Genomic DNA, 141,938 nt, shown 5'->3' with positions numbered 1-141,938 from the left:
GCATGCAAGGAGTTACCATGCTTCCAGAATCATGAAGAATATCATCATAACATCCTTCTCACTATATCTCATGCTACTATGCCCTTAAATCAATGAATTTTTAACATAGTTTTCTCAAATAAATCTTTTAACACATGCTTGAAAATCAAAATTTTAGAACAAGAGTAGAGAATATTTTAAATACAAAATAAGCACGAGGTAATAGATGTTAATTCACCGATCTGATGATATTGGAGTTCCCAATCGAATTCCCCAAAACCCAGAATATAATTTTTCAAAACTGAGGAAAATTTGCTAGTTCTCCAATGATTCTTCAAAATCCTTTAAAGATGCTCCTATAATCATTCAATTGAATGAAAAACCCTTCGATTTTAGCCTCAATTGATGACGAAAAGTCCAGTCTTTGATGAAAATCAAGTTTTTGACGATCCTTCTCCTTCTATCTCTTTCTCTTTTCTTAGTCTCTCTCTCTCTCAATGTCTCAACATTGCAGCCCTTTACTTTTTCTCTCACAAATCTGCTGCAATTGAAGAAGTGTTCTAATTCTCGTAAGAAAAACATAATATATATATAATAGGTCGACAGCACAAGTTCACATTCCACGCATAGGAGTCCATAACAAATCCAGATTCTGCTATCTTTTCGAGCCTTTCCTTCTTAGTCTCGGACTCTTCTTATTATATTACTTTTTTTTACAGGTTCCCTTTATTTCTCTCAAGTATTCCACGCACTTACAAGCTGCCCAAACAATGAGTTTCATTAAGATACGTTGCTGAACCATAAATCAAAAGTCAATGGGCTGAGATCATGATCCATTATCTTGCTGAAATTTAGGAATGCAATCGTAAGTTGGCTGAGATCATTATCCACTATTAGAGTCCTTCCATTCACAAACTCTCCATTTCATTTCCTTGAACTCTATTTATTTTATATTGTATATTTGTATGTAACACATACCAACAACTTAATTCTCTTCTTTCTCTTTAAAGCTCTTTATTTTCTCTCTCCTACCCTTTTAAATCCCCTTAATCCCCAAGATTTTTGATACTTTCCTATTTTTTTCAACTTCCAAAATATCACTTTGACACTGATTCTCCCCCTCCATACGTGTGTACCTCTTTTTAAATTTGAAGTTTGTTAATCAAGAGGGGCCCACCTATGACTAGGATTTAAAAGTACAACGACTTAAATAAAAACTTGCTTAATGCAAATACATTGGTCTTGAACCACTGACCTCTCTAATTAGGTTAAGGTCAAACCATTGCGCTAGCTTATGCACAAAGCCTAACAAATTAAATATTTAATAAAAATGATCATCTTACCTCAAATTCATGTGATCATGCATCGAAAATTAAGATCCTCAATCAACTGTTGGCATAGAGTCTATGCCAAAGTGTGAAATGTCCAAATTACTCCTTATATTTTGGGCACTAATATTACATCCTCTGTAACGCCCTCAAATCCGTCTAGGAGTTTGGCCGTTAACAGTCCACAAGATCATACGTCTTAGGGAGTGTGGACCGGAGTGAACTCGACTATAAGTCATCGTGTAATGTCTCTATGTTCAAAATCCTATGTCACTATTTTTTAAATTCAAGGTTCACTAAAACTCATCTCCAATAATTCTCATGTGGTTTCATAAATCAATGTTCATCCTCAGTTGGTGGTGGTGGAGGATTTCCAGCATTTGGTAGTGCATTGCCGTCACTCCGTCTCGCTCTTTGTGGAGGCATGGTTTTGTTTTGGCCAAATACAAAAGATCAACAACTCACACTCAAAATTGTAACTCATTTAAAATATGTTTTCTCCAATTATGTCCGCTTATGATAGAAATGAAGAATTTAAACTTCCTAAACCTCGAATAAGTTGTAACTAATTTTAACAAAAGCCTAACTTAAAGTGTTAAGTCATATCCAAAAATTAGATTAAGAAAGTGTCTCTAAGTTAGGTTTCTATGTTCTTCTATGTCAGGGTTTTAACTGTGGCAGAATCGAACTAACAATTTTGAAAAAAATAGGAAGTAGGTTTCCCAAATTCAAGTTGCTCCAAATTTTTCTTGAGATTCAATTAAATTCTCGGTATTAACTGTAATAAAAATTTCAGGTCACAACTCGATCACTAAGTCCTTCTGCTACTCCCCCCTTTCTCAGGTACAAATTTTTTATCATAGTAGTGAAATTTGGGTTTCCACAAATTTATTTGACCTATCAAACCATATTCAAATTAAATGAAATTTTGTGGGCTTCCTTTACTCATGAAAGTACTCAGTAAAAATTTCAGATCCAAATTCCACTCCTAATTATGTCAAACATCAAAACCAAATCTGGACTACCATTTTGCCCACTGCAGGGAAATTTGCTAAGTTGCAACATTCAAGATTGAGTTTCTAGGTTCTTCTAAGTTCAAAATCAGTGTCTAAGGTTCACGTTTCTAGTTCTCATTTCAACCTAAAACGCCGGTCTGATACCACTCCAAATATTTTGTATTTAAAATATTCTTCTCTCTTGTTCTAAAATTCTGATTTTACAAAGTGGTATCAGAGCGGCATTTTTAAGTTGAAATGAGAACTAGAAACGTGAACCTTAAATTCAGATATTGAACCTAGAAGAACATAGAAATTCAAACTTGGATGTTGCAATTTAGCAATTTTTTTTTGCAGTGGGCAGAATGGTAGTCCGAATTTAATTTTGATGGTTGATATACTTAGGAGTGGAATTTGGATCTGAAATTTTTATTGGGAGTAATTTCATATGATTAGAGGACCTCCACAAAATTTCATGTTATTTGAAGATGTTTTGATAATAAAATAATTGGTGGAATTCAAATTGTACAATTGCTGTCAAAATCTGAAGACTAAGAAAGGAAGGGTTCATAGAGGGACTTAGAGGTTGAAATTTAAGGTGATTTTTGGACTGCAGACACTTTTAGGAGTCTTCTTCATTCCAAAAAAAGTTGGGATGAAATTGAATCCAGGAAACCCACTTTCTGATTGTTTTAAAATTTTGGGATAGAACCTGCCTACAGTCAAAACACTGATTTTGGAGAACATAGAAACCTAAGTTAGAAAAACTTTTTTAATATGATTTTTGGATATATTTAAAAACTTTAAGTTAGGTTTCATAAAAAATTAATTGCCACTGTTATGGACTTCCAGAAGTTTAAATTCTTAATTTCTACCATCAACGGTCAGAATTGGAGAATACATAATTTAAATGAGTTGCAATTTTGGATGTGAGTTGTTGATCTTTTGTACTTGGCCAGAATATAACCATGCTTCCGCGAAGAGTGAGACGGAGTGGCAACAATGCACTACCAAATGATGGAAATCCTCCACCACGACCAACTGAGGATGAACGTTGATTTATGAAACCACATGAGAATTATTGAAGATGAGTTTTAGTGAATCTTGAGCTTAGAAAATGGTGACATAGGCTTTTGAACATAGAGACATTACACACAGGTTTGAATTGAAATAACTAGGATGAAACTCTCTAGCATTTTGTTGTGAACTTAAGTTGTGGAATGGAAATGATATATTTTCTTTACCATTTGGAGAGACGTTTATGGCAGACACTGTATATATGTCTTGTCAAGTATAGATAGAAGGTAGAGATATGCGTGCAGATTTGATCCTTGTAGAAATGATATATTTTGATTTCATACTTGACATGAATTGATTATCCTTGTACTATGCTAGTGTTTATTATTTTGATGAAGGAACAATGATGTTTAGTACATAGGACAAGTTAAGCCCTAGATTTATGGGACTCTCCAAGATTGAGGTTAAAAAAACAATTTAATTTATACGATAAGGTGCATGTATGCTAGATTATGTAATAAATTAATGTGTATTGTATACATAAAAAGAAATTGAATGGTTCGAGGTTGTGTAGTACAAGATGGATAAATGTTAAATGTTTGTGGATTAAGTCAATTCTGGTTCAACTTATTGGTTAGTCTAGCTCAAGTGTGAGTGGTTCAGTTTTAGCCAGGCCTACTTTGGATCTTTGGTCATGATTGAATAAATAATCAGCTAGATATATAGAGATAATGAGCCAGAAATTGTTAAAGATTTATTTGGCCAGGTTTGCATAATACTTGAGTTGTTCAAGAATAAAAGCTCGATTTTAGTTCAGCTTAGTGACTCATCGTTTTAAATAAGAATTGAGTTGATATTTTTTTTTTTTGGTCTATTAAAATAAACCATGTTTGATACTATTTAATTCGGTCAATAGATTTGGTCTGATCAAAGTCGAATTCTAGAATTCTGATTTAGTAAATACGCCAGGATTATGGACATAATGGCTTGGCTAGATAAGCTTATTGATAATAGTTTTTACTAGCAAGTTGTGTTGGCATGTGCTGAGTTAGCTAAAGAAAATCCATCAGGTTTTGATATGATTGGGCTAGCAGAGGAGATGGAGTTTTGGTAATCCATAAAGAGCATTGGATGAGGATAATTTCTTTTCTTTTTTTTATTTTTATTTTATAAAGAGGAAATAAGAGAGCGCTGCGTACAACATTTCACCCACAAACGGATGGGCAGTCAGAGAGGGTGGTTCAGATTTTTTGAAGAAAAACACCTATTTGGATTTTGGATCATAAGTAGTAAGTCCTATGAAACCACACCATTTTATTTGTGATGATTTTCTGGAGGAATCATGATATTCAAGAGGCTTCGTTAGAAAAAGAGAATGATATATGGTCCAAGTATGCGCAATGGTTTAGAGATTAGATATGTAAACTTCGAGGACGAAATTTTTATAAGGGGGGGGGAGGGATGTAATACCCATGTCCAATATATATGGGCTAAATTGGACATTTCACACTTTGGCGTAGACTCTGTGCCGGCAATTGATTGTGGATCTTGATTTTCGATGCGTGGTCACTTGAATTTGAGGTAAGGTGATCATTTTTATTAAATATTTATTTTGTTAGGCTTTGTGAATAAGCTAGTAGCTAGCTCAATGGCTTGAACTTAACCTAATTAGAGAGGTTAGTAGTTCAAGACCCTGTATTTGTATTAAGCAAGTTTTTATTTAAGTTGTTGTACTTTTAAATCCTAGTCATAGGTGGGCCCCTCTTGATTAACAAATTTTAAATTTAAAAAGGCGTGTACATGTATGGAGGGGAAGAATCCATGTTAAAGTGACATTTTGGAAGTTGAGAAAAAATAGGAAAGTATTTAAAATCGTGGGGATTAAGGGGATTTAAAAGGGTAGGAGAGAGAAAATAAAGAGATTTAGAGAGAAAGAAGTTAAACAAAATTAAGTTGTTGGTATGTGTTACATACAAATATACATTATAAAATAAATAGAGTTCAAGGAAATGAAGTGGAGTTCGTGAATGGAAGCAAGGTTTAATATTTCGCGATATCTCGGTATCTCGGGCCTACCGAGATATCCGAGATACCCGAAATATTGCATTTTTTTTGCAATATTTCGGGGGTCCATCTTGGGGGTTATTTAGCCATATCTAGGCTTGAAACTTCATGGACAGCTTTATTTAAGCTTAATAAACACATTTAAACCGTAAAATTGTAAAAATGTGAATTCAAATTGGTGTTTTGGGCTTGCACTCTTGATTGACATACGGTCGCCGACCCTAATGTATAAATAGTTAAATACACATAGATTAGGCAGTTAATATTTAATAATAGTATTTAACTTCATCACATATCAAGTTAAAGCCAATACACATTAATGAGTACCATGATTCTCATAAACTCCATAATATTCAATAACTCGCTTAAAGCCTTAAAGGCAATACACTAAGTGTCAAAGTTAGTAAGTCACAAGACTCGCAACTCGCAAGTCACAACTCACAAGTTCATAGATCAATGAAATCACAACTTAAGTTACACATTACAAGTGCTAAACTGCTAATAGTAGTTGCTGTGCCTCCCTGGATCAATCCCACTCATGCCTCGCTGGAGTCGACGTCCATTGCTCTCTGTTTGAAGGACATATGTGGACCACGGTATAGAATCGGAGAAGAAACGAGTGTAGTCATCCACAAGTGTCACGTAAATGGAATCATCAACATACTGTAGGTAACCTATCCCAGGATATAAGCTAGGGTTACCAATCGATCGAGTCCGTGAAGAAGATAATCCACTGTGATATGATGTTGGCGCCGGCACAAGAGGCGATGGCATTGGTTGCATGTATGGCTGGTGAGGTTGGTAGCTAGGTCCGCTAGGGTATGCAAAGATGTTATCTACAAAATATGATCCAGTATGTCCCTGGGACTGGGACTGGTAGTCATAGTCCCCTACCCCACTAAACTGCCCATATGATGATGATCCATATCCATATCCACCATAAGGTTGTGATGCACCATAATCCGATGCCAATGGAGTGGTATGTGCGTCAAAAGATAGGGCACGCCAATGTCCAGTCGGTCCTCCCTCCCTATCACCCATACTCAAACCACCAACAGAGCTAGATAGGTTATCAATGTTCATGTGATCAGGTTGCAATTGTGTTTTCGACCCCTACGCTTCCTGTTGTATGTATGTAAGGGGCCTCTTGAGGGTGGGGGTGCGGGGGCACGTGCTCCGTGGTCTGTATCTTGTGTGGCATGATCAAACTGTGTCTCTCCAGTGAATCGGAGTAGCTCTACAGGTGTCGTATCCTGGGCCTCCTGGCCTACCACATAACGCTCTCGCATGCCGTCAAATTCTTCACCAGCATCACCACCACCACCAACATTACCACCACCAGCATCACCATCATCATCATTTGAGGACTTGGACCAGTCTTCATCATCAGCAACATTGCCACCAGTGGGCTAAAATGGTATGGGTGAGGCTTCCCTTGCATGTATCTGACCCTCGTCAGCCATATACTCGTCCACATCACCACCAATCTCAGAAGCTATCATGGGGTCGGGCCTACCTCCCTCATCCAACACTGGCTGACCTCTATCCCTCACCTAATCCACAATAGGGTCCTCATCGTCTGAGTTAACTTGAAAGATGTCAGCTAGATCAATGGTGCCCCTCTGTCCCTCATGTCCCATGCGTATGTGTTGCAGTTTCAGCCTCAAGTTGTAGTGCACATACACCATGTCAGATAAACGTTGAGACCCCAATCTGTTGCGCCTCTTGGAGTGGATGAGTGCAAAGGTACTCCAATTCCTCTCACAACGAGATGCAGAACATGTTTGGGCAAGGACTTTAATTGCTATTCTTCTTAAGTTTTCAGCCGATTCCCCATACAACACCCACCATTCAGTTGCATTACAAGTTTACAACAAAAAAGACATGTGTCAAATGTTGTTTCAACTTTCAAATTTCAATACATATGTAATTTAAAACTTAAAAGAATTACCAGCATCACCACGTGCTCTGCTTTGTATCGCAACCTCAGTTCCGAAACTACCCAATGCATCCCTAAATACCTTGATCTACACCCATGTGGAAAATTAGTAAGTACTTCTTCACTACTTATTTGAAAGCATCAATAAGTTGAGTTTCCAAATGAACTCACCTCATTGTTGCAAATTGCTTGTAGTGCACCATCTGGCTCCAACTTCTTTACTACTTGTTTCACAGCATCAATAAGTTGAGTTTCCAACCCAAGCCTATTGTTATATTGATACTTAGGGTTCAAGTAGTATGCTGAAATATGACATATAGAATAGAGGTATTGTCAAATGCATAGGTAATTAGGCATAGGTAATTAGTAAATAATAATACTATGAATTAGTAAACATAAAACAAATTTACTCACCAGCCTTATGCAGTGGATGCATAAGTTGATTCTCCCAGCGAGCATTTATGATATCTAAGAAGTGTTTGCTACTGCGAGGAGCCACACTATAGACATTATCTTTCATCAAGTCTATTGCAACATATAGGACTGGCATGGTTGGGCCCTTGAGAGCGGAGTCAACAACATGTAGAACTTTAACTACTGGCTCCAAAACTTTCACCACTTTGCTTAGTTTGGTCCAGAAGTCCTTAGATGACATTGTTGCTTGTGCTTCCCTCCCATTTGCAGTCTTGGAACCCTTCCATTCAAACCACTCCTCAGAAGCAAACATGCTTCTCAGCCTGACCTTCTTTGTCTCAATGCTTTTGAGGGCAATGTAGTTGGTGGCAAATCTTGTGATGACAGGCCTAACCAAGTCACCCCTACATTTTTCCCTCAATAGATTGAGTGCATAGGAGTGGTTGTATACAAAGTTGGTGACTTGTCTTGCACTTTCAACCACAGTCTTCACAAACTTTAACTTTCCCATATCTTTTAGCATTAAGTCAATGTAATGGGCTGCACAAGGAGTCCAGAAGAGCCGGTACTTACTATTGTTCATCATCTTCTCACCGGCCAGCTTGAAGTTACTTCCATTGTCCATTACAATCTGGACAACATTCTCAATACCCGCATCTTTTTCCACTACTTCCTTTAATAATCTGTAAATATATTTTGCATCCTTTATCTCTTTGGATGTATCCACAGATTTGAGGAACACTGTCCTCCCATCACAATAAACCATGAAATTGATGATGGACTTTCTTGTAGGCCCAGTCCATCCATCTGCCATTATAGTCACCCCATATGTCTCCCACATATTCCTCATCTCACTAATGTACTCATCAATCTCACTCTTTTGTTGAGGTAGATAAACATTCATTACCTCATATGGGGTGGGGCCCTTGAATCCTGGGCCAGCCTCTGCAATGGTATCTATCATGGTATCATAATGGGGGCCTTGTGCGTGTTCTTTGGGATGGTATGGTATAACATCCACTTAGCTATTGATTCTTTAACCAATCCCTTCATCCCCTTCCATGCTCCTTTGATTCTGGGTTGACTGCTTCCTTTCTTCTTATGCAATTTAGGATCAGATGTTGATGGTGGTACTGGTAGAGGTATTGGGGCTGCCCTCACACTTTGTGATCTTCTAAAAGGATTCAAAGATCTAGGACCTCCAGAACTGCCGGCTCCTCCACTACCCCCTACTCTTTGTCTTTGCTGATCATCTTGAAAACTTACTCTACTCCTTGAAACAGGCCGCCTAAAATTCATAGCCTCCTCTGCTGTTTGTATATCATCAGGTACTGCAATGTCCTCATCATCATCATCATCATTCATCATTGTATTGTCTTCCTCCTCCCATCGTACTCCTCACTGTATCTTCAAGTTGTTCTCTTATCCTTTGCTTGTCAGCCTTCCTCTTCTTCTTTCCCCTCAAACTATCACCAATCTCCCTGGCTACTTCAGTAGGGATCATATGACAACCTACAACATCTTTAGATCCTCCAGTCAGATGTTGTTTAAGTCTACTGGACCCACCTCCCATAAATTGCATGTGACAATAGTTACATATAGATTTTCTCTTATCCCCATCAATGGGAGTGCCATGTAACCATGCAATGTCACCCCTATGTTGGCTGGCAGGTCTCTTTTGTTCCCTCCGCCCCCTTTGTTGACTACTTTCCCCCACCTTTTGCTTGCCCTTCGCACGTTGTCTATCACGATCCGCTATAATGATACTTATTTACTGCAATGTAAGTAACGCAAATAATTAAAAAACTTAATGTAGATGCACTTCAATTGACACTTTTAGATTACTAATACACTTGTATAGTTATTTAATATATTTCCCCTAACCCTTATATTTTTCACATAATTAAAACCAATTTTTTATTTATAATGTTAATATAAGTATTGACCTAACACAACAAAACCAAAAATTAGTAAACATAATATACATGTAATGCATTTCAAAACATATAGAAATAACTTTCATATTTTTTCATTATTTTTTAAACTTAAAACTCATATTTTTCCTTATTTATTTCTGTTTTTTATTTTTATTTTTTATATATATTTTTTTATTTTCGAAAATTAAAATAATTATTTAAGAGCAGAAAAATAAATTCGACACCATGAAGCCATAGATCGGCCATTGGTGTCTAACATATATTTAATTCATTACCATCTAAGTCATATTACCCCTAATTATTTCCTATTTTAATTGTAGGAAAATGAATTTTTAAAACCAGAAAATTAAAAAAAAAAAATACATATGGAAAAAAAATTTCGACACCGTGAGGCTATAAATCGGCCTCCGGTGTCTTAACATATATTAATATCATCACCATCCAACAAAATTTGTACATAGTCTTTTCAAAAAAATAGTTTTAGAGAAATAGAATTTACCTTAAATAGTGGAAAAATGCTTGGATGATGAGCTTAGATGACCCTCCAATGAGTTTACCGGCAAAAATCCGACAACAATGTGCTTGAACAATGGCTAGAGTGTTGGATGAGAGCTTGGAAGAGTGAAAGAATAGGCAAAAGACTGAAATTCCTTAGCAAATGCGGCTCTCGGTCGAAATATGGACCGAAATCTGTGAAATATTGTATTAAAGCCCCCCTTCACGTGACACTTTAAGCCAAAATACCATATTTCGTCGATATCTCGTGAGATATCGAGATTGAAATATGGTATTTTTTCATTTCGACCTGATTTCGCATCTTGGTAAGCTTGAGATATACGAAATTAAGCGATATTTCGGCGAAATATCGCGAGATTTTGAACCATGAATGGAAGGACTCTAATAGTGGATCATGATCTCAGCCGCATGCCTAAATTTCAGCAAGATAGTGGAAGAGCTAATGGATCATGATCTCAACCCATCGACTTTTGATTTATGGTTCAACAAGGTATCTTAATGAAACTCTTGTTTGGGCAACTTGTTAGTGCGTCGAATACTTGAGAGAAATAAAGGGAACCTGTAAAAAAAAGTAGTATAATAAGAAGAGTCCGAGACTAAGAAGGAAAGGCTCGAAAAGAGGGTAGAATCTGGATTTGTTGTGGACTCCTATGTGTGGAATGTGAACTTGTGCTGCTGACCTATTTTATATATATAATATTTTTCTTGCAGGAATTAGAACACTCCTCCAATTGCAGTAGATTTGTGAGAGAAAAAGTAAAGGGCTGCAATATTGAGACATTGGGGGAGAGAGAGAGAGATTGTGAAAGAGAGACCAAGAAAAGAACGAGAAAGAAGGAATGGATCTTCTTCAAATACTTGATTTTCATCAAGGGCTGGACTTTTCTTCATCAATTGAGGCTAGAACCGAAGGGTTTTTCATTCAATTGAAGGATTATTGGAGTACCTTTGAAGGATTTTGAAGAATCATTGGAGAATTTATTGAATTATTATCAAATTTTCTTCAATTTGGAAGAATAAAATTCTGGGTTTTGGGGAATTCGATTGGGGACTTCAATAGCATCAGATCAGTGAGTTAACATCTATTACCTCGTGGTTATTTTGTATTTAAAATATTCTGTTGTTCTAAAATTCTGATTTTTCAAGCACGCATTAAAAGTTTATTTGAGAAAACTATGTTTTAAGGGCATAGTAGCATGAGATACAATGAGAATGATGTTATGATGATATTCTCCATGATTCTGGAGGCATGGTAACTCCTTGCATGCATATGGATGTATGGATGTTTATAATTATGTAATTGTGATCGAGAAGATGAGCCCGTAGTACGGCACAGGGCATACTTCTTGTCCTCACCTTTGGTGAATGAGCTGCGCTTGTAGTACGGTGCAAGGCAGGTGTTTGTGGTTACATTGATGTGCATGCTCATGATTAAACTCGGATATCGTGGTTATGCTTTTGGCCAGGTGTAAGAATGATGTTTGTGCTTGGTTATGAATATGCTATGTTGTTGTTTTCATAAAATTTTGTTATAGGGATGAGTAACCCTAATGTTTATATATATATTCAACTCTGTTATGTTGCATGTCTTTTAAAATATTCGTATAAAATTTGAATTTTATCTTGCTAAGTTTCTTCCCGAAGCTTACCCTCACCATGTTTCAGATGAGGGGACCATAGATATTGATTAGACTTGTGTGGAGAACCATGAGGATGGAGCTTATGGTTGTGACGGGGACATACATTATGATTGATTATTGAAGTTTATTTAAATTCTGTTTTAGACTTGAACTTTAAAGGACATGTAATTTTGATTAATTTGAGTTTTGAGACGATGTAATAGTTAGTTAAACTTTCAGTACTATTAGAAACTTGAATTTAATCATGTTAATTGAATGGATATGAATGGAGACTTCCGCTGCATTTATGTTTTGAGGTTACACGATGACCTAAAGTCGGGTTCACTACGGTTCACACTCGCCAAGACATATGATCTTGTGGACTGTTAACAACCAAACTCCTGGACGGATTTGGGGGCATTACAAAGTGGTCTCTAATGCCCCCCAAATCCTTCCATGAATTTGGTTGTTAACAGCCCACAAGATTATACGTCTTAGGGAGTGTGAACCAGAGTGAACCTGACTATAAGTCATCGTGTAACCTCAAAACATAATTGCAGCGGAAGTAGAAACTGAATCAACTCAAATTCTGGTTTATAGCAAGTGTTTTCTACCCTGTAATTTATGGCTAGTTGCAGTCCTTGTAATATCTCTCTCACATACAAACCACTGTTTTTAAACGAGTGATCTGGACAGTGGTTGGATGTTCAGACTGTTAACCATACCAGGCCTGGAGAACCATTATATATGCATTGCTTCCCCCCCCCCCCCCCCTTTGCGTTTACAACCTTTTTATGGTTGGAAAAATTGTCAGATTGTTTGAACCATCAAATCTCTCTTTTTTAAACAAACAGTGGCTTGACCTTGGTGTTCAGAACTGTGTCAAAGAGTCTCTCCAGTGTCTAGAGCTTATTGTGTCTCCTTAAAACCACCCAAAATCAATGCCCGATGTATGTGCTTCCACTTTCTGTAACAACTTTAGCATACTTCCCTTGACAACAAAAGCAATAGAAATGACCAGACCCTTGACCAGCACTCCAATTCTCTCTCTCTCTCTCTCTCTCAGTCACACATACAAATGTATAGTTGTACTGTACCATGTTCTCTTACTAACAATGTCAATAACAATAAGAATATGTGATTATGCTCCACTGGTGCTTCAATAATTTGGATCTTCTTACTGGCACTCCAATACTTTGGGGCTTTTCAAATTTGGTTCTCCAAAGAGGCAAAGTTTCAAGCTTACTTCATGCTCCAGCTCACAGAAAAAGGTTATCAGAAGTTTCCGTGTAATAGTTGGGACTATCCATATTTTTAGTGCTGTGTCATTACATCTAAACTCCCCCAACACCCCAAATCCAATCCATATATGAAAGGGTGATGTCAATCTGTTGCAGAACAATTATCTTGTTTCAGGTAGCAGTCCAATTGACATCACTGATCCAAGGTGGGAGGTCTATCTTGTGGTTCAGAGGACAGTGGACAACCGGGAGGAAACTGATCTCAAATTGCTCGGATTTGCAGCTGTGTATCGCTTTTATCACTACCCTGATAGTTCACGCTTACGTATCAGCCAGGTTTTGCCCTCCTACATTCTTACACTTACTTTTTGGGAAAAAAACATTTAAGATATGAAAGAACGGTGCTAAACCAGTTAGGCATTGCCAGATCTTTTTGATCTGATGTTTCACTGTCTTATGCCCAAGGTAGTTGCTCCATGCCCTGTTTCTAGGGCTTTCTTCTGATAAACAAAGCCATTGGATGAAATAGTTTCTTGAGTATCCCAGGATGCAAATGACTCCTGATACCTTAGAGCTAGCTGCTCAATCATCTTTCCTCATGTCATGATCAGCTTGTTATGATTACAGATACTGGTGTTGCCTCCTTATCGGGGCCAAGGTCATGGCCGGTACCTTTTGGAGAGACTGAATGCTGTAGCAACATTGGAAAATGTTTATGACACGACAGTTGAAGAGCCATCTGACTACCTTCAACAACTGCGGACCTGTATTGACATGCTTCGCCTGATTGATTCTGAACAAGTACAAGCAGCAGTTAGTTCTGTCGTTTCTTATCTTAAGCAAGGGAATCTGTCCAAGAAAACCTCTGAGTTTCAATTGGAACCACCTGCTAGTGCAGTTGAGGATGTCAGAAAAAACTTTTAAGATCAACAAGAAACAATTTCTCCAATGTTGGGAGGTTCTTATCTATCTTGGCCTTGATCCTATTGACCAGTACATGGAGAACTTTCTGACCTTTATTTCTGAACGTACGAAGGCTGACATCTTAGGAAAAGATTCTGGGACTGCAGGGAAGCATGTGATTGATGTTCCAAACAATTATGACCTTGACATGACATTTGTCATGTTCTGGACACAAGCTGCAGGAGGAGATAGTGTTGAGATTGACAAAAACCAAACTAATCAAGAGGAGGCATTGCGTCAGTTAGTTGATGATCGGTTGAAAGAGATCAAGTTGATTGCACAGAAGGTATCTTCACATCGGGTTGTGAAGTAAGTATCCATTCTGAGTGACACTGGCTTTTAGTCTATCCTTGTTCTCACTGTGTTGTTTTATGCCTTTGTGACTTGGCAGGCTTGGGTCACCTGGGGCTTGTTTGTAAATCTTATAGGTACATTTTGTATAAAATATTCTTCATTTTATGAATTAATTTACAAAAAATTGCCATGAGTATGCCTTATCAAGTGATTGAGAAATTGAACCCTGAATTCAACAGCATAATTTTTTGGCAAACTTATTAGATGCTTCGATTTGTTGGGATCAGGCTTTGTGTTGTTGAGTTGTGCTGCCTACACATCCAATATGTCCTTATGCACAGGTTATTGTAAATCACAGATTGTTATCCAGAGCAATGGTGGCACCTACTCCCAGTGTCTTTTCTAATTCATGCATTATCGTGATACTGTATACTTGTGTTTCTCTATTGTTTAAAGCATTTGAACAAGCATAAGCATACCTGTGCTCATGTTTTGGCAGGACATACAATCAACAAAAGCATAATATGGCCAAAGTATAGAGTGGCTAATGCATGGAGTGTGTGTGAACAGTGGTTTTGAAAAATTCATCATGGGATAAGGGGAAAAGAATGCAATCTAGTCATGTGGCCCGTGTGGCTCCTGCGCCTAGACACAGAAGTGCACAAAAGTATGACACTGCCCCCATGGAAAGGCAGAAATCTTGCTCAGGGTGATGTTTGCGTGTGTGTTCCCATTGGCCAGCATGCGCATGCGGGCTCTAGAGGCGTTGGCAGCGATCTCTTTTCCATGGGATAAATGTAGTTTTCAAACGTTTGATACACGCACAACCACTCTTCGCCCAAGTAGGTTCTCCCACCTCCCCAATCAAGTGCGTCTTCAGATATTGCTGCAACGTGACTCTGATCAGAATTGTCAGTGTCTAGAAGACCCAAGGCAGACGAATTGAACTAATAACTCCGATCATTATTGTCAGTGTCTAGGGGCATTATGATACAAAAAAAATTAAGGGTTAGTCTTAACTAGTTGATGAATTGAACTAATAACTCTTATCATAATTGTCAGTGTCTAGAAGACCCAAGGCAGACGACTAGGGCAATCAAGGCCCCCCTGGATGCCTTTACAAATACGAATTCTGTGAGGCACAATGGATCAGAAAGAAAGATCCTCGGTTTTTTTTTTTTTTTGGCTTGGGAAGTTCTTCATATGCACAGATCTAGTTGGTGAGTGCTGGCTCAAGGCTGTACTGGTGTGGGTCTGGTACCTTCAGACTTCAAATTTCACATTAGATTTCGAGTTTAGCATATTGGCTCAAGTTATTTAAGCAAAAACATGTGAAAAAAGAAAAAATTTCTTCTCATTGGCCTCTGATCTCTAAGACCATCTAAATCATGTACATAGTTTATACTCTTGAGGTCTACGAATACTGGAAACTTGTGTGCAATAAATAGTTGCATAGGTGGAGGGACAATTATCAGATCTGAAATTACTGTCAAAATGATATAGCTCAACATCTCCAACTCAGTTTTACATCTTTTACGACGATATCTTCTCTCTCGACCTCATCTTCATCATGGGCTAACTCCAACCAACAAAATTCGTTGTAACAGTTCTATCTTTATATTCTTTAATCATGGGTCTGTATGGATTAAAGAGATTAACCACCAGGATGATAACAGATGTGATTCATCAAGGACCATTGATCCACAAAGGTAATCACCACCATTGTTTTCCAACAAACTCGACAGGGCCAAATATTCCATTTACCTTTTATTCTAACAAACTGTACAGCAAGACATAATGCCTATATATACACCACTCAGTAACAGAGATAGAGAAAGCAATTCAGAATTCACTTTTCACTCCTTCTTTATCATGGTATCGAGCTGTAAAAGCTTTACCGAATACCTTATTTCTTCTCCAATGGCATCATCGTCCTTCTCTTCTCGCACTTTCCCTATTACCAGCCTTAGTAACCTAGTTGCGAAAACTAGATGGAACCAACTACCTCATTGTGGAAAGAACAATCGGAATCCATCTTCATCGGTTCCGATTTGATGGACCATGTTGATGGTTCTCTGTCACTCCACCATCAACCATTCTCAAAACCTCCACGATGCTAATGGAGTCATCACTACCACCACAATACCCAACCCGTAGTTCCAAACCGGGCGCAAGACTGATCACTTTGTTAGAGCCTGCATCAATGCCACCCTCCATGAGTCACTATCATCACACATCCTTGGATTGAAAACTGCTAAGGATGTCCGGGACTCCTTAGCTGATCTCTTTCAACAACAACCGCAGCCCGTAGGAGCTACTCGCGCCATGAATTGATGCATATACACAAAGGAACTAGCTCCATCACCGAGTACCAACCAAACTCAAGGGTCTCTCCTCGACTTTGCCGCTTATTGATGATCGCATCAAGGATGCAGAGTTGGTGACCTATGCTCTCAATGGCCTTGATGCGTACTACCCACTTTTGTCATAACCATTGAAAACAAGACTTCTCCGGTCTCTTTCTCGTATGATGGGGCCTTCTTTATTGCGAGGCAGGTGATCTAGCAATCCAATCGCTTCCTCTTCTTCAGGATGACGCTGCAAACCTTGCTCCACCCCTTTGCGAGGCATTGGTGATCTAGATCTAGATCTTGTGAACACTGCAACCAGCATCCTCTGATGTCAAGTTCTCCTTCCAGTTCTTTACCCAAAAAAAAAGTTCTTCCAGTTCTCAAATTTAGATCCCCAGACGCCGCCTGATTTATTCCAATGCAACTGACAACAAGCAATCCAATATTTAGTTAGAATGAGAAACAAGAAATTCGAACCACTAAGTCCTTCTAAAACTTTTCTAAGCAATGGGTACTAAAAGAGCATACATGAGGGGCAAAACAAAAGCCAGGGAAGACAGCCTATAGACTTGATCACAGAGACAGGACATGGCACTCCAAAGGCCTCTATGAGCCATACAGTCAAGCAACCAAATAAAGAAAACGGAAATGTCTAGAGGACTGCAGTGCAGGGTCCTTTATCTGGAGAACTCAGTGTGTGGTTGGATGTGATGGTATCTACTTCGAATGGAAAAAGGGATTAAATTCTCACTGCTGTCCCTGAAACTGAAAGTACCCAATGAGATTCTAGAGGTCCTCCAAATAAGGGACCCTGCAGTGCTCCTAGCATTGCTCAATAAGATCTCATAGAAATTAAAATATGGTAATAGAAGCGAATAATTAAGTGAAACATAATCATAAGAATGGCACAAAATGATACATGTTACCATCGTCAAGCACCCGGTGAAGACGAGTCATAGCATAGATTGAGGGTGGAATATTTCCAAGGAAAAAGATGTTATATGCTCATAGCTTGACATTCAGTTGTATACGCAATGACTTGGCACAAATACCATGCTTATATAATGTCATTGTTCATGGTTCTAATGTAAGAAAGAAATTGGTAGCAGATATAAGTTCTAACAAAAGGAAACATCCTAACTTATGTTTTACTTCTTGGTGGGTAAAAAGACCATGTACAAATGGTGCATGCAATGTCACTTTCAATCTAAGATTTTCATCGGTGAGACAGAAAAGAAACACAATTGCTGAAACAAAGACAAGGGAGGAGCTTACTCTGAGCTTATCTGTGTCATGGCATTTATCAAAATATATGGAAGCAATGGTTCACTAATCCCAATATCAACCCTGCAAATTTTGCAGTATTAACTGTAGGCGGTCAGTTCTGTCATGCCCTTCAACACAAGTCATATTTATAAGCAGAACTAATAAGGACTACCAGAATGAAACCAAACCCACTAGTAAACAATAACTACTTAATACCTGCAATAAATAGATGATGCACCATATGCGTGCTAAATTGTCTTGAATCTCAAAATCTTCAACGCTGTAAAATGTGGTTGGCATCACATTTGCTCCTTGAATTGCATCATAATTTGATCTTTTGTTAAAGGAGACTGTGACAACTGCAGAGATCAGATTTTGATGGTTTGAGTAAAAAAATAACATTAGGAAAAGGAAAAGAAAAGCATGTGTAGGCCAAATTAAAGTGACTACTAATGCACCTCCAGGAAAGAGGATTTGGACGGGGGAGGGAATGATTGTCAACTGCTAAATTACATCCAAAGCCATAAGGGAATAGACAGAATTGATAATATATGCAACTCATGTTAGTGAAAGGTCGATTATTTCTCAATTTAAGCTTATATTCAGAAGAGTAAACATGATTCCATTCTTTTTCTTACACAGAATACGTTCTTACCCACGGAAACAACTGGGAATAAAACAACAACTCAGCCTTATCCCAACTAAATGAGGTCGGCTACATGGATCCTTTCAACACAAAGTAGGAAAAACTGAGGTCCCTCACGAAGGGAAATGAAAGTAATAGGAATGAAAAATTAAAATGAAGACAATGGATAAGAAAAGTGAGAAATGGAAAAAGAAAGTAAGAGGAAAGATGATAGCCCAGAAAATCAGGAAAATCTCAGCTACATGGTGTCAACAATGTAGATCCTTGCCCTCCAATAGGTTCTATCTGAGGTCATGCTTGGCACAAGGCCCAAACTATGCATGTCATTCTTCACAACCTCTCCTATGGTCATTTTAGGCCTGCCCCTAGCTCTTTTAGCTCCTTCAATCGGGATCAGATCACTCCTCCTTACTGGTGTGTCTCCAGGCCTCCGTTGAACATGGTCATACGATCTCAGACGACATTATCGGAGCTTGTCGCTGATCGGGGCAACTCCCACATCAGCTCTAATACGTTCGTTCCTCATTTTATCCTTCCTAGTTTTGCTGCACATCCATCTTAACATCCTCATCTCTGTAACACATAGCTTCGCTATATGACACTACTTAACTGCCCAAGATTCTGCCCCATATATACATCATAGCTGATCGGACAACAGTCCTGTAGAACTTTGCTTTAAGCTTTAAAGGAATATGTCGGTCACACAATACTCCAGTCGTACCTCTCCACTTCATCCATTCCACTTTAATTCTCTATGCCACATCATCATCTATGTCACCTTCTTTGTTTATGGTAGACCACAGATATCTAAATTAGTGTGACTAAAGTTACACATCATATACTCCGTCTTTGATCTACTAATCTTAAAGCCTCTTGTTTCCAAGGTTGATCTCGACATCTCTAACTCAGTCCATAACACGGAGAAATTCAGACAACAAAAAAGCATTGTGTTGACAACTACACACTAAAAATTTACATGCATGTCCCTGGAATCCACCAAGACATTGAACAGCATGCCATGATCATATTGTCTACATACAATTCTTAATAACAAAGTGCTAAAAATTCAGTTACAAGGAAATAAACATTGCTCTCTGACTGGTATCACTCATATCGCAGATTAAGAAGACATCATTCGGTAATGGAGCATTGTAAAATTCAAACCATATATAGGAGTTTGAGAAATCAAATCTGTTGAATGTCAGTCACAGCAAGTTAATCAGAGGAATAGCAATAATATACAACCAAGTGATTATTATTCAACAAGGATTATTTCAGAATGTGTACTGTACAGTGCTTCTTTCTTCTCTTTTGACTAGATGGTATAGCAGTTAAAGTCTCTCCATGGATCATGTCAGAGGGTCAGTTTAAGATGATATGTAAACCAAGAAGCTCAAAAGAGAAGAAAGAACATAAAGTATGCTCAAGTAAATTTTGCTTAATTGGTAAAGTTAGAAATGAATAGACCAACATATCTAAAAGACTAAAACAAAGACCATTAGTTTTGCTGGAATATTTCAGATTACTTGGAAGATTTACATCATGAACACCTTATGACCTTTGAAGAGTGGGAATAAAGAGCTTAGTGACACTATTAACAAAAAGACACATATCTGCAACTTACTTGTTGAATGTCACTTTCATGGGTATTGCAGAACCGGTTTCAGTGTGAACTATTTTGTTCCTTTTCTTCCTTATTCCTTCCTCCATCTATAAAATATTCCATTTCCATTATAAAGGGAAGCACAAACACCGAAAGCAATGAAGAAAAACAAAACAAGAAACAACAGGGAAAGGAATCGCATTGTCAAATCGGGGTGTATGACTTCCGGGTGGCATCGACAACAAAATGTTAAAAACTGATAATCTAAAAAAAAATAACTCTTAGAAGGAATATGAGAAAATCGATGAAATCATCTGAACTCAAAGCAGTAAAGTTGGTGGGGGTGGCGGTGACTTACTCGATCCTGGGCTTTTTGTGGGTCTCGGTCATAGTTCTTTTCTTCTTCTTTTTCTCTGAAATTACCCTGGGGCGAGAACGCTCCATTATCCTCATCGTCTTCTTCAATGTGTTCCTGCAATTTCTGGTTTCATTTTGTTCACTTCGATTGGCTCTAGCAATAAAGCAGAGAAGGTAGTTTAGCCGGAGAAGTCGCAGCTCGTCAGCCTCAGCTTCGGCGGCTGAGGTAGTGAGGTGCAGGGTGTAGGATAATCATCCTCCCTGGCATCACTCATCAGAGTTGTGGGGTCCAAATGCCCGAAAAATCCAAACTTGACAAAGTAACAGAGAGTTCGGAACGTCGGATGTCCGAACTGCCATGTGTCAACATCTCTACCTAACACTCTCACACTGCCAAACTTTAGGGAATTGGAGAGGATAATTTGCCAGTAAAACACTGTTTTTTTTCTCAAAATAACACTAAATAGAGAGAAAGAACGCTACTCGATAATGTTTTAGGCATGGTGGACTAGACACATAACCGTTGCCCCCATGTAAAGGAGGAAATTCCCAAATGATTATGTATCTAGGCATGGTCGCCACGGCTAGGGCACCACTAGATAGCTGCGTTGTACTCCCCCAAAAAGGAAAGTAACATGGTTTCTTTTTGGACTAATGATAGGGAAGATACATAAAAAAAAATGGGAAAAGGTTTTCCAAGCCGATGATGGAGGAAAACAGGGTATGAATACTCGGGATCAGATCGGCAGAGGCCGTCCAATCCAGTTTAGGTAGAATCTGGTTGATTTCAATTGATTTTGATTGGAATGGAATTGTAATCAACTCAATCCAGATCTCGATCCTTAGTTGAAATTATGTATTTGTCCTCTTGCATTCTGTTTCATCATATATCATTAATGTACTCCCCATGCCACTTACTCAGATAACCCTCTCGGAAGAAAACAAAGGGAGAGGGTTCCCTATGACACCAGTGTGGGAAATCTCCAATGCCACATCATTGGTGGCATAGAGAATGGTATTGTTCAAATGGGTTCACATTAACAAAGGAGGAAAGAGAAAATAATAAAAAAATTCCATGTACTTGCATGGCGACCACATCCAGACATAGAACCGCATTGAGAGTGAGCTACATTGTTAGCCTCCCTAGAAATATGGATGAAGTTACACGCTAAAAATGTGGTAGCTAGTAGCCTAATGTCCTGAATGATCGGTGAAATGAGCAAGGGTGGGGAGATAGTAGGAGAGTTAATAAACTTGATACGTTCAGAACTGTCAGATTCCACCACCACTTGAATCTTCATTTGCTTGTCTCAGGCCAGACCGAATAGCTAGAGCTCCACCTTTGAGAACGTCCACAAAATCTGCAGATTCACATTGAGCAAAGATGTGGCTTCCAAAGTGGTTTCTCATAATCATTTCCAAACCTCTTGAAGAAGCCTCTAATGGAGCAGCTGCATTGCAGTTTATCTTAATAATGCCAAGGGGTAGCAAAGACCAATGAACCTTTCTTGATGTGAAAAGTACTAGAAATGCTATTCCAAACCCATGAACCCTTCTTGAGGTGAAAATCTAGATGGATAGGGATTATCATTAGGGATATATTTGGACTTCAAAATCCGAACCCATAAAGCAAGGGGGTAGAGAGTAAACGGACTTGGCTCCTATTCAACCGTAGCGGGAGCTTGATGGTCCAATGCTCGGAAACCACCCCAAAAACAGGGGGGTGGTCATTTCACATGTCGGGCCCAGGTGGGACCCACCTATGAAATGATCACCCCACCCCTATTTTTGCTGTCGTTTAGAGGGGTTGGATGCTCCAGCTCCCTCCATGGCTGGACAAAATCCTTTTCCAAGAGTAAACACCGTCCTAGGCGAAGAAGTAAGGATTGATTCGGAATGTGACTAAATCTAAAACCTAAGCCACCAACATTTTTGGGTTTATACATCCTTTTCCACGGAATGAGAGAGTTTGTTTATGATCAGGTGACTCCCCTTTCTGAAATCTAGCATTTGTAGCATCAAGGTAGAACAAATGCTCTTGGGTATTGAAAACCAAGACATAAGAAAGGGGGGTACCGATCCAAGAACAGATTTAATCAAAGTGGGTCTCCCAACTTGAGAGATTAGAGAGGATTTCAACATGCAAGCTTTCGTTGGACTTTTTGGGTTAAGAAAGAAAAAGATAATTTTTTAGCTTTATTGATAAAAAGAGGAGGATGACATTTCATTCATGTCAAGCATGCGACAGATCTGTGTTTTTTGTTTTGGTAACACACAGATCTGATGTTTTCAATTGTAAAGGAGTGTTCTTATTAAAGAAAACCTCACTTTTATTGAAATTTACGCACAGACTAGTGAGGGATTCAAAAACGGTTTAAATCTGCTTGGATGATATTTACATCCTCAAGATTGGCCCAATAAAAAATGAAAGTATCGTCAACAAAACGTAAATGAGTGACTTCAGGAGCATAGGGAGCAATTTTAATACCTTTGAAAAGATTAGGATCTATATAAAACTCAAGTAATTTGGGATAACACTTTCATAGCAAAGATGAAACAAGTAGGAGCTTAAGGGGCATCCCTGTCCCACGAGAAGGTTCAAAAAAATTGAAAGCAATTTTATAGAGTAAGAGATAGAAGAAGGAAGGTAGCAAATGAGAACACACCAATTAGTAGAAAAGCCTAGAAACTCAAAGATTGCTCAGATAAAGCCTCACTTCAATTTGTCATAAACCTTAAACATATTTAGTTTGATAGCAACCCAACCTTATTTTCCTTTACAATGCTTCATGTGTGAATAATTTATTGAGCAATAATTATATTGTTAGAAATTTGTTTGCGTTTAACAAAAGCAGATTGAACATGCAACATCTTTAAAATTATGGATCAGAAGGGTTGAATCAGCGGCCTTGGAAAAATCGACTAAGGCTGATCTCGATATTGGTAGATCTAGCTTGGTCAATCACGAAACTGGAATTAGGGTTAGTGTAGTTTCATATCGATGCTGACTGATTCCAAACTGATTTCGGTCAATTCCAATCTAAGCTGATTCAGATCCTCGGTCAGGACCAATCCAATTACTGATTCTGATCTTTAAAACATTGATTCAAAGGATTTTAAACTCGGAATCAGGTATCAAATCTGTCTTTGTCGATTCCAATCTAACCTCAAAACCCTAGAATTGACTACTCGAACGGACGAATTGGAATCAATCGATTCAAATCGAAATACACTGATATGACCAATCTGATTCCAATGTTTGAAACCATGCTTAGCCCAGAGTCCAGACAAGGGTACGAACTACGAAGAGTCCAGCTCAGGTTCTCGTACGATAACTATTCTTGTATGACTAAGGGCGCACAAATGGAATCTGAGCCAGCTTTTGGTATGAATAGTTATGTGTTCGAGACCGTCCAAGTGTACGTACAGAATCAAATCTTTGATTCGACGAGAGAAGATGTCGGCGGGAGCGAGAAGTGGTAGCGGCCCACCCACTGTCAGCAATTGGATGGGAATATATATGTAATCTTGTGGGACCAAGAATTTATTCCGAACCAATTGAACAGTAGGAGTACGTATGGAGTGTGTTTCTACACCGTCCATTCACTGATCCACAGTTACAGCATCACTCACACGGACAATATCAAAGACCAGACTTCGCAGGAGAAAGAAGTGTCGAACCAGTAGAATCTGTGGAAACGAAGGGAATAATCTTTCTGCCTTATTAGTGGAGCAGTTTCCCATCAATTATTTTAATTTTGATTTGCTCTCGCCTCTCAGTGAAAAACTGAAAAAGGAATTGAGATTTGCAAAGCTTTTTAAAGGGGAAGACGGAAGAGTTGGGAGAAAGGAGCAATTGGGGAAGCCATGGATTTGCTTCCGGTGGATACCACTCGGTTAGCACAGAGGCATGGATTTAGGTCATTGAAGCTGGTGAATGTATCGATGGATGATGTTCTTAGTGAAGACCCAGTTGGAGTGGATTATGGTAGGCTCGATAACGGTTTATGTTATTACGTTCGATCTAATTCTAAGCCCAGAATGCGCGCTGCTCTTGCCCTTGCTATTAAGGCCGGGTGAGTGCTTTGCTTCTCATCTCTCGGCGTTTGCTTGCTTTCTTTCGTCTTTTAGAAACTTAAAAATGGTGTTTTTTTGACCATCGGTTGTCTTTGGCTGTTTCCACTTGGTAATTGCAGAACTGTGTTTTCCTTTATAATTCCTTTGCATTGGTTCTCTTATTGTCTTTGAACTTTTGGTAATTTGTGAGCTAATAAATTTCGTCTATTAATAACTCCTGTTTGTTTTATGGGTTTTCCTCAACTCGAGTTATCCGTGGAGATTATAGCTAACTTTATATAAATAAAATAGTAAATAAATCAATGTCAATATCTCCGGGAACTGCGTTGAGCATTTCCCTGTGTGGCCCATATCTTGGGTTTTCACGAAGATTTTTTTTAAAAAACATAAACACTTCTTCTTTTATTTGATTGATTAAGTGGGCCATTTCATTTGGTTCATGGCAGTTCAGTTTTGGAAGAGGAGGATGAGAGGGGAGTTGCCCACATAGTCGAGCATCTTGCTTTCAGTGCCACCAAGAAATATACAAATCATGACATTGTCAAGTTTCTGGAAAGCATTGGGGCAGAGTTTGGTGCTTGTCAGAATGCCTCAACATCAGCCGATGAAACTATATATGAGTTGCTCATTCCTGTTGACAAGCCTGAGCTCTTATCTCGGGCTATATCGGTCTTGGCAGAATTTAGCTCCGAGGTAGCAACACTGCTGTTTTATTATTTAGTAACCCACTGTTTTTATGATAAAAAACTTTGTGTTTGCTCAGAGAGCTGTATTCACCTGTAAAATGTAGGTACGAGTTTCAGCAGATGATTTGGAAAAAGAAAGAGGAGCTGTTTTAGAAGAATACAGAGGAAGCCGCAATGCTAATGGCCGAATGCAGGATGCTCATTGGGTTTTAATGATGGAAGGTTCTAAGGTAATATTGTCAAATTCTATATGTTTGTGTTATTCCATTTGTCAACTTTAAATGGGCTCATTTAAACGTATTTCCACATCCATTGGTGCCGAAAGAAAAAAGAAAGTTTGCTTAGCCATTGGCGAAATAATGTTCAGGATTCGTCCTGACGTTCTCTTGAGGTCAATTTTTCTTTATGTTTTACAATGATGCTGTCTTGTAATATCTATATTGTCCATCCTTGTGTCTTTTGTTGTACGAGTGTCACTTGCTTAGAGTCTGAAGCATATTATCTAACAGCCATACATCTTTGATCACTTATATTGTTTTATAAAAAAACTGATATCATTTTGACTAGGATAAATTCCAGATAGGTATATGTTCTTTCATATGTCCATGTTAGCAAATGAAGATAAAGGATGTTCTAGTTTTTCCTTTTCTAAGAATATTGGGTTTTATATTATTTCACATTGGGTCAGTTCGAGTTTTTGCAGTGTAGTGACCACAAATAGTTGGAATGAGACTTTGGTGATGATGATGAGTTCAACTAAATTTTCAGTTTCAAGTCATGTTAAATTATCATTTTCTGGATAATTATTCTTCATTCATAATTGCGGTCCATCGAAAATTTGAATGTGTAGGATCAAATGGCAACATCCAAGAGGAGGGGGTGGGGGTTGAATTGAGTGATAACGCTTTCTTGCAAAATGTAACAAACAATTATAATAACAATGTAAGAACAAATAGAAGAAAAAGAGATAGAGACAATGAGAGACACAAGCAATTTAGAGTGGTTGGGATTCACCAATCCTACGTTCACTACCCGAGTCACACAGACCAAGGATTTCCACTATCAAGGATCCCTTTCTACATGGCAGGATTCAAGCCTTACACATCTCAATCACAGTCCCTCGGATTGAGCACCTTGAACACTCTCTTGTTCAAGGATTTCCTTAACTAGGTCAGACAGATTAAGGATTTCTTACCCAGGTCACATAGAGTAAGGATTTCCTTATCTAGGTCACACAGCCCAAGGACTTCCACCTGGATCACAAATCAAGGATTTCCTTCTCCAATTGCATAACACATCCGCAAGCACATACATGAAGTACAACCTGAGCTACACAAGCTCACACAATAAGATTTCTTACAAGCCTGAAAATGTACCAATTAAGCTCACAATGATTCTCACAAGATTGCTTTAGCCCTTTCTCAAGATGATATTTTCGTGTAAGTTCAAGTGTCATAGAATTCGAACGACTGAAGCCTTTATATAGGCATGCAATAAACTAGCTGTTGGAGTCAAGCATGGTTTTTCTCGAACATAGGAAGTATTCAAATTATTTTGGTTTTCAAGAATCAACTTTATTTTCCAAGAAAAACTAGTTGTTGGAGCTCATCAACATCAATGAAGATGTTTAGAGTTTCTTCACAGTCGGTTAGAGTCCAGGTGGTGCATTAAAGATATTCAAACCAGTCAAACATCACTACCGGGGATCATTAATTTCTCCTCGCACAAAAGTCCGTGCCAAAACAGGGCTCTAAAACCTTATTCTCTGTCCAGACAGAATCTACTCATGGAAGTTCATCAAGACTGTTGGACACTGTTCTTTAAGTACGGTTGTCCGTCCGAGAGAACTTAGCTTTGAATTAATTTACCTTTATAAGCACAGATGATTGTCACTGACTCACGAAAGTCTGTGAACAGTAAAGTCACTCGGTTTTATAAGTGAAACCTCTTAGTTTCTTGGGTTTGTTCATTTAGGCAAGGTTCAAGAACTTGGTTTCGGTACTGGTTTCGCCTAGCCAAAAACCGAGTTAGTGTAATTTTTCTTTTGAACTCCATGGCTGGTTTCGGTGGGTTTTGGACCTAGTTTGGGGCTGAAACTTGGTACTCAACCTATTTTAGGCCATTTAAACACAGTGACACTATCAGATTTTGCAAAAACAAAGTCCAAATAGGAGTTTCACTTCAGACCCTAGGTTGGTCGGTGACGACGTACTAGTAGGCCCTATTCTACACATAATTTAGTAATTGAAAGTAGTCAAATCATACAATTAATATAAAACAACTTAAAATAAACATTACAAATGTAAAAGTGTACAATACATCAATCTTAACATATTACATCTATCATCCCATGCCATATTGCCGAATCAAGTATTCATCTCCATATCGTGCCACATAGGAGTCCCATGTCATTGTGCTGCTGAAGTATCGCACATAGTCTGCCACACAACTCATATAAGTGTTGTCATCAACTAATGCCAAGTTCCCTATCCTAGGGTATAGAAGAGGCGGTTGCGATGAGATCGATCCACTGCTACGACCACTAGGTTGTTGAACTACTGGCATGTATGGTAGGGTATTGGCTGGGTTGGGACTGTGAATATGTCGTTCACAAAACCTGACCCAGTGCTTCGAGTGTCGAACTCATGTGCTGGCTTCGGCTGCCCAAAATAGATTTGGGAAAAAATGGTTTACCTTAAAAATTTCTTCAATTGTGAGATGATTTTAACAAATATTGCAAATTTGTAGATTTTGTAACCTCTTCCCTGTCTCTGGCAAGTTCTCCGTCGAAACCACCGTAAAAAATGAGCTCCATAGCACACTCACACACTTCTCTGTTGAGACAATCGAGTTTTGGCAAGATCTCGACTGTCTTGATCGAGATTTGGGCTACTTCAAGCTTGGTTTGGGTCGAAATCTTGAACCGAGATCTTGACTCTACCGAGATTTCGTTTGAGTTGGGGTAATTTTTTGTTTTCGACCTCTATCTCATCTCGGTTTTTCCAAAAAGTGAGTTATTCCGAGGTCTCGACGAGTTTTTGTACCATGCATTTAGGTCTTTAGTTGACTTTTTCTTGGGCTTTTTCATCTTGTGGACATCAACATTAGGGTTACTTGAATATACAAATAAAATCAAATCCTATGTCTTGAAATGTCTTTAAAGATTCTTCAACTTGATCCAGCATTAAAGTTCTTCCATCTTTCTTCTCACGGAAGTCTGTAGCTTCATTCCGGATGTCTGTCGATAGCAGATCTTCTCCAATCAACATGCCATTTCTTCAATCATTGGTTCCACCTTAAGAACTTGGGTTTCATCATTCTCTTAGCACATAAACAAACATGTTAGAACACCTAAACACAATTCACACAAGGTTTTCATATCCAAAACATATAATCACTTTGGAACCATCTAGGTTCAACAGAATGCTTAACAGCATCTTGGACAATTGTAAATGATATAAAACTGAACATATTGTCTGTCATGTTGCATCTTTAGTTGGGTCAGGATTTCCCTTCCCGTCTTTGATGAGTGCTTTCTACCCTGCATCATGGTTTCTTCTTTAAGAACTTGCTAACTGATTGCAGTATGCTGAGCGTTTACCAATTGGACTTGAAAAGGTGATTCGGACGGTTTCTCCTGAGACTGTCAAGCAATTTTACCGGAAGTGGTACCATTTGCACCATATGGCGGTGGTAGCTGTTGGAGATTTTTCTGATACTCAGGTTTATTTTAATCTTTTTGTTTTTAGATTTGGCTCTCAAATTTCGATGGTAACAATTGTACCAATTCAGCTTTCTAAACAGTTAACCTCTTCCTTTTTGGGTGCAGAGTGTAGTTGAATTGATAAAGACTCATTTTGGACATAAAGTTTCTGCTTCTTACCCCCCAATTATACCTTATTTCCCTGTTCCATCCAATGATGAGCCTCGGTTTTCTTGTTTTGTTGAATCTGAAGCTGCTGGGGTCAGTACTCAGGCAATCTCTAAATATTTTAATCCATATGGCTGTGGACCAGTTACATACGAAAACATCACTTTTGACTTTACTCTCTTGGATTGGCTCATAACAGTCTGCAGTGATGATCAGTTGTAAGATGCCAGTGGGAGAGCTGAAGATTGTGAAGGATTACAGGGATTCACTAGCAGAAGCAATGTTCCATTGTGCTCTAAACCAGAGATTCTTTAAACTATCTCGTAGAAAGGATCCACCATACTTCTCATGCTCTTCTGCTGCTGATGTCCTTGTTAGACCTATGAAGGCTTATATAATGACTTCGACTTGCAAAGAGAAAGGGACTGTTGAAGCCCTCGAATCAATACTAATGGAGGTATAATTTTGGCACTATATGATGGTTAACTTTCTTCTCCTTTGTTCTCAACCATTGGTTTATGCTCAGGTTGCAAGGGTTCGGCTGCATGGGTTTTCAGATCGTGAAATATCTACTGTCCGAGCTTTAATGATGTCAGAAATCGAATCTGCCTATTTAGAGCGTGATCAAATGCAGTCAACAAGCCTGCGAGATGAATATCTGCAGGTACTTCAAGATCATCTATTTCTTCTGTCATTTCCATGGTTGGCAGATTTTATACTTTCATTTCTTGTGATATTGCATCTTATTGCCTTTTCCCTCCCTCTTGCTTCATATCCTGATTTTCCTATTTTACTTTCAGTTACCATTTTTTGTGCTTGTTCATTATATTTGAGGTACATTTGTTTGGAAAACATCTGCAAGAAGCATAGGCAACCTACATGATGATTTTTTGAGGTGTGCTTTTGGCAATTTGGCTTGATCACTCTTGTTCTTTATTTGATTGGCATACAATGAGTTCATTTTATTACCATAAACAGTTTGAAATACCAACTTGAGCCAATATATTCTGTCCAAAATACAGACATAGAAAGTGCACCACAGAACCAAGGCAACATCTCTAAAGGATGCTTCACCCCATACCTTGTCTGATTTTCTCCCTTGAATTTTTTTCATAAAGATATAGAAGATGGGCACCAAGTTGGGATCTTATGCTCCGTATTGCCAGACTAGTGTGTGGGTTCTTTGTTTGGTAGAACTATGAAGATGCATTCATTTGCCATTTGTGATACATCCATATCCTTATGATGTTATTAGAGCAATTCAAGGCCTTGTATAACGATCATCTTATTTTTGTTATTTCTATTTTGACAGCATTTTCTCCACAATGAGCCTGTTGTTGGAATTGAGTATGAGGCACAACTACAAAAAACTATCTTACCTCGTAAGTTTTTACTGTTTTACTTTCTCAATCTACTTTTTAATATCTTTCTATGGATGTAATTTAGGTATTTATAACTTGTTCTGTTCTTTCTCTTTTTCTTTTTCTGAATAGAAATATCAGCGGCAGAGGTATCCAAGTATGCTGAGAACTTCCGTACATCATGCAGCTGCGTGATTAAGACAGTTGAACCTCGAGCTACTGCAACTGTAGCTGATCTTAAAACAGCTGTGATGAAGGTTAATTCTCTTGAGGAAGAAAGAAATATTTCCCCATGGGACGATGAAAACATTCCAGACGAAATTGTCAGCACAAAACCTGATCCAGGGTAAACATTGATTAATTGTAGGATCTTGCTGCATCCTGGGTACTCACTTTTTAAAATATTTAGATCCTTACCACATAATGAATTGCAATTAGATTACTGAGGTGATAAGTGTAACTGTTTGGCATCAATAACCACTTGCCGTGGCAGACTTGGATGGACACTAGTGGGTCCATATGATAGAGGACCCCACACCTAGGGGTGTCAAATTCCAGCCTGAACTGGTCAGACAGACCGAAATTGGACTGAAAGCCCGAACTGAATTAGATGCTTACTGTTTAGTTTAGAAGAAAAAAAACCGTCTGGGCCGACCGAAAACAGAAACCGAACCGAACCGATAAAAAGCGAAAAAACCAGTCTTTAGGGAAACCGAATTGGGAGATGAACCCAGTAAGAAAAACCGATAAAAAACGGAAGGGAACCGAATTTTACCTTACCAGTTCGGCTTAGTAATGGACCGAAACTGATTCAGCCCAACCGAAATCGGTCCGAACTGACTGATTGACACCCCTACCTACACCCATCTCATAGGTCAAGTTGCAGCCCAAAAACCAGTAGGGGGGGATGATGCAGGGGTATCTTGGGATAACCTACGGAAGGGCCAGATTTGCTCTTATGTATGCGGAGATTGATTATGTAATTAAGGGTATTATGTAATTTAATTTTGCAGCTGTGAAGGGGGAATATATATATATATATATATATATATATAATATATACACACAGAAGGAAAATATTTTATTAGCTAAAAAAACCCCGATGAGAGAATCTCTACTGGGGGAAAGGTACAATAAGAGGAAAAGAAAAAGGCGGAGTTACCCACCAAACGTGAGAAAGGAACAACAAAGATGCTTGAGAACCAAGATGGTCAGCTTCAGAGTTAGTTGACAGGGGATGAAATGAAAAATTACATTTTCAAAAGACGGTACAACTGTACAAGAGAAAGGATATCTTCAATCAGCAATAGTGATGCCCAGTCCAAAGTGGAAGCACTCCCATTAAGACCCATGATTAAGGCTTGGCAGTCAGAAGCCAACACCACATGACGAATCATCAGGCTCTTTGCAAGAAGAAGACCGTCTCGTACTGCCTCCACTTCCATCAATAAAGCAGAGAAACTGTGATTATGCCTGCAAATGGCAGCACTAAACTGTGACTATGCTGGCAAATGACAGCTATAAACTGTGACAAGTTGTAGGATATATTTGGTAGGTCCATAAATTTGTTGTTAGTTGTTTATTGAGGTTTTCTTTAATAGTTGATTAAAAAGTTAAAATATTGTATTTTATCCCTAAACTAGACATGGGTTATAAGTTGTTATGTCTAAGATTTAGTTTAGGAAATCTAGATTTAAAATCCTTAGCTGTCCAAGAGTCCTAGTTTGGGAAATTAATGCAGGCCATTGGTTTGGAGATTAATTTTTGGATTTATTCATTATAATGGGCTGAATTATCAGGCCTAAAAGTGGGGGATTAAGGGGGTCTGCGCAATTTGTTATCTTATTTTAGTGGGCTCCATGTTGGTGATAGTTAGACAGGGATTTATCTTATATTTTATCCCTAAATCGTTAGTATTCGAGTTAGTTTAGGATTAGAGTCCTTATCTGTCTATTTAGAAAAGTCTTAATAGTTGAGTTAATCTAGGAGATTTTCTTTTATTTATTTCCTTATCCCCCGCAATATGTGATTTTGTAATGCTATAGAATCTTTTTTTTTGGATAAGGCTCCCCTCCCCCCTCCTCTCTCCTCTCTTCCCCCACAGTAGCCCCCTACCAGCAGATCCATCAATCTATCTGCATAAAATATGTTTTGTTTCTTGTGTTATTTTTCCTAAAAAAATATGTAACCCACTCCCCATACGATGGATTTTTTTTTGGAATGGATTAGTTATCAGTTTCGAAAGTGCCTTGTATGGCTGGTTTATTTCTCTCTCCTCTCTGATTTGGTAAGATCTCTTCTCTCTCCTTCCCCACCGTTCTTCTCTGTTCTCTTGTAATCTCTCTTTCCCTTCTCTCATATTCTCTTTTATCTTTTGTTTTTTTTTTTTAATTTTTTATTTGGATAGCAAAGATTTCTCTTCCCCTCCTTTCTTCATCAATTGTTCCAGCTTCTAGAAAGATATATATATTTTTTTAAATTCTTCTTTCTTCTTCACCCATTGGACACCCCTATCTTCCTTTCTTTAATCAATTCCTAATTTCAGATCCTATTTCCTCTCACTTGTTCTCTCTCATTTAACCATCAAGAGCCCCATCTCTCTCATCAACCTACCCCATCGATCTCTCAAATTCTGGTTGGTTATTTCTTAATTGGAATCTGGAATATTATACTTGAAATCTGTCACTACCTTCCATCGATTCTCTGTCGGATCATAGATCAGATTTGATCCAGATCTTAATTTTCAGATTAGAATCTTTCAAGTAAACGCCATCTGCAGATCCATCTAATTGTTCTGTATCAGTTGAAACACCTTTAAATTGAATTTTAAGTTTCATTAAATTACAACAATTTCATTTCACTGCAATCGAATCTGGTGGCATTTCTGTAATTTTATGAAGCCTTTAACTCCACTTGTTAACCACTTATCCCACTTGTTTTGAGCTGAAATTTGACCAGTGAGATGTGTGTTACATGAACCCACTCACATCTATCTAAGTAGGCATCACTAGATTTAGTTTTTCCCATTAGATTATGTTTTTTTACTTTTTTCTTCCCTTTTTGTTTGTTTTAGCTTGAGGAACTTCATTGCCTTGTACCTTGTCAAATTTCATGAAGTTACTGAGTTTTACTGGCTTTTTCTGAACTGGCTGAGTGCTGAAGTATGAGGTCTAGAAATTATTCTAAATTGGTTTGACAACAATTTAAGCTGCTTTCTTAGCTAGTCCTTGCTTTGGGCCACAAGTTGTTGCTAGTTTATTTTCTTCTCTCGCAATGTAGATCCATCAAGTGAAGGTTTCTGCATCTCTAAGACTCTAGCCCATCTTTATCTTATTCTTCATCATCTTCTTCGTTTCACGGTTCTGTTCCTTTATTCAAGAAAAAGAAAATATGTAAATTTGCTGTAGTTACGATCTTCTGCAGTTTTTGATAGTTGAATTAGGTTAATTTAGGCTGCTAAGACATTTTCATATCTAGTTTCACTCAATTTTCTGTAATTTAGATACACTTTTTCTGCAGTGACATCAATTTTCATCATGATCTCAACTTGTAGCTTTGTTAATATACTCTTCAGGATCTCAAATCTATCTTAGGTGCCTTCTTCTTTGTGTTTCATATCATCTACATTTTGACAAATTGTTTTCTTGTGCCCCCACCACCCCCTCCCCCCACCACCCCCCCCCCCCCGCAAAAAAAAAAAAAAAAAAAAAAAAAAAAATTCCAGAGACATTTTGCAGCAGCGAGAGTTTTCAAGTATTGGGGTCACAGAGTTACTTCTATCAAATGGCATGAGAGTTTGCTACAAGTGCACAGATTTTCTTGATGATCAGGTACTAATTTTATTATCTTTAGAATCTACATGGATAAATGTTGTACTGCACCACAGCAAGGAGATCACATGTTTGATAAAGATTACCCACCAAAGAAGAGATCGATTGGATAATGGAAGGATGAGGGCTCCATACCGTTCATTCTACCCTTCAGGAGTCACAATCAATTTAAAGTGTTTTAGAATATGCTGCATGAGTGGATACTTAAATGTTCAACCTGACTTTTAGCTGTCTTCTTTTTATTGCTTATAGATTTGCAAAAACTTAGTGTATGGAACTCATTCTGCATAACTGCATGCATAAAGATTTGAAACATGTTACTCTTTGGCATTTCGTAACACTAATTTTTTGCTCTCATTGATTTCTTTTCCTCTCCCCCCCCCCCCCCCGGCTTTTTTTTGCTTGGAAGTGTTTGGGATGATTTATATAGTCTAGCAAAAGTTCTTTGGAATACCATTTGGAACGATGTGAGGAACTCTTTATCCTAGAGACAAGGGGGGGGGGAAGGGGAGGGGGAGAACACACGCACACACACACACTCACTTCCTTTGGAGGGTTGTTAAGGAACTATAAGTAATGACTAACATTACATTACTATGCAAACCATGAACTGGGCATGTAAAAAGTTCCAAGGTAGGTTTGCCCTCACTAGTTCCCATCTGATTCTGTGGGGTCCTTTTATTCTCTATATTTCTGTGATGCGACCCGGGTTCAATAACCATGATTATGGATTTGCTATGGGCTAACAAGTGACAAATATCTCAAATTGAATGAGTTGTGGCAATTTTGTAAATATTCAGAGCAGTCTAAGATTCTTTTGAAAGAGATAAATAGGAATTGGGACAAATCAGTAAAAAAATTTAGGGAAAAGGATGTTTCTGGAATTTTAAACATGGGACAAAACAGTAGGAAATTTGAAGATAGACTTTTGTGTAATATAGTAACCGTCCCTAGTTGTAAATAGGAAAATATATCATCTTCAACCTTGTAACAGGAACTGCAACCAGTCACAACAGAACCAGGTAAGAGAAAATTGATTGAACCCTCTCCTCGATCTTCCAAATCAAATGAAAGTTTTGGACTATGTTCCTAACCCCATGGCCTCTTAGAAACACTCAATAACAGACTCAGTAATCAGGTAATATGTTGAGAATAATTGATTGAAACAGATCTGGGCGATGGTTCAAAAACCTGACCTGGTTGTGGTTTCCATTCTCACTGTAGTAACAATGGGAACCAAGGTTCTAGGGTTTCAGTCTCCCTTTGGTAAAGAACAACCACACAAAATTTCAGGAGGGAAGAAAGAGAAACGAAAGAGGGCAAACCACTCTTGTCAAACTGATAGTGCCGCTAGTTGCAGAAAATAACAGTAAAACAGAATAATAACAAAGAAGAAAGAATAAGAAGAGAACGTAAGTTGGATAGCACCTGAAATGAGAGAAGAGATCTGAAGGGAGGAGATAGATTAGCGTATCCACAGCTCTTGGCAGCCAATGATATAAGTTCAAATTAATTCATTCAAAATCCTATTCGTTGGGTACATGCAAGTATATAAAGGAAACAACTCCTAATTCTAATCCTATCCTGAAACTGAAATAGATTTTGAAGCAAACTCCACAACTAAATTTCCTACGACTCTATCAAAGGAATAAAATATTAAAAAAAATTACCAAAATAAACAACTCCTAAGTTACTCAATGTGTTACCGCATCATTCTGCTTTTGAAAAATTATCTGACTTATTGCTTTTTATTTCATTAACTCTTTATCTTTTCCTTCTCATTGACATATTACATTGACAATTTGGTAATGCATGGCGGTGTGCATAGGCAAATCCATTTTCTTTTTTTCCCCCCTCTCTCTCTCTCTCTCTCTCTCTCTCTCTGTCTTTCCTGGTAGTTCTTATGGTGCAGAAATGATGAGTAGAATTTTTGCAACAATAGGATGTTTCTTTTGGGTTAACCAATTACAGTATCAATTGTGTGTTTTGGATAGCTGATCATACCCTTCTTCCAGCAATTGATATCTTCACCGACAGATATTTCTATCTGTATTGGTCATTACTCCTTAAATGTTGTATTGTGGAGACATAGTTTTTTGAAATCAGCATATTAGGTCCCTGATATTTTGACAACACCTGAGTTTTTAAAGAAGCAGAAGTTATTATACTTTTTCTTTTGAAAAAGTACCATAGTTCATTATTCAATCAAAGACCATTACAGGTTGTAAAGCCAAAAGCATCCAAAAGGTGTTCATAAATGTCATTAAATGCTGGGTTGGAATCTAGACTACTACTTTATTTCCCTGGCTTGTGCACAAATACAAATAGAAATTGATACATGGGTCTGCCGTATGATGGCGTTTATCTACACATAGTTGGTTTAACCAGTAAAATCGATCAAGTACTTTGTCATTGAACTACATGTTTCTTTTTTGTTAACAGTTAAAATATTGAAGGGAAATGTTCTTAGCATCCTTTAGTTGTCCTGGCCATGAACTTTGTAAAGGCGAAATTTGTGCCGGTTTTGAATTCTTATATAAAGTTTATGCTGAATTTGACACTTACAATGATATCTTTTATCTTTTTCCTATTGAGGGAAAGAAGTTTTTTCATTTTTCAGAAAATAATTTCACCAGTTGGTATCTTTTAGCTTCTGTTTCAGATTGCACCCTCTTTTTATTTTTTTCGTACTTATCTTTTGATAGGTTCTCTTCACGGGGTTTACATATGGGGGTCTATCTGAGCTCGCAGAAAGTGATTATTTTTCATGTTCAATGGGCTCGACCATTGCCGGAGAAATTGGAGTATTTGGTCACAGACCATCTGTGCTCATGGACCTGCTAGCTGGTAAGAGAGCTGAAGTTGGCACTAAAGTTGGAGCGTACATGAGAACCTTCTCTGGTGATTGCTCACCTTCTGACCTGGAAACTGCCTTGCAGGTTTGTCTTTTCGTGGATGCTTTGTGTGTGTGTGTGTGTGCATAAACGCAGCACCAACGTAAAATATTTTTAAGACTTGTAATTATCAGATGACTTAAATTTTTTTCTTCTGTGTATCTCTTATTGGTTTTTTATATTTGAAGCTGTCCTTACTTGAAATTTGTATGATCTCATTATTTAATGCCCTGTTATAGCTTTTCTAGCACTGGATGAAGAGAACTGTGTTTAGTATTAGACCCAATGTGTGGCTTGGCATTGGAGCCATTGGCAAACTCTTGTTTGAGTCCTCTGTGACTAAGGTCTGTCTGGTTGGGAGTGAAATGAAATTAAAGTAAAACTAATTACTAACTATGATTATGTAACTAACTAAAAACTTTCCAAATCTAGTAAACAATATTTACTTCCCTTTGCTACCGAATTCTTTATATTTGGAAAGGATATAAAAATCCTCTGCCAGTGTTTGCTGCCAGTTCTAAGCTCAGGAGGGTTGGTGCATCAGGTCGACAGCCGGCACGGGAAAAAACCCTAGTCAAGCCCTTTAACATGGATTCTAGAACCTTACATTAGCAACGTTATGCTAGGGCGTTCCCCGCCTGAATAAATGACGCGCTACACTATGACCCGGGTATAGTGAAAAGTAAGCAAGGGTTAGCTAGGATCCCCTGTAAGCAATGTGCCACGTCGGCACCCTGATGTGGTGACAAGTAGGAAAGGGTTCTCACACCATGGACAAATGCGGGTAAAGAAGCTAGTCCAATAGCGTAGGATTAGGTTAGCATATTGGAACATTAGATCTTTATTGGGTAAGAGTCTAAAATTGATAGATGTTATGAGAAGAAGGATTAACATAGCCTGTATTCAAGAGACTAGATGGAAGGGTAAAAAAGCTAAGGAGTTGGATGACTTTAAACTTTGGTATAAGTGGGATAAAAGTAATAGAAGTGGAGTGGGTATAGTAGTGGATAAAGATTTAAAGAATGATGTGGTGGATGTTAAAAGATTTGGAGATAGGATTCTATACATCAAGCTTGTGTTGGAGAAAGAGGTTGTCAATATAATTAGCGCTTACGCACCGCAAGTAGGATTGGATGAGTAAGTTACAATTTTGGGAACACATTGATGGATTAGTGCAAGGTTTTAGTCAAGGAGAAAAGATTATTATAGTGGGTGATTTGAATGGACATGTTGGGGGAGATTGTAGAGGCTATGAAAGTGTACATGGAGGATATGGTTTTGGAGAGAGAAATGAGGATGGGATCTTAGTTTTGGATTTTCAGTGGCTTATGATTTATCCATTGTAAACACTTACTTTAAAAAGAGAGAGGAACATTAGTTACTTTCAAAAGTGGGCATCATAGTAGCCAAATAGAATTCTTCCTAACTAGAAGGTCCGATAGATTGTTATGCAAGGGCTGTAAGGTTATACCAGGGGAGAATCTAACCACACAACATAGATTAGTGGTCATGGATATGTGCCTTATTATGCAAAATCGCAAGAAAGGTGAGCTTATTTGCCGTAAGATTAGATGGTGGAGCTTAAAAGGTGATACCTTGAAATTATTTACTGAATAAGTGGTCAAGCAAAGAAAATGGGACTTTGAGGGAGACACTAATATGATGTGGAACGCGATGATTACTTTTATTAAAAAGGTTGCAAAAAAATATCCTAGACGAATCAAAATGAAAAAGTCATTCCTCTAGGGCGACTTGGTGGTGGGATGATGAGGCTCAAGAAGCCATTAAGACTATGAAAGCTAGTTTTAAGATATGGCAAAGGACTACAGATGTAGAGGATCTAAAAAGATATAAATTTGCCAGAAATGAAGCTAGAAAGATTGTGGGAAAAGCAAGAGTGAAGAAATATGGAGATCTTTATAGCAATCTTAGCACAAAAGAAGGGAAAAAACTATCTATAAGATAGCTAAAATGAGGGAAAGGAAGAGTAGAGATCTCGACTATGTTATATGTATTAGAAGTGAAGATGGTAAAAGTACTAATAAGGCATGAGGATATTATGGAGAGATGGAAAGATTATTTCTACAGCCTATTAAATGAAGACTTTTCAAGTAATAGTATCCTAGAAGACTGCATTACCCATCATGACACCACATGTCGTAGATATGTATGAAAGATTAGGTTGTCTGAAGTAAAAGAATCCTTAAGGAGGATGAAAGTTCTTAGGAATCTGTGGGTTTTCTTGGCTAAACCAAGCTGTTTAATAAGATTATGAGCACAAGAAAAATGCCAGATGAATGGAGGAGAAGCATTGTGGTTCTGATTTACAAAAATAAAGGTGATATTTTGAGTCACAATAACTATATAGGAATAATACTAATGAGTCATCTATGAAATTATGGATTTGGGTTATTGAAACCCACTCAAGACAAGAAACTACTATTACGGAGAACAAATTTGGTTTATGCCAGGAAGGTCCACGGCAGGTCCACGACAGAAGCTATTTACTTGGGAGACATGGAAAAATCTAGAGATTACAAGAAGGATCTCTGTATCGTCTTTATTGACCTAGAAAAAGCTTATCACAGAGTCTCTAGAGAGTTAATTTGGCACTACTAGAGAAGAGAAGAGAAGTGTTTCAAATATGTGAACATAATTAAAGATATGTATGATGGGGTGGTGACTAGTGTAAGAACTGTGGAGGGTCAAAGTAGTGAATTCTCAATTACAATTAGGTTACATTAAGGATCAGCTTTAAGCCTTTATTTGTTGGCGCTTATCATAGATGATTTAAATAAAGACATTCAAGATGAGGTTCCTTGGTTTATGTTTTTTGCTGATGATATTGTTTTGGTGGATGAGACAAAAACAGGGATTAAGGCTAAGTTGGAGTTATGGAGATCAACCTTGGAATCAAAAGGTTTTAAAATTAGTAGACCTAAAGCTACCCAAACTGTTAAAGTTAAATTGTGAACTAATTTTTTTATGCTAGTTCAAATTTGAACTGAATTTCATACCCCCCCCCCCCCAAAAGAAAAAAAGAAAAAAAAAACTGAATTTATTCCTTTATATCTAAGTGGACTGGACTGAAATTTCCCAAACTGATAGATTATAATGTGGACGAGAATTTACAAAATCTGAACCAATGGAGCTATCAAGTGGCTGATATTTGGACTGTGTTGAGACGGGGCTGTTTACATATATCAATATGGCCGGGTTTACAGAGTTGCTTCGGTTGAAAATTATGTGTATCTGTGTGTGAGTTATGTCTGTTTACATATATCAATTTGGCAGGGTTTACAGAGTTGCTTTGGTTGAAAATTATGTTTATCTGTGTGTAAGTTATGGTGACAACTTGCCAGCTCTGCTAGATGTAAAAGACTTGAACATAAGCAACTGGAACCAGTGGTACAAAGCCAGTGGTTAACAAAGTCAGGCAAAAGCAATCAAACAAGACAAAAAGTGTTCCCCTTATAACAACTGTGTCTACAATGCAATGTTTGGCCCACATGGTCAAGACAGCCTAAAAGAGGCTAATCACACAAGCTTTAACTGCTTATTTCTAACCTGACACAGATTTTCATAGAATGGTTCCATCCATAATGAAAGAGAGCCTTGAACTTAATGATTCTGATTTATCTCTGATGGACAAGTTCCCTTCAACTGGGAAATTTTGCAGTCTAAGAAGGCAGCTTTGCCTTAAGGTTTTGGAGAAGGGAGAGGGCTTCTGCTTATGTAGAAGTCCCAATTCCGCGGGTACTGTAGAAGGCTTGCATCACCATACCAAAGCTATCTCTAAAGCACCCCAAGTTCCAGATGGATACTGTTCACCATCAAGCAATCATCTAAGTTGAGCTTGATATGAAAATGGTGTCAAGCAGGGACAGCAAGAGAGGACTGTCGACCAGGGCAGGATTGAACAATTGAAGACCAATTCCTATCATAACTTAAACATCTCCACGTGGCTTTGCAAACTGGTACCACAAAGCAACATGAAGGACAATATTTAGCACATTCATAATGCAGGAATAGGTGGTTGTTAGATTCCTCATCTTCCTTAGCAGACTAGGCAAAGCTTGAGTAATAATTTAACAGCTAGTTCACCTTGTATCACACTTGAATTTTAAGGGAGCACTGGAACCTTATTGTCCCTAATTACCTTATGAAAAGGTCCATAACTAATTCATCTCCATACTCAATTACACAACCAATTCATCTCCATGCTCAACTACCCAAGGGGTGATCCTCTTACTAAATCATTGAAGATTCTGATCTGAAGAGGCATTACAAGCAACATTTCTCACATGGCACAAGAATATCTATAAAAGGTAATTTATCTGCCTAATATGGTAGAGAAACTGCAATATGCTTCCTGACAAGTCTTGGTTATATGTAAGAGTCCTTAATGTTTCATATTAAAGTCACAAGGATATAGGATTAGTTTCTAAGTTCATACTAATTTTTTATGCGTCATTAAATAGGTGTCCTATATTTGTTTTTGGTTATTTTTACCTATTTAATAGGTTCCCTTGTTAACATGTTATATTTGTTTTTGTTAGTTTACCTATATAATAGGTTCCTTAGTTAATATGTTCTATCTGATTTCTGGAGCTGCAATAACTATAGAGGGATAAAACCAATGAGTCATAAGATGAAGTTATGGGAGAGGGTTATTGGAACCCACCTGAGAAAGGAAACTACTATTTTAGAGAACCAATATGGTTTTATGCCAGGAAGATTCATGATGGAAGCTATTTTATTACTTAGGTGACTTGTGGAAAGATATAGAGAGGGTAAGAAAGATCTCCATGTGATCTTTATTGACCTAGAAAAATCCTACGACAGATTCCCTAGAGAGTTAATCTGGCATATACTAGAGAAGAGAAGGGTGTCATGTAAATGTGAGGACATAATTAAAGATATATATGATGGTGTGATACTAGCGTAAGAATTGTGGGGGGGAGGTCAAGGTAAGTGAATTCCCAATTACAATCGGGTTACATCAAGGATCAGCCTTAAGCCCTTACTTGTTTGCGCTTATCATGGATGATTTAACTAGAGGCATACAAGATGAGGTTCTTTGGTGTATGTTTTTTACTGATGATATTGTTTTGGTGGATGAGACAAAAGCAGAGAGTGACGCCAAGTTGGAGTTATGGAGATCAACCTTGGAATCAAAAGGTCTTAAGATAAATAGAATAAAGACGGAATATATGGTTTTTAACTTTAGCCACACTAGGATGGTTAATGCGGTGGTGAATATTGATGAGAGAGAAATTCCACAAAGTGATTATTTTAGATACCTGGGCTTAATCCTAAATAAAGAAGGTGATATAGAGGATGATGTTGCCCAAAGGATCAAAATAGGATGGATGAAGTGGAGTGGTGTGTCCGGAGTATTGTGCTATCCGCGTATTTCTTAAAAGCTTAAAGGAAAATTTTATAGGATTGTCATATGATCGGCTATGATGTATGGTAAGGAATGTTGGGCAGTTAAGAAGCGTCATTAGATAAACTAAGTGTAGCGGAGATAAGGATGTTGAGATGGATGTGTAGCAAAACTATAAAGAATAAAGTAAGGCGTGAACAGATTAGAGCTGAGTTGGGAGTAGCTCCAATTCATGATAAGCTATGAGAGATTCATTTGAGGTGGCATGGCCATGTTCGGAGGCCTAGGGATGCTCCAGTATGGAGGAGTGATTTGATTCAGATTGAAGGAACTAAAAGAGCCAGGGGCAGGCCTAAAATAACCATAGGAGAAGTGGTGAGGAAAGACATGGATAGCTTAAGCCTCGTATCATGTATGATTGTGAATGGAGCTGATTGGAGAGCAATGATCCATGTGGCCGACCCCATTTAGTTGGGATAAGGCTATGTTGTTGTTGTTCTTGTACCTATTTAGTAAGTTCCCATAATTAATACATTAATACATTCACTTTTTCCATGAACCAACTTGCAAATTTTCAGAAACTACAGCAACATGGTGAAACTTCCAACTTAAAATAGATTTCCACCAAACTCGTGAATATATGACTTAGTATTCCATTTATGGATCCTTATTTAGTGATTCTTCTTTGATGTACACTTCTCTTTAAGTTATTGAAAGGTCTTCTTAGTATGAGATTTGCATAATGAGTTGATAATCTTCGTCTAAAATGATGTCAATCTTGATTAAAAATACCATAAGATGATTTCGATTTTCAACATTCATTTGGTTGTATTATTGTCCTTTTCTGTTGTTTACTAATCTATTGATTACATGTGGTAACTGTAGCTCGTCTATCAACTATTCACAACAGATGTAGTGCCTGGAGAAGAAGAAGTCAAAATAGTGATGCAAATGGCTGAAGAAGCAATTCATGCTCAAGAGAGGGATCCCTATACTGCATTTGCAAATCGTGTGCGGGAGCTTAACTATGGGAACTCCTACTTTTTTAGGGTAATCATGGTCATGCATGTCTAATTAGCTTAGTCTTTTGCTTTAGCTGTTTCTTGTTCTTTTATTGATGAATTTAGCTGTTGCTTGTTAATAGCTGATGCTTTATTTTTATGCAGCCAATTAGAATTAACGACCTTCGAAAAGTTGATCCTCGAAGAGCTTGCGAGTATTTCATTAACTGTTTTAAGGATCCTTCAACTTTTACTCTCGTAATCGTTGGAAATATTAATCCTTCTGTGGCACGCCCTTTAATATTGCAGTATCTGGTAACTTTTTTCTCCCTTTTAAGTAGCCTAGGCCACTAAGCATTGATATTCCGTGTTGACTTTGTTGATCTTTCTCAGTAACATCAATATTCCATGTTGACCTTGTTGATGTTTCTCAATCTAGGGTGGGATACCAAAGCCTCCGGAACCAATCTTACATTTCAGCCGCGACGACTTAAAAGGCTTGCCTTTCACTTTTCCTGCAACCATCATTAGGTAGAAATGCAGTTATTTTTTCCATTTTAGTTTTAAGACGTTCTCTCCTCTCTCCCCCCCGTCTAATGCATTAGTTGGTGAGCTTTTAGAGATGTAGTTCACAGTCCCATGGTGGAAGCACAATGTTCGGTGCAGCTATCCTTTCCTGTGGAGCTGAAGAATGAAAATATGGTATGTGTGAACCTGACATGAGTGAGGAAACTATAATGGCTAGTTATGAATTTGTTTATTACTTACATTACATTTAATTTTTTTTTGGGGTTCCAACTGTGCCAAATTTAATCATAGATTGAAGAAATTCACTTTATTGGGTTTCTGTGCAAACTTCTGGAAACAAAAATAATGCAAGTTCTTCGGTTCAAGCATGGACAGGTGTTTTTCCTCTCTAATTTCTTTAATTTTTTTATTATTGAGAGTTTGTGTTTTATGAACTAATGTTATTCTGTAGCCTAATCTTCTTTGGAATTTCCTTCATTCCTCAGATATACTCAGTAGGTGTTTCAGTATTCCTTGGGGGTAATAAACCATCGAGAACTGGGGATGTGCGTGGTGATATTAGCGTAAATTTTTCTTGTGACCCAGATATCTCATCAGTGTTGGTAGGTTTTATAGTTGTGGCATGGAAGCTTACGTTGATGTGCTATAAATGAAGGTTCTGTTACCCCCCCCCCCCCCCTCCCCCAATACACACACTCCACACCCAAATCTGTTTTTTTTTTTCTGGTTTCTACCAAGCTACTGGTAATGTCCTTGCAATATTCGTTGCAGGTTGACCTTGCTTTAGACGAAATATCACGTCTTCAGCAGGAAGGCCCCTCAGATGAGGATGTTTCAACCATTCTTGAAATTGAGCAACGAGCCCATGAAAATGGACTGCAGGTTGTTTCTATTACCACATTATGTGTTTTATATTATAGTTGCAGACCTGGTCCTGATAAATTTTGTTCTACTGCAGGAAAACTACTACTGGCTGGATAGAATTCTGCGCAGCTACCAGTCAAGGGTTTATTCTGGTGATGTTAGCGCTTCTTTTGAGGTTGGTACATGGAGTTTGCTTTTCTACTGCTCCAAAGCTGCATTACGCCTCTAGTCTTTTGGTGGTGTTCTGTAGTACCATACTCATCTGTTGGATTCTATTTATAAAGTCTTAGAAGACCTGCTTTGGTCTGATTTTAGTGCAATATTTGTTGCTTTAGAAAAGAATCTCATATAAGTATTTGAATGTATTCTTGAAAATTCCCCTTGAAGTAGTGGAGTATTGGTTTTGTGGAGTCTTGGAGTTCATGATTAATGGGTTTGATATTTGTATGTACTACTGTTGCCAGCCAGTCTGCCTGTATTGGCATTCACAACTCAGCTCTGTGGGTGGGTAGTTATTGTCTTCTGCATTTCAGTAGGTATTCCCTTTCTTGAGGGTGTCTTTTCTTGCTCACCTGTTATGGTGCAAATGGTTGTTTGATCTTTCGTTTTAGTGGTCTGTCTATTCAATTTGTAACTGTGGCTTAACAAGTATCTTCAATGTTAAATATGTCTTTAAGCACAAATTTTGGGATGCTGCCAACCCATAGGATGCCCCGTCTATAGAATAGTCAGGCCACACCATTCCTCATTATAGCTCAAATCAAGGGGCTGGTTCTGACTGCTCATTAATGGCCTTCCTCCCCTTCCCCCCCCCCCCCCCCACACACACCTTTTTTTAAGATGCCACTTAGTTATGTTATCCTGTTTCAGATTCAAGATGAAGGACGCATCAAAGTAAGAGAATCCTTGCGACCATCAACAGCACAATTGGCATTGCAACGGATATTGCCTTTTCCATGCAGAAAACAGTATACTGTAGTAATACTCATGCCTCTGACATCTCGATTGAAAGTGCTCGAATCTTTCATCCAATCTATGCCAAACAGACTTGGTAAAGAAGCAAAGGTCAGTAACATCTATTGGCAGTATTTTATGCCCTGCATGCGTACTCCTTACCAAGGTTTAAAACTTGGAATCGGGTACCGGATCTGGCCTCCATCGATTCCTATTCCAATCGGCTTGGAATTGATTGGACTTGGCCAAAGATTTGGTCTAACTTGATGCACTATGAATCGGGATTAATTTTAAAAAAAAAGAAAAAAAGAAATCGGGGTTAATCAGAACAGGGTCGGTCGATTCCGAGTCATATTGGCCGAATCAGCCAATTCTGATCTTATTTTTAAAACCATGTTATTTACATTTTGACCTTTTCGTTGGCAGGTCAAAACCACTTCAGGAAAATTTTCAGTAGAATTTTACCTTTACATTGATTTTACCTGGATAATTTCTCTTAGGAGGTTTTTACCTGGAAACAGATCCTTGAGAAAAGGGCTAGGAAAGGGTGGGGGGAAGACAAAAAGAAACACATTTTTTTGTTAGTAGAATAATTTATGCTTGTGAAGGAAACAAAAATGACAAACTCAACAGGTGATTTGAGTAAATTGCACAGCTATATAGATACTCTTTATCTTTGGTTCCCAGCCGGCTTTTACAAATATTACTTATATTGACTTTCTGATATCTTCTTGATGTAATATGTGCATTAGAGCCAAAGTAACATTGTTTCTATGAGTTTGAATACTTGATTTCTTGTGGTTCTTTGCAGATTCTGGGCGGCATTGCAGGTGTTGTGGTTTTAGCACTGACATTGTGGAGATACTCGAGGAGCACCTGTAAATCTTAGGGTATATTGCTTTATCAGAGCCCTATACACTTGAAGAAAAAGTATATCCTATAGGAAAAACAGATTTTTGCCAAAAGAAATTGTAGGCTCTCATAGAAATCTTAGAAAATTTGAGTCCCTGAAGAGCAAATTTCTGCAAGGAATTAGAGAGGTCATCCTTACAATTAGGGGATGAAGTTCCAGAATTCAAATCTGAGCTCATATAAAGTCCAATGTCTTGGTCTATAGTTAGTCAATTAATTACTATGCCATTATGGGTCTCACCATTCTGTATCATACAACATTATTCTTTTCCATTAATGCATTATGCTCTGAGAGGGAGCATAGGCCATAGGGTACTTCAATGTGGAATTCCTAGGTTAGTATGGATAGAAGAATTACATGAGGTGGTTGGTTTATCAAGGTGATGTAGCCACATTGAGAAACCTAATCTGATTGAATTGTTACTCAACTAACGACTCTAAGCTCAAGTAGCTACCATGGGCACTGCTTATTTATTTCTTTATTTTTTTCCATCGTCAGTTGATTGTGTTTCAACTCTATGATCAACTGAAGATGAATTTCATGGTTATGATTTTACAGTGTGTTTAAACTAAACCAAAAACCCTAGGTGGAGGGAGCAACTTCTAATCCATAAAGCTCGAGAAGCTATTTGAAATTGTCATGTGCAAAATTTTCGCCCATGAAAAAGGTTTCCTGTTGATGGGTGATTTGCCCTATAGAAAAGAAAAAGAGCGTACCAGTGCACAAGACTCTCGCCATTGTAGGGTCTGGTAGGGGCAAATGTATGCAGCAGCCTTAAGCCCCTATTTTGCAGGAGAAGCTGTTTCTAAGTCTTAAACCCGCAACCAACAGATTGTAACAATGCAACTTGACCATTAGTCTGTTACCCTATATTTACCCTTGTTTTTGTTGTGCAAAGTATCTGTACACTAGAGGATGTAGAGAGTATATCAGAACATAAATTTTTGTCGCTTGAAGGGTTAATTTCAGCCATAAGGATCTAAAACAATGTTGTGAATTAGGTACAGGCAAATTTTGGACTCAAATTTTATCATTACCCTCACATGTGACTTGAAAATTTTCCAGGGTAATGTGGAATGGTTCATTGTTTTACTTGCTACTTCGCATGCTCCATTTGTTTCCAGTCTTATCCAATGTGACATGTAGTTAACTTGGGGTGTTGGTGTACCCTCCATACATAGTGTGGAGAACAAATACCTTTTTTTTAAACCTTTTTTGGGGTTTCTTTTTGGGATAGGAGGTCAAGAAGAGGCATAATCCCCATGACACCAGTGTGGATGTATCTGTATGCCACCAATGGCAGTGTTGAAAACAATATCATTCACATAGAACCCACGTAGTCAAAGCAGGAAAGAGAGTAATAAAATCCTCGTGAGGATATTACTACCCTGGGGGAAAACTCTCTTTATTGTATAATGTGTTCTTATGAATTTTTATCCTCCGAAGGCAGTTCACTTGTGTATCCGACGGTGGCCAAGAGCATGTGTTCAGATTTTTATCCTCTCAAGTGCAATGGTCACCATTAGATGCACAAGTGAGGTGCACTGGGCAGTGCACCACACTTGGAAGATGAAAATCCTGTATGTTTTCCACAAAACAGCACATTGCTAAGTTTTAGGGGTATTTCTTCTCAGAGAACTCTTTCCTTTTCGTTTTGTTTTGTTTTGGGCCAAAAAAATCCTGTCAATCCGGGCAGCATGAAGCCGTGTGCGGCGCCTGAGATGAGGCAGGCGCATTGACCACCTTACCCCTGCTCGGGCACGGCATTGGGCAGGGGGTAAGGCAGTAAATGCGCACCACCTCATCTCAGGTGCTGCACATGCAGCACTGCTGCCCGGATTGACAGGAGCTGAGTCCTGTTTTGGGATGGCGGAATATGGGCTTTCGAAACAGGTGATGATAGAATTTGAGTTCCAGACCCTAGGCAGCATAGTCTGATATTTTCTGGTACTTAAAACCAAACCAGACATGGCTGTATCAGACCTATCCAGTAGGGCAAGAACGGGGTTCAACTCCTTTTGATCATCTTTCTTTATCATCATCAACATCACCATAATGTTTAGATTCCATGGAATTTAAAAAAATAATGACATAAAATGTTAACAAGTCAAGGATAGATTTTTTGATTCTACATCCTAAGAAATTACATCAGAGAAGAACCCGAGCCTTTTCCCAACGGGAAGCACAGTTGCCAATTATTCACTGTTCACTCCACATGCGAAAGACCCCCGCCACTCTCAGCCCGCGTCCTGTGCATGAAACCAACATGTAATTTGGAAAAGAATCCAGACAACTCCATGCATATGGGATACAGAATTCTAATCATAAAATTCATTGTAATTTACAAAATATCATAGATTACATTCGCAATATTACAATAAAAATTTCTTTTCGGGTAACTGTCTTGAGGCAAGAAAATGAAAAACACAATGTGGAAGTGCAAAATAAAAATACCCATATGCTGATATAATGCATGTGAAGTCTGATATGTTAAAGGAAGTCTAACAATTTAAAAAGTAAGCAATGCCCATGATACATGACAGGAAGCAGGAGGGAAGTGTATTCTTGTAATCAACAGATGTGATTGAGAAAGCATTAAGTACCAAAAAACCAGAAGTTTAGGGTAACCATAAAATGACCATTTTGAAGATGTCAAGAGAGACTTACTTGTGATCTGATGGGTTCGGCATAAGTTCATAAACAATTGTTGCAACAACATCCCTCTTCAACTGTATTTCATAGGAAACAGACGTATACTAATTAAAACATCCGTTCATCTATAAGAGATCATCCTTCTGGAATATTTGTATTCTTCAGCTGTGCGATTACCTGAGTGGCTTCACCCCGTAAGCCAATATAGTGTATCTGAGTTGTCTCAGCACCATGATTGTCAGGGAAATGCAAAGTGAGATTGCCGACACCTTGAAATCTAGCATATCTGCTTGAGTTTTGAGATAACGTCAGATAATAGAGAATGAGAGATAAAGCTGCATGGATCAAGTACAAACCAAGACCCTAATCATATTTTCCATGCAGCAGCACCCATACAGAAGGTTCATTAGAGAAGTGACACCACATTCATGTTCCCCTTCAAGGCTACAACCAAAATATGCCTTAGCAGTACTTTAAAGTGTTTATTAGACCCTGTATATGCTTATTGCTTAGGAATTTGTGCTTTACCGCTTCACAGATTACCCATTTGTGATTTTTTAAAGTGAATTATGAATGTAACAGCACCTTGATACTTTCTTTTCCCCCTTCTTTCTTTAGGGTGGAGTGGTGACTGTAAATGTGCTGAGACTTATTCTAGGTCTCAAAATTTCAGCAATTTCATAAGTCACCAGTATCTCCTCATTTGTTTACTTCATAGTTGGCAAATTGACGAACATTCCACTCAGCTTAATCCGGGCCTTTTCAGACCAATTCCACAGCATTAGAAACCCACTGAAATATATCATCCATTTGAAATAAATGCATGCTTGCAAGTTAACACAACAAAATCTTCTTCTTGAATTGCTAATTGTTGTTCAACATGTGCATGTCTGAAGACACTCAACTTGACATATTATAGATACTTCAGCAGTTAACCATATTATGCTCCAGGCTTGGTCGGGAAAGATGGTCCTTCACTCTTTAAGTAAATTATCTTTTCTTAAGAAATTTAGATTACCAAGCCTCATTTTCTTTTCAATTTTACAGTACATTTCCTTAGTTTGTCAATATTCATTTTTAGAAACCTCATTCAGATCCACTCCTGATGCAGATATACTACCTTGGACCGACCCAAACCCAGTTGGGTATCCAGACGAAGATGAACCGGGTCCAGTTTGAGTTTTAGTTCAGTAGGATATGTTACTTTATGGTCTATTTTGTAAGTGGGTCCATTAGGAGTTTGATTTATTTCATAATTTCTTTTTATTGCTGAGTCGTGGTAGAGTTAGAGTTAGGATTTTATTTCTAAAGTCCAAGATAGAGTCAAGTTCTATTTTAGTTTTAGAGTTAGCATAGGAGTGTTTTGGTTCTTTTTATTTATACCATGCAATCGTGCAATTAGAAGACAAATTGAATAGAACGGAATAGTTGAGTTATGGTTTGAAGCCAGAGTGGTTGTGCATGTGCACTCTTCTCCCCACCCCCACCCCTCTTCTTAATTCTTATGCTATTTCTCTTCTCTCCCCTGCAACTCTGATTTTCCCAGCTTCCTCTCTTCTCCTAACCGGCCCTCCACCAATTTGGTATCAGAGCTGAAGGATCCCATCAATCTCTCTCACCTTATTCTTCTTCTTCTTCTCTATAGCCTCTCTTCCATTACTGTTCTGCTATACTACCAGCAGCAGTACAAAAAAAAATCAATTACCCCCTTTGATTACAGGCAACCGCATCTTCCCTTTGTTTCCACCCTCTTAGCAAAACCCAACCTCTCTTCCATTTCCTTTTCCTTTTTGTCCTCGCTGTAACAGCAAAACAAACAAAAAAAAAAAATTAAAAAATCAGACCCTCTCCTTCCGTCAATTCCAGCGACCCATCCCACCCCTGCGATTCCCACCGACCAACCAATCCTATCTCTTTTGATTCCCTTACCAAAACCCCAGGCCCCAACCCACCATCCCCTTCTTGGTTCCACCATAACCGGAAAAAAAAAAAATACATACCTGGTTTGAAGCCTTCCCGCTGCGAGTCCAATTCCATCCTCCAGATTGGTTGGCTCCCTCGATTCGTCGCCTTCTTCCAAAGCTGCGAAGCTCGTTCCTTCCTCGGTCTTCTTAAGTAGAAGAGTTCCACTCGAATACGGTATCCCACTTCCCATTTCCTTTGTCCCTTTCTCTTCAATTTTTCCCAAGTTCCCCTCTGTGCAACTTTTATTCTCTTGAAACTTTTAATTTTTTTTGTTCTTCCAAGTATTCCCTTCCCTCTCATGGCTCCTTTATGATTCCTATTTTGCTTTTTTTTTTTTAAGATTTATTCTCTTATTTCCTATTCTCCTTTAATTTTATTTAGTTCCAAATTTGTCCCTCCTTCCCTATACGTTCGACCCTCTTGTGTTTTTCAACTTAAATTCCAAAATTACAGAACTGCCACCCAATTGTGCCTTTCACATTATCTACAATTCTGCCATCATTATCATACACCCACTAACCCCTTGATTTGAGTCTCCTCTTAGTTTTTTTTTTTTGGGTGAATAAATAATATCATTACCGAAGAGAAGAAAAGAATTAAAGAGGGTCCCTAGGGGCAAGAAAAACACAAACAGCCAAAGCCTTAACTAGGAGAGGCTGAAGAAACAAGAGAAACATTAGAGAGGCCCCAGGAGTCAACAATGAGCTTGTTCCTTGGGGAGTCTAAACAACTAGAGGGGGGGGGACAAGAGATAACTTTGCTTTAATCTCAAAGGAAATGGAATCCCAAATCTTTTGGTAAGGACGAGAATTGGAGGTCCATTTCCTGATATTACGTTCCATCCAAATATGGTTGATAGTGGCACAGAAAGCCAACCTCCCTACCACATCACAAATAGAGGAGCCAGCGTAGGTCATATGAATCCAAATCCACTCTCTAGAGAAGGGGAGAATTCTTCTACGGACCGGCCAGCACTTGAGGATGCCTTTCCAAATAGCAACAGCGGTAGGGCACTCAAAGAAAAGATGACTCAAGTCTTCAGCATTGTTCCAGCATAGGCAGCAAGCAGAAGAGACTTGGATCTGGCGGCTTCGAAGGAAAGCCAGGTTTGGAAGACAGTTGTTGAAAACCCTCCAAGCTGTAAAACAGTGGCGAGGAATGTGATGCTTGAACCAAAGAAGCTTGCACCAAGGTACCAGCAGGCCTTTCAAACGAATGTAGTTCCAAGCTTCCTTAGAAGAGAAGAGGCCAGATCTGTTTGTTATCCAAAGAATACAATCTCCTCGGGTAGTAGGCCTTCTTGGAATAGAGGGGAGCTCACTCCAAATAAGGCTAAGAGAGTTGCCAGAGGGTGAGGGAGCCCAACCATCCTGATCAAGAATATCAGCAACCAAAGATAGCCTGTGAAGACCCATGGCATAAATGGAGCAGGGAGTGACCTGATGGAGAAGAATCCCCGAAGGGTGCCAATTGTCCAGCCAAAGGTAAGTGGAGAGACCATCACCAACCTGGGACCGAATGACCCGTAGCACAAGGTGTCGGCTAGCAAGAATTTTGCGCCAGACCCAAGAAGCATCAGAGGAAGGGGAAGCCGTCCAGATAGAGTCATTTCGAAGAGGACCCGAATAAATCCAGTCAACCCAGATGCTTTTCTTGTTGGAAGCAATCTTCCAAATAAGCTTGATGATACCCGCAGTGTTCACCTCTTTGATTCTTCGGATGCCCAGCCCACCTTTCGTCTTAGGGAGACACACAGCGGCCCAGCTTAAGGGATGGAGAAATCTAGAGGAATCATTGCCCTTCCAAAGAAAGGAGGCCATGAGAGTTTCCAAGGACTTGATGGTGGCCTGAGGTAGCCCATAAATCCCAGACCAATAGATATAAGATGACTCCAATACTGATTTGATAAGGATTAACCTGCCTGCATAGGAGAGAAGTTTGCTTCTCCAAAGTTGAAGCCTTTTCCTAATCAAATCAAGCATAGGAGTGCAATGGTGAGCAGCGGATGTTCTTAGTTGTTTGGCCCTTAGCGATGGATTCCTTTATGTTCAAATTTTGAGTTCGATGGCCCAATGGAAAACTTGCTATGTGGTTTATTGATGAAGGGCAGGACGACAATTTCGTCTCTCGATCTGTGGTAGAGATGTTATCAAAGAACAACCAGATCATTATTCACTCTAAGGATTATGTATTCGTCGAATTCTCTGTTTCTTATTATTGTGACAGTGCATATTGTGAAGTGTTTGAATCTCCTCAGAGCATTATTGAATTGGGTCGAGAGTGGTTAGAAGTACGAAAAGGGATTGTCGATCGTGATAAAAACTTGTGCACTCCACATCCGTTTCACATGCCCTAGACATTCATTCTTCATGGGTTAGTTGATGATGTTTGTTCCAAGTCAAAAGAGGCAGCACCAATAATGGAGACGAAGATGAACCGGGTCCAGTTTGAGTTTTAGTTCAGTAGGAGATTTTACTTTATGGTCTATATTGTAAGTGGGTCCATTAGGAGTTTGATTTATTTCAAAATTTCTTTTTATTGCTGAGTCGTGGTAGAGTTAGAGTTAGGATTTTATTTCTAAAGTCCAAGATAGAGTCAAGTTCTATTTTAGTTTTAGAGTTAGCATAGGAGTGTTTTGGTTCCTTTTATTTATACCATGTAATCGTGCAATCAGAAGACAGATTGAATAGAATGGAATAGTTGAGTTATGGTTTGAAGCCAGAGTGGCTGTGTGTGTGCAGTCTTCTCCCCTCCCCTCCCCCTCTTCTTAATTCTTATGCTATTTCTCCTCTCTCCCCTGCAACTCTGATTTTCCCAGCTTCCTCTCTTCTCTTAACTGGCCCTCCACCAACTCCCCATTTTTTCAGATAAATACTGACTCAAAGAGAATTTTTCTTATAACTTTCCATCAAAGCGTAGTATTCTAGAAATGTAAAGCAGTTTAAGTTGAAGGCAAGTAAGCTTCACAGTAGTCACAAGGTAAGTTTTGCAAAGAATATTAATTACAAATATTCAATGAGGAAACAAATTCCTTCAGCTTTATATGGTTTATCATAAATAGGTAATTTCAAAAAGGAAGTACACACAATTTAGCATGGACTCCTGATGGATGAAGTACTACTTCCAGCATGTGTATATACTGATACTACATCTGATAAGAGTGTGGAACTTCTGAATTTTCACTCTTTATTATTATTTTTAATTTTGGAGCAAGACATAAATGAACATCAAAACCTATTCTACCATGGACTACAATATATTTGTACATGGCTGATTTAAGGAGTGAAAATTGATGCATTTTCATATGTATAAGCATATATGCAATTCATTACACATCCACCAGTTCACCACCCACCTAAAAAAATTTACATATTCCACCACAAAATCAATATGGTATAATTTACTTTTTTTACTATAACTAAATAAAACAAACTGGAAAATTTTTAAATCCTATTTTTGTCATTGTTCAACTGTAGAGCATCTAATTGGACACTCCTACCCACGTCAAGGCAATAGTCCAACAGCTTTATCATAGAGAATTATAACGGAACAATGTGAGTAAATTATAAATGTAAGCAATGTGGTAGATCCACCAAAAAGTGAATCAGGTTATAATTACCTTGTTTGGTATTCCAACACTCCTTGAAAATTTTCTACCAAGTCCCACTCCTTGAAACACAAAGAAATGTCTCAGATGAATTAAGCATATTGGTAAACCCCACCACCAACTTAAGATGATGCAATTACCTGAATGGGTTGCATAGTCTGAGCATCAGAGAAGTCGATACCATCTCGATTAATGAACCTAAGTTTGAAATAGAAATTAATCTTCTGTAAAAAGCTCCAGTTATCAAACTATAAAAGCTCTTTCCTAAATTTGGCCATGGCTAAGAAGATAAACCATAGAATATTTATTTGCAACACTATGTTGACATGTGTAAAAATCAGTAAACAGCTTGCAACATAAAAAAAGAAAATGGTGAAACCATGTATGAAAACCTAAGAAAAAAGCAATCAAACAGAAAATTAATGACTAAAGAAATATTTCAGAAGCCACATATGTTCTCCGAGCTATTTCTGATTGAATTTCTGATATCTTGAAAATTTAGATACATTTGACGAAATGGAAATATGGAAAAGAGAAAAATATGAGATAGTTAACTCTTTGAAAAGTTAATAGCCTAAAAGTATTCTTTTTGTTGGTCAAGGAATGATTACCCCGTCAATCATATATTGATAAATCAATCAAATTATGTTTGACAAAGTACATGAAAAAAACAGAGCATTCTATTTCTTCAATTTCATGCTTAAATAAAACAAAGATACGTGATCAAAATTTATCCACATCAACTTTATGAAGGAAGCAACTGTCAGACAAAAGTAACTGATCAGGTAAATGCCAGCTAAAGGTATTCTTAGTGAGAAGTACAATACTATTCATTGTACGCTGCATCCAGATAATAAACTGCAGGCAGAAGAGATCTTGAGCAGCGCATTACAAGAAACAATGACAATTTTCATTAAACTAGGATATGTGATGCAGATAAATCACCTAAATGGGCTTATTATCGTGGAAATAAACCTTGGGTTGGGTTCTCTACATGTTGGGCCTTTAGTCCAATGGTTTCCTTTGTAATGGGCCACTTTAATGGGCCTATAATATGGGCAGAGGCTAGGCATACGGGCTTAGTTAGTTAAGTGTCTCTATTTCTTTATTTTAATTGTTATCAAGTGTTTCAGTTAGGCTGGATTAGGATTCTATAAGTATAGTCCTGTTTTGAGTCATTTTCCTCTATTATTTCAGTTTGGCCTTGGCGCAACGGTAAGGTTGCTCCATTGCGACCTAGTGGTCATGGGGTTCGAGTCGGGAAACAGCTTCTCCTTGAAACGGGGTAAGGCTGCACAAATATGACACTCCCCAACCCCGCAGTGGAGAGCCTCGTGCACTGGGTACGCCCTTAGTTTAGGATACCTAATTAGTTAAGGATTGGATTTCTGTTTGATTTTTCTAAATAAGTTTGTAAGGGGATCCAGAATTTTACACGAATTTTGATTAATGAAAAGCTATTGCTGCTGCTTCTCTGCATAGACTATAGAGTGTTCTTCCTTGTGTGTGACCAAGGTTTAGATTGGTGTTGTATCCAATCGATAACCTTGTTGCAGCGGGAAGCTCGGGTGTGTTGCTCTCTCTCTAATTTTTTTCTAAGGTACTGTTGATACTGATATTTCGGCAGTTTATCCATCTCTGAAATTCTTCAATCGAATCACCATTAGACTTGGTGGTTTTAAGGTGAGGTCTATACTTGATCTAGTTTTGATTTCAGTGATCAACTGTCGATTCTGTCTTCTAGCAATTAATAATTTCAATTTCAGAATCTAGCGGTTGTTTACAGTAATCCTATTCCAACTAGGATTGCTTAATTTTGGTTGATTCATGGTACTGATTTCAATTATGTTCACAGAATCACTCAGTTGAAAATTTTCTCTATCATAATCAGTGTTCAATTTCGGATTGATATTTGCTTGATAGAGTCCTCTTTCGATTACGAGTTCTTTCATGGGTTCCATTTACTGAACTTGGTTCCTTACTTTTACTGGTCTGATTTGTTTAAGGTTTAAATGCCATCCATCTAATTGCCGAGTCGAGCGACTGAGAACTAATTCATAATCAGTTTGATCGATTGCTGTAATTTTTTTTCTGATTATTAAAATGATTTGTGATTTATTATTACACCATTCTCCTAGAGCAACTAGGATTGACCCATAATTTCAGATCCACCCATCGGATTGATATGAAACTTTCAGCAAGGGTTCTTTACCTTTAGAACAGAACTCAATTTGAGTTTTGGTCTAATCTGACCATCTGATTTGATTATATGTCTGTTCTCCTTAACCTGGATTTCTATTCTCTGGGATTTGATTCTGTTATTGGTACTGTTAGTTTTCTAAACCAGTATTACATTAATATGCAACAAAACTAACAACTGCAGACATGTGATCAGAAAAAAATCACAGCATTACAACTCCACTAAGCCTTGGACAGTGACAAGAAGAAAATTTACCAAGCAAATCAAACCTCAGGAAATTCTTTGCTCAGTTTATGGTTGGCATTGAGGATCACTAATACAATGATAGAGAACTTCACTGATCAGCTCTAGCTATGATATCTTGATCATCAGAGAAGACAAAAAATCACATAATGAGCAATACCATGCAGATTAGACTTACGCTCTCATTTTTGAAGGACTTGTTCCATCAGCACCTCCAACAACCGAAATACTCTTAATCTTCACATCGGAAGTAAACCTATTGTGCACAATCAGTTCCAATAAATGAATAACAACAGATACATGTGAGCCCTTCTGAAAATTAAAAAAGCATAAGTTATTTCCAAAAATCATGTATCCACTTACTGGAGATTTAGAATATCTCCAAAATAAAAAATCCGAACCAATCTAGTGAGCTATGCACCTTATTTCTTTAGCTCTATGCAACAGCGTGGTCCATTAGACCCACTAGCACATAGTAGGCCCCACTGGGAATTAACCAAACCCAACAGGATTATGAAAATGAAAACTTAACTCCTTTGGCCCTCTTCACCCACTCATACCATGTTTATTCCCATTCCTCCAACCACAAGGGAAAAAAGAGGAAAGAAATGAATATGTTATAGCACAAATAAGTGAGAAAAGATAACTCATAAGGCCTTTATAGGATAAAGAATCTGAATTCTCTTCGCATGCAGGCTTTTATTTGATATAGAATTTGATGATAGACACAACAGATATAGGTGATCAAAAAGATTGCAGATTCAATAATGTCATCATTTTAAGGAAGTATCAACGGGATAACAATGGGGGTTACTCACGGGATAAAAACAAGTAACTCCGGGTCACCTTCATTGCTTTCCAAATAGCCCTGCTATGATGAAGGTCAAAGAAAACTTCACACAATCAATACATTCCCTTGCTCAAAAATTTATCAGGCTGAAAGTTGTTACACATGGTACCAAACAAATTAAATTTCCTGGAATAGTTAATGGAAAAAGATGCAGAGAATGCAATAACCCCAACTAAAATAATACTAGTACTTATGGACAAAACTAAAAGACACATAAGTCAAAACCAAAAGTTGAACTAACATAACTTTCATTATTTACAATTTTTCTATATCTAGAATAGTCAATTTGACATAACTGAAAAGATGAATAAATAATGTATAAATAAGAATTTGCTGAGTTGTAGCTACATAGTAAAGTTCCCTTTTTCTTTGGGGGGGGGGGGGGGAAATAGATAAGTTTCCGGTTAAAAATTGGAAGAGTGTCCAGGTCGGCTTCTCACTTTCCAATAATTTGAGGAATAAGGGTATTCATCTTTCCTCTTGACGTAATTGGATGTGAAGATTCTCAAGATTGGAACTGTACGCAGATCTCGGCCTTGGTGAGTTGTCTAATAAGCTTTGGAGATGCTTTGATGATGTGATCTCTTACGAGTCCAACATTCTAGCACATAGCGGAAGGGAACGCTCATGATGTCCACAGGTAAGGGTAAAATAGGGGGGAGCTGGGGGTATCAATGAAGATAACTAGAATCCTACATATGATGACAGATAAAGAGGTAAAATGAGGGCATGGATAGTTGGATATCTATACTGATAGGGAGGAGAAGGGATGCAACTTCGTTCTCAAAATCCAATACATGTTTATGCATAGAACATACCCAAAGCAGAAATTAACTATAGGGTTTCCAGAAAGAAAGGAAGGTTTTAGGATGATAAATCGGAAGTTGAAAAAGGTGATTTATAACATTGTTGATAGCTAACTGGCTTCGAGTCTGGAAACAGACTCTCTGCGAAAGCAGGGTAAGGCTACGTACATTATGCCCCTCCCCAGACCCCACAGTGGCAAGAGCCTCGTGCACTGGGTACGCCCTCTTTTTGATAGCTAACTGGCTTTGACTAATATGTGATAACAAGGTTGTATACTATAGCAATTTGAAGACAACTAATTGCAAGTGGAATGATGACTTATGACAATGGTGATGGCTATCTGGCTGTTTGTATGGAATCCTGAGTGTACAGGCAGCCATCTTTTTGGTTTCAGCCAGTTTTTCACAGAAGTCCAAAAGCCCTCCAATGAGTTCCACCTTAAAACACTTCGAGCTTAGTGAGGATGGCTCAACTAATGGAAATGACTGACTAGTGGAAACAACAAAGGGGATTTTATATATGGTTTGGTGAAGGTTATGGAGTCTGTTTTAACTTTCAATATGGTTGTAAAATCCCATTCAACTTTTAAAGTTGTGAGATGAGGTTTTGAGATTGTTATCTATGATGCAAAGGCAAGAGACCCTGGATTCTCTCAGACACCTGACAGGAAAAGTTGGTCATCCATGGAAAGTGTGCCATTGGGTGAGGGAATTAGAACATTTGGTTGCATAGTTTGGTGTCCAGTTCACACATGATTACAGATATTAGACAATAATTGTCTCCTCCTCCCCCCCCCCCCCCTTCCCCTCCATAATGAGTTTCTGAAAGGAAGAGATGGGGCTTGCTATAGTTAATCATAGAGCTGGGACCTCAAATATTGGTTTACTAATAAAGGGACAGCATTTATGGTCCTTCACTGATGTCAACCACCCCCCTCCCCAAAAATAGAAAAAAAAAATAACAATTGCAAAAAGTACTAGAATAAGTATGGTTTTAACATAAGGAGGCAAGCTAAAATCATGCACACTACTTACCCCAGAGGAATCCAGACGTTGCTCCCAAGCTTTAAAAACTGACTTTACACTTCCTGAAATGGCCTCATTCAGAGCTGACACCTGAAACAGTTATCATCATCTCTTTGAGAAGAAGTAAAGCACAAATTAATTGGAAAACGATCAAATGAAAATCAACTAACATCACCAACTCTAGAGTAGCATGTTAAACATTGAAAAGAAAAAAAATCCACCAATTAACATTCAGAAGAAACAATAAGTAAAAGTCTAATAGAAGAGTAAGTAAATGGATAAATAAAATGTATTGTAGTGTTTTTTGCTCAGACAAAAATGATTATTATGAACAGAAAAAACATTTTCTGATCCTTAAGATATCGGTTGCATTTATTTGTAAAATATAAATGGAAGAATACTATATCTTAGCAGATAAAAGGTTAAACTCATACCGAATACTGGCGAAGTACACTGACACATATCAGTAAATTAATGGTCAGATTGTAAATTAAGACTTCATTTTATCTAGTCATCTCCCAAGTTTCAAGTTTAACAAAAAAATTGCAAGCATTGCCTGTTATAGCCTTACAGGTACTTGAATAAGCAAGCCAACTGTGGATATTTCAAGGAGATTAATTAATTAATTCATGCTTTAACAACTTCTTCATGCATCATCAATACAGTCATATAGAGAGGAATGACTTTGTCACAGTTTCAATAACTAACTCAGTAGATTGTTTCTTATCAGAAACATTTGTAAAGGGTAATTCTGACCAGACAAGTGTTTGAATGAGAGCAAGATTTGAGTCATTCATCAATATAGTAGAGCGGCGAGACAGGATCAATGTAGCTAACTACATACCATATAGTCAAACTCATTTAGGTGGGAAAAGGCTTATTTGAGTTGAATGAGTCGTAATTTCATTACAGATACCCCACACACATTTCCACAACCATTTCAGAAATTTGGAAACCACCATAAACAACTATGTACCAAGAAACTTGTTCTTATGCTTCCCTGGATACTTAAACTGTCACCCAATTCACCAGAAGTGAAGTACTGAAGAAACATCAATCAGGGTATTTTTATTAGGGAGACGTAATAAGCATCGAAGCCCACAAATAGAATGTGAATTACAGTTTTTTATTTTGCGAATTACAATTCGTTTTACTGCTTATGCCATAATCGATCATTAAATAATGTGAGTTTATAGCTCGAGTAACTGGGTCATCAGAATTTCAACCTAAAGTATCAACAGTCTAAAAATTTCTAGAGTAGAAAGGAAAATGAAAGAGAAATCCACCTTAGGAAGGTCTATGTGCTTGTAGAGAGACCAATCGGAAGAACAATCGTGGTCCTCGCAGTTGTGATCGTGAAGGCAGGCCATCTCTTCTCACCTTCCTCTCCCTCTTTCCCTCTCTCCCTGCCTCTCACACACGCAACATAAGAAAGCAGCACGCCGTCCAATGCACAATGGCTTCTAGCTAACGTACACAGCGGCAGTGCCACGCGGCCATCGCCTCGAGTAAAGTATGGTCTCGTGCTCACAGACCCAGAGTACTCTTGAGGATTGTAGACCCCCATATAAAGATACCAATCTAATGGCCCCCCACTTTTAGGCTGTACCAATGGGCCATTTTAATCCTCTCCAAAGCCCTCATCTGCCACTGAGGTGCAATAAGGGACTGGCTGAAAGACACGTGGAATATTCTAAATCCAACGGTGATATATTGTTGTAATGGCCCCCACCTTGAGGCTGTCTCATATAAAGATGATTTATTAATATGGAGAACCATACAAGACATAGCTAGCATACAAGAAGGAGGAAGGCCAAGGCCTAAGCCGGCATTACATGATAAGCAAGACTATTGAAAGCGTTCGGGCAAGAGTAGGGCGATCTTTGTGCCATCTTATTGTGTTTGGAGTGCACACGACAGTAGGGATAGCTCGGCAATAGAGGATCCCGATGCCTGAATAAAAGGACTCCCAATGGACCCAATTCTAGCCAAAGCTTCTGCTGTTGACTTTAGCTGATCTCTCTCGTGAGTTAAGATGGAAGAGATCCATCATTCTAGCTTCCAAAATCTATTGCATATATTTCCATGGAGACAAGGGCCCACTGACAGGTGCTTCATTTAACCAGTTGTGCTATCTCTTTTTCAATCAAATACTTCCAAGTTATGATGATTTTTTTTTTTTTTTTGACTTGTTAAGAAAGAAAAGATAGATCTTTCATTAGGTAGAATGGGATCTGTCTTGTGTCTTATTTCTTTTGGAAGTTCTTGATGGTCAGACATCACCACCTTCCATGATCCAACTTAAATTGTTTTTTCATGTTAAAAGAATAATTAGTGGAAAGTTGCAGATGATAGTAACTCTATCATTGTTATTTTGGTAGCTACACTAAGGGAGTCAATTTCGGATCGAAACTGGAACTGTCCCGTTAAAACCCGAAAATCATTGGTTCTAAGATCTGATTTTGGGATCAATTATTAAATGAGATGGGATGATTCTAAGATGGTTTACTCTATAGTTTTGAGAATCGAAAGACCAATAAGGAATCAGTTGGAACTGAAACCTATAGCACCCGTTTTTTATATACATATTTACGTATGTAGAATTAGTTAATACTTAATAATTATAACTTATAACTTATATAAAGGTTGTGTTGTAATTACAAGTTCTATCAAAAAAATATTGTAATTACCAAGAAAAACTAAAGATTATGTTATTAATTGTTATTATTTATAAGGATTTTGAGGATTCACGACTCACGAGTTAGGGATAGTTTCATATCATTATTTGTATAATTTTGGATTATTTGAGTTTTTTAAGCTTTGAGTGCCCAAAATCGTTAAGGAATTGGAACTGGACCGTTCGGTTATCAAACAAGATCAGATCTTAGTTTTTTGACCCTTCAGTAAACGGGATGGTTCTAAGATTGACCCCCTTGGACCAGAATCAATAAGGAATCGTCCCGTTCATCTAGAACTGGCTGATTCGATACCTTAGACTGCACAACAGAGAGCCATAGGTAGGGGTATCAAAACCTACCCTGAACCATCGAAACCAATCTGACCTGCCAAAAATGAATCAAATCGAAACCGACATGTCCTTACTGGATCACGTTTCCGACTGGATTTTTATGTTGATATCGAAACCAAGCCCCCCCCCCCTCCCCATCGAAACCGAAAAGACACCAAACCGAACTTAAAAAAAAAATGGATCAAAACTTATATAACCCAATAAAAAAACCAATACTAGCCCAAAATTCATTTAAAAAAAAACACACTGTTTTCGTACTTTTGAATAAAATGACAAATCGAAACGAAACCAATAAGAGAAATCGAAACCGATGCACCCTTCTTGGATCATGTTATAGATTCATTCATTCTCACACCAAAATCAGTGAAATCAAATCGTGACCAATCCAAACCGATCGATTGACACCCCTGGCCATAGGTAAGGGAAGCAAGGGATTTAAAGGAGGGAATTACAATGGGTGGGAGAATCACCATGGATTTTTACTTTTTACTGTTGCAAGAGTGCAAGATGCTCACACCACAGGACAAAGCAAGTGGTCAAAGGCCTGACAACAAAAGGATTAGGACAAGATTCGATTAGGTGGTACCAGTCACCATAGACTTGTCAGTTGGGACCTATAAATGTTTGCGATTGTTAAGTCAATACTCTTTTATTTTGGTTAATTCTACTAAATTGTACAAGTGCTCAACCCCACCCCACCCCCCATCTACTTGTTAGAAAACTATAACATAAAAGGCAAATAGGAACATAAAATAAGAAACTAATTGGATGAGTTAAGCACCTAATCAATCAAACTACCTCAAATGATCCTTTGCTTCGTATCCATTTTAGTTATTTAATGGAAAACAAGATGAGACAAGCTTGGTGGACCATTTCATTAGCCTCTTGCCTTTAGAATATATTTATATGTTTGTTTGATAACATCTTCTTCTTCCCAATATCTCCTCCACTGAAAAATTAATGGCAGGGCTCCTGGAAATGTTGAAATTGGTGGAAGTTCCACGTATTAATGATAGGGAATCCTTTAGATGGGTAACCCACCTTTAAGAAAAGATTACATTAAATAATAGAACAACCACCTGATGAGATAAAAAAAACTAATCACATATTGCTTTCTGTTTGATGAAATGCTCCACTGAATGCTCTGAACTCTAAAGAAGTAAACCAACCAATCCTCATAGAAATTCATGAGGGTTGCATGGGTTGATTGGATTAGTGGCTTAAGAATCTCCAAGTGTGTTTGTGTGTGTTGGAAATACTAGATTCATAGGTATCCTATATGAAAGTTATCTATGTCTTCTTTCTTTACTTTATTTTTTTTAAGATTTTAGGTGGGTAAGGTTGACCCACTGTTCACATCTTTTCATAGCTTTTCTTTAGTTTCTTAATCTCTATCTGTAAAGTGTTTCAAGTTAGTTAAGCACCCAATGCTTTTAAACATTCTTTAGCTTAATAAGGATGCTCTGTGAAGCCACTACCCAAGAAGAGACACAGCTAATAACTCCATAGGACATGTGAAGGGAACTCAGTAGGAGATCAGTTTGGAATTTTTTAAGTTCTGATATTTATCCTTTACTGGTACATCTCATCTGCCCTTTAAGTGAAGCCTTGGACGGTTTAAAATACTACCTAAATTAATTAAAAAAAAATGTGAATTATCAAATCCAAGTTGCGTTTACCACAAAATCCCATATCTTTGCTGACTTTGATCCTTCTTGGGTTCTTAAAATTTTCTGGCTCAGGAGACTGTTTCAATGGTCACTGGATTATAAAAGTGAGCTTATGATAAGATTTTTGCATCGGCTGAGATGGGAAACTGCAGCTCTATTGTATCTTCAAACATTGAGGAGTCCATAGATGGCCAAGAAAATATGGTATACATCGAGGAGAGCCCACAAGACAATGGAAATCTGAAACCTTGTTCTCTCCATTCCCGGCGAGGGAAGAAAGGGCCTAACCAAGATTCTGCAATTCTCTATCAGGTACATTCATTTGGTCTATATGAATATGCTGTTTCATCTTTCACTAGATTAATCAGCCATGATTAATGGAACCAGAGCCTCTTCTTCTCTCTTTTACCATTTTCTTTCAATTTGTCCTCCTCCTTTCTTTCTTGTTTTCTTTCTGGATTTGTTTCTTTCTAAATAATATCTTGGTTTCCATTGAAAATGATTGAATCTGCAACTTCAAGAAAAATTTTAAGATCATTTATGATTTTCAGTCTGATGTATAGTTAACTATCAACGATTTTTGTTTTGGGAGGAGGGGGTGTGATGGGAGTTGTTAAGGAAATCCTATTAGGTTTCTAGGTTACAGGCATCAGTATTCAGCCATGGTTGGATCACAAACCACTGGCTGAGACATTAGGTCCTCATTAGCTTCAGTTCTTGTTTTTAGGGTAACAGTCTAACAGATGGTTATGGGTAAATGATTTTGTTGATATACCTTGTATTATTATTGAAGGGGAAAACTGATTTACATGCTCTGCTTATATTCTTTGGGGTGTAAATCCTTAACAGTCTAACAGATGGTTATGGGTAAATGATTTTGTTGATATACCTTGTATTATTATTGAAGGGGAAAACTGATTTACATGCTCTGCTTATATTCTTTGGGGTGTAAATCCTTACAAATTATTTCTTAATGAAGGGATATGGAATGGAAGAAGGGGTCTTCTATGGAGTCTTTGATGGGCATGGAAGGAATGGCCACATAGTAAGCAAATTAGTGAGAAATCGCTTGCCATTGCTTGTTCTAGCCCAAAAGAGTGCTCTCGCAACGCTTAACACTAATGCCATTAATGAGCATGATTATGAAGATGGAGAAGAGGGTGAATTGGTGTCAACTAAGATGTTGCAACAATGGCAAGAGGCTTGTATTAGTGCTTTCAAGGTTATGGACAAGGAACTTAAGCTTCAGGAGAACTTAGACTTCTCATTCAGTGGTACCACTGCAGTAACTATCATACAACAGGTGAAGTAAAAGATCTCTTTCTCTCTCTCCCTCTCTTTTCACATATATAAATTGTACTCTTAATCCTGATAATCAACTTAAAACAGGGTGAAGATCTTATTATTGCTAATCTGGGAGACTCAAGAGCTGTTTTGGGAACCATTACTGAAAAAGGATTGACAGTAGTTCAGTTAACAACTGATCAAAAGCCTAGCTTACCCGGTAAGAAACCTTTTTAACATTAATTTCTAAGACAAATGTCTTAATGCAACTCAAATGGAGTTTTAGATTCCTAAAAATGCCTATTTTTCAGATTCAAAATGTGTTTAGCTACAATATGTATATGCAGGGGAGGCTGAAAGAATAAAGAAGAGCAATGGTCGTGTATTTGCACTGAAGGATGAACCACATGTACAGCGTGTGTGGCTCCCCAATAATAATCTCCCAGGCCTGGCAATGGCACGGGCATTTGGTGACTTCAAGCTTAAAGATTATGGCCTTATCGCCGTCCCTGACATTTCATACCATCACCGAACTGTCAATGATCAGTTTCTTGTTCTTGCAACTGATGGGGTAAGATTACTTGTTTTCACCATTAATCCTCTGGAAGGTTAAATGATTGACTTTCCCTTGGTTGCAGTTTGATTCATAGAGTTAGCTTGTGTTGATGCAGGTATGGGATGTGCTTAGTAACAAGCAAGTTGCATCAATTGTGTGGATGGCAGAGAATGAAGAGGAAGCGGCAAAAGCAATTGTTAAGACAGCTGTGGCCGCATGGGCCAAAAGATTTCCTACTTCAAAGGTGGATGATTGCACTGTCTTGTGCTGTTTTTTGCAGGAGAGGAAACAAACACAGCCTCTTATTACCGAAGGAGAGCCATGGTCGCAGAAATTGGACCGGAGTCGGCGGAGTAGGCTGATTTGAATCACATTTTGGAATCAGTCATGAATGCTTTTTACCTTTCATTTTTGGCCATCTCCTCCCTTCCCCTCCCCACTCCCCCTTTTAGTCAACAAAATAGCAAAAAAGCAATGAAACTTGTCTTTTGTATCAATTCTACAAGTCTTCCAAATTAAAAACTCAAAAAAATCACAGATCTATGAAAATCTTTACTTCTTCCTAATTTCAATTTCTGAGGTCCCTGAAATGTTCCCACAACATTGTACTGTTGGGATGTTGCAATAATGATCCAAAACCAGCCACAGAACATTTATAGAAGAAACCTCTTGGTATTCATGAACAGGAAACCAAAGACACCAACTAGGTCTCAGCCAAAGAGGAAAAAAAACCACCAAGGGAAGGAATCAACCCACTAAGCAGCAAGAATGCACAACTTTAATCTATGGAACCACAGACAAGACCAATAGAACCAAAAGAAACTATAGAAATCCCAATACTCCAAGACCAACTTTCTAATATCCCCAATCCACCTTCTACATGGAATGAACAATAGAGCATATCAATTAAATTTTTGTTACCCAAAGTGGCTTTCAGACTATGCATTCTATTGCGAGTGTTGCATCACAAATACATAAGCAACAGGACAAGGCCCAGTTACATAGCTTGGAAGACCACTTCAAATTTTTGAGGAAGATTTGAATGTTCATACACATTATTAACCAGAACACACATTGGCATGGGATGGACAATCACATGGAAAATATGCAGAACCCATCATGTTTTTCTTTGGCCCTAAATTCTAGTTCTCTCCAATTAATCTGTGCATAACTCGATATGGAACCTCACTCCATGAAAGACAATGATGCTTCTCATAAATTATGAGTCTGTGATGTGATGCTGATCCACCCCCTCCCAAAGCATGGTTTAGCTTCAGCTTTCAGGACCTCAATATTAAATCGATAGTAGTGTAACTGGTACATGTCTCTCTATGTAATGAATCTTTATGTTCAGCTCTGTGCATAAAATATTCAAAAAAACATTATTCTCCCTCACTTTGTTCTTCCAATGGAGCTATGCATAGTTAATGGTATATGAAAAAGGAGAAATATTGGGCAAGGATGAGGAATTGAAAAACATTCAAAGCCAGAAAAGTAGTAGTGACTACAAAACAAAGACATCAATACTGTTGTTTTGAACAACTGAAAAAATCTGATTTCAGTCTTGAAACAACCAAAAATTCTCAGACCTGTCTGGTTGAAATTCTCTAAATTCTCTATCCTACCTAACAGTGCCTCACTCCCCTTCTTCAATAACCTTTGTGCCCAATCCCTTCAGCCCTTCAGGTGGAATTTCTGCAACGGTAACAAGTGAGTAAAGCTCCTCTTTTGCATCTTCATCATCGTTCCTCTTCCGGGCAATGCGAACCCTAACTCTCCTCGGGACACTTCGGATCCCCCTACTCCACACGTGCTTGTTAAGCTTCACATCCACCCTCACATCCTTCGTCCCCATCGACTTCTGAGCAAACTTCCTGATCTCCTTTATGGCCTTGGGGGCCATCTTCTTGAAGGTGCTGTTACAAGCAGAAGTCGATCAAAACTGTTTTTACTGCTTCCATTATAATTGATCAGAATTCAGATACTCACATAACTGGCATAAGAATATCCATTATATTTAAAAGCATACACACAAAAGCCTTGTACCATCTGTACCATTCCTATTTGACCAACTTAAAGAATAAAATTGATGCATAAGAGACCACATTACTACATTATTTGCATTTTGCACACAAAAACCAAAGCAACGTTTGGCCATAAATAGAACTAAAATTGTACCAATAGAAGGACAAATATGAAAACAAAGTAATATATGAAGCAATCACACATTCATTTCTCAACATCAATGTTATCTTGTAGATAAAACACTTGGTGGAAGGCCAGTAGGGAAGAAGAGGGGAAACTAGGAGAACCAGAATTGCAGGGGGAAAGGAGAAAAAATCGCATTAGAGGAGGGGGGGGGGGAGAAAACTCGCACACAGCCCGTAGGCTACTCAACCCATAACTCAACTATTCCATTCTATTCAATCTGTCCAATGTGTTGGTTACAACCTTATAGATAGTAAAAGAAACAGATTTCAATAAGGAAACAACTATACTAGGATTCTTAACAATTTAAAACTTGCTAAAACTATTCATTCGTATCCTTCCCAAATTAAAGATCTGCTTACATAATTATCCAAGTAAATAAATGTCTAGAAGACTAAAAGCCATATTTGGACCCGGTTCTCAGTCTAGGTTTCCAAATGGGTTTGGGTCGGTCCAAGGTAGTGCACCTGCAGCAACACTAGTAACCAGGACATTAGCATGTATATCCATGAATCGTTATCCCCTCCAATTCGCTGCCCCCTCCAATTCCTCCAATTTCTCACATAGGGGCTGAAATGACCACCCTACCCCCTGCCCAAAAACACTGCCCAAGGTGGGGTCCACTCCCCCCTATTAGAGGAATTGGAGGAATTGGAGGTGATAATTAAGAAAGACTACAGGCCACAAGTGAAGAAATCCTATTGAATCTGCACACCAAAAATTTGATGTCTTTGAAAAGTCAGCTGCCAAAATGACTCACTTAGGTCAAACCAGTAAAAAGATCCAGCATACAGCTCGTTTACAATGAGTATACCAAACAAGACCATTTGTATCATACAGTTGGTCTTCCATTTAGATGTAAATGATGACATCATTTCTATTCCGTTTACACAGAGTTTAGTTTCATACAAGTCCTTACAAAACAGTGAACATAGTACACAGTAAGGTCTTTGTTGGAGCCTAAAAAATCCTCAATTAAAACGACTTCCTCGCTAGCTATAATATGCATGATCCAACTGATTAAAGAAAAATTATATCGCAAGTTCACGGCCTACTTTCACCTTCATCATCAATACCAACACTACAAGTTGGGAATACCCAATACGCATCCAAAAAATACTACAAGCCTCTCAAAACCAATCAGAGGGGGGAGGGCAAATATCAAATTACAATTTCATGATCAAGGATTGTGCCTAGAATTATCTCATAAGGTAAAAATGATAGTTTTCTGTATTTTTCATCAGTTTGGTCCATCTTAGCTAGCATTGGAAAAGGATATTCATACCATCTTCAATATGCAATACACGATTCCTGGCTTCAAATTTAATTTCAAATTCATGGTAAACTATGGAGTTAATTGAAGCAAGACAAAACAAAGGAACACCTTAGACCTTAATCAATAGAATCACTCCCAATATCTAGCTTAAAATGCACATCAAGATCTTCAATTCAGTACATGAACTGGGAAATTAAATCACCAACCACATTGAACTGAACTAAAGGTACTAAATCACTTGGCTGTACTACTATTAAATTAGAAATAACAACACCATGGTCTAAGAAATGAAGATAACTCATCAATATCAAATAAGAATCACACGGTTAAAGAGTCAATCTACACATATAGCAAATATCATACCGAACATAACAAGATGGCATATCACGCTCATTAAATGGTGAATCGAGAAAAAAAAGACTTACCAGCCATGCAACCGCTTGTGGAGGTTGATGGTGTACTCCCTGGTAACGACCTCCTCCTTTCTGCCCTTTGATTTCTCAACCATTGTCACTGACCCTCTTCAAAATACTCCAACGATACCTGGATCCAAACATCACTTCAGTCCATACTATCCATCTCATCATCAACCAAAAAACCAATTGTAAACAATAAGAATTGGGGGAAAGGCGGGGCAAAACCACATTTAATCGAAATATTATTAATTAACTGATCCAATAAACGCGATGTATGAGTCGAAAGCTCTGTTTCAAAGTAGTTGCAGCGAAGGTGAGGGACTACCTTGACGGAAAGCGATCGAGATTTTGGGTTTGGAGGGGGGGGGGGGGGGAAGACAGACACTGAGGTGCTTAGGGTTTTCGCTAAGAAGTGAAGAAGAAGAGTCGGCAAAAATAAAACCCTACCTTCGGTGATCCGTAGGTCATTTTCCTCAATTTCTTATTCTTGTTTATTAAATAAATGGATTCCAATCCGACGTTGGAAATGCAAATACACCATTTCAATTGGTAAAAGTACCTGATTATACAAAACGGTAGATGTATTTACGAAAACATACAATACGGACCAATTTCCACAATTTGGATTTGAAAAATGGATTTTTTTTTTTGTGGGGAAAGGATTAATTGATTAAAGTTTCCTTCACCATATTGGTAACTGTCCATCATTAACTCCCACTTCTTTTGTGTGAGACATGGATTTTGGAATCGGTGGTGCAAAAAATAGGGAGGGTAAAATAGTAAAATAAAGTATTAGAATCTTGGAGGGTAAAATCGTCTGATTTGGCTTAGTACGGCCAATCAGATTTATACGTAATGATTGATACCGTAAATTAAATCCCTGGTGTGAGACAAAAAATTGCCCTTCCCAATATAATAAAGGGTCAGACCCTATGGTTGAAGAAATGGGACGAGAGTTGTGTAGAGAGAGGGGTGGTAGTTGCAGAGATAGGGTGAGGCACAAGGGTTGCGACAAGGGTGTGGTTTATGATCGAGGAGAAAGCAAGGGTCAGAGGTTGTGGCGAGGTGAAGCGTGGGAGAAATGCTAGAGAGAGGCTATGGGAGTGAAGTGCCACATGAGTGGATTGTGGGAGGGGAAGGGCGTAAGGGTAATTTAAAATTTTAAAATTTAATAGGAGAGAAAGAGAAGTGAAAATTAGCTTTTATAAAAAAAAATTGAAAATTTTGAGTAAATATGGGATACGTATAGCAAAGTGATAGAGATTTTTCTTTAAGAAAAATGCCAAATATTCTCTATGCCGGGGGTGCAGACTGTGCCTAGATAAATGGGGTGGGCGAAATGATCACCCTGCCCCCTGAATGATAGACCTATGTGTCTGGGTGCAGGCTACGCTACGGCACAGAGAACATTAACCCTTAAAAAAATTGTTTTTATTTGCTTTTTTTTTTGATAAAGTCTTTATTTGCTTAGTGCTATAGAATTTCACTAGGGCCAAAAAGAAAAACACTACTCAAAAGACTCATGAATTATGTAGTTTAATAGTATCTCTTTAATGTTGAGTATTTTGATTCATATAAAATCTTGTCATATAATTTAGTAATTTTTCTCATTATTTACATCAAATGTTATTATTAAATTCATGAAAGGAAAAAAAAATTAATGTCGAAACTTTGACAAAAAATAAAAAATGATGAACCTAAATGTGCATCAAATTTGATTCTGAAGTAAGCTTACCATGTGGTGAATGCCAGTTTGAGCATTTACCAAGCTTCACAAAATGGGCACTTTTTCTACCAAATGAGGGTATGATTCAGTTTAAGCAATTACATAGGCAAGAAAGCTTAAAATCAACCTCTATTTATGGTTTAAGTTTTTACTACATAATATTTCATTTTGTTATTAAATTAAAATTTCATTATTTTTATTTAATTTGATTATTAAAAATTCAAGAGAGAAGAGTCACATATATGATGATTGAATATTAGCAAATTGCAATATCTAGGTAGATTTTGTTAACCATTGCTTATATTAGGAAAAGAGAAGCAAATCTATTGTCTTTCCTTTCTAGAGAAGCAGAATATTTTTTTCTCAACTAGTGGTAAAAATTCTCTTCTCAAGCTGCCTTTTCTTTTCAAAATGTGTTAAAATATTTTTTATTTTTTTAGTAGTCGATAATATTATAAGACATTTGACTAAGTATCTATCTATTCTCTTTCCTTATACTGATTAGTAAGTTTGATTCTTACCAAAAAAAAAGATTAGTAAGTTTGATTGGATAGAAACTTCACACCTGATTATTTAGTGATTTTGAACCCTAAATTGAAAAATTAAAGGGCTTTCGTTGAGAACCTATTAACAATTTAAGGGAGCCAATTGAGTTGTCATAGCAAATACAGTCCTCGCAGATGTAATCACAATTTATATGTAGGAAAATTTTTTTCCACATCTCTAGGATACTATTTTGGATCGAGCTCCTCTCCAGGAGCCCAGTCGTTGGATCCCCCCCGGGCACTGGGCTCCCTGGAGAGGAGCCGAATCCTACTATTTCCTTCTCACATGAGTTTTGTTTTTATTAATCTCTCTCTCTCTCTCTCTCCTTCTACTCTGACCATGTGAATCCCTCGTTCTTCAAACTGCTATTGGTATTGTGTGCAGACTCCTCTCCACATTAGCATCATAGGGAACTCTCTCCGTTAAACTAAATATATCCAACTAAACTTTGGCAGGAGATCACTACTTAGTCACATGGTCTCTACACAACTATTTGGGCCAATAGGGGAGCATGCCTGGGTATCTACTTAGGGGGAGAGGGATCATTTCACGGTGCCCTGTGAAAAAGCGTAGGAAAGACCACTAAGCAGGGATCCTTTTCCCCTAAAGTTTTTAAGGAAAAACTGTAGTACAACAAACAGTTTACAATAAAATGAAACACCTTCCACCTCTTATTTCAATGGCTGCTAACCTTAAAATGAAACTCCTTGGTTTAATTGGGGTAGGAATATATGAACCAGAACTTAAAAAATAAGTTGGACATTTTACATTTTGATAGATGACCAGAGTATGCTAACAGATGCAAGTAGCCTTCTAACACAGGATGCAAAAGAAGCTGAGTTCTTTGGACTTCTTCAAGGGTGGAAAAGGGCTATGAAAGCAAACATAAGAATCAATCAAGTTTGGTTATGCAACAAAAACCTTTGTAATATATTTAAACCTACAAACCTTCTTTGTCTGCCTTGGAATCTTGTTAATAGTTATTTTGAGTTAGCTGAAGCAACTAACAACTTTACTAGCTTAGATTTTATCTGGTGAAACGCCAGACATTACCCTCTATATCTTTGTAACTTTTTTGTTTCTTCCATAAAAAAGAAAATTTAAAATATATTGCGACAACTTGCCTGGCACCCAAATTCTTGGATGGTATTGGGTAGACTTTGCTTGACTTCTCCGGTTCTTTTCTTCTTTTTTTTTTTTTTTGGGGGGGGGGGGTTCGACATTGCAGAAGAAAGCATCAAATAGGTTGGACGATATGGTTTATTTGGGGCAAAATAATGGAGATGTAGCTGATTAAAAATAGAGCGAATCTGTCCAACAAAGCAGTTAGCCACATCAGTCCCTTCCATGTTCAGGTTGTCAACTGTGCTGAACAAAACTAAGTGAATAAATGTAGCTGAAGTTATTTTCATATAAATGTTAGAACTTTAACTTTCTCTTCCTCTGCACATTATCCTCCCCCCCCCCCCTGGCGGCGTATAGTCATCTGAATCAAAGTAATAAAAATTTCAGTTACCATACAGCTAGAGTTCTGCACATAATTGTTATTCCTCATCCCAACCACAAAACTTTCATAAGTAAACAAGTACATGGTAACCCAAAATTTACACTCATAGGTAGATTTGCAAGTCATGGACATGTTCAAATGTTCAATGCATACAAGGGCAGGCACCACCGGGAACAGACTTTCCTTTTGTACTAGAAACCCCTGACATTTGCAAATGGCCATACCACCCATAGGAAGTGAGACCACTCCATGTTTTATCAATCTCACGGTTTGAAGTAGAAGATGAAGGCCAAATCCATCAGGACCTAGGTTTTAGGAGGCTTTATACGCATACATGTAACGACGTAGATTTCTTACATCTTCCAATGACTCAGCAAATAGACTGTCTACGTAGAGGCAGATTCCAGCACTGCTGCAGTTCCAACGAATAGAAAACACATAAACAAATACGTAGATACAAAGATGGATCAATTGATAGAAAGATAGAGACGGTACCTCAAAGGCCCAAATGGAAGCCATAAAACATCCCATCGGAACTTTGGCATTCTACCATAGAAATAAATATAATGTTAATGACAACCACATAAATAACTTATATATCAGTGCATAAGATATTCAAAGGACTGACACGAAAATCCTGCATTAACCTAAACAAGAGATCCAGCAGAGCTACATGATAAAGAAAAACAAGCAGATTTGTTTATTCTAAATGTGGATATTTCACTAATATGGAATGAACACAATTTGTGCACAGCTTGCTGAGCAAGCTAAGTTAGATAGGGCGGCAACATACATTATTTGGTTCTAACCTCATAAGTCAGATAATTATTAAAAGGAGATCATGGAAAAAGAATGATTATTGGACAAAACTAATGACCTAAGCTAAATGAGACATTAAGATTTCTTCCTATTCTCTAACAATCATCAATTGTTCTACACAATTTAAGGATGTAGTGAGCAAATGTTAAATAGATATCGATCTCATATAAGGAAACTTGAGAAAATGATTTACCTCAGCATGTAATGCAACCAAAAGATTGCTAGTAGAACACCAGTATAGCAGGAGTACCAAATCCATTGTCGATGAGACTTTGAATTATTCAGCAACCCTGTGATGGCCATTATACATGCTAAAACAGCTACACAATCTATACAATATTTAAACTGAAGCAGGTCAATTCCATGACCGGTGGAGCATTATCAACACTTAAAAGATGAAAATAACTACACTCATAATGTAAATCAACAAGGCCACTACAAGCAGTAGTTAAATCACCCAAAACAAATTATTGAAGCCGATAAGAGAAATACTTGTGTAAAGAGCGTTTGAATGGACACTACTTGGAGCGGCAGGGAAATATGATTTAAGATTAAGACAAGGAATGGAATTAACTACATGTAGAATAAATATAAAACAAAGATGGGTATCAGCTCAAACAATCAAAACTATTTGGAGCCCGCCTGTTTCATTAGATTTAAGTTTCTAATTTGTACGCAAGAGGAAAGGCGAAACAGACTTCGCTATGAAAAAAAATTCAGCAATGGGATAAGTTTCATAAATGGAATTTATTGCATAGACAAAATTCTCTGGCCAGTATCTCCCCCGTCCTTATTTAGCAGGTAAGTGATGAATCAACAAGTAATTCAAAATTGATTATAACGAACAAGGCAGTGCATCAAGGGGGAAACAAGGGAACCATAAAAGAACTATATATTACTTGCTAGTGGTGATTTATTTCTGTTAGAAATTTGATTTTTTTACAATGAAATGGGTAACAATTAATTGCAAGGGAAAATAGATCTTATAAAGCGATAAAATGAATGATCTCAAACACGAAATTTATGGGAAGCACCTCTTGGCGTAGTGGTGGCTGCCAGAGCAGTAGAGTAGTGACCTAAGTCCAGGGAGAGGTTGCTTGTTCGACTCTCTTCCCCCCCACCCCATCGGATGTGTACATCCTGTTATTCCCCCTTCCTCCCCACCTCCTGGCCTCCCTTCCTTGAGTTGGGACGTCAACCCCTAGTGGCCTATGGGCCCTCGATAGGAGAGGACCAAAAAAAATTAAGGAAAACATCTAGAGCATCCAAAGGTCTGTTGGACAGCTGACTACTGAATTAACTAGCAACACTTGGATTTTTGGTTATTTACTTCCCCCCAACAATGTGTAAAACATCAGGTAAACCAGTTCGTCTATATCCAAATAACAAGGTGGTCCAATCACAAGTCAAGAGTCAGCTAGGTAGCTGACCTGGCTGTCATCCTAGCATTGCTCTACAGTTTAAACTAATGAGAACATGGGGGGAGAAAAGGAATAAGTAGAGGGACAAACCTGCAGAAATGACAATCCATGACTGGACCTCATCCATGAAGTAAGCATGAAAGCGCTGTCGATATGAAAAACAAGATGTTAAATTCTTAATTGTCAGCATTTTGGTAGGTTAAACTCTGCAGTGTCCAGTTAATACATCAATGCTTCTCTTCAGATGGTGCACTTCACCACTGGATAATTGGAGAAAGACAACTATGGATTTCATTTTCTAGACAATGATACTGGGATATTTATAGAAGGCGATTATTTAGTGAATAAGAGAGTAGCTGACAATTGAAGATAAAGAAAAATGATAGAAAAGGTATTCATGGTACAAGCAAAGCGGGAAAAAATTGGCAGGCCATCTCAAAGAGATAACACATATTACATCCCAGTGATACCAGTAGGTTTCTTTACCAAAAAAAAAAAAAAAAAAAAAAAGAAGATACCAGTAGGTTCCACCTTTTATGAGTCCAAGGAAACCCAGCAGCCCTTCTAGCTAATGTTTCATCAGAGTAGATGGCAATGCATTCACCCCCACAGATTCATTGCCCCACGGTAGCATATAGGGCCATAGGGGTAGAACAAGTGAACCAGTAATGGAGGGATTTTTAAGATAGACATGATCTGAGGAAAACAAGGTCATAATTATTTGCTTGTAAGGCCCTCAGTTTTATTGAGATACCTGGTTCTGTAAGTTGACCATATAGAAAGTTGATAATTCAATCAAACTAACGCACATTTTTATCATTTGCCAGTCTGTTACAAATGGCAAATGCCCGAGATAAGATTTGTTCCTTTGGACAAACTTTGTAAATTAATACCCGTAGGCCAGTAATGAAGAACAAATAAACAAATGAATATATATTGCAGATGGAGAAAGATAAAGTGGAACTGTAAACAATATTCTCTATCGTTCAAATTTGCAAGCATCATGGATCAGAAACACTCACCAATTCCCAAGGAGATGACGCCTGCTGAAAGATGGAGAAAACGAGAAACGCCATGAAACAAAAGACTAAGGCAGCGAACACACTCTACAAGAATCCACCAAGAAACCCAATTCATTCTCTGAAACAAACCAGGATTTGCTTTCAAGTTTGATATAGTTACTTACCCTCCAAAGAACACTCTGTTGAGCATGGTTCCTTTCGAAGGACCTAACTAACTCTTCTTGCTCTGTTAACGAAAAAATAAATATTTTACAAAATTAAAAAGGATATTTCAATCAAAGACAGAGGGAAAATTTTGCCAACAACGTTAGAGGAAAGACAACATCTTGAGAAGATACAGAGGAAATCAGATTAAAAATTCATCAGGTCAAAGAGAAAATTATTGAGGAAAATCAGAATGAAAATTCGTATCTCACGGCTAACATAGAAGGGAGAAATGGAAAAGAAAAGCCCTAACTCGATTTCCGAAAGAGAAAGAAAGAGAGACCTTCAGTGTCGATGGGATGATAGTCATCGAGCGCAGGGTCGTCCCGGGTTGGAAGAGAGTATTTGTCATCTGTTCCATCTCTACGAGACTTTCTTCTCAACATTCTCGTTAGATTTAGAATCATCGTACCCCCTCTCTCTTGCTCGCTGGCTCTCTGCAAGTTCACAACTCACAAGTAGGAATCGGCCGTTCAAAATTTAGTTCGTTTGTTTTTTTTTTTTGGGTAAAGAAAATTTGGTTTCTTTCAGGCAAGGTTCAAAATCCAGACTCGGAATCGGTCATCGTCGAAACCTTTTCGGATCGGGATCGGATCGGTCCAAATCGGTTAAGATCGGTCAAAAAACCCCCCAAAATCCTTTTTGTATGGATTGGGTTATGTATCGGCCAGAGTTGGTGGGTGTTGTGATCTCGAGATCGGATCGATCAAAATCAATTGGTATTGGTCAGTATCGATCAAGATAATATAAAAAACTAAAAAATAACTTTAAAACTTCAAAAAAAAAATAATTATTCAATTGGATCGGTCAAGGATCGGATTGGATAGGCTGATCCAACCGAGTTGAGCAATCCAATCAAACTTTGTTGTATCGGTCAAATCTCGGGATCGACCTCGACCAATACCGATCCAATCTGACCAATATCGACTGATCCGATCCGATACCTCAAACCATGCTTTCAGGCTTTGAAAAGTACAATTTCATTCGGATTGGTTGGATTCGATTTTCATTTTAAATTAAAAGAAGTTAGTAAACCAAACCCAATAAAGTGGATTCCCATGTAAACCCTTGAACCTGCCCGGGGATTTACGGTTCAGGCCCGAGGAACAACTCGAAGCCTCTCCCACCTCGTGTAACACTTCATTTGTGTGGATTTAAACTTGGGATCCAGTGATCGAAACACATTGTCCTAAACCAACCAAGCAAACTCTCCTATAATCATGTGTATTTGTTGAATTGTGTGGAATTACATCATTTATGTTTCATTTGTTTCTTTTGTTGAATTATATAAAAAGGATTGAAAGATTCCAGATTTGATATTTGGGAATTTTAATTCATGAGATAGTAATTTTCTTTTCAAATTTATTTATTGGGAAATAGTACGCTATTTGGTTGTATGCAGTGCGTTAATCCTATGCCCAGACATAGGGGTGTATGAAATGAGAGTCACACCCTAGAGAATTCTACCTGTCCATGGGGGCATGACGATCATTTCACGTGCCCTTATGTATAGGCACAGGGTAGCGCATTGCATGCACCCAACACCCAGGTAGCTTTCTTTCTCCCTTAATTATTTCAGTTTGATATTTTACATAAATTCTTAATTCAAACTTGGACCAAATTATCAAGACCATATGCATAAACGGACCGAAGTGTATGGAGATCCGAGTGGCAGCCCCCATGGTTTATACTTTATATAGCAAGAATTATTCTTTTTCTTTTTTTTTGGAGACAGGAGGGGTATCCGACTTTTAGGCCGACTAAATCCCCCCCTGGGCTTGTACATGACCCCCGCGCCACGCACGAACCGGGAGCTTCTGGGCCCTAGTGAGCCTCAGGCGAGTGGCCCCAAGAAATTATGCAGCGGCGAAGGTTCGATCACGAGACCTCGCTTCTTGAGGCGGAGTCTCATGTCCCCTCCAAGCCAGCTGCGCTAACCCCTTGGGGTTGCAAGAATTATTCTTAGGTGAGGGAAGATATTTTGGTCCAATTAGAAAATGAGAACACTTCCTGGTCGGATGCGCACAGCTCCTACACTTAGATACAAGGCCGCACAAAATGAACAATGTGCCCTCAAAGATTTACGCCTTTCCATGGTGATGCGGCTGTCATTCTGTGCGGGTTGTGTCCCCTTAAGCACTTATAATATGCTTCAGCTCTTAATCGCGTATGAGTGGCACCATGCATCATAGTTGGAAAACTGGGTTTTTACTGGCACAAGTCATCGGAGTCGAGTAAAAATTTTGGAAAACCTGGTAAAGAATCATGTAAATTAGGTCAGGATAAAAAATGACGAGATTGGGTCATAAATGTTTATCCGAGTCAAATAAGACTCGGTATTTTTACCCGAGTCATGACAAACTCGACGAGTTGAGTTGTTTTTTAAAAAACCATAAAGTCGATTCACTTAGAAATTGAGTTGAATAAAATAGTAAATCCACATTCTAAAACAGTAAGAAACTCTCAACTCCCTTCTTTTGTTCAATGGTATAAACTAAAAAAATGCATTGATGTGTGAGTCTTTGATTTTTTTTTTTCTCTGAAATTCCCATATATTTCTGTATTTTTTTTATTTTTTTACTATTTTATATATATTTATTGCATTAAATTTTTTTTAAAAAATGACTTGCCTTGATCGAGTTTGACAGATACAAACCACCAGATTTTTCTAAAAGACGGATCGAATTAGAAAACCTAAATTTTCAACTATGTCATGCACTCATGCATAGCTCTCGATGGTTATTGGCACCCATAAGTATAAGATATCCTTTTCGCATTGTTGAAAATGTCTTTTACTTATTCGCTTCATATTTGACAATCAACCAATCAAATTGAAGCATTAAAATCAGTAGGAAAACACAAATCAGATCTCATGGTTTCTTGACTTTTTTTTTCCTCATGTGCCTTAAGCATGATATAATGTCTCATTCTTCTTAATTACTTGTGAAGGATGGTACAGAAGAGTTACAGAATTATTGATCAAATTGGTTTGTTCAGGTCCTTGATGCCTTAATATACTTGAGAAGTTCTCTTCACTGATTTGGTTTTTCTTATATTCGGATTTTTGGTTAGACCCTCCAATAAGAATTGAAGAAAAACAGTCCTTTTACAAGCTGCCGAATAGCACTAAAACGAATACTCCATGATTCTCTAACACTGGGTAGCGTAAAAATTGTGTTTAATTGTAAACCAGAATTAATCTATTCCAAAAATACACAAGGCATTACATCTTAAGCCATTCATACTTGATAAACATTTAAAATATTTTTTTTTTAAAAAAAAAAAACCCCTGAGCATAAACAAATAAATAAAGTACTAATTAAGGAATAAACTGAAAAAATGTTGGAAAGAAAGTTATCTTTTGTCTTTTTCAATCTTTACTGATGGAGTTTGGATTTTGAAAGTCCGGAGGGGAGCTTGTATAGCTGTTGTTTCTTGTTCCCATCCATTGATAAGGTGAAGAGTTAGCTTAGTATGAGATAGGTAAAGGACTTAAATTAACGAATTTCATCAGCTTTAGAGCTTTTTAAGTATTGGTCAAGTTTCAAACACCTTTATCTCCTCCAGTTCTCTGCACGTCCAAGTTAACAGTTCCTCTAACAAGCGGGATGGAATGACCACCCTACCCCTGTCCAAACACCCAGAAACAAACTGGAGGAGATAATTTTCCGAACAACTACGGCGGCAAATTTTTGAACCATAGAAACGAAACAACCAATTAGAGATCGAGTAAGTTAAAGAACATGCTGCAAACCCAGCATTAATCTAAGGCAGTACATCTTCCTTATTAAAAACCTTTCATACTTCATAATGATTTAGAAGGGAAAAAAAAAAGAACATAAATAAAGTACTAAGGAATAAACTGAAAGCATGTTGGTAAGAAGGTTAATTTTCCGTTCAATTATCATTCCTTTTCAGACTTGTCTATTCATGTTCATGATTCACACAATTACGAGAAGAAATGCCCAACCAAAAAAAGATATAGAAAAAGCTGTCCTCAAGATTATTTTCTTTCCTTTTGGCTCTCTGAGAGTTTACAAAAAGTTATCGATTATACTTCAATTTAAGCCCTCAGATCAGATGGAGTCGATGACAAAGAAAGCGAAGCGTCACGGGTTTCATAATTAACTACTAGTAAGGATTCAAAACTCGCGAGTTTCCAAAGAGTATCGATTATAATTCCAACTTAGATTTTGCAGAGTCAGGCGAAGACACCAAAACAGAAGCGTCATGATCGAGACTCATAAGCCGAAGGGCTATTATATGCTTATTTATATCAAAATTTCTGAGAGGAAAATCAGAATGCCCAAGAGAAAACCCTTTCCAACCCCGTGTAACACTTCATTCTTCGTGGGGATTTGAAACTGGGACCCCGTGATGATCGAAGCATATCGTTCTAAAACAGCCAAGCAAATTCTCATCATCAATTCTGTGGATTTACATAATTTAGGTTTCTTTTGTTGAGTTATGTAAAAAAGATTGAAAGATTCTAGATTTGATATTTGAGACTCTTTTAATTTCATGAGTTAGTAGTTTTCTTGGGATGACAAATACATCATAACCATGGCTCTGATTCTTACCATGTAAAAGAAAGTGGCAAATCAGTGTAGTGAAACTTCGATAACCACGGTCAAACGAATTTTTCAATCTTGGTCTTTCAAATCCTGTGTTATCAAAATGGTATACATTAAAATTTTCTTTTAGTGTGTCTTACTTGCAGGACTCCGAGTCAGAGCCTTTATTTCAAAATGACTATCAGTTGACCCTTCATGTGTTTTCTGTGGCTCTTGTGATGCATTGAGTTGGCATATATTCTTATCATGTAATTGGACTAAGTGTATCTGGGTTTCTGGTTTTCTTGGACTAAGAACTGAGCATCTCTCTGGCTCATCCTTCATCAATCTTTGTACATTTTTACTTGCATCCCCTGATCTTGATAAATAATCTATTTCATGGGTTTTCTCTATTTTTATTATAACTTGTTATTTTATTTAATTTGAAAGGAATAATATCATTATGCGTGGTGCTACAACTGACTCCTTATTGGTCATTAAAAGTGTTTTAAAATGGGCAAAAGACCTTCACATCACACCACCTATAATAAATTCATCTGTGATGAAACCACCATATTATGGATCTTCTTCAATTTATCATAGTTATATCCCGAACCCTATAATGAACTTGCCTGGTTTATTTGTCGCAAGAGTTTCTGAACCCGCTTCTAAATTAATCCAGTAGAACTTTAACATTTTGATAGATGGACAAAGTTTTCTAACAGGTGCAGGTAACATCCACGTGGACTCTATAGAAACGAAGCTTTTTGATCTTCTACAAGGATGGGAAAGAGCCAACAAAGAGAAGATCCCCATTAGACATATCTGGCTATGCAACAAAGATCTCTTTCATCTCTTTATTTATAACAACTAACAATCTATACCCTGGAACCTTATACATAACTTTTTTATTTTAGCTGAAAAAACTGATAATTTTGACAATCTTACTTTTCATCATTGTAAGAATGTTGTATGGTCCAAGGCATCCCCAATGTCCCTACTCCCTTAAATTATATATAAGTTTCTTTTCATTAAAAAAAAAAAAAAAATACATATACATTCTTGTATGTGACCCAAACTTGGAAAATGGTACCATGTGCCATAAAGGTTTTACGAATTGAAGTGGTTGTGTTAGTCGAATTGTATCAGTATTGATTGTGATCAATACTTATTAAAGTTATACATCATGTACTCTATTTTTATTTTTGTTTATCAATAAAGTGATTGCAAATGTTTTTCATATCTCGATAAGGTATATTTTTCTCTTTTAACTCTTCACTTGCATGTTTAAGGTGAATGCTGTAAACTATTTTCAAAGACCATTAAGTCATTAACCCATTCATTTGAAGCACTAAACTCAGTGAAAACTCATAAACCAGACTAACTAGCTCGAGGAGCTTTTAAATCTGTAACCTCTAAACACCAAATTTTGAATGCTAGGGCTCTTGCCATCAGGTGTGGTGTTTTTGAGGCTATCTCTATTGGAGAGGAGCGGATTGAGGTGGAATCAGATTGTATGAATGTTATTTCTTACGTCCTTATCCTTAATCCTTCAAGAAATATTCATGTTTTTGCTCAGCCTATCATTGAAGATATCACCCACCTATCATCGTATTTTGTGGGTTGTAAGTCCAGTTTTTCTTCTAGGGAGTTCAATTGTTTAGCAGATTCACTAGCCGGCCAGGAAGTTCCTATCTATTTCGTAGACGACAATATGGCCAAATTCCATTCTATGATTGAGGGAAAATTGTAATACCACCCCCCCCCGCCCCCAAATATATATATTTTTTTCTTTTTAGAAATGCTAGGAGTTCACAAAAGGGACAAGTCCATGCATTAGAAGTTTTCTTAATAAGTGTCCATCTATGTATGTCCCAGTGGAAAGTTGGTTGGACTTAGGGGTGATAATTCCAGCCTGAACCGATTTACGCGACCGAAGACAGATCAAATCGAATTGAATTATTATCGGTTTTGGTTTGATTCGGGTTTAGATCGTAACTGAAATCACAAAAGAAAAAACCTAATAAAAAACCAAAAAAACATTGTAAAGATAAGAAAAGTTGTTTTCCTTCCCCCTGATTAAGGGAAGGGTTCCGGTGGTGTCTAAAGAGTATCAGGGAACAATGGGAGTATTATCGACTTCATACATGGTGCACGAAAACGTTCTCCTATAGAAAACCTGTTCCTTCATTATTAATGTATATGTATAAGAAACTGAAACGAAATTGGTAATAACCCGATAATTACAACCTAACATTTATTCAAAACATTAACCCAAAAAAAAAACACACTCTTGACCATGAAAAGAAGTACTAAGAAATCAACAAATACAAACTGCTAGCATCAACAAAAGCACTAAGGAATTAACTGAAACCATGTAGACAAGAGGGTTCTTTTTTCAGTTCAACGATGGGTTTTCTTCTGATTATTCTGGTCGGCGGAGGATTTTGAGTAATGGCCGCGGAGCTTGATGAGCTGCTGCTGAACCTTATGGAAGATAGTGGTGGTGGTTTTGACATGGCTCAAACGGAATCCGATGGAATCTAAATACCACCCACTACGACCCATGAAGCCTAGGATGAGATCATCTTTCATTGAGAAGGTAAAGGGTGTTCCTTCTTCCACTCCGTATGGTCCAAAGGTCCTCTGATTCGTTTTGAACGCCAGTGATCGAATCACCGGCGTGCCTCCGTACACAACCGGGCAGTAATGACCACTCACAGCTATTATGTGCTCCTCTGGATATATCAGCTTAATCTAAACAAACAAACAAACCCATTAATTTTGGAACGAAAATAAAACCAAAACTGGACCAAATGACCAGCCACTCAAACTGGGTTGGTCCTTTAAAGTAAGGGTGTCAAATGAGATAGTTTTGGGTAATCAGGACGGTTCTTTACCGGTTCATGTCCCAAATGAATCAATCCCAAAACTGTTTCGTATAATATACCATTCTAAAACCAAGATTCTTTAACGGTTTTAAGTACTCAAAATCTCAAACGCTCAAATATAAGTATTGCTTTGTAATTAAAATATGGGCAAGGGACCGTTATCTGGTTGTGTAATGCCTGCACCATCAGTGCCGATATCAACAAGAGCACGTACAAGAGCATCCGATCGAATATAATTTTTTAGTTCATTAGGGGTTGAGTGTGTTAATTTTATGTGGTCCTATATCTATATCTGGGCACAAGAACCATGTGATCAATTACCCTTCTTTTTCCCTTGGGATATAATTCAATTCTAATTCTTTAACGGTTTTGGGTCCTCTAATTCTAAGTCACTCTTTTACCCCAAAAAAATTGTCTCAAACACTCGAATGTAATAGTTTCTTTGACACATAACCATTACTCTGTAACTACTACAGAATCCTTATATATAAATTATGGATCTTTATCTGCTCCAATTCCCCAATGCCTCTAACAAGAGGGCATAATGACCACCCTACCCCTGTTCGAACACTTTGCCCCGGATAAGGTCTACCCCCCCTTATTAGAGGCATTGGGGAACTGCGCCGGGCAGGTAACTAAAGGAGATAATTTTCCATAAATTATAGCTATTAAGTAATAAGTAAATATGTATCTATAAATCTATAATGGTCCTTACCAAAAAAAAAAAATTTATAATGGTCCTAGTTATTCTAGTTCTAACTAGTACTTTATTGGTATTTTGTTGGTTTCGGACCTATTGGGGTCCATCTCAAAACTGTCTCATCTCATTTAATAATCTGTTCCAAAAGTCAGCTCTCAGAACCACCATAACACCGTTTTCCAATTTGGAAGAAAGAACACAAACCGTTGTTGTGCCTGGGAGTGCACCTGCACCTAGGCACAGCCCAGCTCGAAAAGATGGTTGCTGCCCTTGGTCCTTTCCATCTTTCCAGCGGCAACGTCGATCTTTTCACGTTAGGCTGTGTCTAAGCACCAATTAGCATTTGATTTCCCAACAAATTTATATGGGGCACTGTTCTTTGTGCCGTAGCACAGGCTGCGCTCAGACACATGGAGGTGGGCATAATGATCACCCTGCCCCTGCACAGGCTGTCCATGTGCCTGGGGGCAGCCTGTGCTGTAGCACAAAGAACATTCTCCCAATGCTGAAAGATGTCTGGCGCACCACCCGAGAGAGAGAGAGAGAGCGTGGTTACTTACGTTGGCAGTACGGTTGCCTCCAGTACCACCGTGCTTTTCTGATAGAACGGGCTTACCGTTATTATCGTACTCAACACGGATGGAGTCGATGCAACGGTCGTAAACGATTTTGATCTCTCTAACACCAGTGTATTTCCCATCATCCCAGCTCGTTCCACCGTTTCCTCCCCACGGTCCCACTACTGTTAGCTTCCTTGATGCATTTTCCTGTCCATTTCATCCAAAACAAAACAAGTAATTCAAATAAGAACCTCCCAAAAAAAAAAAAAAAAAATCATCTAGAACTAACTTAAGTTTAGGTTAGGTTGCTTACCATTGTATTGTTTGTGAAGAACAGAATGGAAGAAGGAAAAGTTTTTTTTTTTGTTTTCTCTGCAGAGAAGGGGAAGGATATTGAAATTGGACAAGAAGAAGAAGGTAGCTTTGCTTTGATCATATGAAGAATGAGAGTTTATTTATATGTGTTTTGCTCTTGTGGGTGGACGAATCTGATTCCCAGTCCAGCACCATCTACGGTTATTCTCTCTCTCTCTCTCTTTCTCCATGTTTGTTCTCAGAATCAAAGCTTTGAGACCCATTATTCTGGTGATCTGGTCCAAGGCAACATGGCAAGCAAAGTTAGAGAACCTCACATTTGGTCCAAAGCAACATATCTGTTAGTTCTCGTCTAATTCCATGCCGATCCAATGGTTGGTACTTGGTAGACAAGCTCTTCAACGGGCCAGCATTTTTGAATTTTGAACGGCAATTTTGAATTTTGAAATGGTTGGATTCTACCAACCATTAGATTGGCATAGAATCCACGTGGTGGTCTGTGAGTTGAGTGTCACGTGATGACAGCTCAACCTCAGGCTGCAAACGATCTCAATCCCATGTGGAACCTCTCAACCCGCAACTTATTAAAGTCCCAGCTCACTCCCTCATGAATTTTATATTTGGGAGAAAGAACACTATATGGTCACATGTGGTGCACGGCCCCTACTCTCATACATAAGACCACACAAAATGACTGTTGTGTCCCATGAAAGGGCGGAAATCCCTAGAGGCATGATGGTCATCTTGCACGCCCTGTGTCTTGGGGTAGGACCGCACACGACAAGGTGGCATTCTCTTTCCCAGTATATTGTTAATTCAATCGTACCAGTTATCCCACTTCTTCTCTCTCTTCCAAGTTTCGAGTCTTTGGACTTCCATAGTGATAGTTTGATCGAGGTAGATCACTCACCATAGCGATAGTTTGATAGAGGTAGATCACTCACTATAGCGGTAGTTCATCATAGTAGAAAAAGTTTCTAAAAAAATTTGATTTTTTAAGGAAAAATCCATTTGATCCAGTATTGATCGAAACCAACATGTCTAGACACAAGGTTATGTAAAATGCCTGTCATACCCCTAAAAATTTCAACTTTTCCATGGGTGTGATGATCATTTTGTATACCTTTGTATCTGGGCACAGGAGGAGTGCACCACACGCCCATGTGGCATTCTTTCTCCCAAAAACAAATTGGAGAAAATATGATATTAAACATGAGAGACGATTGAATAAAAAAACAGGCAAGAGAATTAAAGAATGAGAGTGATTAAGGAGGTGGGCACGGAAAAGCAAAGTAGGTAGTCGGTGTTGGAAAAAGATCTTCTTCTTCAACTCCAATTCCTCTTTTACCAAAAAAATAAATAAATAAATAAATAAAAAATGGACACCAAAATCGTTGGAGAGTATCTGATCAGCCTTTAGATCTCTACGCGTCAACAAGAACAGATATTATTTACCTTTACTTTTTCTGTTTTGCTTCGCCTTCTTAGCCTTTTTGACAAAGGAGTAATGGGTGCAGTGTCCTCAACTTACATGGATGGCTGAAAATGAAAGAGAATAAACCAGTGGAATCTTTATGATGTGGGATAAGAATGATGAAATCAGTAAAGATAAAGAGTGATTCTAAGGCCATTTAAGCTTTGTTAGCCATATATTAGCTGTATGCCATTGAAATGATAAAATTGGAATATTTGATGCAACTATTGTTAAGAATTTAGAGTCGGTGTTCTCTTTGGGGAGCGTGACTTTTGCGTGTATGCATGTGTGCATGCGGAAGCCAATGAAAGTGTGCACATTGGCTATCATGAGGAGGGATAGTCATTTTACCCTTTTTGTGTGTGGTGCGAATGATACACTTGTGGGATCGATATTCTCATACACACGAATACATAAGGATCTTGTCAATTATATTCTATAATCATAAAACATGAAAAAAGAGATGCATATTGTTCACCATCGTATGCTATGAGACGATTTCTTGACATCCACTAGCCATGATGACAAATATCTCTGCAACAATAATGAATAATGGAGTTTCAAAGTTTCTCTCTCTTGATCTCCCACAATGCTTTTCAATGATGGATTGATATGAAACTTGAAATAGACAAAGAGAGGACCTAGAGTCTTCTATATAAATATTGTGATACAGTCCTCCCATCAAGAATTGCTAATTAGACTAGAAATAGAACTCTAATCTCTTTAGTCTAGGATTCGGTTTTCAAATATAAATCCAAGTCTATGTGAGATATACTTGGCCAACAAGTAATAGGTCATGTAAGACACCAAATAATTAATTAAAATTAATTCCTACAACAATCCCCACTGTAATAGCTAAAGATCTTAGGATGATCCATGTGGTTGAGCATTTGTACTGTACTTTCATCTATTTTCCTGCCAAGTGGATGATTGATCTGGTTATAAATGAAGGAGTTTGCCTTCTGATTCTTTTTAAAGAAAATACACTAATTTCTTTTTGCTCTTGGACTTGCATTAAAAAATCAAAAAAATATTTTGTGTACAACATTACCAATTTCAAAACAATGGCCACTCCAGAGGTTTAAAAAAAGGTTGGGGGGAAATTAAGAGAAATGAGCTCAGCAAGTAATGTTGAAAGACCAAAAAAGAAATCTCCATATATCATTCTATATGACAAAAATAAATATGGGCAATTGTTCTCTGCTTGGGAGCGCAAGCTGCACCCAGGCACATGGGGCAGTCATTCAAAAGGGCGAGGCTGTTATTTCACCCACCCCCATATGTTTGGGCGTAGGATGCGCCCCCATCACAGAGAACATTTAGCCGTATTTATTGCAGGCACATGGGGCAGCCATTCAAGAGGGCGGGGCTGTTATTTCACCCACCCCCATGTGTTTGGGCGTAGGATGCGTCCCATCACAGAGAACATTTGGCCATATAAATAAATACAATACTATTTGCACAAAAAAAAAAAACAAAAAACCAAGCAAGGGTGTTATAGTGACAAATCACAATTTCCTTTTTACTTTTAAGGCATTTGAAAAGAGAGAAGAAACCTATTTGATTATTTTTTTTTTAAAAAGGTAATGTAACAATAGAAGATGGACATTTCCTAAAATCACAAAGCAAATCCAAAGTCATCCATTTTTTATGTTTTATATAATCTAAATCAACTATTCCTATTCACAATTGTGAGAATGCATATTAATGTCTTAGAGTAGTGGTACACATGCATGGACATACACGAGATGTATGCCAATATAAGGTGTATTTTGATTGACTTATATTGAAAATTTTGACATCTGATCAATCTAGAGCATCTCTTTTTTATTTGACAATCGATATTGACACATCATCTATTCAGATGACATAATAGATATCTTGTGATGTTTGAATAAATAGCAAACCCTTATGACAATAATAATTCATCAAACCAAAAAAATGCTTTGATTATAAAATTGGTGTTTTTCTTTTTTGTGAACAAAAATATGTGTAAATGGATAATTGGAAATTTGAATATGTATCTTCTATTTATAATTTGTCTAGATAATTGGGTGTGCAATTGAAGACATTTTTTCAATACTCCTTTACATGACTAGTTGGTGAGGTTTTCCTACACGGTCTAATATTTTGAGCCACAATGATAGCCAATCTTAATGGCATAAAGCATTGGCTATGATTTTATATAGAAAAGTAAATATGTTATTCTTGTAAAAAAAAAAAAATGTTATATACACTAAAACAAGTAACTTTAACGGTCTACTGTGAGGTCAATGCGAGGAGACGTTTCGGAGGTTGAAACAAGACCTCTAGGTCTCAATGGTAAAGAGTTGCCATCTAGATTAGGGTTTAAAACTCAAATTAAAAATAAAACAAAAATGATTTAAATCGGAACTAATCCAATCCAAAGGTTATGGTCCGAGTCACGTTGCGCCTTGGGGAACACCTACTAGGTAATTTACAAATCAAATTGCATGTTATACCTGGACTATATGACCCACCATATAATTACTTTTATTTTATGTATTTTTAAGCCATTCAATCAAAATAAAAATGGCTAATGTGGCAATTTTTTCCTTCCCGATACATAAGGGACAATGTAGATTGATCATCTATAAAGTTTCAAAGCTAAAATTTATGATCTCTAGTCCCTCCCTAGACCCCGTAGTGGGGTGAGAGCCTTGTGCATTAGGTACATCCTTTGTCTTTTTCCTAACTTTTCTATTCATGACCCCGATTGATCCATTATTTTATTTCATGTGGTGTAATGCCTTTTTGGGGGGTCATGAGTAGAACAGCTAGGGAAAAGATTAAGGGTGTACCTAGTGCATGAGGCTCCCATCATTGCAGGGACTAGGGAGAGTCATAACTTTCAAAGCCAAAATTTATGACCCTCCTCAGACCCTGTAGTGGCAGGAGCCTCGTACACTAAGTACACCCTTTATCTTTTCCGTAACTGTTCCACTCATAACCCCGATTAATCCATTATTTTATTTTCTTGTGGTGTAATGCCTTTTGGGTTGCCTCTGTTTCTATGTGACCCACCATATAGTTACTTTAAATTTATGTATTTTTAAGCCATTAAATCAAAATAAAATGGCTAATGTGGCAATTTTTCCCTTTGGATAAATAAAGGACCATGTCGATTCATCATCTATAAAGTTTCAAAGCCAAAATTTATGACCCTCCCCAGACCGGAGCCTCGTGCACTAGGTACACCCTTTATCTTTTCCCTAACTGTTTTACTCATGACCCCGATTGATCCATTATTTTATTTCATGTGGTGCAATGCCTTTTTGTGTTGGCCCTGATTCTATGTGACCCATCATATAGTTATGTTTAGTTTATGTATTTTTAAGCTATTAAATCAAAATAAAATGGCTAACGTGGCAATTTTTCCCTTTCGATAAATAAAGGACCATGTAAATTAATCATCTATAAAGTTTCAAAGCTAAAATTTAAGATTCTCCTCAGACCCCTCAGTGGTGGGAGCCTCACATTAGATACACCCTTTATCTTTTCCACAACTTTTCTACTCATGACCCCGATTGATCTATTATTTTATTCATATGCCTTATTGGGTAAATTTATGGCATGAGTCAAGGGTGGCAGATTTCTAAGTTTTTTAAGGCTTCCTAAATGGAAATATTAAGAAAAAAACATACATGATAAAAACAATTAGGTTAATTATTATTGTTAGAAAGGTCTGTTATTTTTCCAAATGTCACATGAGACAGATGATATCTATTTCGACCATTATATAGGGAAGACGTAGTCTAGATTAGCCACATACCAAATTTTAAAGTTTAAATCACTCAAATACTCTCTTTTGTATTGACACACATCTTGTGCATGTCATGCATGTGTACCAATCTTCTAAACATTATTGTGCACTTTTCTAACACTGAGTGGGAACGAACGGTAGATTCACAAGCTGAAAAATGGATGACTTGAATTATCTTGTCATTTTTGGAAACATAACTATCCAGTTATAGAAACATCGTTAACAATTATTAGTCACAATGAAATAGAACCATTTGAAAAATTAAAATAGGGATTCATAGGAGATTGCTTATTTTTATTATTATTGTTATTATTACTATTTTGTTTTATTTTTTCCTTATTGAACTTAAAATTAATTGTGATCATACATATCTATATGTGGGCAAAATATGTCTACCAATCACAACTCATAGATAAATTCTGTTTTTTTCCTTTTTTTCAAATACATAAGAACACTTTTTTTTTATTTATTAAAATAGCATAAGAAGAACACTTACTGCTGAAAAAAAATTATATTACAAACAAAATCCACCAAGAACTCATAATCATGGTTTTAGTGCACGGCATCGGAACCGGTATTGGTAACACGTAAAACCAATATGATATCGATACGGTATCGGCCTAGATTGGTTGTATCAGATAAGAATACCCCTGAATTTTCTTAAAAACGAGTTTTCTGAACATTTTACCCCTTGTCCATACCATGCTATTGATATGGTATCGACACAGTATCAACATCGATGACTAGCAAAACCTGAACGTATCACCCGATATGAACGATACGATACCGATACTTAGAACCATGCTCATAATGAAATAATAATCAAGGGATTAACACCCCCATCCCCACATCTATTCTCTCAAATTACTGTAGAGATCAGAATCAATCAACTTCAAGGCCTTAACTAACCAACAAGGAGAAAGTTTTGGGGCTTAAGGTCAAGTTTCTTTTTTATTTTCTGTTTTGGTATCATCTCAATTATTGATAGTGTCTGGTCCTTTTATTAGTTGGCAGTCCTTATTAGAGACAGACTATGGTTTGGATATCTCCTCCTTAATTACAATAAAACAACTAAGTAAGCATCAGCAGGACCATTTTTTCTTTTCAAGCTTAAATTTGACAAAATTGACATCAACAGAAAAAATGGCAAGATTCAGTGAACTTGGATTAGCCAATAGACAATTTTAAATGGGTTTCTTTTAGGATTCATTTGTGAAGTGGGATCTTTCCCTCATTCTTCTTTCCCTTTATTTCATAGTTTAATGAAAAGGGAGATGTTCTCTATACCGCAGCGCACCGGGGGGGGGGGGGGGCATCATTTCGCCCACCCCCATGTGTCTGGGTGCATTCTGTGCCTCTGATGCAGAGAACATTTTCGCTTATTCAAAGGGGCGAAAATTATGTTTTGTTATTTAATGGAGTGTTAGCATCCAATTACTATATATGTTATTCGTATCCAATTTTATATCTAATGGACATTTCTTTGAAGTGTTTAAATTCGAATATTATTAATTTTTAATATTTATAATAATAATATTTTAGTAATATATATTATTTGGGTAGTTATCAATGTAACAATGGAAAGCGATGTTTCAAAAAATCACAAGATAAATCTAAGCATGAGATAGGATGCTTGTCATATACTCCTAAGTCAATATCTAATAGGAACTACTGCTTGTATTAAATTATATTTAGTTTAAGTTGTACACTCCTAGCTCAGTATCCCATGGGAGGAACACTAAAGTTTATGTTGTATCATTACCAAAAAAAAAGTTTAAAGTCGTAACATTACCAAAAAAAAAAATGAAAAAAAAGTAAGTTTTAAGTCGTACACTTCTAGTTCATTATCCCTTTACAACAAATAATTTTATGCAACTCTATATATCTAGGAGATCAAGATTCTCTTTGATTCTTTGGGTGAGGACCACCTAAGATTCCAAGGAGAAGAAATTCTTTTTTTTTGAAAAGGTCTAGAAAAATGGTTTGGATGTATTATGATTTCTAACTAAGGTTATAAAATGACGTATCTGATGAGGCATAAAATCCCCAACCAATCAGAAGTTGCTACGTGGATGTGCTGAGACCAAACCCCAGGATCGAGCCAGACCGAACCGTTCACCCGGAGGGAGGCAGCGCTTCACTTCCTGCCTGGCCGAGCATCGCCATCGAGCACCGGTGTGCGGCGCTACACCGAGCGTAGAGCAAGAAAACGATCTCCCCAGCATGGCCAAGTTCCATGGCCGAGGCTCAGGCCTGCCGAGCGCAAGCAGGTTGGCCATGGGCAGAGCGCCATGACTCAGCCGAGCTCCCGCATGATCGGAGGAAATTTCCATGCCACATACGCCGAGGCCGAGGCCGAGCACTGAGGCCACGGCCGCCCGAGGTCGAGCCCTCTCCAGACACCCCAATAACGGCGCACCGGAGATCACGGAGCCACGTCAGCGTGTCCCGACAATCATGGGATACGAATCGGGTCACAATCCCCACGAAATCGAATCACACTCCCATAAGGACTCTTACCTCATTAAGAGATCGACTCTGAAAATAACTCTCCACTCCGTTCCGCATGAAAGAGCCCTACCAATAGAGGACTCTTACCATACAAGAACTCCTCCAACCGCCTCATCTCATCCTATAAATACCCAGGTATGGAGCTCAAACGCTCATGTCACTTTTCACTAAGCTGTTACGCTGTTGCACTGGAGACCTGACTTGAGTGTCGAAGAATCCTTGGCCGGAGTCACACCGACTCTTTTGCACTCACTCGATTTTTGTAGGCTCATCCGTGGACGAACCGAACGACGGAGGTTTTCACACACAACAGTATCTAATGCACGAGGCTCCACCAATGTGTAGTTTTGGGAGGATCATAGCCATACTTCCCCCACTTTCGGAAAAGGTTGTTTCTGGACTCAAATCTGCAACCACTTGATCGTAATGAAGTAACCTTACAATTTCACCGAGGTCCACTCACGAATAATGTGAAAAATATTATTATGAAAAAAAGTATGTGAGCGTAGCCTAAAATACCGATTTTTTTTTTGGGCAGGGGGGGGGAGAAAACCAAAATGTTAGTTAGGTGACGCAAGCAATGCAACTAAAATTTTGTGGATAGAGAGAGTCGAAGGTCTTGTTCTCCATTTGTCAAATTCTAGCTTAATTAGGATTTTTTTTGGTGAATATTTAATTAGGATTAACAAATAACAAAATAAAGTTTTGACAAATCAAACGATACATGAATGAATTTGGCTCTATTTTTTGTTACATCATATTCCCACATAACACACTTTGTGGATTGTTTAAGGAATTTCTTGCATTATTGGTTATTCAACTTTGCATGATGCGTTTGGGCAAAGACAAATATATAATTTTTTTTTCTTTTGATTGGGGGAGAGGGTTAGGGATGTCACCCATTCTAGGTAAGTGGGTGGCCTTGTCCAATGACAAGGGTAGACTGGTCCTTTCACAAAGGAGAGGAGAAAGAGCACAGGGTGGGCACCCTTGCGGCATACCCATCCTTTTCTTTTTTTTTTTGAAATTCATGTTAATACCAAACAATTCACACAAATTAGGGTGTAATTCATATAACAAATAGACTTCAAATTTCTAACCCTAAAATTAGATGAAAATAGAAACGAATAAAGAGAAACTTTTTCTTAACCCACAATGAATATTCACCACTCATCACCGTGGTCTCATAATTATTTCCTTAGTTGTTGAAGATTTGAAATACATTTGCTTCCAATGTTTTAAAAACCAGAATCCAATCGATCGATTTTGGTGGAAATTGATTATGATCGATTCGATTCGAGCGGTTTTGGAGCGATCAATTCTAAGATTTTTAGATTTAGATTGATAGATTTCAAATTTGATGGCTTGATTCTAAGGTATTTGGGATCACTGATTCAATCATTGGTTCCAACTTCAAGTTTAAAGTTCATGTTTGACACTATTCTAGTAGGACCCAGTTTTCTTAAGCCATAGGCCCACAGTGTATGAGATATCAAGGGTATTTTGGAGAACATATTACAACCTTATAGTTATTCCAAATCCCGTGGATTAAGAGATTCTCTCTTCCCCTTGTGCGAAGGAAAAGGAAAATAGTAAAAATACGGTCTCTTAGTGTGCCACGTCAACGCAAAAAAAGCACTCTCCATAGCTGAGCCAATGAATAAAGGCCAATGAGCCTTTAAATACGGCCCCGCCTTTTTCATTTTTCTAAACTAGAATCTGCAATTTGCTGGGTTCAACCCTTCTTCCATTTTCTTCCCCAGAGATTTTCCGGATACGGGAAACAATGAATCGCTTCGTCGTCGGCGTTCTTTTCTTATGCCTACTTTCAGTTTCAATTCTAAGCGTTGGTGCTCGGAATCGCGTCGGCGATGTGCTCAGACTGCCGTCGGAGATGACAAAAGTCATCGGTGGCAGTGGCGACAATAATGATGATGATGATGATTCCGTGGGTACCAGATGGGCTGTGCTCCTCGCTGGTTCTAACGGTTACTGGAACTACCGTCATCAGGTAATAATCATCGCCTGATCAGTTTGGTTTCTGTGAGATTTATTCTTATTCCTCTCTTTATCCCCTCAAAATTGGGGACAGCTGTTTGTCTTTTTCCATATCTGCACCTGTTGTTTGAGATGTTGAGGTTTAGAGTCTTTTAGATGACGGATCCGGCTTATAATTTTTGTACTGATTATGTATTGCTGAAGGTCCTGTTGCTAGGAGAAGTTAGGGTTTGCTTGAGTATCTGTGTGAGGTTTGATTTTCTGAGTTTTTAATTTTTTACGTTCTAAAATTGCTAGGAGGTTATTTCGTCTTGTTGATTTTCGTATTTTCGATTTTTTTTTCTTCTGGGTACAAGCTAAGTCTCTGTTCAATTTTATCTCAATTGGGTATGTTTTGGAGAGATGGAACTGTACATTCTAAGAAGCATGGTGAACAGAAAGCAAAACAGTGAGAAATTCCGGCATAATCTAGCATTAAGTGGCATGGAATTGAAGTATTGCACTTTGATTTTTTTTTTGTTAAAACCTAAATAAGGCTAAACTTAGCATCACCAAAGGATAGAGTTATTCGTTACTTCTCATCGGAGGACCATCGGGTTAGGGTTGATAGTTAAAGGTACCCTCTCCTTTGTCATTCCTATGCCTCTTTGCTTCAGAGAACTATTTTGGGGATTCGGCTCTTCTGCAGCGCGGGGGTGCGCTGGAAAATGTCTGGCGCACCATCCGAGCTTGACACATGGCTGAGGTGCCCTTCGGATGGCTCGGATGGATGCGTACATCTGATGATGACCAAGTTGGAAATCCTTCTCTCCATCGCATGTGCAGCACGGTCAGACATGCGCATCCATCCGAGCCAAGGATACCTCAGCCAAGTGTCGAGCTCCGGTGGTGGGAATATTCTGTTAAAGATATTCCATCTATTATGGGGATTGTGGGTTTCACTTTGTGGCTTCTTACTTTCTATTTTGTAGGATTGGATATATTTGTTACGATTTAGTTGTAGTTTTTATTTTGTAAATGTCTAGATAGTTTGTACTTTGAAGAAAGATTAAAGTTGTAAGGGATCCTAGAGGTTTCCTATTTTGTTGGTTTATATGAAATAAATATAGGAGAAGGGGCTTAGACCCTCTGACAATTGGGGGAAAAAAAGTGAGTTTTGGCTTCAGCCTTGTTGGTGTAATGTTGATGTAGTTCCAGCCCTTTTGGTGGTGATTCCAATTAGACTACACTCTGGTGATTCAGTAGGTTGGATATGATGATGATTCCATTCCCGCAGGCTAGGTGGTGAAGCCTTGGTCATATTTTTTATTGTTTCATCTTTCATATGTAAAAAATGATAAAAAAAAAAGAGTTGAATTTTTATATTACGATCCCATTGCGATTGATCTGTCGTTGGCTTTATTGGTTCGAGATCAATTCTGAATTGATTTGCATCACACTTTTTTATGCACAGGTAAAATAAGGGCCTGATTTGGTGACATTTGATCAGTTATGTTTTATGGTTTCATGGGTTCCATCCTGGATTTATTATTTGGTAAAGGGTTCCATCCTGGTGGAGCATACAAAATGGTGGTTCTATGATGAACTTGTTACTTGTAGACGTGCACTTAAAATGATTGTTCTTTAACTTTTGAAGATAAAATTGGTATGATTTTCACATATGATTGATTTTACATGTATTGTAATCCTTAACTTTTATTCTTCTTTTGGTCCTCAGTCTGATGTGTGCCATGCCTACCAAATCTTGAGAAAAGGTGGAATGAAAGATGAAAACATCATTGTTTTCATGTACGATGATATTGCCTTCAACGAGGAGAACCCTAGACCTGGTGTCATCATCAATAACCCACATGGTGCTGATGTTTATGAAGGAGTTCCAAAGGTTATTTTATTTTATTTATTTAATTTTGCATTCAGGTTTAAGCCTGCTTCTACTGTCTGTTGAATGTATTATCTAATGTCAGGAACTCTCTTGTTGCAGGATTATACCGGAGATAATGTTACTGTTGATAACTTCTTTGCTGTTCTCCTTGGAAACAAAACAGCTCTTACTGGGGGTAGTGGAAAGGTTGTGGACAGTGGTCCAGATGACCATATTTTTGTTTACTATACTGACCATGGTGGTCCTGGGGTTCTTGGTGAGTAGTTCCACATTTATTTCTTTTGCTTTAAAATGCTTTAAGCTTCTCTTATTGATTTCATGGTTATTTATGATTGAGAACCTAAAATCCCTGCTCACGAATATGCCATTGGTACTTGAAATTTTAATTTGTTTCTATTTGATCTGAATTTTAAGCTACCATAAATATACTCAAATTTGTCTAAACCATAAGATTTTGGATGCAATCAAAATGTTCTGCTTACTTGTCTTATGTTTTCAAGCATGAGCTCAGCTCCATTGAATTTTTGTGACAGTCTCATTCTTTTTCCTCTTTTTCCCTTGGTTTGATTACTATATTTATGGTTTCCTAGAAGATCCAGAATTTCTGAATGATGAACTGACGTGCTGTGTCTTTCTGTCATTTTTTTTTCTTCTGTTAGGTATGCCAACTGGTCCTTACCTCTATGCAAATGATCTAATAGACGTGTTAAAAAAAAAGCATGCTTCAGGGACATATAAAAGCTTGGTAGATAACTTTTCACATATTATTTGTGTTCTTTAAGAGTTGTGGACTGAGTTAATATCTTCTTGATTAACTCTTTATTTCTGCGACGTCTTAGGTGTTCTATCTTGAAGCTTGTGAATCTGGGAGTATTTTCGAGGGCCTTCTACCAGAAGGCTTAAATATCTATGCTACAACTGCATCAAATGCAGTGGAGAGCAGTTGGGGAACCTACTGTCCTGGCGAGTCTCCTCCTCCTCCTCCAGAATATGAGACCTGTTTGGGTGACTTATACAGTGTTGCTTGGATGGAAGATAGGTATGTGTTGTAAACATTAGTTCAGAATCTTTAGATAATAAAATTCTTCAATGAAAGAAAGGAACTTGAAAGCATATATATCCTGTTAGGTTCCTTTGGTAGTTCAAAGGTTTTTTCTTCCTCATTCTTTTTTTGTTTGGACGGGGAGGGAGGGGGGTGTCTAGTAAAAATATTATTTTTATCTTAGCCGAATCGCTGACATTTGCTGAATCAGCCTTGTTGATTTGAGCAATTCTCATTAGTGTCAGCCCAATTCTGGACCTAAATCTTTGTTATTCCAGATAATTTGTCCTGGTTGAGCTTTGCTTGATCTGGCGCATACGCTTATATGTTGTCTTATGCAGAAGATATTGTACGAGGTTTCTTTGACGTCTCATCTAGTTTTGGATATCTGTGTTGACTATTTTGTGGTATTTTATCTGTTCATTCATGTGCAGTGATGCGCACAATTTGAGGACTGAAACTCTGAAGCAACAGTTCCAACTGGTAAAAAGCATGAACTTTGCACTTGCATACTTCATAGGGATATCCTAGCATCCTCTTATCATAGGCCCTAAAGGTCATCTACAATCTAACTTCAAAGCTTGAATATCTATTGTCGTGTAGCCCTGTCCATTTTCAGCATGGTTGGTCTCTTAGATGGGATTGGTCAGATGATGGACCTCACTTTTCTTGACATGGCTCATTTTGGCCTCTGCTAAATTGGAAATGTTTTGGCAGTTACTTTTGGAAATTTGAGTAAATTTTCTGATAAATTTCGTTTCATTTACCGAAATATTTCGGTAATTTCGCGAAATTTTGAACCATGATATGAAGGCAGATGATGACAATGAATATTGCATGATGAAGGTCTATCAGTTGAGGAACCTTGATAGACCTGCTTGTTTGTTCGAGTGTCTTGGCAACGACCATGCACATAAAATATATATAGTGTCCTAGGCATCAGCCTGTGGTGATATTTCTGGCTTTATACTTTTGTTAAATTGTTTCTACATGTTTGAGAAATCTGCGTGAGCATTTTCAGGTAAAAACGAGGACGGCGAATGAAAATTTTGCTTACGGCTCCCATGTTAAACAATATGGGGATTTAGGTCTTAATGCGGAGCACCTCTTTCTGTATATGGGTACAAATCCGGCAAATGATAATTCTACCTTCATAGAAAAGAACTATTTGCCATCTTTTTCAACGGCAGTCAACCAACGGGATGCAGATCTTCTTCATTTTTGGCGCAAGGTTTGGTCAAATACCACCTTGTTTGGCTTATCGAATCAGTACTTTGTCTTCCTCTCTTAAAATGTTGGTAATATCAATGCTTAATTTTAGATCGATACAAATGCCCAAAATTACTGTCGGCTATAGGCCCTCCTCCTGGGACCTGCAAAAATAGGATTTTTTGTCGGTTATAGACCTTTACAAATGCTTAAACCTGCTGAGATTTTCAGCACTCTTCTATTTATTATAGCTTCATATCCCTGTTCATTATGTAAGAGTAAACAGGCTTTGGTCTCTCTCACAGACACTCACTCTCTTTTTGTTTCCGTTGTTCTCGTACCAGTTCAGTAAAGCACCAGAAGGCTCTCCTAGGAAACTTGCAGCTCAGAAGCAGTTTGTCGATTTTATGTCTCATAGGATGCATGTAGACCACAGTATTAAAATGATTGGAAAGCTTTTGTTTGGAATTGAGAAAGGTTCAGAGGTTCTGGAGGCAGTTCGTCCTGTAGGACAGCCCCTTGTGGATGATTGGGGTTGCCTTAAGACAATGGTAAGTGGCTCAACAATACACATTAGCCATTATTCTGTCAGTTTATCTGGTTAGATAAGTATGGTGACCTGGTTATATCCAATTTGACCTAGTATTATAGCACCAGTGTCCTAGAAGCCTCGACTGATTCAAGACGATAAATTTACAATCAATCTTCACACACTGAGAATTCACATGAATCTTTTGTACAGGTGAGGACTTTCGAGACACACTGTGGATCTTTATCCCAATATGGAATGAAACACATGCGATCCATAGCTAACATCTGCAATGCTGGTATAAAGGAGCAGCAGATGGCTGTGGCCTCAGCCCAAGCTTGTGTGAGTATGCCAACCAATTCTTGGAGTTCCCTTCACAATGGATTCAGTGCATGATTAGCACACAAGTCCCAACCCAACAACATCTTTGACCGGTTGGTGTCTTATATGTAGATATATATGTCTCTGGAATTGTTGTTTATGCACTTTAGATTGGATCCATTATAAGTACAGCTTAGAAACAAATATATCACGCTTGTATGTAATGAAGTGTGTGAAATGTAATCAATGTTGATAAGATAATGTAAGGTTCTTCTGTTTGTACATTCCAAGTGGATGACCCCGCACCTGCAAGGCCGCAGTCTGATATACCCGACTGGAATGTATTTTTTTCTTACAATTGATCGCTTGGGAGTGGGAGTGTTGTTGATCATTCATCGGTGGTTTAAATGTCAAGAATTTGTTGTGCCTGAAATCCCACCTTGCAAAGAATTAAATCGAGAGAGCTCTCTCCCCTGAATCAGAACTGGTTTACCGCTGAGATCTGAATCAATTGAAGATAACAAGTTTTAAAATTCCAGTTAAGATCAGATTTTATGTTTTGGGAGAGGGTTCTCTGAGCTACCGGTACAGTGATGTGCACCAATTAGATGCAATAAAGTAGTTTCATACATGGGACTTGGGAGGATAGGGAGGACATTTTATGTGAGGATGAGAGAGACAGAAAAATGCTAGTGTATCCTACTCCAGCCAAAGATCTATCCAGTTTCTGTCTTTCTGATCAGTTCTAAATTAAAATTCTAGATCAGTCATTTTCCTTCAATTTTACTTAAGAGGCGAAACGGGCCTTGAGCATATTGTAAAATTTTGAAAATGCAAACACCCTTGTGATTGAATTGTTTATAATTCGGAAGGGACCCATAGGGGCCTAACAATAGGGTTTTTGGAATCTGGGGTTGCATGCCAAGTTTTATTGATGTTCTCATATGTCGACGATTTCAAATTTTATGGTCACTCTTTTAAACCTAGTAAGGCTAAAATTATTACTTTTAAGTTGATACTAAAACATGATTATTCGTTGTAAATTGATGTGATTTTACATACAAACTTCTTAAGGTTTGCCATTTTGTGAAGAGTTAGTAGAAAAAAATAAATTTGTTTAGCCATAACGACCCAAGTTGCAAACCATAAACAAGCCTTTCCCATCCCTTTTTACACATGATTTTTTTCCTTTAAGGTTCTTTGACCATACGGTTCGTGAGGTTCTCTTTTGAGATGCTTGACAAATTGACTGGCTTTGACAAATATAATTTGCAGAGCTGGTTCCCAAGGCTACAGTGACTCTCTCTTTCTCTCCTCTCTCTACTCTTTCTTCAAAACCACTCTCTCCTCTCTCCACGTTTCAAGTTCCCAATGAAACAGCAAAGTGTGCAGACATCTCTCTCACTTCTCCTTCTCTCGTCTCTCTCCTCTCTATATTATTTCCAAAAATCAAAGAAGAGCCTTGGAGAAACTCCGGTGAAGCCAAGCTTGGTCACCCTGCAAACTCCGGCGAATGCAAAGAAGAAGAAGGCGGCGCCGTAAGAAGGACGTGAAATGAGATTGGAGAAATTCCGAGTCAGATCTTCGAAAATCCGGAGGTGCTTCGAGGTCTCGAGTTTAAGCTTGCGAGCATAGGCAACGTAAGCATTGACGAGGGTGATGTGATCGTTAGCCTGCTTGTGGATCAGGTCGACCCTGGTCTTCAGTGGATCCGACTTCAGAGCAAGAAATGTCCTGTGAATGTAGGTGTGCACATGAGTTCTCGTGCTCGGTAGAATCTGTGCTCTCGAAGTCCAATTTTAAATTCAATTACGGTCATTGTCATTAATAACTACTTCAAATTTAAGAAGAGATTTATTAATTATTGCAAGATGAAACTTACTGAATCTTGATTGAAGGTGGAGGGGCTGGTGGTGAAGAGAACAGAGAGCGTAGCGAGGAAGAGAATAGTGAACATAGCACACACGAATGATCAAATGAAGGCTTAAACCTCACCTGTGGCTCCCAGAGCTGTGTGTTATTGTTTAGAGACAATGGAATCATCACACAAAAGAATAGGATTTCTATCTTCTTGTTCTGGGCCAATTCAAATGGATCAAACCCAATAATCTCTTAGTTAATGGAGCAATCCTGCATATGATTCTGTATTCTGTCCCCATCTTGAGCTGGGAAAGAAAAAAAGAATGTAATTTTTTGTGGAGTGTTTTGAACTTTGTTTGTCTAGTTTTAGCTTCTGAGTTTTTCTTGTCTATGTATAATGTCCATGTTCTACAGACATCATCATAATATCTTCAATGTAAAAATTGATTATTTCATTTATATTTTCTTCAATGTAAGAATACAATTGGGGACTCACCCTTTTCCCCTGTGGGACTTTCTCTTCCTCAATAAACTGCTCTTCATTTATTAAGGAAAACAAGGGATCTTGGGCAGCACAGATTCCTTTTTGTTCAAATAGCATGTACATCAAGCAAGCATTATAGAATATAGAACCATTTTACACGTTTGCATCCTTTACATTTTTTTTTTTTTTTTTGGTAGAAGTTTGCACCCTTTACACCACGATAACCATTATTAAAGAACATTGAAATAAGAAGTAAACCCATTTTGATTTATCATCCCACATCAAACCTAAAAGTAAAATAAAAAAAAACAAAACGTGAACCAAATAGATTAAGAAGTTTGGGATTGAGAGGCCGAGAGTGAACGGTTGCAGACGCCTGGCTCACGAGATTGCAACGCCTTCGTCGGAGTGGAGAACTGAAAGAGTGAAGATCGGTTTATGGAGGGTCGAGAGTGAAGGTTGCAACGTCTTCGTCGCATTCGCCGGAGTTTGCAAAGGTGACCACCGGAGTTTCTCCAAGCTCTCTTCTTTTTTTCTTTGGAAATAGTACAGAGAGAGGTCAGAGGAGAGAGACGAGAGAGAGGAGACGTGAGAGAGGAGACTGGGCTGTTTGCACTTTGGTGTTTCATTGGAAAGTTGCAAAAGTGGAGAGTGGAGAGAGGAGAGAGAAGAGAGTGGTTTTGAGGAAAGAGTGGAGAGAGGAGAGAGAGACACAGTCACTGTTGTTTGGGAACCATCATCATAAACTGTATTTTACCTCACAATCGTCGGATTTCTCTCTAACACGTGTCAAGCATCCTTAAGGAGAACCTCACAACTGTTATGGTGAGGAAACCTTAGAGGAAAAATATCCTTCTTACACAAGTCCTTGTTCACATGTCAAATTTTAAACTTAAACAAAGCTTGCCAAGTACATATACATAAAAGATAGTGTTATATTTGATTGAATGAGTATGAAATTTTACACATGGTTGCCCTTCCCTCCATCACCTTCTTCCCCTTCAACTGGTAACACAAGTTTAAAACGACTCACGAATCATCTGTGTTTTTGTGAAGGCAGAATTATATCATCAGACAATTCAGGCAATGCGACTAAGATTTTCCAAAACATAAATGTTAATTAGGCATCTCTCAAAAACATATTAGTCAAAAAGTTGAGATGGATGCAGTTATCAATGGATCTTGAAAATTGCGATGTTTGTAGGGAGCATCAAGAAAAGAGAATACGCCAGATACTTCCCCATCCCAGAATAAAAAGGGTGATCTCGTAATACTTGGTGTTTATTTTTCCCATTGAAGCCGAACCTAAATAATAGAATTAGTTATATAAAAATAGAATATAAGAGAATATAAAAATAAAGTATAATAGAATATAAAAATATTGAAATAATATAAATATCAGATCATATCTGAGCAATAATAATTAGGTATGAATAGATCTAGAAAAAAAAAAATAGTGGAGAATAGCTTGATTTTGATCTAAATATCCCCCTTATTGAGACACCTATATCAAAAGTTTGGTGCTTAAATGAGATAGATAACTAAATCAGAGCTAGAAAGGGAGGTAGGTTTAATTAGGATGTATTCTATCGGGAAAATTAAATAATTTTGTATCATATAATAAAGAAATCCAATTTGTGTATATGTTGCCTGAATCAATGTATACAAAGGGTTTAATTCTGTGAACCGGAAATTCAACATTTCTATTACAAGACCATATAGACAACCTAATATTCCAATAAATATATAGCAGGATAATTAAAAAATAGATTTTCATTTCGTAAGGCATTGAAAAAGACTATTGAATTAACTAAAGAAGCAAATTCATAAGGAATTCAAATACAAATTGTATGGTTTAATTATTTTAGACAAAAAAATATTTCCCTTTCTCTTTTTCTTCATTTTTTGCTTTGAAAGAACATATTCCAAAAAAAAAAGGAAAAAAGAAGATTTAACCTCAGACCCATTTTTTTAGTATTTACTAGTAGAATTGATTTTTCTCTCATTTTTTTCTAGTATTTACTAGTAGAATTGATTTTTCTTTTCATCTTTCTATAGTGTAGAGTTTCACATAATGACAAATCACAGCCATATTATTAAAGGCTTGTGGTAAGAATGGGTTTCGTTCTAGTGCCCTTTGTCTCATCCATTGTAGCACCTATTATTTTCTAGTATTAACTAGTAAATTTGGGCATGATTTTTTGACATCATCCTCGCCTTCCCCCGGTTTATCATCGACAGTTTGCTCAAGATTCCAAACTTAACGGTGGCAACTAAACATGAGGATTGTACTTGTTTCCCCAAGGCACCCATCTCTTTCAAGAGGATTCAGAGTGTCAAATTAACCTTGGTAAAGTTCGTAGCTTTGCATCGAATAAAACCACATGCTCCACCGCTTGTGCAGCCCCCACATCAAATCCTTTTGAGTTTCATTCTTGCGAACGTACTCCTCAAGCAAGATACTTAATACGTTAGCTTGCACGAGTCAATACACACAACGCTTAGTATCCATCGTTTACGGTTAGGACTACTGGGATAGCTAATCCCATTCGCTCCCCTAGCTTTTATCTCTCAATGTCAGTGTCAAGCTAGTAGAATGCTTTCGTTGTTCGTTCTTTCGATCTCTACGCATTTCACCACTCCACTGGAAATTACTCTATTCCTACCGTACACTCCAACTTGGTAATTTCCACCGCCTATCCCCAGTTGAGCCCTGGGATTTGACGATGAACTTGAAAAGCCACCTATAGACACTTTACGCCCAATCATTCCAAATAACACTTGCATCTTCTGTAGAACATTGAAAATAAGCAGATTGGAAGGATCATTCATGACTAGAGATTACTAAAATAAATAAGAAACAGGACAATGAGAACACACGAGGAAGCAACCAAAGCAAGTTGAGGGGAGGGGAGGGGAGGGGAGGGGAGGGGAGGGGGAAGGGTTTCCTACACTGCATGACTGCAGTTTTGGGTCAATAAATGAACCCTCCTCTTTGGAATCTGATGAAAGGAGCAGGAATTTTTATTACATATCATCCCCTCACATGAACAATGATATATGAGGGGGTGTGCAATTTTATTGTTGAGCTATTTCATTTTTGAGCTGGCGTTGGGCAAAACCTTTTTAGTTTTACAAATCACAAGAGCCATATTATTATGCCATGGAAAGCGCAGATTCCTAAAAGAATGCATCACCCGTTGATATGATTTTACAAGAACACAAAAAGTGCAGAACCAAAGACACCTTCCCAGCCTAAAACAAAAACTAATTATAATTCTCCAACAAATCACATGACAGTAGCAAAATCTTCAGAGTACCAGAAATTTAGCCACAAGATTAACCCAAAAACATTCATTCAGATCAAAGGCAGCACAGGGACCAAATATTAAGATATAAAGAAAGAGTATTGAGAAAACCAATCAGTAATCATAAGTGATAAAATTAACATTCACAGCAGATAGTATAAACTTACAGGAGGAAGAGAGAGGAAGAGAAAGGGGAAAAGAATGGTAACATTTTTTTTCCGACCACTGGCGTCCTTATATTAATGTACCATCATCATCCTCAATAACCCATCTAAGATCTACTGCCTCTTCATCATCTGCAGCACTCAACCAACCGATTGCAAAGATCAGCTCTATTTCAGGTTCCCACCGACACTCCTTTCTTCTTGTTATCACTGTCAAGATCTTCAATCTCATCCCATCCTAGGCCATCTTCTTCTAATGGTAGCAATGGCTACCTTGAGACAATCGAACAGTCGGTCCTTGAAAGATTCACCTTTATGAAAGCCTTTTACTCCAACTGCGTTTCTATATAGCCACTCCATTAAGTTTTTATTGGTAAATTGACCCCAAGGAGATTTAAACTCATGACCTCTTAATTATGAGATGTTGATGTGCCGACGTTGTTATTGTTTGTTGTAGGCTGAATCAACTCAAATCTTCTTCCTCTTCCCTAGAAAACACCTCTTTGCAAGATTAATCGGTAAAGGGGTGATGGGGGCAGCAGGTTAGGCGTGACGGATTGTCCAAGGTGTAGTTCTGAGATTTTAAAATACCAGGAGAAAGGAGACCTAAAAAGGTTCAGTTTTTGGAAGAATCAGAAACAATGTTTAAGAAATGGGAGTATTTGTAAAACCCTGCATGAGAACTATCCTCTGAGAAAACAGCATTTCATTAGACTAAGCTAATTATCTTTCTATGGATTTGCTAAATGCTAGTAGCACTTTTGAGAGTAGCTACTAATTCTTGGTTGCAGAGGTAATATGATCAGTTCCATCAAGAAGGGCCTTCCCGCCTTACTGTAGAGTAATTTGCAGTTTCTCATGCTTAGAGGATCAAAATCCCACAAAAGGATTGCATATTCCATAGATTTGGACGAGAACAATTCCTTCTGCATTTGGTTGGGAAAATGTGGGGCTACCACACTTCATCAACCCAGCTTAGGGAGCATACATTCCCATCAGAAAGTTTCCATGATCGTGGTTGAACAATATCAGAAAATCATCATATTCACAAAAATGGGATTAAAAAATAAGAGAAAATGTTTTATGCACTGGACATGGGGTGGGCGGAATGATCACCCTAACCACATCGAATAGCTAAAATGACAGATTTAAATGCTCTCCAATTCTCCCAATGGTGCAGAGCAGCTCAGCTCGGGGTGGAGAGGTCGACATTTTACCAAAAAAACAGAAAAAAAGATCAACACCTGACATGTTCTCGAACTCTCAGCACCATTGGATGTCATGGAAGTCAGAAGTGGACCTCTCCATCCGGACCTGTTCTTATAGGGAATCGGGGATTTTTTTTCCTACAATGACCGAATTGGACCCATGCGCAGCAGTAGCGCAGAGAACCGGCGCCCCCCACAACCTCCTCCCTCCCCCTCTCCCCCCCTCTCCCCACCAAAACAAAAAATTTGACAATCTTGCTGCCAATAATTCATATACATGCTTAGTGGGCTTTTCGACCTTATAAACTACAACCCAAATCTTTTCCAAGTCCCCTCTCTTTCATCAACAAGCTCACCCTCTCTACATCAATCCATCTAGCCATTTCTGCATACAAGTTAGAGAAAAAAACATAGTAAGCACCATTCTCTCCCCACATAACTTTGGTAGGTTCAAAAGGAATATTTCCCATGAACTCACATGCTTCTTCAAGACACCCTGCACGCCCTAACATATCAATCAAACAACTGTAATGCTTAGGCCATGGTGAATATCCATATCTCCTATCGACAACAGAATTAAAGATATGTTTTCCTGCTTCTACCAACCCTTAGTGGATAAAGCAGAAAGGACACCAAGTAAGCTCACTTCATCCGGCTTTATTCCTTCTGCCACCATTCTAAACAACCACAAAACTGCCTCCTTCCCACTTTTTAAGCCCTTTGATAAAAAGGCATTCCAACTGTATACATTCTAATGCATGCCCTCAAAAACGATCAACCCCAGATCGATTTTCCCGCATTTTGCAAACAAAAAACACAAAGAAGTTCCCAAGTTCACATCCAGTTCTCAAACCACTTCTTCTAAAAAAATCATGCATCCAAACACCCATTGCAAGCTCCCCAGAGCAGGCACAGGGGAACAATGGCATTAACCATTGTTACACGATTTGGAGAGACACCTCGGTATAGCATTCGATCGAAGGCAATCAGCTTTTCATCAAGCTTCCCAGCATTTCGATTGCTGGCGATTAAGACAGTAGATGAGACTTGCATCTCTGAGGCATTTCATAAACACCTGTTGGTGTGTACACATATCACTGCACAACTCATAGACGTTCAAGAGTCAATTTTCAACGTAACTATCATTGAGATGACACCTAATTTGAGGATCTGTATTCATTCGCCCCTAATCGAGGTACCTGAGGTCGGAAAGAGACTTGAAAAGGAAGGGGGAAGGTGAAGTGCTTAAGAGAAACAGAGGCATCAAGCATGCGAGCGTAAACAGAGACAGGTTTGGGGAGAATACGAGTGAGAGAAGGGGAGCGCAGTTCAGATGACCTACAGATTCGCAAGCATTGATGAAGTGGGAAAGGATGGTTGTGTTGGGGGGTGAAGAATGTTGATTATGATGTGGGCTTCAATTGGTATAGTTAGATTGCAGAGGTACAACCGTTTAAAATATTGACGATTCTGATTCCTAAGCTGTACAGTTGTGAAGAGGATCTCATCAGCTGTGAAAGATCAACTCCAATTCTTGTTCTTCTGTCGATTAATAATGTGATTAATGGGGTACGAACAGCAATTTACAAAAAGAAGCGTCAACAGAAGAAGAAAAAATTTTTTAATATATTGGAAAATCTCAGGGGGTAAGGCTGATAATTTACCCCAAAAAAAATAAAAAATTCGTTGAAGTACACTTTATTAGAAACTCTTCTACATCAATGAAAAACCTTATCTTGGACAGCACAGAGTTTCTATTTGCGTAAGGTTTCGCAATCTGACCTGAAACCATCACTTGATTTAAATCAAAGAAAAATACCCTGAAAACTCTAACCATTTCCACCTCTCAATTAGTTAAATGAGGATTTATCAAACCAAAAGGTCTATGCTTACAGAGGGATTTCTGGATCTAGCTAACCCATGGCAAGATCTTATAACAATCCAGGGAAATAACCATAAAATTTATGAATCAAGGAGTCTCTGTTTACAGATAATTTTCCAGATCCGATCAGAACCTTAATCAGATCACACTCTGATTCACTAGATCCATCATTAGAACCAAAGAAGAGCCTTTCACGCTTACGATTGATCAACTTAAACTAACATAGAAGCCAACACAAACAAAAAGGACCTAAAATACATACCTGAATCTACGGAAGAGGTGGCTTAGAAACAACAGGCAAAATATGACTATAGAATGCTAGGGAAAGAGAGGAACAACCGAAAATCATTGGACTGGGTAGACTCGGCAAGACTAAGAGCCATTGAAAGGTTCTCTTTCGTTGTCTTCTTACCGAAACTACCAATCCAATCAGTTACGGAAGCTCATCTCTCATTCCCATTTTTCTTTCTCATGAACCAATGGCGAGAGCGAGAGAAAAAGAGACGGAAGATAAAGTTGCAGGAGAGGGGAGGGAGAGGGAGCGACTGCGAGACGATTTGTACCAGAATGAGACCTTTTAAAAAAGGCAAATTAGGGCTGACGTGGCAAAGAAGTCTTCCTTTCTTTCATTCTTACCCTAATTTTCTGTTGTTTATCCTATTGACGAAAATGTACTCATCCTTTTCACCATTATAGATTGACTATTGGGGACAAAAAAGTCAAAAAACCGTGTAATGGAAATATGGAATACCCTTCCTTTTCTTAGTTTTGCTATTGCGTCACCATGAGGTGGTTTCCGTGTTATTGCACAATTCCAACTCCACTCAATCATTAGCATCTTTAATTTCCTGTATCGCGATCCACTGATCTTCTCTCGTTATCTCTCTTTTTAGCCGTCCATATTGAATTCATGGTGATACGATATTATGGGCCCATTCATATATTCTAATCTAACTTTTCTTATGGGACCAAATAAATCTAGCGGTTTTTTATTGGAGTCCATAGCCTTCCTATAGGCCCTAGGTCCAAACCGGAAGAACAATTCAAAATTGTGTACCAAACAGCTGGGGTTAATAACTAACCTTAGTTAATCGTGTGTTAAGAAACAGAAGATTAACGGCGTATGCGACTCCGTCAGATCCAAATTAACATTGTTGAAATGGGTTTTTTCTAGGGTCAGAGTCCCCGAGAACCGAGAAGTCCCATTTCCACAGAAACGACGTAACAGGGGAGCATCTGAGGGTGAGATTAATGGAAAGAGGATCATGACCGTTGGTGGCTAAATGGACGGTGATGGAGGTTGGGTTTCACAAGGCGACGACACTGTTCAGCAGTAACGGAGAGGGAGGAGAGGACCGAACGGAATTCGGAGGGTATATAACACTGGTTTTGAAAGGGTGAGAGAGCATTTCGTTCCATCAGAAAGCTCTAGTTTTCGCCGCTCTCTCTTCTTCTCCTCTCTTGTTTTTCTATCTGGTTATCATTTTCTCTAACTTTATCTCTGAGAGATCGATCGAAAGAAGGAATTGAGAAGAAGAACAATGAGAGGAGTTCAATGTTGAATTGGTTTCGTTCTCCTGTGACCCTGTCTCAACTGTTCAGGAGTCTTTTTTCCTTTGGAATTAATTTCTGGTAGTTGTAGATTTCAGCAAAGATTGGTTGAGGCGCAAAAATAAACGTTATATCAACTCTTTGATGTTCAAGAATTTCCAGTTTTTTTTCTTCTGAAAATCAGAATTCAGAGGTTTGTAATGCTGGACAAAGTTCAATTTTATGCATGTTTGTATGTTTTGACTTCTAAAGAAGTAGTTTTCTTGGTTTGGTTTTCGGTTTTGCAGAAACATTTTTGGGAGATTAGTGGGTTTTGGAAGAAGAATTCGAAGTTTTTCTTTGGGAGAAACGATTACCCTTTTTAAGATGATCAAAATCTTCGGCTTGGAAGATCGGAATCTGAAACCGTAGTCGACCTTCTGAAGTCTTAAATGTTGCGGTTCCACTGGAGGATTTTGGATCCTGATCTCAATTATAAGAAATCGGTAGAGTAAAAGAAGAGGTTATGCAAATGACGTTCTTGTAATGGTGAATCTGAATAGAAGTTTAAAATCGTTCTCTGGTGGAGAAATTGTTGGTGCAAGACAGTAGACTTTTGAATTTGAGGTGGAGCCTTGGTTTTAGTAGGTCTCTGCGTGCTGTCTTTTTTGAAGCGATCGTTCTCTTAGAAGGTGAAAATTTGATTTTTCTTTCATATATTCTGTCTCAATTTTCTACTCTGTTTAGCGAAACTTCTTCCACCTTCTTCTGTTCATTTCTTACCTTCTTTCCCACTTCAAACTGTCACAGCGGGCAAGAAGAATAAATCAGCCAGCAGTTTCCCGTGGTAGATTTTGACAGAGAAAAACAGATCCCAGCGTCAAAGTTCATTGTTGAAAATGTGATTATTCTAAATCGTAAATCTCTGTCTGCCTCTTCGCCAGCCCTTCCACCGGATTCCGGAAAGCTAAAATTTAAACAGAGAGAGCCAGATAGTGAATTCAATGGCATCCTTTCTTGGATTATTAGTTCCGCATTTTGATTACTCCGTGGATTTCGATCCTGTTCTTATCTCGTTTTCTAAAATTAGATTTTCAAATTTCCTCCGTGGTGGGTGCAAGAAGATTTCAGTCTTCTTGGAACTGTCTGCAATAATCAATTTTATTTCTTGAAAGCTTATGTGATCTAAGCCTGCCTTTCTTCTTCTTCTACTTCTCCTTTTGGCTGTTCCATTTTCTCAGCCTTGAAGATCGTCTAATTTCTCAAATGTTTTGTCTGAAAAGTATCTCACACAATTTAAGTGCTATTTCTACATGCCTTTGCTGTGTCTTTGCTCTTCCTGCTCTAAGAATCCGGGAAACAACTGCCTCATTGGAGACGATTATATTGAATGATTCTTATCAGCTTTTGTTCTTTAGATCTTTCTTTGCCATCTGCGTTGTGATTGTTGCTCCATAGCTCCGATTGCTTTATGATTGAAAGAGAATAATCCCCAATTGGCTCTGTTATAGATTAGTTCTCTCTCCTTCCTATTTCCCCGAAATCTGTAGTTCTACTGAAAATTTGCTCTCTCTCTCTCTCTCTCTCTCTGTGTCTTTGTCTTTGTCTTTGTCTTTGCGGGTGGGGCTATTCATCATTTCTAGAGTTGGGGCTCTCTATTCTCTGTGGATGAAGCTTGTTTTGGTGTCAACAGAATTCCGTTTTAATTCATTTATTACGTGTATGATTGTATATGTGTGTGTGTGTGTGTGTGCAGGGGAAATAGGGAGATGGAAAGGGAGATGACGAAGCATCATCCTCATCGTGGGGAGGGTTTGTGTAGAGCGTCCACCGAGAGTACTTCTACAGAATTCGTATTGCAGTGGGGGAACCGGAAGCGACTTCGGTGCATGAAGGTTCAGATTAAAGACGACTCCACCGATAAAACCACCGTTCGGGTAGACCGACGCGTCGTTAGAGCCGACAAAGATCCTTCCACCTCAACCCCCACCGCCACCGCCACCGCAAACAACAACAACAACAACAACAGCAACCACAATAACCTTAATCTCCGTCGTCTTCCCCCTTCTTCATCTTCTCCTCATCGCATTCTCAGGTACCTTTCTTTCCACTGTTATTTATTTCTGTTTTTGTTATTTGCCAAAGCTTCTTCAGATGAAATCACTCATAAAGACGCTTAATTTAATTGCGTATGCCTCTAAAAGCTACTTTTCTGGATTGGGCAGTGGAGTGTTTTTTTTCTTGGATTTTGAAGGGGGAAAATAAAAAATAGATGGCCTGCCATTAAAGTTCTTTACTCACCTCTGCCTCTGGCTCTCTGCTAGGAAGTTTGAAGTACTCCTTCAAGGCTTCATTTCTTTTACTCCAGAGAAGACGCTTGGGATACAAACTGTTCAAAGAATTGGGAATTGGGTCGGCAAATTGCTCGATTAGGATTCGAATCGGTGACTGCTGATCCTGATACTGGGATCGCTTGTCCTTGAATTGGAATCAGAATCGAAGTCGGATCAGCCGATTCCAATTCATTGGTTTGGACTGATTCCACGACCAATTTCCATTCTAAGGCCGATCTTGATTCTACCCAAAAATAACTTGGAATTGGTTGGATCGGGCAATTTAGATCGGAATCGGCACTGATTGATTAGATCCCGGATTAGATATTTGATTCCGATGATACGCAAAACAGTAGTTGGATGAAATACCTGTTTGGAGTATAGACTGGGTGGTCTTTCTCCATATGACGTTGTCAATATTTTAATTAATCCACATTATTCCTTTATTCCTTTCTTCCTTTCCTCCTTTCCATATAGAAATTGTCAAGTTGACCTCATTTTCCTACTTCAGGATCCATTTTATTTGGTTGAGAAAATAGGAGGGAACCATGATTTTTGACCCCTCACTGGTAAGTTCTCTATATGGGAGCTGGGTCCGTGTCGGATTTGATGGTAACTTAAGATTTTCTTGACAAACAAGCAATGGTTTATGAATTCTTTCAAGCCATGTAATGATCTAGGCACCTTTGGTTTCAATATTCTACAGTTTGTTTTTGGTGATTTCCTTGCTTTAGGTCCTAGTCATTCACTTAAATGACCAAAATTTTGCAGTATTTAAAAGAATAGAATGACCAAAATATGCTCTGCCTATCTGGTTGCTTTCGGTTGATTTTTCTTTTTTTTTTTTTTTAATAAATTCTTAATTAAAAATCATCTTTCGATGGTTTTTCTTGGTTTAATGGACGTACCTAGTGTACGAGGTTCATGCCACTCTGGGGTTTGGGAAGGATCATAACATAATGTAGCTTTACACCCGCTTCATGGAGAGGCTGTTTCCCGACCCAAACTAGCAACTTATAGGTCGTAATGTTTTGCTTGATCCAAATCGGATTGGGCTGGCTGATTCCACCCAAAATGATGCCAATTTTTTAATCCATGAATCGATTCTCCCAATTTGATTCCAATCAGGGTCGGTTGGTTCTTATTCGAATCGGCCAAATTTCCATTTCCCCCCACCCTCTCTCGAAGTGGTTGAAGCTCTTAACCTATTATTGTCCTAATGTCCTCTCAGTTCCCCTTTCTGGGCCTTTTTATGAGTCTTGTATATGCCCAACTTCCTGTGGGTCCTGATCTTTTCATATAGCCATTATTGATGTCTTCACTTCTTTCCTTAGTTGTATATGCCCTGCGTCTCCGTTACGTCGATGAACAAGGACCTACGGATTACGAATCAAGGTCTACGTGTACGGTGATGCTGGTGTACGCCTTTATTGGGCGGCATACAACCTGTTCCATTCCATGACTTACACCACTACCCAACTTGACAAAGCAATCAGTGTGTTCTCTCCACGTGGCATACGATGGTGCGACCTCATGCATTGTGGGGACAGCACACTGTCTTTCTGGCTTCGTTCCGCTACGTGTACCCTAAGGAGGAGGTGGGTAGTGAAATCCTGGGTGCCTATGTGCTACCACCGAAGCCGTTCGATTAAGTTGTTGGAAAAATTCCAGACCAGTTACGATCTTCTCTGTTCGACACGTAGCCCTCACAGATTTATTATGCTTTTTGATCCAACGGCTTGGATCTGCTCGTCTGAGTCACAGCTTCCTCTTTCTCTCTCTCAGTTATACGTTAAATCAGATTTCGCACTCCCCTGAGAACCTATCGAAACTAACTAATGATCGATCAAACAATTGAAGCAGGCATTCGATTGAGCGAAGGGTATATCCGTAAATAGCAAACGCAAATTTGGTTCTAATTTAATAGGATCAAAAAGCATATTTCGTTTTCTCTCTCTCTCTCTCTCTCTTAATCCTTCCATGATAGGATTGATAGCTATTGTTTATTGTCTTATAATTGTGACTTTGTTTGGGTGGGGGTGTTTTGTTTTAGGAATTCTGAGACTTCGTCCGCCATGAGAGGGCAGAGCAACGGCATGAGGAGTTCATCTTCACCAGAAACAGGAGGAGAGGATAAAGCGCAGGATAAGAAAGGTAGTAACACCAAAAACAACCACCACAACCACAACAACGGTAACGGTAACGGTAACGGTAACGGTGTCTGTGTCGGTGGGTCCTCGCCTTCGTCGGAGACGGCGCAGGACAGCAAGAAAGGAGGATCACCATCGGAGAGCGAAGCGATCCCGGTGTGGCCTCCGAAATTCGTGATCGCACTCACCAACAAGGAGAAAGAGGAGGATTTCATGGCCATCAAGGGATCCAAGCTTCCCCAGAGACCTAAGAAACGGGCCAAGTTCATCCAGCGCACCCTCAACGTAAGCTCCTCCTCTTCCTCTCCTCCATTTCTCTTTTTGGAATTTTTTATTTTTATATATTTATTTTATTCTCTTTTGGTAGAACTGCCAACAAGAGAAAAATAAAAAATAAAATTTTTATTACCAAAAAGAAATAAAAATAAAATTTCCCTGAAATTATTTATTAGGACGGGTGTGGGATGGGATGGGGGGGTACGTATTAAAATGTAGAGTATTTGTTTTTCACAAATGTGGCTACGTAGAGGAGAAATTACTGTGATTCCCATTCCCGATTCCCCATTCGCCCGTCCCTTCACGGGTTTAGAATGTTAGATAGTCCTGAAACAGCATCCAGCGTACACGTGGCATTTCATTTGTTATTTATCTGTGGTTAGATCATTTCTTTCTCTAGCTTGTATTATCTATTTTATGGCCGAGTCTCTGTTCCGACCGTTGCTTGCGGTATAACCAGATGAGAGGGGAAGGAGACACTGAGAGAGAGGGAGACACGGAGAAGTAACTCTGGATTTTCTTCTACTCACCAGATGAGAGGGGAGGAGACACTGAGAGAGAGGGAGACCCGGAGAAGTAACAATGGATTTTCTTCTACTCACGAGTCACGACCTACGCATGCTGGAGGCTCGCTCAACACCCTAGAGGTCGAGAGGGGTTGTATCGTATTTGCCACGTGTGTGCTCGTAGTGGATTGCTTCAGGAAGGAGCAACACTCTGTGTACGGTGGGGAATATTATGGGAAAAAGAGGATAATGCAAAAGTGGAGACCAACCCCAAAAAGAAAAAAAAAAAAAAAAAAAAGTTGAAAAAGAAATCTGCCTCACAGACTCTCACAGTCACATGGGTCCCACACTCCTACTTTACCTTGTCTTTTGTTTTTTTTGGTTATACTTTACCTTGTCTGAAAGGTCAAGATTTTACCACTAAAAAGAGTTGATTTTTTATGGTAAATTTTTTTATGTTGTTTAATAGTAACAACGGTAAAGTATGTAATTTACGGTGAGGGGCACTCTTGTCATTAAACATTATTTATAATTTTTTTTTTAAAAAAAAGTGAATATTGGTAAATAGTTAAGGGTGTAAATGAATAGCCGAAATTTGTTTTCGTATTCGTGTCCATATCCGCTTGGTACTGTCCGAATCCGTTCGAAAGCTAGATGGATGCAGATATGGATAGACTATAGTTATTTGAAAAGCTATATTTACATGTAAACGGATAAAATATCCGATTCGTATCCGTATCCGTATCCGTTTAGCACTATCCGAATCCGTCCGATAGCTAATCGGATGTGGATGCGGATATAGCACTATCCGAGCCGAATCCAATCCGTTTATAGCCCTAGATATAGTGGTTGAAGTTGAACCATTGTTTGTTGCAGCTGGTGTGCCCGGGGTCATGGCTGTGCGACCTCACTTTGGAACGGTACGAGGTTAGAGAGAAGAAGATCACCAAGAAGGTAATAGTAGTAAATAAATTTCCTTGGGGATCCTTGTCTTTCTTTTCTCCAATGGTGTGTGTATTTAAAAGCTTTGTGTTTTGTGTTTTGTGTTTTGTGTTTTGCAGAGACCGAGGGGGTTGAAGGCAATGGGGAATGTGGATAGTGACTCCGAATAGAAATCAAACGCTCCAGGAGAAAGAGATGGATAGACATGTCGAGAAGAGACTAGAGGTGGTTGGTGGGGAAGAGATTTTACAGAGGAATTGAAGATGAGTTTTGGGGTTGTAACAGTGTGCAAGAGTAAATCATTTCCCCAGTGGGGGTGGGTTTCTAGTTTCCACTGAGTTGTTGCTGCTTGGTTGATTGTTCCATATTCGTTTCATTGTAAAGAGGGGAAAAAAGTTAATAAACTAAGATACCAACCACATAGGGTTTTACTTCATGACATCGGATCCGATATCGTTGTGATCGATACCGATACATATTAGTCGGTATCGATTGGAATCAGCCGAAAATTTGAAAAAATGATGATTTTTTTTGGGGTCAATATTAACGATACATATTGGTATCATATCAGTATGTATCAATATTGGTCATGGGATCAGGCTTGGAGTAATTACTTTCCCTCCACTCCTATCCCAATTCCTGTTGGGTCAGGCTGGAGTAACTGTTCTGTGCTGGATTTCTAGGGTTTCTAGTGAATCAAAATGGGCAAAGCGGATCCCATTTTCTATTCCACAAGTTTGTTTGAACTTTGGTTACTTCAACTCTTTTTTCTACCTTTGGGTGAGGTTGTGTGGGTTTCTTTGTTCTTACCTTGTATGGTCGGCTTAAAAATAGTCAATGAACTTATAATATTGAAAGCAGATCTTCATAAAAGATAGGCAGGGGCAAAATGACTGACCTATCCACTGCACGAGTGCCTTGCCCGGGTGGGGTAGGGTGGTTATTTTGCCCCTCCCTGGTGAGGCTGCACGCCGGTCACACAGGTAGGGCAGGGGCAGGGCAGGCAGCAACGGTGGATCATGATCCTTTGGTTTATGTTATAATAATATTTTTGTGAAGTCTACCAAATTTTTTCAAGGGGCGCTGTTCTCTGTGCCGCAGCGCAAGCAGTGCTCAGGCACATGGGGGTGGGCGTAATGGCCACCTTATCCCCGTGCACAGGCAGCCCATGTGCCTGGACACAGACGGCGTTGCGGCACAGAGAACATTCTTCCTTTTTTCAATGAACAAGAAAAATAAATTAAGTGATTTGCAATCCTGTGGCAATGCTCATTGGATCCCTTAGAATATACCAAAAATGGAATCATTTGTCCACAAATCAGTTCTAACACTCAGAGACCCAATTGCCCAAATTCTTTTAGAGAATTCACATATCATACAGATTTCGGTTCTCTTTCGCAAAAATAACGCAGCTCATCACTAGGCGCACCCATTAGAGATTCTAATTTTTGTAGGAAAACGTTATATAACAATCTCCAAACAAACATCTTAAACGTAAGATGAAGAGCAAGTCTCCACAAAAATCTCCACCATTTTCTTAGACGGCAACATTACTATCATTTGAGTTCTACACCATTCTTGGAAAGCAGAGCAACACAAGAAATCAATGGCTTGACAATCAGACAAGTGGAACCTTAATAAATAAGGATAAGTCCCAGTGTAGCTCTTACAGAAATGTCCCACCTAGATGGGTCGATTGGGTATTTTTGTTTTCAACTATAATATGGGATTTCACCAAAAAAATATATATATATATATATATATATATATGATATGAGATCTTTATGTACACCTAACTTAATATAAGATCCACTTAGTGAAGCGGATGTGCAAACTCTCTCATATGAAATTCATTAGTTGGTTATACGCAAATTGAGCATGCTTGGAAAGATACGGAATAAGGTTTATTAAGAATACTTGATCCATAGCGTATAGTTGGGTCAAAATTTTTTTGGACAAAGTATATTCATGGTCCCAACTCCCAACTAACTTATTGATTTTTTAATTTTTTTTTATTGTATGTGTGCAAGACCCACTATGAGTCAGACAAGAGACGTGCTAAGAGGGCCACTTATTGTTACACTACTTACTGCCTGCTACTATTACTTAGAGAGGATGGGGGTAAGAGGGTCAAACACTCACCTTCTTTCTCGACTTACATGCGCTAGACATCCATTGGGTAGGTGCAACTAATAAACTTGAATAAAAACATAAAAGGGAGGTTGGTTAAAAGTTTGAAGGGAAATGCTAAAGCCTGAAGTGCTTTGTAATTGAATTTAGCTTTGAAATTTAATGAATGACTAGTCCAAATCTCACCCTTCCTATCCAATTGTAGGACCTACAAGTCCTAGTAGGGGTGTAAGTTTGGCTCTGTTGGCCCAAATCGGCCCTGACCCGCCCTGAGCCCGAACAGGGTCTGGGTTGAGATATTTGGCCTTGAGGGCGGGTTAGGGCTGGAAATTTCTAACCTTGAGTCAGGGTCGGGTCGGGTCGGGTTAGGGTTGAGGCTTCAGGCTAAGCTTGGCCCGGCCCGGCCCGACCTGACCCTGATTTAAGTTATACTATAAAATCTATATTGATATAATATATATATTATAAACTTTAAATGTCACCTACATTTTTTTATATAATATATTATATATGACGACAATAAGTGATATAATACTTTATTATAGTGTTATTTTATGTAAATTTGATAATGTTCTCTCCAGTCCATTCCAACCCATGCATTTCTTTCCCCTTCCCCATGATTAGGGCCAATTAGGGTCAACCCACCCCGGCCCTGAGGGCGGGTTAGGGTTAGATTTTTCTGGCCCTGAGTCAGGGTCGGGTCGGGTCTAGGCCCAGCTAAGGGGACTTAGGGTTGGGCTAGGGTTCTATAAAGCCCGGCCCAACCCGACCTTGTTGCAGCCCTAAGTCCTAGTATCTTTTTTACATGAAGGAATGGCAAATACTAGGTTGACCACATAAGAGACTATTCTTTTATGGGTCATAGAAAAAATAAAAAAATAAGGGCATGATGCAAGAAATGTACAAATGGATAGAGTTTTATAGTCCAGAAAGTTTGAAGAGTTTATCTATATTAGTACAAATATCTATGTACCACATGGAAGATTGCATGGAGCTAATATTTTGTGGATAGGTGAACCCAAAAGTCTCGCGTCAAACAGAGTGGTTTAAGTGAGAAAAGAGTTTTATAATCCATTGGGTAAATGAATTGTTTTTAGAAATAGTAAGTGACCATTTCAATACATGGATGATATATGGTTGAATACTTGTGAATATGACCAATCTAAATTATTTTTCAGATATCTATATGGTGAAGACTGGCTTATCACTCTTCCATGTGGCAAAAAAAAATATGCTCTCCAAGAAGCTCAAAAAGGCCATATTGGAAGTCTTTGTCCATGTAACTATTATTTTTAAAAGATCTAGCAGGATTTTAGTGACAGATAATGTGATTCAATATCAAAATATAGTTTAGTTATGCATTATAAAACTAGTCGGGCCTTGAAGAATTATGCGTTGTTAGGAATTTTTATCTTTTTAAAAATTTGTTGTTAAGACACCACCTGCATAAGATATTTTAGCAAAGACAAGCATGAAAGGGGCCAGGATCATAGAACTTGACCAATCTATATTGTGATCTTTCTCAAATGAAACTGTGACACATTATAATTTTGTCGTGTATATTAAATGATGGCATACCCTTTGCTATTCTGTATGGTCGAAAGTTTTTCATCTGTAGAGAAGGAAGAATTCCTTCACCATCGATAAAGTAACTGTTAAGAAAACAGCATCCAGAATGGCGATTTGCAGAAGAATAACGAAAATAGGGAGAGCACACACAATGCACAAAACAGAGATTTATGTGGTTCACCTCTAACATGGAAGCTACGTCCATAGCCGAGCAGCAGAACAGATTTCACTATTTTCTCTAGAAATGTTACAAACCCTCATAACCTTATCTCAAATATATAAGAAAACCCTAACCCCAGAAAATACACAAATGCCCCTAGCCCAAAAAATGCCAAAAACCTGAGCCTGACCAAAACATAACACATGGGTCAAAAGTACTCATTTCAAAGATCTCGACGAGCCCAACACAACTCTAGCCATAGGCTTGGAGCCCCGCCATTTTTCTGCATTCTGAGATCGTTTCGAAGCCGAAACAGTCCTTCAAAGGTCTCAACTGCACTTTCTGGACCAAATCAGGCTTCATCAACAACAACCTCATGATTGGATTCTTGGGTCATCATTACACTCCCATCCCTATTGACGAAGTTGAAACTACTCTCCCATGTGGCCATCTGACGGTAGCAATACCTATGACGAAGGAATTCCTCTTTTGCCATGGGCGAAGGGAAACTCGGCCCATGTAGGAGAAAGTTTTCCTCTCCAAAATAGGTTATTACACAAGGGTTGGTGGTAAGATCACCCTAGGATGACCTAGATAGGTCACTGGTTCTTATCTTTTTTTTTTTATAAGAGCATTTCATTAACGTGGGAACAACGTTTCCGAAACATCCGCAAACAACAAAGGGGGGGATGAAAGGGGGAGGGATTGAGATCCCTCTGCCTGACTTGCTTCCGAACAGAAGGCCGAGTATTAACCCTCTCTGCAATCTGTGCAACGATCAAAGGCAATCCACGGAACACTTGTTTTCGAGGTGCCCTTACATAGCTCCTATATGGAATCAAGCTGGGTTACAACATCTTTTTGGGAATGGTTCTTATCAAATGATGGAAAGAAATATCTAAGCTAATTATGTAAATTCATTTGGTGGATAGGTGCAACTTTTTGAGATTCCCCTAGATTAAATCACATATGATGAGACCGACGTTTTCCTTCCAAAAAATTCTTTATAATTCCCTTAATATTGGACTAGGCGTATAGCCAAAACTAAATCCATTATCGGCTCTATCTTGTTGTAAGGGAAATAAAAAGAAAGGAAATCAAATCAAATCCTTATCAAAATGAATTTTGTAATCAATACGAAGTTGATTGTGTAAATAACTCAAAAACATTTCAAATCTTAATTTTTTTATTTTTAATTTTTAATTTTACTCCTTGTTGCAGATAGAATGAACGGAAGTGAAAGAAATTGATTGATAAGGAAAAAAAATCAAGAAAAGTTCTGTAAATATGATTTTGACCCTGCTCAAAACTCTTACCATATTTGATCATTATTTTCAAATGTAATTTAATTTTTCTTTTCAAATCAAGTGGATTTTTGGTTGCAAACTAAAGTAAAATTTGGTAATCAGATTAGGAATATTTTGGAATTAATTAAACAATATAATGCTAACTAATGATTATGAATTTTTTTAATTTATTATTGATTTGATTTCACTTCCCTTCCATTTATTTCTATTGCAACTAGATGGAGCCTACTTAATTTGCAATCAAGTCCCTTTAATTTGAAAAAAAATTATTACCAAATATAATAAGATTTTAAAGTAATTCACATAATACTTTAAAAAAAAAAAAAAAAATTCCCTTCTTTTATTTTACTTGCAACCAGATGGGTGAAGGAATTGGCTGCTGCCCGGGTTGCAGTTATGTTCCTACTACCCCAATTGTAGGCATCGATTTATAATAAAAAATGGTATTTTAAAAAAACTAAAACCCAAGAGGGTATTTTATAAACTCAAAGGATAATAGATTATTCTAAATTTGTGCCTACGACTGGAGCCACAGGAACATGTCTGTAACCCAGGTTGCAGCCAAATTTTTTCCACCAGATGGAGCTTCCCTCCTAATAGGGTATTCTACTTTTAGAAAAATAAATGTTGCTATCCAATGCAACGGATTCTACTTTTGGAAATTTGAAATGCAATGGAAGTGGAAGATACCAATAAGAGGATGGCTGAAAAGAATTTTATGTTCCTCCATGCATGGGTTGCGTATCCTATTTTTCAACTGAGATGAACCCAAATCCGAAGTAGTTGATATGGTTGGGGGGGAGGGGGTCAACGCTTCATCAGCCATGGATATGGAACCTTGGCTCTATCTATCCTACCACATCCAACGTGGAAAGGGTAGCAATTTTGTCACATGCGTGTTATAGGGTTACATCACCTGCCCACGAAGTGAAGTAAAGCATGACCCATCCAGTTTGCCCAGAGAGAGAGAGAGAGAGAGAGAGAGAGGAGAGAGAGAGTTTGCCCAGACAGAGAGAGAGAGAGAGAGAGAGAGAGAAGCAGCCATGCATGGGTCATGGTTATGACTCCATGACCCATCAAGTGTCACGGAGTGCGGGCTTTGCTTGCTATAAACCCAACTAAATAAACACAGTCCCCATCAGCAGTTCAGCACTCAACAGTCAGACTTCTAACTTCTAAGCTGATCATCAGTTGCAGAGAACCATGGTTTTCAGCAAATGGGTTTTTTCTCTGATATTCATCTTTCACTTGTTTGGTACAATACCCACTCTCTCAACTTCTTCCTTGACAGCCAAAGAACTTGCCGATATTTCTGCGAATTTTCTTAGCCAGGCCAAAAGACAAGAGCTTGTGGATTATATGGTAGGTATTAGGAGGAAAATACATGAGAACCCAGAACTTGGATATGAAGAATTTGAGACCAGTAAGCTTATCAGAGCCGAGCTTGATAAGATGGGCATTCCTTACAAATACCCACTTGCAGCTACCGGCGTTCTTGGCTATATTGGCACCGGTAGATCACCCTTCGTCGGACTAAGAGCAGATATGGATGCTCTTGCTATGCCGGTCAGTATCAGACTTACTCAAACCCCACCCCCCCCCCCCCCAAAAAAAAAAAAAGAACTCTCCATATTCTTTGACTAGTGTATAAAAGTTGGATTGGATTAGCCTAATATGGGATAAGCTAAAGAGCTTAATTTAATGTGTTCCAGCTTTTGCGTATGGTCAAGTACCTAACAACCATTTACTAGGGGTTTACTGTGATGATATAGGAACGTGTGGAGTGGGAACATAAGAGTAAAGTCCCTGGAAAGATGCACGCTTGTGGGCATGATGCTCATGTTGCCATCCTTCTTGGCGCAGCAAAACTTCTTCAAGAGTATCGGGTTAATTTGCAGGTTTGTGAGCTTCTTTTCTCATTGAATCCACTAATCATCTTTATATTCTATTCATCTGCAACTATTGCAGCAGTAAGTACACCATTAAGCATGCTTAATTTTCTGCTAAATCTCAAGCCTCAACTATTCTGTTGTTCTATTTGTCTAATATCTTTGGCATGAGAGAACTTATTTCTGAAAGAAAATAATGCTTGTATTGTAATATTTTCCATATTTTTACTCCCCTGTTATTTACTTTTCTTCTGCAATGTGGATAATGTCAATGCTATTTTGTGATTTGAACAGGGAACTGTTGTTCTATTTTTCCAACCAGCTGAGGAAGGTGGTGGTGGAGCAAAGAAAATGATTGAGGATGGAGCATTGGAGAAAGTTGATGCTATCTTTGGGCTCCATGTAAACAAGGATGTTCCTGTTGGTTCAGTGGGTTTCAGGTCTGGCCCTACAATGGCTGGAAGTGGCGTCTTTGAGGCAGTAATAAGTGGAAAAGGGGGTCATGTAGCCATCCCTCATAATACTATTGACCCAATTTTAGCAGCCTCTAATGTGATTTCTAGCTTGCAGCATCTTGTTTCTCGTGAAACTGATCCTCTGGATTCAAAGGTATGGTTTTGTCTCTTTTAATGTTGCAGATTTTCTTTTCTAAACTGAAATACAAGAATAGTGTAGCTTATTGGGTTCCACGCAGAACGCGAAGCTGGATGTAAGAATCCTGCATTGGATTTAATTAGCCCGATATGGAGACTTATAGGTACTTGGGTACCAACCCACCAATCTTCCCCTCCACACGGGAGCAACCATGATCCTCTAACACGAAGAATTTAAACATGGTTCAGCTCGAATGCCTACATCCACTTGAGAGAATCAGAGATTTTCTACTAAACCTGAAAAACTCTCTACACCATTCTCCACCTCACAAAGTGATCTCCCTTTGCTTGTGTTTAAGCTTTTCACCACAAAGACAATATATATGTAACCCAACCCAACTACAAATTCAAACTCAATTATAATGCGGATCATTAGGGAATACAAGACGCTGAACCCTAACAGTTCTTTTGATTAAACTAAAGCAACCGATGTTATTCAAGAGGAACCTCCTACCCTCTTTTGCTGCAATATAGCCTTAGACCTGTCTTTCTATCCCTATGTATTTCTGAAACTCCCCTGTTTTTGAGTGTTTAGAAAGTGATACCAAAAAGGCTCATGGACTAAATAACAGAGTCCATGCAGAAATATTTCTCTAAGGTGCCTAGTAAACATTTTGCCCTCTAATTATTTCTGTTTCATATGAACTTGTTCATGATATGGCCTGCAGGTAGTTACAGTTGCAAAGTTTCAAGGAGGTAGCGCATACAATGTTATTCCAGATTCTGTAACAATTGGTGGCACATTCCGAGCTTTTTCGAAAGAAAGCTTTATGCAACTCAAGCAAAGAATTGAGGAGGTATATATAGATATATCAATGAAATGTGCACATTGATCATAAACAGCTTATGATCATGCTGACTAGTGCTTTTAACATGCAAGTGACACAGGTTATCAAGGGAGGAGCTGCAGTACATAGGTGCAGTGCAAGGGTTGATTTCCATGAAGACAAGAAGCCCTTCTATCCAGTGACTGTAAACAGTGAAGACTTGCATGAACACTTCCAGAAGGTAGCAGGAGATATGCTTGGTGTGCACAACCTGGAAGTGAGACCACCAGTAATGGGAGCAGAGGACTTTGCATTCTTCTCTGAGGTCATACCTGGGTACTACTTCTTCCTTGGGATGAAGAATGAGACAAAGGGATTTCTTGCAAATAATCACTCCCCTTATTTCACAGTCAATGAAGATGCATTTCCTTATGGTGCAGCACTACATGCATCTTTGGCTACAAGTTACCTTCTTGAGCTCCAACCCAAGTCTCAATTGGGAGAAGGAAAGGTGAATGATGAATTATGAGGTGATTCTTACAGTAACAGTGGTTATGCAAGCGGCTGTTTTCTGTGCAGTTGCTTCCCATGGTACTGAGTTTTGGTGCCATGAACCTGCAGCAGCTAAAGATAATACCTGTATCAATAATTAAACTGGTCTGTCTATTTGTATAAATGGATGACAAGTAAACCAACAAGAAGGAGCAATAAGAAACAGGTCCATTATAAATATCTATTGGTTTGGAACTTGATTTGGGCAGTGTTTAATTGTTGTTTCTGTGAGATGAAGGTCCCCCACCCAGTTTGACACTAGTGAAATGCTTTCTTCCCTATTTCTCTTTCAATGGATACTTGCAGTTTGGAGATGCAAACAATCATGTATCAATAGTACTATAGTAGTTTATGTTATATATGGCCAAATAAAAATTTATGATAGTTCATATAAGGGCAGAGGAGTAGTGATTGGCTTACCCACAATTGAACTAATGAGAGGGAAAAACATCTACTGGTATCTATGTTAATAAGAGGTGGGAAACCATTATCATGAACAGTTATCCTAATACCTCCTTTGATTATTTTTATGAAAAGATAAAAGGTTCTCTGAGCCGTCAGGGGAGGGTACATGAGCACCCTCTCTCTCTGTCTTACTCCTCATATGAATAACTTTGCTGCCTTTCTATGTATAAAACCATTTCGTTGCAACTCATTGGTGTGCCTCTATTCCGCTTGCTCAGAGAACCATCTCCCTTATGAAAACTACCTTTAGATACCTCTTTTGTGCATTTGGTGATCAGCACGGTTGAGGCAATCTCTCATGAAAGGAAGAAACATAACACAACAGTTGAATTTCAAGTTTAACCCTTAATGCAGAATAAGAAGCAGGGCCTTAAACCAAGAATTAATTGAAGCATTGAATGTTACCATTTAGGAAGAGAACGTACAAGAAACTTAAGTAAGATGGGTGTTTTTTCATTTGGAATTTTGGATTGGAATTTAGGAGGAAGCTCAAGGATTGGTTAATTTCAATTGGTAAACTTTCATATTGTAGGTACACCCAAGGAAGTTTTCATGCACTAATTACCTATATTGCCACATGGAAGGATGATTTGATAAATCCAACCTTTAATTTAATAAGGAGGATATGTTCTAAATTGGCCACAGGTCAGTTTTCACAGCAAAACTTGATCATTTACCCCAATATATTGATATCTTGTAAGTAAATGGATTAAGTAGATTAAAGGAATAAGGGTTGAAATTTAGATTACTATATTAACTGAATTATATAATTAAGTGAAGTTATATTTCATTCCCACCTAGATGGTTAAATGGGTTAGGGAGGTTATTTTTGTTCAGAAATATAAGATGAGATCCTATCTCCAACCAATAAATTAAGAAAAGCTTCATTTGGTGAAGCAAATGGGAAAAACATTTCCCCATTCTCTATTGAAATTCATTGAGTTCATTATACACAATTTGAGCATACTTAGAACGATATAGAAAAAGGTTTAATCTTGTTTTTACTAAAAATCCTTTCTATTATGCTTGTGCACACAAGAAATTGGTGTAATGGTGGCACTTTGGGTGGAGCTATCGTGGCACTATTTAAAAACACCGTCTTACATGAAGATATAACGATTGAACAAAAAAGGTATCTAAGGGAAGTAAGATGTCATTTTTGTGCTATTGGAATTGGTTTTGAAATTTAACGAGTGGTCAGTCCAGAAGTCACCTTAATTGCTTATCCAGTACTAAGATGCACATGTGGCCCTTGCACCTGCTTGGGGGCCAATGAAAGGATGTGCAGGGGCATCCAACAGGAAGGACAGGGTTGTCATTTGCCCTCCCCCTCCCCCTTTGTGTAGGTGCAGGGGAACACGACCGGACAACGTTCTCTTCTCCATATTTTTACATGAAGAAATGGAAAATTCCATATGGCTCATATAAGAGGCCCTTCTTTTGTGGGCTGTAGAAAAAGAGCAAAAACAATAACAGGATGCAAAAGATGTACAATAATGATTAAGTTTCTCTTTCATAAAAAGAAAATGGCAAAACAAGGTATATCACATGGACCTGAAATTTTGTGGATCGGATTTGAATAACCCCTGATAATATGTCAAGTTTTAGTCAAAATAGAATTGAACAAATGGCAAAACGACGTTCTAAAAGTTCAATAGAGAAATGAAATTTTTTCCAAAAAGATATGGATAGCTGGAAATAGAAATTAATATTTCAATACATAGAAGGGTATATAATAAAAATTTAATTCTGAAATTTGATATATGATCAATCTAGACCATTTTAAAAAAAAAAAAAAAATCCATTCAATTAGGACCATCATATCGCTCTTCCAAGTGGCAAAACACGTTGTTAGTATAGAAATTTCGTTCTTCTTTTATGGGTCATAGAAAAAAAAGGGAAAATGAAAAATAACAACATAATGCAAAAAAATGTGTAAATGGATGAAGTTTTTGCAGTCCAGTACGTCTAAAGAGTTTCTCTAGAATGGCACACATGGAGCTAATCTTTTGTGGATGGGTGAACTCAAAAGTCTCTTGTTTATGTCAAGTTTCAGCCAAAATAGAGTGGCTTAAGTGACAAAAGTATTAAAAGCCAATGGATAAATGTATTTTTTTAAAATGAAAAAATCAACAATTGAAAATAGAAGTGACTATTTCAATAAATGCATAATATATGGTTGAATCTAAGTCTGAAATTTGACATATGATCAATCTAAGCTATTTTCTAAATATCTGTACGGTGAGGATGGACACATCACTCTTCCATGCAGATAAAAAAGTGTTCGTCTAGAAATAATCTCTTCTTCTCTCAAATTAGAAAAATCTTTTGCGACACAATCCTTCTATTTGCATGATATTGTCCTCTTCTGTCCAATGGGCCTCAAAGTTTTAAAACACGTCATACCAAGTAGAGGAGGCTACTCTTTATCAATAGCTCAGGATCTCCCTTCCTAATCGATGTGAGATTAAATTTGCATCCCTTCACCGATCTCCCAAATCCTCTAGTATTAAGCCATCTCTTGGTGGGGATACCTCACCGATCTTTTAGGTAGGCCGATACTAAACCGTATTCATAAGGCGTTACAAAAATATTCATGGAAACTAATTCATAATCCATTGTTGTTTTTTTTTTTCTGAGGTAAAAATTCATAATCTATTGTTCAGCGACCTGCCAGCATAACCCAAATATCTAGTTACATTGAGTTTCAGAATTTGTATACATGTTAGCCACATCAATTTATTGGGTTCATCTCACTTTCAAACTTAAGTTTGATATTGAGATGAACTCATGAACCCAAATCTGAAATAGTTGACGTGGTTAGGAGGTCAACGCTTCTTCAGCCTTGGATATGGAGCCTTGGCTCTATCTAATCCTACCACTTCCAACGTGGAAAGTTGGAAAGCATTAGCAATTTTGTCACATGCGTGTTATATAGTTACATCAGCTGCCCACGAAGTGAAGTGAAGTGAAGCATGAGTGCATGATCCATCCAGTTTGCCGAGAGAGAGAGAGTCTGGAAGGAATGACAGAAGCAGCCATGGGTCATGGCTATGAACCCATCAAGTGTCACGGAGTGCGTGTCTTGGCTGCTATAAACCCCACAAACTAAACACACAGTCCATCAGCAGTTCAGCACTCAACGGTCAGACTTCTAACTTCTAAGCTGATCATCAGTTGCAGAGAACCATGGTTTTCAGCAAATGGGTTTTGTCTCTGATATTCATCTTTCACTTGTTTGGTACAATACCCACTCTCTCAAGTTCTTCCTTGACGGCCAAAGAGCAGGCCGATATTTCTGTGAATTTTCTTAGCCAGGCCAAAAGACAAGAGCTTGTGGATTATATGGTAGGTATTAGGAGGAAAATACACGAGAACCCAGAACTTGGGTATGAAGAAATTGAGACCAGTGAGCTTGTCAGAGCCGAGCTTGATAAGATGGGTATCCCTTACAAATTTCCACTTGCAGTTACCGGTGTCCTTGGCTACATTGGCACCGGTAGACCACCCTTCGTCGGACTAAGAGCAGATATGGATGCTCTTGCTATGCCGGTCAGTATCATACTTACTTAAAAACAAGTTTTTTTTTTTCCCTCTATATTATTTGAAGAGTTACTATTGTTAGGTTTGGGTAATACCTTTGAGTCCGAATCAGCTACCCACATGGGGACGGGTGGGGACAGATCTGACCCCTTTATGGGGCATGGGTCCCACACCCCGATGGAGGGTTCAGATTTGTCCCCACCCATCCCCATGTGGGTAGCAAATTTGAACTCAATAACTTTTTCACTATAAATTCGGTATGTGCAAGATCAACAAGTTCATATATTAAAAAAGAGAAACAATCACACAAGAAACAAGAGATTTATGTGGTTTGATAATGCGAATCTTTGTCCCCTCCAGTTTCCTGCCCAGCCCAGTTCCCCCAGTGCCTGTAATAAGGGGGCGCAATGACCACCCTACCCTTGACCGAACACTCTCCAGTCTTCTACTTGAAGACTCTTCACCTACCATTTAAATGGACAATCCAAACTAAACTATTGGACCAACCCATCAACAATTATATGGTTCTACAAGATGAGGTCAAATGCATTTGTAGGCTTGATAATTGATTATTTTTGTGCTCTGTATGGTTAAGTTTTAAATACTTTTCTAATGGGTTTTAGTCAGTGGGAGTTTTGTTCTGTAATTTTGCTTAATTGGACTTTACTATGATGAAATAGGAAAGTGTGGAGTGGGAACATAAGAGTAAAGTCCCTGGAAAGATGCACGCTTGTGGGCATGATGCTCATGTTGCCATCCTTCTTGGTGCAGCTAAACTTCTTCAAGAGTACCGCGATAATTTGCAGGTTTGAGAGCATCTTTTGTCATTGAATCCACTAATTGTCTTTATCTTCTATTCATCTGCAACTCTTGCAGCAGTAACTATTCCATTAAGCCTGTTTAATTTTCGGCTAAACCTCAAGCCTCAACTATTCTGTTGTTCTATTTTCCTGAGATTGGCATGGGAGAACTTATTTCTGAAAGAAAATCATGCTTGTGTTGTAACATTTCCAATGTTTTTACTCCCCTATTATGTACTTTTCTTTTGCAATGTGGGTAATGTCATTGCTATTTTGTGATTTGAACAGGGAACTGTGGTTCTTTTTTTCCAACCAGCTGAGGAAGGTGGTGGTGGAGCAAAGAAAATGATTGAGGATGGAGCATTGGAGAAAGTTGATGCTATCTTTGGGCTCCATGTAAACAAGGATGTTCCTGTTGGTTCAGTGGGTTTCAGGTCTGGCCCTACAATGGCTGGAAGTGGCAGGTTTGAGGCAGTAATAAGTGGAAGAGGGGGTCATGCAGCCATCCCTCATAATACAATTGACCCAATTTTAGCAGCTTCTAATGCGATTTCTAGCTTGCAGCATCTTGTTTCTCGTGAAACTGATCCTCTGGATTCAAAAGTACGGTTTTTCTTTTCTCTTTTAATGTTGCAGATTTTCTTTTTCTAAACTCAATTCATGAATAGTTTAGCTTTTGTTGTTCTTTTGATTCAAGTGAAGCAACCGATATAGCCTTAGCCCTGTCTTTCTGTCCCTATGTATTTCTCAATTGTTATTTCACATCTTATCTCATTTGGGGTTACTTTTACAAAATTCATTCAAATGTTGAAACTCCCCTGTTTGAGTGTTTCTGTGGTTTAGAAATTGATACCTACAAGACCCATGAAGAAATATTTCTCTAAGGTACCTAGTAAACATTTTCCCTCTAATTATTTCTGTTTCATATGAACTTGTTCATGATATACCTGCAGGTAGTTACAGTTGCAAAGTTTCAAGGAGGTACCACGTTCAATGTTATTCCAGATGCTGTAACAATTGGTGGCACATTCCGAGCTTTTTCGAAGGAAAGCTTTATGCATCTCAAACAGAGAATTGAAGAGGTATATATAGATAATATCAATGAAATGTGCACATTGATCATAAAAAGCTTATAATCATGATGAGTACTAATGCTTTTAAAATGCAAGTGATTTAGGTTATCAAGGGACAAGCTGCAGTATATAGGTGCAGTGCAAAGGTTAATTTCCTTGAAGACAAGAAGCCCTTCTACCCAGTGACTGTAAACAGTGAAGACTTGCATGAGCACTTCCAGAAGGTGGCAGGAGATATGCTTGGTGTGCACAATATGGTAGTGAGACCACCGGCAATGGGAGCAGAGGATTTTGCATTCTTCTCTGAGGTCATACCTGGGTACTACTTCTTCCTTGGGATGAAGAATGAGACAAAGGGACCTCTTGCAAATAATCACTCCCCTTATTTCACAGTCAATGAAGATGCATTTCCTTATGGTGCAGCACTACATGCATCTTTGGCTACGAGTTACCTTCTTGAGCTCCAACCCAAGTCTCAGTTGGGAGAAGGAAAGATCAATGATGAACTATGAGGTGATTCTTAATTACAGAATCAGTGGTTATGCAAGCAGCTGTTTTCTGTGCAGTTACTTCCCATGGTACTGAGTTTTGGTGCCATGAACCTCCAGCAGCTAAAGATAATACCTGTATCAATAATTAAACTGGTCCGTGTATTTGTATAAATGGATGACAAGTACACCAATAAGAAGGAGCAATAAGAAACAGGTCCATTATAAATATCTATGTTAAAACAAACACCAAACAAAACACGAAACAAAAATGAAAACAGAGCAAGATGACATAGAGATTTAACGTGGTTCACACACTAATATGGTGTGCTACGTCCATGGGCGAAGTGGAAGATGTTTCATTATGTAAATCAGAGAAAGTTACAATGGAGATCTCTAAAGAAGACCAAAAAATGGCGCTGCTGCTCTCTCCCAGAAACCCTAAATCGAAAACCCCAAATCTCACTAACTTTACAACAAAGTGGATAAAGAATATAAATACTCCTCCATCTATCGCCCAAGTCCTCCGCTACTATCACAGATCTCATAAAAAGTTCCATTCGGGTGGTCACCAAAAATGTCGGAGCGGGTCATTCTTCGAAACAAGTACAAGAATTCGAGACATACATAACATCTATTAGTTTGGAGCTTGGGCAGTGTTTAAGTGTTGACTCAGTGAGATGATGGTCCCCCACTCAGTTTGACACTAGTGCATTGCTTTCTTCCTTATTTCTCTTTCAATGGATACTTGCAGGTTGGAGATGCAAACAATCATGCATCAATAGTAATTTATGTTATATATGGCCAAACAAAAATTATGCTAGTTCATATAAGGGCAGAGTAGTAGTGATTGGCTTACCCACAAGTGAACTAATGAGAGGAAAAAGCATCTAGTGGTATCTATGTCAACAACAGGTGGGCAACCATTATCATGAACAGTAATCCTAATACCTCTTTTGATAATCATTATGAAAAGATAAAAGGTTCTCTGAGCCGTCAGGGGAGGGTACATGAGCACATTCTCTCTATCTCTGTCCTCATATATGAATAACTTTGCTGCCTTTCGATGTATAAAACCATTCGTCACAACTCATTGGTGTGCTCCTCTAATCCGCTTGCTCAAAGAACCCTTTCCCTTATGAAAACTATCCTTAGATACCTCTTTTGTGCATTTGGTCAGCACGGTTGAGGCAATCTTTCATGAAAGGAAGAAACATAACACAACAGTTGAATTTCAAGTTTAGACTTGGGAGGGGGGGGGGATGTTTGAGGGATTGAAAATTTCACCCTTAATGCAGAATAAGAAGAAGGACCTTAAACCAAGAATTGAAACATTGAATGTTACCATTTAGGAAGAGAAGATACAAGAAACATAAATAAGATGAGTGTTTTTTCATTTGAAATTTTGGATTGGAATTTAGGAGGGAGGTCAAGGATTTTTATGGATGTGAGACCCATTTGTGAGTTTGACGGTTAATTGTTGTCCTCAGATTAATTTCAATTGGTAAAGTTTCATATTGTAGGTACACCCATGGAAGTTTTCATGCATTAATTACCTATATTGCCACATGGAAGGATGATTTGATAAATCCAACCTTTCATTTAAAGAAGGATATGTTCTAAATTGGCAACAGGTCAGTTTTCACAGCAAAACTTGATCATTTACCCCAATATATTGATATCTTGCAAGTAAATGGATTAAGTAGCTATTACCAAAAAAAAAAGAAAAAAGGATTAAATAGCATATTAGGGATTAAGGGCTGAATTTAGATTAATATATTAACTGAATTATATATTTAAGTAAAGTTACATATCATTCCCACCTAGATGGATAAATGGGTTAGAGAGGTTGTTTTTGTTCTGAAATATAAGACGAGATCCTATCTCCAACCAACTTAAGAAAAGCTTTATTTGGTGAAGCAAATGGGAAAAATATTTCCGCATTCTCTACTGAAATTCATTGAGTTCATTTAAGGACAATTTGAGAATACTTAGAATGATGCAGAAAAAAGGTTTAATCTTCTTTTTACTAAAAATCCTTTCTATTATGCTTGCGCACTACAAGAAAATGGTGCAATGACGGCACTTTGGGTGGAGCTATTGCGGCACTATTTAAAAACACCGTCATAAATGAAGCTATAGCGAATGCACAAAAAAGGTATCTAAGGGTACTAAGATGTCATATATCTGCTAGAATATGGTTTTGAAATTTAATGAGTGGTCAGTCCAAAAGTCACCTTAATTGCTTATCCAGTACTAAGATGCACATGTGACCCTTGCACCTGCTTGGGGGCCAATGAAAGGATGTGCAGGGGCATCCAACAGGAAGGACAGGGTTGTCATTCCCCCCCCCCCTCCTCTTTTATATGGGCGCAGGGGAACACGACTGGGCAGCTTTCTCTTCTCCATATTTTTATATGAAGAAATGGTAAATACCATATGGGTCACATAGGAGGCCCTTCTTTTGTGGGCTGTAGAAAGAAAGCAAAAATAACGTCAGGATTAAAAAAATGTACAATAATGATTAAGTTTCTCTAGTCCTTTCTCTAGCCCATCAAGATCTAAGAGAGTTATTCTAGATGGGTACAATAATCTGCCACAAGGTATATCACATGGACCTGAAATTTTGTGGATCGATGGATCTGAATAACCCTGGATAATTATATGTCAAGTTTTAGTCAAATTAGAGTTGGACAAATGGCAAAACAATGTTCTAAACATTCAATGGAGAAATAAAAATAAATGGTTGGTTGAAAGTAGGATGGGAAATGCTAAAACATCAAGGGCTGTATGATTGAAATAATTTGTTTTTGAAATTTAATGGATTGCTAGTCCAAACTTCACCTTTCCAATCCAATGCTAGGACCTACAACTCTTAGTATCTTTATCCTTGAAGAAATATCAAATACTAGGTTGACCACCACACAAGAGACCTATCTTTTATGGGCCATAGGAAAAAAAAAAAAAAAAAAAAAGAAGAAAGAAAAATAACAACATGAAGCAAAAAAAATGTATAAATAGATGAAGTTTTTGTAGTCTAGTACGTCTAAAGAGTTTCTTTAGAATGGCACAAATATCTTCCACATGGAAGATTGCATGAAGCAAATCTTATGTGGATGGGTGACCTCAAATGTCTCTTGTTTATGTCAAGTTTCAGCCAAAATAGAGTGGTTTAAGTGAAAAAAAAATATTAAATTCCAATGGATAAATGTATTCTTTTATGGAAAAAAAAAAATCAACAATTGAAAATAGAAGTGACAATTTCAATACATAGATGACAAATTGTTGAATCTAAATCTGAAATTTGACATATGACATATGACATATGACCAATCTAAACTATTTTCAAATATCCATACGGTGAAGATTGGCACATCACTCTTCCAAGAAGAACAGAAGGTGTTCGTCTTGGAAGACTCTCTTGTTGTGCCAAACTAGAAAAATCTTTTGCCTATAAGAATATATGTTTTCTTATAGCAAAGTATTGACGAAAAACAAATTCATAATCCATTGTTTTATATTTTTGGGGTAAGAATTCATAATCTATTGTTCAGCAACCAGCCAGCACAATCCAAATATCTAGCTAAATTGAGTTTCAGAATTTGTATAGATGTTATATATCCACATCAACTCTAAGTTTGAAAGTGAGATGAACCCAAATATTCTGAAATAGTTGACGTGGTTGGGGGGGGGGGGGTCAAAGCCTCATCAGCCATGGATATGGAACCTTGGCTCTATCTATCCTACCACATCCAACGTGGAAAGTGTAGCAATTTTGTCACATGCGTGTCATGGGGTTACATCACCTGCCCACGAACTGAAGTGAAGCATGACCCATCCAGTTTGCCAAGAAAGAGAGACAGAGAGAGAGAGAGAGAGGGAATGACAGAAGCAGCCATGCATGGGTCATGGCTATGAATCCATGACCCATTAAGTGTCACGGAGGGCGTGCCTTGCTTGCTATAAACCTCACAAACTAAAAACATAGTTCAATCAGCAGTTCAGCACTCAACAGTGAGTCTGCTGAGTTCTAAGCTGATCAGTTGCAGAGAACCATGGTTTTCAGCAAATGGGTTTTTTCTCTAATATTCATCTTTCACTTGTTTGGTACAATACCCACTCTCTCAAGTTCTTCCTTGACAGCCAAAGAACTTGCTGATATTTCTGTGAATTTTCTTAGCCATGCCAAAAAACAAGAGCTTGTGGATTATATGGTAGGTATTAGGAGAAAAATACATGAGAACCCAGAACTTGGATATGAAGAATTTGAGACCAGTAAGCTTATCAGAGCCGAGCTTGGTAAGATGGGCGTTCCTTACAAATACCCACTTGCAGTTACCGGCGTTCTTGGCTATATTGGTACCGGTAGACCACCCTTCGTAGGACTAAGAGCAGATATGGATGCTCTTGCCATGCCGGTCAGTAATCAGTATCATACTTACTAAAAATTTTTTTTTTCCCTCTATTTTCTTTGAAGAGTTATTATTGTTAGGGGTGGGTAACAACTTTCTCATTACAAATTCAATATGTGCAAGATCAACAAGTTTATATATATATATAAAAGACAAACAATTACACAAGAAACAAGAGATTTATGTGGTTCGATAATGCTCTACCTATATCCACAGAGTGATTCAATCTTCTATTGAAAACAAGAGAATAAAATAATATACAACCTTGCAATTTGTTTTCCAAATCCCAATCCCTTGTACACCTTTTCTAGCTTCTCTTTTCTCACTTGATCACTCAGTCACCTCTTTTCACTCTTCTACCTTCTTGTTTTCTCTCTCTTAATAGAAAACCCATTAACTCTCTCTCCTCTATTTTGTTGGGCAAGATTTTCATTTTCTCTCTCCTTAGAGGATATCCATTGCACGCTTCTTTTAAAGTTCCTCTTGGAAGACTCCACTTTGCTTAATGTCTTCAACCATCAACCACTTCCACTTAGTTGAAAGACCCAACATTGTGGAAGACTTTTCACCTCTTATGGACAATCCAAACTAGACCATTGGACCAACCCATCAATCAGTGTAGATAAAAGCCACCAAACCCAACAATTATATGGTTCTACAAGATGAGGTCAAATGCATTTGTGGGCTTGATAATTGATTATTTTGTGCTCTGTATGGTTAAGTTTTGAATATTTTTCTAATGGGTTTAAGTCATTAGGAGTTTTGTTCTGTGATTTTGCTTAATTGGGCTTTACTGTAATGAAATAGGAAAGTGTGGAGTGGGAACATAAGAGTAAAGTCCCTGGAAAGATGCACGCTTGTGGGCATGATGCTCATGTTGCCATCCTTCTTGGCGCAGCTAAGCTGCTTCAAGAGTACCGCGATAATTTGCAGGTTTGTGAGCTTCTTTTGTCATTGAATCTACTAATTATCTTTATCTTCTATTCATCTGCAACTATTACAGCAGTAAGTACACCATTAAGCATGTTTAATTCTCTGCTGAACCTCGAACCTCAACTATTTTGTTGTTCTATTTGTCTAAGATATTCACCATAAGAACTTATTTCTGAAAGAAAATCATACTTTGCTTTTGATAACTTCCAAAATGATGGGTGATTATTGTATGCAATGTGGGTAATGTCAATGCAATTTTGTGATTTGAACAGGGAACTGTTGTTCTTTTTTTCCAACCAGCTGAGGAAGGTGGTGGTGGAGCAAAGAAAATGATTGAAGATGGAGCATTGGAGAAAGTTGATGCAATCTTTGGGCTCCATGTAAACAAGGATGTACCTGTTGGTTCAGTGGGTTTCAGGTCTGGATCTACAATGGCTGGAAGTGGCTTCTTTGAGGCAGTAATAAGTGGAAGAGGGGGTCATGCAGCCATGCCTCATAATACAATTGACCCAATTTTAGCAGCTTCTAATGTGATTTCTAGCTTGCAGCATCTTGTTTCTCGTGAAACTGATCCTCTGGATTCAAAAGTATGGTTTTGTCTCTTTTAATGTTACAGATTTTCTTTTTTTCTAAACTCAAATTCTTGAATAGTTTAGCTTTTGTTGTTCTTTTCATTAAAGTAAAGTAACCAATATACCCTTAGCCCTGTATTTATATCCCTTTATTTCTCAGTTGAAACTCCCCTGTTTGAGTATCACTGTGGTTTAGAAATTGATACCTACAAGATCCATGAAGAAATATTTCTTTGAGGTACCTAGTAAACATTTTCCCTCTACTTATTTCTGTTTCATATGAACTTAATTTGTTCATGATATACCTGTAGGTAGTTACAGTTGCAAAGTTTCAAGGAGGTAGCGCGTTCAATGTTATTCCAGATGCTGTAACAATTGGTGGCACATTCCGAGCTTTTTCGAAAGAAAGTTTTATGCATCTCAAGCAGAGAATTGAAGAGGTATATATAGATAATATCAATGAAATGTGAACATTGATCATAAACAGCTTATGATCATGATGAGTACTAATGCTTTTAAAATGCAAGTGATATAGGTTATCAAGGGACAAGCTGCAGTATATAGGTGCAGTGCAAAGGTTAATTTCCTTGAAGACAAGAAGCCCTTCTACCCAGTAACTGTAAACAGTGAAGACTTGCATGAGCACTTCCAGAAAGTAGCGGGGGATATGCTTGGTGTTCACAACATGGTAGTGAGACCACCAGCAATGGGAGCAGAGGACTTTGCATTCTTCTCTGAGGTCATACCTGGATACTACTTCTTCCTTGGGATGAAGAATGAGACAAAGGGACCTCTTGCAAATAGTCATTCCCCTTATTTCACAGTGAATGAAGATGCATTTTCTTATGGTGCAGCACTACATGCATCTTTGGCTACAAGTTACCTTCTTGAGCTCCAACCCAAGTCTCAGTTGGGAGAAGGAAAGGTCAATGATGAACTATGAGGTGTGATTCTTATAGTATCAGTGGTTTGCTGTGCAATTGCTTCTCTTGGTACCGAGTTTTGGTTCCCATGCACCTGCAGCAGCTAAAGATAATACCTGTATCAATAAAACTGATCTGTGTATTTGTGTAAATGAATGACAAGTACACCAATAAGAAACAGGTCCATTACAAATATCTATGAAGTGTTGACTCTGAGAGAGGAAGGTCCCCCACCCAGTTTGACCCTAGTGAAATGGCTTTGTTTTCTTCTACCAAAAAAATAAAGAAATGGCTTTGTTTTTTGATAGGTTGTACAACAGCTGAATATACCACTAAAAAAAATAAATTAAATGTCAAGAATGGGATTCGAACCCATGCCCTTTCGGACCAGTACCTGAAACTGGCGCCTTAGACCAACTCGGCCATCTTGACTTGTTTATATTGAAATTACATGGGAATGTACTCATTGTAAGCAGTCTTATCCCTGTTTTCACAGAGAAGCTGTTTCTAGACTCAAATTCACGATCACTTGCAGGTTGAAGATGTAAACAACCACGCATAAATAGTAGTGTGTGTTACATATAGCCAAACAAAATTTATGCTAGCTTCATATATTGGCAGATGAGTAGTGATTGGCTCACTCACAGGTGCCAAAAAAAAAAAAAAAAAACCCGACACATCTAGTGGTATCTATGTCAATAACAGGTTGCAACCAATATCATGAACATTAATTCTAGATACTTCTTTTGATGAGAATTATAAAGAAAAGATAAAAGGCTCTCTGAGCCATGAGGGGAGGGTACACAAGCACCCTCTCTATCTATCTATCTCTCCTCCTCATATGAAGTGACTTTGCTGCCTTATCATGTATGAAACCGTTCCATCACAACTCATTGGTGCACTCTTCTATTCAGCTTGCTCAAAGAACCCTCTCCCTTATGACAACAATCCTTGGATACGTCTTTTGTGCATTTGGTCTGCACCGTTGAAGCAATCCTTTTCATGAAAGAAAGAAACGTGTTACTACAGTTGAATTTCAAGTTTGGACATTGGGGGTGTAGTGGAATGGGAATGGGAATGGGAATGGGAATGGGGGTGGGGGGGGGGGGGGAGACGTTTGGGGAATTGAAATCGGACGAAATTTTGCGTTTCTGATACAAGGCTAGCAGCTAAGGAAACGGGATCTTAAAGGGTATTTTAAAAAATACTAAAATCTAGGAGGATATTTATAAACCCAAAGGGGGAAGTGAATTATTCCATTTCATTGAGTGTTACCTTTTAGGAAGAGAAGATAAAAGAAACATATTGTACGATAATTGGGCTTTAAGAGAGAAAGGATTCGTTTGGCTGTGGACCCATTT

At 38.2% G+C, this 141,938-nt stretch overlaps 11 protein-coding genes, 1 long non-coding RNA gene, 1 other non-coding gene and 1 pseudogene across 18 annotated transcripts; 8 read left to right on the top strand and 6 right to left on the bottom strand.

Moving 5' to 3' along the window:
* LOC122655017 overlaps positions 1-14,496 on the top strand; it is a 17,437-nt pseudogene extending 2,941 nt beyond the window's left edge.
* Positions 14,497-24,308: 9,812 nt separating this feature from the next.
* Positions 24,309-47,346, top strand: LOC122655512 (zinc protease PQQL-like). Of its 2 annotated transcripts, XM_043849702.1 has the most exons (22): positions 24,309-24,605; positions 25,053-25,299; positions 25,397-25,522; positions 28,878-29,015; positions 29,122-29,256; positions 29,363-29,620; positions 29,690-29,827; positions 30,476-30,545; positions 30,657-30,870; positions 34,249-34,354; positions 37,060-37,293; positions 43,523-43,687; positions 43,804-43,953; positions 44,078-44,169; positions 44,259-44,340; positions 44,458-44,541; positions 44,652-44,768; positions 44,938-45,048; positions 45,125-45,205; positions 45,901-46,095; positions 46,796-47,208; positions 47,249-47,346. In XM_043849702.1, the coding sequence occupies exons 1-21, from the start codon at positions 24,397-24,399 to the stop codon at positions 46,871-46,873; spliced, it is 3,030 nt and encodes a 1,009-aa protein (XP_043705637.1). In that variant the 5' UTR covers positions 24,309-24,396; the 3' UTR covers positions 46,874-47,208; positions 47,249-47,346. The 2 variants fall into 2 exon arrangements, with proteins under 2 accessions (XP_043705637.1, XP_043705638.1); XM_043849703.1 differs by lacking the exon at positions 47,249-47,346 and having other exon boundaries at positions 24,473-24,605; positions 25,058-25,299; positions 46,796-47,185.
* Positions 47,347-48,907: 1,561 nt separating this feature from the next.
* On the bottom strand, positions 48,908-61,684 carry LOC122655513 (PITH domain-containing protein 1). Of its 2 annotated transcripts, none has more exons than XM_043849704.1 (9): positions 61,533-61,684; positions 60,256-60,336; positions 58,383-58,435; positions 57,743-57,820; positions 55,262-55,319; positions 55,134-55,183; positions 49,727-49,835; positions 49,565-49,626; positions 48,908-49,146 (listed from the first exon to the last, which is right to left on the bottom strand). In XM_043849704.1, the coding sequence occupies exons 1-9, from the start codon at positions 61,614-61,616 to the stop codon at positions 49,104-49,106; spliced, it is 618 nt and encodes a 205-aa protein (XP_043705639.1). In that variant the 5' UTR covers positions 61,617-61,684; the 3' UTR covers positions 48,908-49,103. The 2 variants fall into 2 exon arrangements, with proteins under 2 accessions (XP_043705639.1, XP_043705640.1); XM_043849705.1 differs by having other exon boundaries at positions 58,383-58,432.
* A 2,223-nt stretch (positions 61,685-63,907) lies between these two features.
* LOC122656886 (60S ribosomal protein L31) lies at positions 63,908-71,035 on the bottom strand. Of its 2 annotated transcripts, XM_043851577.1 has the most exons (3): positions 70,694-71,035; positions 68,415-68,700; positions 63,908-63,920 (listed from the first exon to the last, which is right to left on the bottom strand). In XM_043851577.1, exons 1-2 carry the CDS (start codon positions 70,774-70,776, stop codon positions 68,421-68,423), a joined length of 363 nt encoding a protein of 120 aa, XP_043707512.1. In that variant the 5' UTR covers positions 70,777-71,035; the 3' UTR covers positions 63,908-63,920; positions 68,415-68,420. The 2 variants fall into 2 exon arrangements, with proteins under 2 accessions (XP_043707512.1, XP_043707511.1); XM_043851576.1 differs by lacking the exon at positions 63,908-63,920 and having other exon boundaries at positions 68,247-68,700.
* On the top strand, positions 64,864-67,165 carry LOC122656885 (probable protein phosphatase 2C 72). The gene is made up of 5 exons (XM_043851575.1): positions 64,864-65,256; positions 65,924-66,247; positions 66,334-66,448; positions 66,576-66,799; positions 66,900-67,165. The coding sequence occupies exons 1-5, from the start codon at positions 65,083-65,085 to the stop codon at positions 67,149-67,151; spliced, it is 1,089 nt and encodes a 362-aa protein (XP_043707510.1). The 5' UTR covers positions 64,864-65,082; the 3' UTR covers positions 67,152-67,165.
* A 3,685-nt stretch (positions 71,036-74,720) lies between the features above and the next one.
* LOC122653605 lies at positions 74,721-78,374 on the bottom strand. Of its 3 annotated transcripts, XM_043847500.1 has the most exons (7): positions 78,213-78,374; positions 77,890-77,951; positions 77,726-77,809; positions 76,794-76,848; positions 75,476-75,611; positions 74,959-75,009; positions 74,721-74,875 (listed from the first exon to the last, which is right to left on the bottom strand). In XM_043847500.1, the coding sequence occupies exons 1-7, from the start codon at positions 78,334-78,336 to the stop codon at positions 74,776-74,778; spliced, it is 612 nt and encodes a 203-aa protein (XP_043703435.1). In that variant the 5' UTR covers positions 78,337-78,374; the 3' UTR covers positions 74,721-74,775. The 3 variants fall into 3 exon arrangements, with proteins under 3 accessions (XP_043703435.1, XP_043703437.1, XP_043703436.1); XM_043847502.1 differs by lacking the exon at positions 76,794-76,848 and having other exon boundaries at positions 77,886-77,951; XM_043847501.1 differs by lacking the exon at positions 74,959-75,009.
* A 6,437-nt stretch (positions 78,375-84,811) lies between these two features.
* On the bottom strand, positions 84,812-86,849 carry LOC122655016 (jacalin-related lectin 19; the record flags this gene model as incomplete). Its single annotated transcript, XM_043849267.1, has 2 exons — positions 84,812-85,239; positions 86,634-86,849. Coding segments are annotated over 2 exons (570 nt in total), but the record flags the coding sequence as incomplete, so codon positions are not given.
* Positions 86,850-87,149: 300 nt separating this feature from the next.
* On the bottom strand, positions 87,150-101,291 carry LOC122655521. Its single transcript, XR_006331976.1, has 3 exons — positions 101,162-101,291; positions 91,661-91,667; positions 87,150-87,160 (listed from the first exon to the last, which is right to left on the bottom strand). It is a non-coding gene; the product is annotated as an uncharacterized LOC122655521 (long non-coding RNA).
* Positions 96,441-101,919, top strand: LOC122655520 (vacuolar-processing enzyme-like). Its single transcript, XM_043849710.1, has 9 exons — positions 96,441-96,728; positions 98,433-98,597; positions 98,697-98,853; positions 99,257-99,342; positions 99,437-99,636; positions 100,074-100,122; positions 100,661-100,870; positions 101,193-101,399; positions 101,591-101,919. Exons 1-9 carry the CDS (start codon positions 96,504-96,506, stop codon positions 101,771-101,773), a joined length of 1,482 nt encoding a protein of 493 aa, XP_043705645.1. The 5' UTR covers positions 96,441-96,503; the 3' UTR covers positions 101,774-101,919.
* Positions 101,920-113,890: 11,971 nt separating this feature from the next.
* LOC122653705 (uncharacterized protein DDB_G0287625-like) lies at positions 113,891-118,537 on the top strand. The gene is made up of 4 exons (XM_043847639.1): positions 113,891-114,229; positions 116,521-116,902; positions 118,276-118,353; positions 118,461-118,537. The coding sequence occupies exons 1-4, from the start codon at positions 113,904-113,906 to the stop codon at positions 118,509-118,511; spliced, it is 837 nt and encodes a 278-aa protein (XP_043703574.1). The 5' UTR covers positions 113,891-113,903; the 3' UTR covers positions 118,512-118,537.
* A 6,171-nt stretch (positions 118,538-124,708) lies between these two features.
* On the top strand, positions 124,709-127,430 carry LOC122655857 (IAA-amino acid hydrolase ILR1-like 4). The gene is made up of 5 exons (XM_043850226.1): positions 124,709-125,073; positions 125,280-125,405; positions 125,691-126,005; positions 126,718-126,846; positions 126,938-127,430. The coding sequence occupies exons 1-5, from the start codon at positions 124,711-124,713 to the stop codon at positions 127,343-127,345; spliced, it is 1,341 nt and encodes a 446-aa protein (XP_043706161.1). The 5' UTR covers positions 124,709-124,710; the 3' UTR covers positions 127,346-127,430.
* A 3,591-nt stretch (positions 127,431-131,021) lies between these two features.
* On the top strand, positions 131,022-133,829 carry LOC122655854 (IAA-amino acid hydrolase ILR1-like 4). The gene is made up of 5 exons (XM_043850223.1): positions 131,022-131,385; positions 132,057-132,182; positions 132,465-132,779; positions 133,130-133,258; positions 133,354-133,829. Exons 1-5 carry the CDS (start codon positions 131,023-131,025, stop codon positions 133,759-133,761), a joined length of 1,341 nt encoding a protein of 446 aa, XP_043706158.1. The 5' UTR covers position 131,022; the 3' UTR covers positions 133,762-133,829.
* Positions 133,830-137,790: 3,961 nt separating this feature from the next.
* On the top strand, positions 137,791-140,619 carry LOC122655853 (IAA-amino acid hydrolase ILR1-like 4). Its single transcript, XM_043850222.1, has 5 exons — positions 137,791-138,155; positions 138,957-139,082; positions 139,355-139,669; positions 139,966-140,094; positions 140,190-140,619. Exons 1-5 carry the CDS (start codon positions 137,793-137,795, stop codon positions 140,595-140,597), a joined length of 1,341 nt encoding a protein of 446 aa, XP_043706157.1. The 5' UTR covers positions 137,791-137,792; the 3' UTR covers positions 140,598-140,619.
* Positions 140,620-140,928: 309 nt separating this feature from the next.
* TRNAL-CAG lies at positions 140,929-141,009 on the bottom strand. The gene has a single exon. It is a non-coding gene; the product is annotated as a tRNA-Leu (tRNA).
* Positions 141,010-141,938: the final 929 nt, after the last annotated feature.

Source organism: Telopea speciosissima, chromosome 3 (genome assembly GCF_018873765.1).
Source record: "Telopea speciosissima isolate NSW1024214 ecotype Mountain lineage chromosome 3, Tspe_v1, whole genome shotgun sequence".
Classification (NCBI taxonomy): domain Eukaryota; kingdom Viridiplantae; phylum Streptophyta; class Magnoliopsida; order Proteales; family Proteaceae; genus Telopea; species Telopea speciosissima.
Note: the sequence above shows the minus strand (reverse complement) of the source record. Positions and strands in the feature narration are given on the sequence as shown.

What these genes read in the sequence shown, in the direction of transcription:
- LOC122655512 (XM_043849702.1), top strand. Translation starts at nt 24,397, where the DNA reads ATGGATTTGCTTCCGGTGGATACCACTCGGTTAGCACAGAGGCATGGA. An exon ending in GGAACTCCTACTTTTTTAGG is followed by an intron (nt 43,688 to 43,803) that starts GTAATCATGGTC and finishes ATTTTTATGCAG; the next exon opens with CCAATTAGAATTAACGACCT. An exon ending in CAGATATCTCATCAGTGTTG is followed by an intron (nt 44,769 to 44,937) that starts GTAGGTTTTATA and finishes TATTCGTTGCAG; the next exon opens with GTTGACCTTGCTTTAGACGA.
- LOC122655513 (XM_043849704.1), bottom strand. Translation starts at nt 61,616, where the DNA reads ATGGCCTGCCTTCACGATCACAACTGCGAGGACCACGATTGTTCTTCC. An exon ending in AGCACATAGACCTTCCTAAG is followed by an intron (nt 60,337 to 61,532) that starts GTGGATTTCTCT and finishes TAACTGTTTCAG; the next exon opens with GTGTCAGCTCTGAATGAGGC. An exon ending in GAGTTACTTGTTTTTATCCC is followed by an intron (nt 57,821 to 58,382) that starts GTGAGTAACCCC and finishes TGTGCACAATAG; the next exon opens with GTTTACTTCCGATGTGAAGA.
- LOC122656885 (XM_043851575.1), top strand. Translation starts at nt 65,083, where the DNA reads ATGGGAAACTGCAGCTCTATTGTATCTTCAAACATTGAGGAGTCCATA. An exon ending in ATTCTGCAATTCTCTATCAG is followed by an intron (nt 65,257 to 65,923) that starts GTACATTCATTT and finishes TTCTTAATGAAG; the next exon opens with GGATATGGAATGGAAGAAGG. An exon ending in TTGTTCTTGCAACTGATGGG is followed by an intron (nt 66,800 to 66,899) that starts GTAAGATTACTT and finishes GTGTTGATGCAG; the next exon opens with GTATGGGATGTGCTTAGTAA.
- LOC122656886 (XM_043851577.1), bottom strand. Translation starts at nt 70,776, where the DNA reads ATGGTTGAGAAATCAAAGGGCAGAAAGGAGGAGGTCGTTACCAGGGAG. An exon ending in CACAAGCGGTTGCATGGCTG is followed by an intron (nt 68,701 to 70,693) that starts GTAAGTCTTTTT and finishes TGCTTGTAACAG; the next exon opens with CACCTTCAAGAAGATGGCCC.
- LOC122653605 (XM_043847500.1), bottom strand. Translation starts at nt 78,336, where the DNA reads ATGATTCTAAATCTAACGAGAATGTTGAGAAGAAAGTCTCGTAGAGAT. An exon ending in ATGGATTGTCATTTCTGCAG is followed by an intron (nt 75,612 to 76,793) that starts GTTTGTCCCTCT and finishes AATATTGTATAG; the next exon opens with ATTGTGTAGCTGTTTTAGCA. An exon ending in CTTCCATTTGGGCCTTTGAG is followed by an intron (nt 74,876 to 74,958) that starts GTACCGTCTCTA and finishes TTGGAACTGCAG; the next exon opens with CAGTGCTGGAATCTGCCTCT.
- LOC122655520 (XM_043849710.1), top strand. Translation starts at nt 96,504, where the DNA reads ATGAATCGCTTCGTCGTCGGCGTTCTTTTCTTATGCCTACTTTCAGTT. An exon ending in CAGGGACATATAAAAGCTTG is followed by an intron (nt 99,343 to 99,436) that starts GTAGATAACTTT and finishes GCGACGTCTTAG; the next exon opens with GTGTTCTATCTTGAAGCTTG. An exon ending in TGAAGCAACAGTTCCAACTG is followed by an intron (nt 100,123 to 100,660) that starts GTAAAAAGCATG and finishes GAGCATTTTCAG; the next exon opens with GTAAAAACGAGGACGGCGAA.
- LOC122653705 (XM_043847639.1), top strand. Translation starts at nt 113,904, where the DNA reads ATGGAAAGGGAGATGACGAAGCATCATCCTCATCGTGGGGAGGGTTTG. An exon ending in TCATCCAGCGCACCCTCAAC is followed by an intron (nt 116,903 to 118,275) that starts GTAAGCTCCTCC and finishes TGTTTGTTGCAG; the next exon opens with CTGGTGTGCCCGGGGTCATG. An exon ending in AGAAGAAGATCACCAAGAAG is followed by an intron (nt 118,354 to 118,460) that starts GTAATAGTAGTA and finishes TGTGTTTTGCAG; the next exon opens with AGACCGAGGGGGTTGAAGGC.
- LOC122655857 (XM_043850226.1), top strand. Translation starts at nt 124,711, where the DNA reads ATGGTTTTCAGCAAATGGGTTTTTTCTCTGATATTCATCTTTCACTTG. An exon ending in TGGATGCTCTTGCTATGCCG is followed by an intron (nt 125,074 to 125,279) that starts GTCAGTATCAGA and finishes GTGATGATATAG; the next exon opens with GAACGTGTGGAGTGGGAACA. An exon ending in AGTATCGGGTTAATTTGCAG is followed by an intron (nt 125,406 to 125,690) that starts GTTTGTGAGCTT and finishes TGATTTGAACAG; the next exon opens with GGAACTGTTGTTCTATTTTT.
- LOC122655854 (XM_043850223.1), top strand. Translation starts at nt 131,023, where the DNA reads ATGGTTTTCAGCAAATGGGTTTTGTCTCTGATATTCATCTTTCACTTG. An exon ending in AGTACCGCGATAATTTGCAG is followed by an intron (nt 132,183 to 132,464) that starts GTTTGAGAGCAT and finishes TGATTTGAACAG; the next exon opens with GGAACTGTGGTTCTTTTTTT. An exon ending in CTGATCCTCTGGATTCAAAA is followed by an intron (nt 132,780 to 133,129) that starts GTACGGTTTTTC and finishes ATATACCTGCAG; the next exon opens with GTAGTTACAGTTGCAAAGTT.
- LOC122655853 (XM_043850222.1), top strand. Translation starts at nt 137,793, where the DNA reads ATGGTTTTCAGCAAATGGGTTTTTTCTCTAATATTCATCTTTCACTTG. An exon ending in TGGATGCTCTTGCCATGCCG is followed by an intron (nt 138,156 to 138,956) that starts GTCAGTAATCAG and finishes GTAATGAAATAG; the next exon opens with GAAAGTGTGGAGTGGGAACA. An exon ending in CTGATCCTCTGGATTCAAAA is followed by an intron (nt 139,670 to 139,965) that starts GTATGGTTTTGT and finishes ATATACCTGTAG; the next exon opens with GTAGTTACAGTTGCAAAGTT.